We start from the raw sequence: 134,621 nt of genomic DNA, 5'->3' as shown, positions 1-134,621 counted from the left end.
CATTCCCTGCCCCACTCCCGTAACCTCTTTTTATTGTTTGTCTCCATGAGTTTGCCTATTCTAGATACCTCATTATACATGCAATCAATCATACAATAACTTACCTTTTGGGTCTGGCTTATTTTCACTTGGCATAAAGTTTTCAGGTTTCATCCATGTGGTAGCATGTGTCAAAATTTTATTTCTTTTTAGGCTAAATAAAACACCATTGTTTGTATACAATAAATTTTGTTCATCCATTCTTCTGTTGATGAACATTTGGGTTGTTTTCACCTTTTGTCTCTAATGCTGCTATTAACATTGATGTATAAGTGACTGCTGGAGTCCCTGCTTTCAATTTGTTAGGGATACCTAGAAGTAGAATTGCTGAATCATATGGGAATTCTGTGTCCAACTTTCTGAGGACTCACCAAACTGCTTTCCACAGCAGTTAGATGCTTTATATTCCCACCAGCAATGCACAAGTGTTCTACTTTCTCCATATCCTCTCTAACACTTAATTTCTGTTTTTATGTGTTTTATTTTCATAATAATCATCCTAATGAGTGCAAAGGAGAGTGTCATTCATTTTTGCATGTCTTGCAAACAGAGGCACTGACAGTGTAGTGTTTTTTTCCAGACTATCTTTTCAAGGATGTTTGTATAGTGAGCAGCCATGAAAAGTAGATATAGTATCTCTCTTCAGAGAAGAGGACAAGTTTGTTTGCTGTCCAGTATCATAAAGATAATGGCTTACTCTGGGGCAAAGGTTGGACAAGTTTGCTTGTACCCTTTATAAAATATTTAGATTTCCTAAGCAGCATCCCCCTGGGCTACTCAGCATAACCCCAAAGGAGTGATGAGAGCCAATGTGATCATAAAGCTGATGTTGCTTGCTGAGCTATAATAAATTCTTTGGTCTTTGACCCAGAAGTCTGATGTCTCTTGCCAGCATCCATGAAACTATTGCAGGCTAGCCTGTTAGCTTGAAAGTAATATAAAAGCTCACACTCTTCACAGTTCTGGACATTCTTCTGCCTGATAAAAGCCATCTATTGAAAATCTACAGTAAACATTATACTGAATGGTGAGAGACTGACTCCTCCTTCTCCCAATAATGAACAAGCCAAGTATGTCCACACTCACCCCTTCTATTCAATATAGTACTGAGGGTCTTTGTCACTGCAATAAGGTCAAAAACTAAAAAAGAAGGAGGAAGAGGAGGAAAAAGAGGAGCAAGAGGGAAAATAAAAGGCAAACAGCATGGAAAGGAAGAGATAGAACCATCTTTATTTACAGACACCATGATTATGTATGTAAAAATTCCTAAGGAATCTATAAAAGGCTATTAGAGCTAATAAGTACATTTAGCAATGCCACAAGATACTAGGTCAGTATTTTAAAAATCAATTGTATTTATATTAGCAACAAACTGTTGGAAAATTAAATTTTAAAAAGCAATACCATTAACAGTAGCATACAAAAAATGAAATACAAAGGGATAAATTTAACAAAGTATGCGCAACACATGTACAATAAATGAAAACCAGAAAACATTGCTGACAAAACTTTAAATGATCTAAATAAATGGACAGATAAACACTGTGTCCATGGATTCAAAGACTTAAATATTGTCAAGATGTCAATTCTTTCCAAATTGATCTATGCATTTATTTCAATCTCAATCAAAATCCTAGCTGGCGTTTTTTTTTTTTAAAGAAATTGGCAAGCTGATTTTAAAATTTGTATAGAAATGCAAATGACTTAGAATAGCCAAAAGATTTTTGAAAAAAAGAAAAACAAAATTGGATGACTTATACTACCTGACTTTAAAATTTGCTATAAGGCTACAATAACTAAACAGTATGGTATTGGCATAAATCTATATATATAGATCAATGGAACAGAATAGTTCAGAAAATAAAAACTCACATGTGTAAGCAACTATTTTTTGACAAGAACCAAGTTAACTCAAAGGATTAAAGATAATTTTTTTCAACAAATGGTGCTAGAACAATTAGATATATATCAACAATGAGCCTTGACCCCTACCTCTCATCACACATAAACATTTTTTTGAAATCAATCACAGACGTAAATGTAAAAAAAAAGCTAACAGTGTAACACTTTTAGAAGAAAACATAAGAGAAAATCCTTCTGATTTTGAGGCAGGCAAAGATTTATTAGCACACAGAAAAAAATTAAAAATTAAAAATTAGCCAGACATGGTGGTTGTGTACCTGTAGTCCCAGCTCCTCAGGAGGCAAAGGATGTAGTGAGCCGTGATCACACCACTGCACTCCAGCCTGGGCAACAGACTGAGACCCTATCTCAAAACAAAACAAAATAAAAATTAAAAAATAAAAACAGGTGAATAAACACATTATGCTGAATTCCTACAATGGGGCAAAAAAGTTTTAATTTTTTTCAGAAATAAAAAGAAACAAACTGCTGATACAATGTGTATGAAACCAATCTCAAAAGAATACACATATGTGATTCCTTTAACATGAAATTTTTAAAAAGACAAATCTAATCCTCTCTATAGTGACAGAAAGCAGATCAGTGATTGCCTAGGACACGGGCTTGGGTGGGGAGCATTAAGAATCATGCATATATAGCAGAAGGGAGAAGAGCTTCTTGGTATTCTAAGTCAGTGTTTGCAAAACAAAAATAATTTGTCCTGCTTGACCTGCAGAGTAAGAGAAATAATACAAATTTGTTATTAACATGAAAAACTGAAATAAATTGGACAATTTCTATTACTTCCAGAGCTGATGGCTGAATAAAAAAACCTTCAACTCATACTAATGACTCCCATGTAGAATATGAGATGGATTAGAGAGAAGTATTAAAAGGCGGCTGGGTGCGGTGGCTCATACCTGTAATCCCGGCACTTTGGGAGGCCGAGGCGGGTGGATCTCCTGAGGTCAGGAGTTGAAGACCAGCCTGGCCAACATGGTGATACTCCGTCTCTACGAAAAATACAAAAATTAGGTGAGTGTGGTGGTGTGCACCTGTAATCCCAGCTACTTGGGAGGCTGAGGCAGGAGAATTGCTTGAACCTGGGAAGCAGAGGTTGTGGTGAGCCAAGATCACGCCACTGCACTCCAGCCTGGGTGACAGAGTGAGACTCCGTCTCAATAAATAAATAAATAAATAAATAAGAAAAAGAAAGAAATATTAAAAGGTTTCTGAGGAGGGTTGGGTGGATGTGGGGAATCAGTCACTAGAAGTTCAATGGCCTTTTTGAAAAAAAACTTCATTAAGAATATTAATGGAATGTAGGCCGGGTACAGCAGCTCACGCTTGTAATTCCAGCACTTTGAAAGGTCGAGGCAGAAGGATCACCTGAAGTCAGGAGTTCGAAACCAGCCCTGCCAGCATGGTGAAACCCCATCTCTACTAAAAATACAAAAATTAGCCAGGCATGGTGGTGGGCACCTGTAATCCCAGCTACTCGGGAGGCTGCTGCAGGAGAATCGCTTGAACCTGAGAGATGGAGGTTGCAGTGAGCCAAGATCACGCCATAGCACTCCAACCTGGGTGATAGAGACTCCATCTCCAAAAAAAAAAAAAAGAGAGAGAATACGTGGAATGGAATGGAATAACTACTACCTATTGAGTATTTACTATTTGCCAAGCATGGCAATCACCAAGCCAAGCATTTATATATTGTTTGTTATTTCATTTAATCCTCACATCAACACTATGAAGTTAATGAGGTAAATGTTACCATTTATAGACGAAGAAACGCAGACTTGAGGAGTTTAAATTGCCCATGGTTGCACTAGTTAGTAAATGATTAAAAAAACCAAGTCTGATTCCAGAATTTGTGCCTTAATTACCAGGCTTTACTGCCTCTAGATTATAGGAATATACAAGCACAAGAACATGTTTGGCCACTGATTCATTTGCTAAACAAATCAGCATGAAGCACTTTTTTTTTTTTGAGATGGGATTTCCAGGCTGGAGTGCAGTGGTGCAATGTTGGCTCACTGCAACCTCCACCTCCCACGTTCACGTTCACGCAATTCTCATGCCTCAGCCTCCCAAGTAGCTGAGGCTACAGTCACATACCACCATGCCCGGCTATTTTTTTTTTTTTTTTGTATTTTTAGTATAGACAGGTTTTCTCCATATTGGCCAGGCTGGTCTCGAACTCCTGGCCTCAAGTGATCCAGCTGCCTCGGCCTCCCAAAGCACTGGGATTATAGGCATGAGCTACCACACCCGGCCAGAACACGAAGCACTTTTTCTTTTTTTTTTTTTTAGATGGAATTTCACTCTTGTTGCCCAGGCTGGAGTGCGATGGCGCAATCTCGGCTCACAACAACCTCCTGCCTCCCACGTTCAAGCAATTCTCCAGCCTCTGCCTCCCGAGTAGCTGGGATTACAGACATGCACCACCACGCCCGGCTAGTTTTCTTGTATTTTTAGTAGAGATGGGGTTTCTCCATGTTGGTCAGACTGGTCTCGAATTCCTGACCTCATGTGATCCGCCTGCCTTGGCTCCCCAAGTGCTGGGATTACAGGTGTGAGTCACCGCGCCCAGCACATGAAGCACTTATCAAAGCCCCACCACTGTATTGGGCCTTGTTGGTAGTGAACAAAACGACAAACCTCTGCCCTCATGGAGCTTATATTCTAGTGGGAGGAGAATAGATAAAATAAGAAATTGAAATAAAATATCAGAAGTCATAAATGCTATGAAGAAAAATAAGGTGAGGAAGAGGAAGTAGAATCAGGTTGACGGTTGCTATTTTAGACAAGTTGGGCATCTGAGCAGAGCAGGGAATGGAATGATGTGCAGGAGACTGCAAGTATCTACAGGAGGAGCCTCTAGGCAGGAACCAGGGAAGATAAAGGAAGTGCAGCCCTTTGATGTGTTTACAGGAACTGCAAGAGTAAGAGTTACTGTACCCGGAGGAAACTGCGGTGGAAAGACTGGTAGGAGATGACAACTGAGAAACATTCAGGTTCCAGGACCATGTCATGTGTGGAGCTCTGCTGGTGCTGTGGTAAGAACTTAGAACCTAAGATCAGGGGAGCAGGGAACCAAATGTACATTTTAAACAGTCACCATTGTGTCATGAGATTTGAAGATTGCTCATAGCAAATCTTAAATACAAATTCTTAGTCAAATACCTTCTGACAAAACAGTGTATCCTATGTACTATAATCTGTTATAGTTACCCTTCAAGCCAAAATAACTCCTAAATCATGAAACGTATAATCCAGGAAGTTAAGAAAGAAGGAGTTGTTTCTCTAAACTGATATCCATATTACTGCACCTTATTTAATGATTTACTTATTTTTTTTTAGAGACAGAGTCTTGCCCTGTCACCCAGGTTGGAGTTCAGGGGCATGATCATAGCTCACTGTAACCTCACACTCCTGAGCTCATGCAATCTTCCCACCTCAGTCTCCTGAGTACTTAGGCCTACAGGCATGCATCGCCATGCCCTGCTAATTTCTTTTTCTTTTATTTTTTATTTTGTAGCGATGGGATCTCACTGTGTTGTGCAGGCTGGTCTTGAACTCCTAGCCTCAAGCGATCCTCCTGCCCTGTCCTCCCAAAGATTACTTTACTTTATTAACAAATGGTTTTATATGGTAAAATCTTACCTATTCTCATTTGTTTAAAGGTCAGCCTACATTATTGAAAAGTATATTAAAATATATACTTACTGCTTTTAAATGTAATTGGAACTAAACCATCCAAGTTTTTTAGGACATTAAAGGAATAGAGAAGAGTAACTTTACAATTAGCCTACCTGATAGATTTCATTATGTAATTCAAGCATTCTCAAGTAAGCGCTTAAGAGAATGCTTACAGTATTGCATCTCTTAATAAGTAGAGTAAAAGTAAGTAAGAAGCTGAATCTTGATCAAATTATAGTCCTATCAATTCTACAACAACATAATTTGGCTGAAACACTTACTAATCTTTCAAGTAACTGCCAGCCAGCACACACTTTAAGAACTCAGATGTTTTAGTATCTTTCTAGTCAAATGAACAAGAAGCATGTCAGTAGGAAAACTTCACCTGACATCATATTGATTTAATTTAAAGGACTGCCACCCACTTTCTGCCTTCACTTGCACACCAATCTGAATTTTTAAAGGAAATTATATATAAATTGTTTTTTCTTGAAAGTATATGATGATAATTCTGTGTTTCCTTGTAATTTGATTCTGTGTAAATACTATCTTTCCCTTCTTTTAAATGAATTTTCCCCAGGAAATGTATAGTCAGCTTTAATTCATTTTAAGAACAATCGTTGATTATTCAAATGAGAAATTACAATGTTTAAATACTTTCAGCCAGCTGTTGGAAGAGGCAATGGTGTACTGATACATTTCAGCTGACATACTACAGTCTCTTTATCAGTGGAGGTAAAAGCATGGCCATATATAATTCATTAGTATTCTCTCTCTCTCTAATTGCTTTCTAGTAGAATTGCAGAAAGGAATTCTCACTCTCTTCTGTTTCCCTTGGGGGTTTGCCTTTGTTACGACTCAACTATAAGCTCTATATGGAGTTGCAGCTTTTGAAATAGAGGATTAATTGGAAGCAATTATTCAATTATAGCAGCTGTGGCTATGCTGTATCCTGAATATTTACCAAGAAAAGAAAGCAGTTAACAGATGATTTAATATAGCAGCTTGGCAATAATGAACCTGCAACCAACACTGCAGTTGCATAACTAATATCTTCAATGGCTGAAATATTCAAGAGTACATGGTATAAATCTAAAAATAAAATAAGAGACTATCAGGCTTGATTTCTGAAGCACTGAAAAATGTGTGAAGTCAATTCAAAAGTAATCAAAGGACTTATGTTTGTTTATTATCTAAACGTGTGAGATTTCGCCAACTGCTTGATTTTAAAAGTAGATAATGTTTTCAACTTTAATCGATTTTTTTTTCTTTTACTCTTTCGATGCCTCATGTATGTACTCTGAAGTCTTATTATAAGGCTGTCCTTGAAATTGATGCTTTGGAACCACTTTAGGTACTTCTCAGATAAGCACCAAGCAGAACCTCCCCTGTGTGAAATTCCACTCTGTAACCAATGGTGTGATAATGAGCTGCCAGCTAGTCATTTTCTGCCTGTAATCTATTCAGCTTCTCGAGTGCTGACCAAGTGCTTGGCAGAGAATGGCTTTGGCTGCGCTAGGATTGATTAAATGGATGAGAAGACAATCCATATGCTGTCAAAAAATATTTTTATGGGCAAAAATCCACTACTAATGCCTGCAATATTGGTTCCGAAAGAAATGGAGAAAATGTTTCATCAAATTTATTAGCTCTATGTTAAAGAAACGAAACAAAGGAACCGAAACACTTTGCTACCAACTCTTGAGTCATCTTATTGGTGCTGTCTTGACAAAGAGATGCCATTCTTTTATTTGCTATGATGTCACCTTTGTCCAATCATAACCTTCCGTATGAGAGTAGGATAACTCCGGAGACAAGGTGAGTGACAGCAGCAAGCAACGCAGCAGTCACTAGGCAACAAGATCCAGCCTTCAGCGGAAGAGAATCTTAAAACATTTAACCCTCACACTGTCTGGGTGTCTCATTGCTGAAATGGCAGTAATCTCTGGACAAAAGCCTAATGTGAATAGACAGCTTGTTTCTGAAGCCATGTTTTTTCAGGCACTGTGAGGAAACTTCCTTCTTAGACTAAAAACATTACTCAATTTGAAAAGATTGGTAGAGTTAGAAATCTTTAAAACTGCTTTTTCACAGGGTCACAGTTTAAGCCACATGAGGATCCCCCCAGTGTGTTTAGAACTGTTATTCAATTGCTCCCCATAAGCCAGGCTGCTGCACAGGTCTTGTAGTCTGTGCTCTGCACAAAGCCACACTACAGAAGGGGGTGAGTGGGACTGAAATCAGCCTGTGCCCTCTTGCCAAGATATACCCTTGTTAGGGCAGTCTGGAGAAAGGTATCTTTATCTAATTGGTTGCCCTGATGGGGCGCCATTTTGTAATTTGTCTGCCTGGAGGAGGCGCTTTTTCCTAACTTGCACAGAATTCCTCTGTGAGCTCTCAGGTGGGGGGCACTGCAAGTACATCTTGTGGCCCCCACTAGTCAAAAGCTCTGCAAGATTGTCTCTTCTCTTTCACTTGACTCTTGCTGTAGAATTTAGCACAGGCTGGACAGACCCAGGTGTGAACTGGTGGTGTTGCTTTCAAACTGGATTTCCAGAATCGCCTCATTCAGATTGTTTTGGTTTGTTTCCAGAAAAAGTGTCATTTAAAATTTTTCTCATGAAGCAAATATTTTGTCAGTTTGTGAGAGCTAATTGTTTAATATTATTTTCCGCCCCCAAATAGTTACACAGTATAATGATTTTCTTAAGATAAACCCTACTGTTTTTTAGTCAGATCAAAAAGTGATTGACGGGCATTTATTAAGTGGGCTCTTTGAGAACAGTGGGTACCATGTTTCTCTAACAGTGTCTGGCACCGAGTAAGTGCACATATCTCTTTGCATGAGTGCATTAATCAATTGATTAATTAATTAACAGTATTTACTTAGGGGGATCCAAGAGGAGAGTTATATAATACATTGGAATTGACAGAAAACCTACAGGGATTTTTGTTTTTTGGTTTTGAGACAGGATCTCATTCTGTTACCTAGGCTGGAGTTCAGCGGCATGATCATAGCCCACTGCAGCCTTAAACTCCTGGGCTCAAGCAATCCTTGCCTTTAGCCTCCAAAGCATCTAGGACTATAGGCATGTGCCACCATGCCCAGCTAATTTTTGTAGAGATGCGGTCATACTATATTGTCCAGGCTAGTCTCAAACTCTTCACCTCAAGCCTTCCTCTTGCCTCAACCTCCCAAAATGTTGGGATTACAGACATGAGCCACTGTACCTGGCCAAGAAACCTCACAAGTTATCCAGTACAACAGTTTTTATGCAGTTGAGGAAACTGATACCCAAATAACTAACCAATTCGTACGTCTAGTTAAAAGCATAGCCAAGTGTCCCTATAATTAGCACAATATGGAGACTAATTTAGATTGTAATCATGTAGAGAGCAAAGATCATTTCCATTGACGTTGCTATATGCCTTACCTATAGTATCATTAAACCTCTATTCAATGTTGGTGCCAATACAGTTGATGACTATAATGAGTTTGCAAAAATAAAAATTGGATCCTGTTCAGAAATAACCAGGCTGTGGTTGGCTCATTGTGACTACTTTTCTTCTGGAATATAAACATCTCATATTATAGTGATTATTGCTTTGCAACCTGTATTTTGTTCTGTCATTGAAAGTTTTTACAATCTAATTAAGGAGACAGGACTAACACAAGATAAATTAGAGAAAATACAGCCAAAGATTTACTAAGCCAGGCATTTTACATCTTATCTAATCCTCACAAAGGGCAGATCCAGGATATCAAACCAGTTTTCTTATTCTGAAAATGTTTTTATCCTGAAACCAATATTTCCCAAACTTGTCCTTCATATTTTTCATACTGTCACCTGTGCTATTTCTTTAATATTTTTCTTTAGACTGACCCACTTTTATCTTAGCATTATTCTAAGTCATAATACTCCTTAATGTGTATAACAAATACATATTTGTCCTAACGTACATGAATATATCTAAAAATGTTTATTTGTGCCTTCAGCAGTACCGGGTCACTCCTTGAGAAACAGCAGACTACACTGTGCTTTTAAATGTGCAATGACATTAAACATTATTGAGTGCCAAACAATGCCATAAATTTTCCAAAAAGGGCGAAAGCCAGTACTGACTTATAACTGATTTAATTTCACCCTAACAAGATCTTCATGAAATTATGTTAGATATCACAGTGTTATGTTCAAATTTAGCTGCTAGTTCAAGCTTTGCCATTAAATGGCATGATCTGGTATCCTTCTGTTTCCTCATAAGTCAGAGAAGATTGGATTAGACAAATTCTGAAGGCCACCATTCTAGGAGCTCAAATCATCTGCATTACTTCTTTGTCTCTCCAGTTAGACAAAGGATCCTTGCATGCTGGGAGATCCCCACGCAGGAACTTAAAATGTGATGGAAACACAGTGGCCATAGTAAATGTGAATATGCTAAAGTTCCTGCTAACTCCTTTCAAATGATTTCTTTAAAGAACAAAATTAGCTATGTCGTTAACAAGACATATTTAAACAAAACTAAAAACACTAAAAATAAAAATAAAGGACTAGACAAACATAGCAAACAAGCCTCCCCCTGCAAAAAGTAAAGGTGGTAAAATTAATATCAGACAAGACAGCATCTAAGGCAAAAAGTTAGAATAAGAAGGGGTATTTCTTTTTTTTTTTTTTTTTTTGAGACTGTGTCTCACTCTGTCTCCAAGGCTGGATCTCGGCACACTGCAACCTCTGCCTCCCAGGTTCAAGCGATTCTGGTGCCTCAGCCTCCCGAGTAGCTGGGACTACAGGTGCGCACCCACCACGCCAGCTAATTTTTTGCATTTTTAGTAGAGACAAGGTTTCACCATGTTGGCCAGGCTGGTCTTGAACTCCTGACCTCAGGTGATCCGCCCACCTCGGCCTCCCAAAGTGCTTGGATTACAGGCATGAGCCACCGCACCTGGCCAGGAAGGATATTTCATTTTGACAAAAGTATAGTCCATGAAGAAGATGTTATAATAGTTGTGAATATTTATAGATATAACAATTAAAGTAAAAATCGTTAGACATACATAGAAAATTTGACAAAATCGCAATTAGAATGGAAATTTTAATAAATCTTCCTCTGGATTTACAGAATACATAGAGCAAAATAACTAAGATAAAGAGAGTCTGAATTATGGATATACTTAGTAAGCTTGAAAATATATATTCTTGTCAAACAGATATTTGAAAAGGTAAAAATTACACCTTTTTTACTGTCACATTCTCTGACTACAGTGAAATAAAACAGGAAATCAATAAGAAAAGGCAACTTTCCCTCCCACCCAATTACATTACTTGGCAATATTCATACAAATTTAAGTCAAAGAGGAAATCAAAACTGAAATTATAGATAATTTAGACATTAACAAATGAAAATATACAGTAAAAGATATTAACATATTCAAGGGAAAATCCATAAAGTTAAATGCATTTATTAATGAACATGAAATGTTGAAATACTTGAAAGAAAGTAGAAAGAACAACAAAATAATATGAAGGAGAAATTAAGAATTAATGAAAAGATAAAAGTAGAATCTAATTTATTAGAAAAAGAAAAACAGGCTTCATATATAAAACCAGGAGTTGTTAGTTTGAAGAACAATGAAATAGAGAAACTTCTTACAAGTCTGATTATGAGAAACCACAAATATACAATGATAGAAGTGGAAAGGGAGTGTAATGATAGGCACAACAGAAGTTTTGTTATAAGAATGTTTATGGCCGGGCGCGGTGGCTCACGCCTGTAATCCCAGCACTTTGGGAGGCTGAGGCGGGCAGATCACGAGGTCAGGAGATCGAGACCATCCTGGCTAACACGGTGAAACCTCATCTCTACTAAAAATACAAAAAAATTAGCCGGGCATGGTGGCGGGCGCCTGTAGTCCCAGCTACTCACTCGGGAGGCAGAAGCAGCAGAATGGCGTGAACCTGGGAGGCGGAGCTTGCAGTGAGCTGAGATCGCGCCACTGCACTCCAGTCTGGGTGACAGAGCGAGACTCTGTCTCAAAAAAAAAAAAAAGAAAAATGTTTATAGTTTTATGCTGATAAATCTGAACATTTAGATAAAATGAAAAATTTAATAGAAAGATTGAAAATCCAAACAGACCAATTACCACAGACAAATGAAAAAAGTTTGTCAAACACTACTCCTTCCATTCCCAGGAAAACACCAGTCCAGGTGTTTCACAGTGAATACTACCAGTTTTTTCTAGGAGTTTCGCTCTTGTTTCAGCTGTTCCAAAGAATAGGGAAGGAAGGAAGGAGAGTGTCTTAGTTTATTTTATAAAGTTATAAACACCTGGTACCAAAACCAACAAAACATCACAAAAATGCTACAGATTGATCTCCAGAATTGGCCTTTTTCACCTATAAAACTGGCATGGCCGATGTAACTTAACATTGGCTCCATGTTGGCAGGTGTACACATTGGTACAACCTTTGTGTCAATGAAATTTCAAGTGTTAACATTTAACCTAGAAATTCAATGTAAAGGAGTTTATCCCGAGAAAATAATAAGGCAAGTGTGCAAAAACATATAAATATTTTAAAAGTTCATTGTAACATCCGTGATCTATTAAGTGCAAAAGGAGATTATAAACAGAATGTGTAGCACTTACCTATTTGTTTAGCAAAAATCTAACAAATATGATTATATGTGTGTTTATACATTAAAAAGTCATGTTCTAATTCCTGTAATCTATGAATATGTTACCATTACACGGCAAAGAGGAATGAAAGTAGCAGACGAAATTGTTTGCTAATCAACGAACTTTAAGAAAATTATCCTGGATTATCTGGGTGGGCCGGATGTAATCACAAGGTCCTTGTGGGTCCTTCAGGGAGGCAAGAAAGGGAATGTCAGAGTGGTGTTATATGAGAAAGACTCACCCTGGCATTGCTGGCTTGAAGATGAGCCGACGCAGCCTCTAGAAGCCAAAAAGGGAAAGGAAACACACTCCCACTTAGAGCCTCCAAGAGGAACACAACAGCCTCACCAACACCTTGATTTCAACCCAGTGAGACCCCTTTCAGACTTCTCACTTCCCAATAATACATATATGTTGTTTTTAAGTCATTAAATTTGTGGTAATTTGTTATAGCAGCAATAGGAAACTAATACGATAAATGCCTTGATCTCTTAGCAAGAAAACACATTTTCTAAGATTTCCTCCAAGGGTATCCTGAAAGTGTGGGACAGGATCACTTCTTTAGTGGTATTCTAAACATTTTTCCAGTAGAGTTAATGCAAAAGATAAACACATATTATCTGTAATCATCTATTTCAGGGGCCTTAAAATGATATTATGCCATCAAAAGAAATTATTTGTATGTTGAACTTTTCATTTTTCCCTGTTTTCCAAAATTAATAACATTTTGCATCAGCCAATGACACAGATTGAAACCTTCCCCTTTTGCCAGTGGTAACTGGAACCCAGGTCCTGGCTGCCTGAATGTGCCTAAGTTCCCCAGTCTTGTAGGGATCATCTTTTTTTTTTTTTTTTTAATGAGACGGAGTCTCGCTCTGTCGCCCAATCTGGAGTGCAGTGGCGCGATCTCGGCTCACTGCAAGCTCCGCCTCCCGGGTTCACGTCATTCTCCTGCCTCAGCCTCCCGAGTAGCTGGGACTACAGGCGCCCACCACCACGCCCGGCTAATTTTTGTTTATTTTTTATTTTTAGTAGAGACGGGGTTTCACAGCGTTAGTCAGGATGGTCTAGATCTCCTGACCTCATGATCCACCCGCCTCGGCCTCCCAAAGGGCTGGGATTACAGGCGTGAGCCACCGCGCCCGGCCGGATCATCTTTTTTAAGTGAAATTGTTAGTATTGAAGTAGAATTGGGCCAGGTACGGTGGCTCATGTCTGTAATCTCAGCATTTGGCGGGGATCACCTGAGGTCAGGAATTCAAGACCAGCCTGGCCAACATGGTGAAATCCCGTCTTTACTAAAAATATAAAAATTAGCCGGGCGGTAGTGGCGTGCGCCTGTAATCCCAGCTACTCGGGAAGCTGAGGCAGGAGAATCATTTGAGCCTGGGAGGTGGAGGTTGCGGTAAGCCGAGATCGCACCACTGCACTCAACAGAGTGAGACCCTGTCTCAAAAAAAAAAAAAAGAAAAGAAGTAGAAAGTAGAATTGACTTCATTTCTCCTGAATATATGATGGTAAATCAGCATCATTGCCAATATTTCCAGGGATTCTGAGCCCACAGGGTTGAGCAAAGATGCTTTTATTTTTGCTAGAGATACTGATGACCAAATTTCCACTGATTTTTCTTGATCTCCACTCTGCATTTTGTCTCTCATCTCTGTTCACCATTTTATATACCTTGTTACCCGATTAGATATTTTCCTTTCCAATCTCTTCACTCTCCCAAATACTACTATGACTTAAGGCAATGGCCATAGCAGGCTTTGTTAAACGTTTAGAGCAATGGAGGGTTGCACTGCATAAAACACAGACAACCATTTAACATTGTATATTAGAATTCCTTCCTTTTAAATGTGTGTTGGCCATTTTCAGGACTGGGGAACAACATCACTTTGACTTGGGCTCCAGCCTCCTGCTATGATACTGGCTCTTCTCTCATCTTCCCTTGATTGCCCCTTTCCTCTTTAGTTCAAAGTTCTCCAAACCCCAAATTACTGCTCATTTCTCAGGGAGAGCAGTTTACTTTCATCTCTGTCCCAACTTAGGCCACCCAGCTACCTTACAAGAGCCTCATTTTTATTTATTTATTTTTTTGAGACAGTGTCTGGCTCTATCACCCAGGCTGCAGTGCAGTGGCACAATTTCAGCTCAATGCAACCTCTGTCTCCCAGGCTCAAGCAATCCTCCCACCTCAGTCTCCCGACCAGCTGAGACTACAGGCACCCACCACCATGCACAGCTAGCTTTTGTATATTTAGTAGAGATGGGGTCTCACTATGTTGCCCAGGCTGGTCTCAAACTTCTGGGTTCAAAGTGATCCACCTGCCTTAGCCTCCCAAAGTGCTGAGATTACAGGCATGAGGCACTTTGCCTGGCCAGCCTTATCTTTTTTTTTTTTTTTTTTTTGACACGGAGTCTCGCTCTTGTTGCCCAGGCTGGAGTGCAATGGCATGATCTCAGCTTGCCACAGCCTCCGCCTCCCGGGTTCAAGCAATTCTCCTGCCTCAGCCTCCCAAGTAGCTGGGATTACAGGCATGTGCCACCATGCCTGGCTAATTTTGTATTTTTAGTAGAGACGGGGTTTCTCCATGTTGGTCATGCTGGTCTAGAACTCCCGACCTCAGGTGACCCAACCACCTCAGCCTCCCAAAGTGCTGGGATTACAGATGTGAGCCACTGCACCCAGCCCAGCCTTATCTTTTTAATAAAACTTTTCGAAGAAGAGATGTTCCAAGACAAGACATTTCTTCCTGAGGGAACTTTGTTTTGTCAGCTTGCTGCAACAGTTGTTCTTCTCCCTCACCCAAGTAATTTAGTAATTTAAAATTTTTAACACTTATACTAAATGTCTATTTCATAGAATATGGAATGTATCTCAATTTTTGAAGTAAAAAAAGAAATTAAAAAAAAAAATCTCTACTGCACTGGAACTATTTCACACTACAGCCCCAGGCCCCAAAGGAGGCATGTGTACTTTCTCTCCCTTTCGTGGTTAGGGGCACTTAAGTGGAAGCTTCAGAAGCACTGTTCTCTTTCTGTTTCACTTTTTCGTAATAAAAGTTTTCAAGCGAATGCAAAAGTAAGGTACAAAAAGATAATAAATTTTTATATATTTATAACTCAGTTTCAATAATTATTAACATACGGCCAACGTTATCTCAAACAAATCCCCCTCATCTCCACCCTCTCTCACACTAGATTATTTTACAGTGAATTCCAGATATTATATTCTGTCCATAAATGCTTCATTATTTATATCTAGAAGATAAAGACATGGGACCCTAACTGTCCCATGAAAGTCATTTGACAGTTGTTGAGAAGCACTGTTTTCAGGCATTATGGCCTCTTACAATCCAAAAATGCACACATTTATTAGATCCCTTCATGAGAGTAGTTGGCACTCAGTGATGAAAAAGAGATATTGTTCGAAGACTAGTTCAGCTTTGTTTATTTTATTTTTTTCTTTTTCTGGAGCAAGACATCTCCAGAATAGTCTATTCTCCAGGCTAGCTGAATGACATTTTAATTAGCTCCATGAGCAGTCTCGGCCTTACAACCAACCAATGAACTACTTAATCATACACAAGGCCTCCTCCACACCTGGGCCCTCTGTTGCCAATCAGGGGAGGTTTTAGAGAATCTGTGCCTTCAGGAGTCAAAGGAGAGACAGAGTTGTGCAAAGGAAGGCCAGCTGAGGGGATGGACTCTCCAGAGAGGGATGACCACTACCAAGTCAAGGCTTCCTCACTACCTGAATTGCCCAGCTACTGTGTACCAGAAATCAAGTGATTTTACCAAGTGAAATGTAGCCACTGTTTGCCGTGAGCCCCTGTGGGACAGATGCTTGTCTTGCTGACCTTTGTATCTCCAGCGCCTAGCTCCAAGTCTAGCAAACCAGTGGACTCTTAGAAGACTGAGGCTCCAAGTTCAGACTAGTATCTTCCTGAAACTGGTAGAATCAGGTACACTGGGGGAATTGGGGGCCTTGTTGGGGAGGAGGTGTGGGACGTGGTAGCAAGGGTGGGCAACTTGAATTGTGCCAGCCTGGGTAGTATGGCACAGAGAGGTGCCTCATAGCTCCAGCTCTTTGCGGTGAGGCAGTTAGAGGTGAACTACTGATGCAAAGTGAATGGTCAGAGGGATTTGCTGACAATGTTTGCCTGTTTTAAAGATGTGCCCTGATTTGGCTAATTTCTGGGGACAGAAATTTTTTCTTTATTCTCTCCCTTCTTATTTATTTATTTATTAATTTATTTATTTAGAGACAAATTCTCGCTCTGTCGCCCAGGCTGGAGTGCAGTGGCGCGATCTCGGCTCACTTCAAGCTCCGCCCCCCGGGTTCACGCCATTCTCCTTCCTCAGCCGCCCAAGTAGCTGGGATTACAGGCGCCCAACACCACGCCTGGCTAATTTTTTTGTCCTTTTGGTAGAGACAGGGTTTCACTGTGTTAGCCAGGATGGTCTCGATCTCCTGACGTTGTGATCTGCCCGCCTCGGCCTCCCAAAGTGCTGGGACAACAGGCGTGGGCCACCACGCTCGGCCTTCTCCCGCCTTATTTCAGATGTATGCTGTATGGTCTTTTGTTGTTAAAAAGACTCTTTAGGGATGGCCCAGGAACTGCCAGAATCAGGGTTGGGGTTGAGGGGAGGGGTAGGCCAAACTGGAGAAGGCAAAGGCTGGGAATCCAGCCCGACATGCCAGATATGCAGGGGGAGTTAGTTGAGAATCCTCTGAATGAGAGTTAGAGGCCTTTCTCACCAGATGTAGAAATTTAGATAAATGTGCTATACTATTAAAGTTCATGACATTAAATGAGGTAATTCAAATATGGTTCCCAGGGCTAAAAACAAGCAAACAAAAATATCTTGGAGGAATGTGGCCTTTGCATCTTCGGGGATGGGTGCAGGACTTGACATATAGTAGGTGCTCAATAAATGTTTGTTGAAGGGACAAAAGGGTAAAATTAAAGAATAGACACAAAAATACATTTAAGTTCTCAAAGCTTTTGTTACACGGCAGATTTGCCTGTATTTGGCTATATTTGCTACAGCCACATGAACCAGTGAACAGAAGGTGGTTTGAAGTCTTGTGAGCTTTTTTAACCAGCAAATAGATGTGTAAAATAGCACTAATTGTTCAAACTAATCCCAGAGAAAGGCTCACAATGAAAATATCATGGTAGGGTAATAGTAAGGACACGTTTGGGTGGATTAAGTCTAAAATATTCTTTAGTTTTATTTATTTATTGAGATGGAGTCTCGCTCTTGTCGCCCAGGCTGGAGTGCAGTGGTGCAATCTTGGGTCACTGCAACCTCTGCCTCCCAGGTTCAAGTGATTCTCCAGCCTCAGCCTCCCAAGTAGCTGGGATTACAGGCACCTGCCACCACACCCAGCTAATTTTTGTATTTTTAGTAGAGACAGGGTTTCACCTTGTTGGCCAGGCTGGTCTTGAACTCCTGACCTCAGGTGATCCACTTGCCTGGGCCTCCCAAAGTGCTGGGATTACAGGTGTGAGCCACCATGCCCGGCCTATTTTTCAGTTTATTAATTTGAGTCTGGTCGACTAAGGTTTCTTAGAAGTGAACCTTATAAGGAAAGTAGAAAAATAAATGCATAAAACAAAAACCTAATGTGCCAAAATGTGTGGGATGCAGCTAAAGCAGTGTTTGGGGGAGGGGGGCATTTATAGCTAAAAGCCTACATTAGAAAAAAAAAAAGATCTCAAATCAGTAACCTAATCTTCCATCTTAAGAAACCAGAAAAAGAAGAGCAAACTAAACTCAAAGGAAATAGAAGATGGGTAATCACCATGATAAAAAGGGAAATAAATAAAATAGAAAAACAATAGAGAAAAGTAATGAAACCACAAGTTGGTTTTTTGAAAAGATCAAGAAAATGGGTAAACCTTTAGCTAGCCTGATCAATGACTAAAAGAGAGAGAGAGAGAGAGAGGACACAAATTACTGAAATCACGAATGAAAGTGGAGACGTCACTCCCAACTTAAAGAAATTAAAAGAATTCTAGAGGAATACTGTGAACAACAGTATGCCAATAAACTAGTTAACATCGGGAAACATTCCTAGAAAGACATGAATTACTGCGACTGACTCACGAAGAGATAAAAAATAAATGTGTGTGCATAAACAGTTTTTTCTGGAAAAGTATTTGCCCTTTAAGAATTATTTTTCTTCAGCTGGGCGCGGTGGCTCATGCCTGTAATCCCAGCACTTTGGGAGGCCGAAGCGGCGGATCACGAGGTCAGGAGATCGAGACCATCCTGGCTAACACGGTGAAACCCCGTCTCTACTAAAAATACTAAAAATTAGCCAGGTGTGGTGGCGGGCGCCTGTAGTCCCAGCTGCTGGGGAGGCTGAGGCAGGAGAATGGCGTGAACCCGAGGGGAGGAGCTTGCAGTGAGCCGAGATGGTGCCACTGCACTCTAGCCTGGGCGACAGAGTGAGACTCCATCTCAAAAAATAAAAATTAAAAAAAAGGAATTATTTTTCTTCTAACATATGTACAATGCAGGTAAAGAAATGAAGTACAGATAAACAAAAAAGAGGAAATAACTTCATGACCAAAGGTAAGCACACTGACAACTTTTTTAAAAGAGACGGGCTGAAGTGGCACAATCATAGCTCTCTGAAGCCTTGAACTCCTGGGCTCAAGCAATCCTCCTGCCACAGTCTCCCAAATAGTTGGGACTACAGGTGTGCACCACTATGCCCAGCTAATTTTTTTATTTTTTTTGTAGAGATGGAGTCTCACTATGTTGCCTAGACTGGTCTGAAATTCCTGGCCTCAAGTGATTCTCCTGCCTTGGCCTCCCAAGACATTGGGATTACAGGTGCAAGCACCCAGCCCACTAGAACATTTTGAAATGAAACCTGCAAACATGTGAACATGTAGATGTATATAACAGGGTGTTAAAATTGGGCTCTTCTCGCTTACTTTTGGTGAAAGCTCTAAAGGCTGATAACAATACAATAGATACCCAAGGATTCCCACATCTTAAATATCCAAATTGGGTGCCTATTCCTCCTATGTAACGTATGTAGAGCTAACTTGAGAGATTATGAAACTGATTCTGCAGGAAATAAGCAGTCAATGAAAAGTGAGGGCTGAAGCATTAGTGAGCGAGGATTTCATGGAAAGCCTGTGAGTGGGCTGCGTCCCACCTTCCTCCCAGGGAAAGAGGAGGGGGTGCATGCCTTCATCCCAAGCCAGTGAGAGCGCCTTCCAGAGACCCCCTTAGAGAGTTTCACATGGGCTCCCTGAAGTTTGGGGACTGGTGTCTGCCTTTTGCCACGAGAAGCCTGCAGGTGAGACTGTGGCTAGAACTAAATGGGGGTGGCAATAAAGAGACAGAAGTGGCTGACAAAGATGCATGAATTTTACTGGGAAGTCATGCGGACCTGGGGAGGGAGCTGGCCTGGGTTGTTTTAAAGGAGAACCACACAAGAGGACTCCTGAGGAGGGGGTAAAAGGCCAAAACAAGAGGGTTAATGTAAAGGAGATTGCTGGAAACCCTGGGTTGAAGAGAGAAGTGGAAGCTTCCAGCTGGAGGAGAGACAGCGTCCTCCATAAAGGATTTTGGGGGCAACTTGCAAAACCATCTGCCAGAGAAAGAGCCTGCAAAGGTGCCTCTGTCACACCTCCAGGAGCTAATGGTGGCTCTGGACAGTGCCTGCCAGGAAAGATGGCATCCTTCCCCCCCATCCCTATCCTCAGGGACCCACCGTGAGGGGCCAGAGACCGAAGGCAAGAGGACAAGCTGTGAGAGGGAGGATGGCAACCACTAACCCTAAATCCCCACTTCTTCAGCTTGCAAGCTTGAAGTAGGTTGGCCTGGAGGAGGAGAGTCCCTTTCAGTTGAAAGCAGTTCAGATTGGGCTGGACATTTTAATTATTGAAGACAGTCCAGCTGACTGAAAGGGACCAGAAGGCTTTGAGATCTGCCTGAGATTTCATCCAGGGGCAGGAAAAGGGCAAATCCCGAGAGAATTTGAAATAAATGTAGGAGAAAGGAAATCATTGCTTTATTATTGCATTTGTGCTTGTCTTGTTCAACAAAGTAGTAACAAATATTTTTAAAAGGTGGGTTTTTTTTTTTTTTTTTTTTTTTGAGACAGGGTCATTCTGTCACCCAGGCTGGAGTGTAGTGGTACAATCTCAGCTCATTGCAGCCTCGACCGCCCATGCTCACGTGATCCTCCCAACTTCGCCTCCTGAGAAGCTGGGACTACAGGCACCTGCCACCACACCCAGCTAGTTTTTATATTTTTAGTAGAGACAGGTCTCACTATGTTGCCCAGGCTGGTCTCAAACTTCTGGGCTCAAAGTGATCTGCCCGCTTTGGCCTCTCAAAGTGCTGGGATTACAGGCATGAGCCACCATGCCCAGCCTAGAAAATATTTTTAAACAAGTTTTGAATCATACTGGTTTCTTTCTTTTTTTTTTTTAGACAGAGTCTCTCTCTGTGGCCCAGGCTGGAGTACAGTGGCACGATCTCGGCTCACGGCCAGCTTCGCCTCCCGGGTTCACACCATTCTCCTACCTCAGCCTCCCGAGCAGCTGGGACTACAGGCACCCGCCACCGCACCTGGCTAATTTTTTTGTATTTTTAGTAGAAACGGGGTTTCACCATGTTAGCCAGGATGGTCTCGATCTCCTGACCTCGTGATCTGCCCCCCTCAGCCTCCCAAAGTGCTGGGATTACAGGCGTGAGCCACCGCGCCCGGCCCATACTGGGTTCTTATATAAATAAAATGGCTTAGCGTATGTAGCGCTCCTGGCATGATGTTTGACACATAATAAATGCTCCATAAGTGTTAGTATTATTATTACTACTACTGTTTTGTAATCTGCCTTTTCTCACTTAATATACCCTAAATGTATTTTTATGTCAATAAATACACTTACGGCAGATAACTAGAACATGAGTTCCACACCGTTCTATTTACTAATGTATCCTTCTATTTACAACAGTGCTTGGCACTGTTGTGGATGCAATGTGGTGCTGTATGGAATGTACAATATTTATTCATTGATCTGTTATTATTGCTTAGAATATGTTGGAAACAACCACATCGAGGTGGATTCCAATCTTTCATTATTATAAACCAGACTCTAACAAACATCCTTACTTTTGCATCTTTGTGTATATCCTTAATTGTTTTCTTGGTATAAATTCTTAGCAGAGGAACTGCTAGGTCAAAGGGTATGAACATTTTATTCAAACTTGGGAAATTGTCGCCAAATTGTCCTCCAGAGGGATTTTGAGGTTAAGGAAGAAACAGAAATTTCTAAGTATAGGGATTATTTTTATTATCTTGGCATATCTCTGGATATTTCCCAGTTCTAAGAGTTTGGGATGGCTTTAGCCCAAAAAGGATTTCTGCAAGAAAATCCTTGCAGAAATAAAATAAAAACATATTTCAGTAACTTTTTCTAGGCATAGTTGACGGAATAAAATGGAAGGGAAAACAGAGCATTTAGCAATAGAAGCAGCTGTGAGTAACTCCTCAGCCCAAGAAACCTCAGCTCCGAAAAGAACAGAGTCCTCTCCTGGCATTACAGAGAAGAATTACAAGTCAAACTACAACTATTTATTGAGCACTTTCTAGGTATGGCACTGTGCGGCTGTCATGGACAGACAGTGCTCGACACATTCCTCCCTCTGCACTGACTTCAGAGTGCACTGGCCTGTCTGTGTTCCCACTCTCTCCACTTGCCCCATGCCTGGACTGTAAGCTCTCCAGAAAAGGGAACTTGTTGGTTTCATCTTGCATCCCTGGCATACTGCATTGTATGTTTGCAAAACTGAGCAGAACTACCCTAGGAGAACTCCAAAAGGATTGGTGCAAACTCTGGAAAACACACAAACTTATATGCGTTTGAATGACTAAAGTCAAAAGTGTGAGAGGCTAAATAAAACACTGCCATCTTGATTTCTCACAGAAGAGACTCAAGCAATTTGGGGGTTTTGAGCCCCTTATCCTCAGATGGGTCTGCTGTCCCAAGATTTTGTTTAGTACCAGGATCTAGTCACAATGGATCATGGTGACTAGATCCTTCCCTCTGCTCCCTTGCATAAAATAGCAGCCTAAGATTGAAGCACACAGGAACTTGAGCCCATAACCCAAGCAACCCAAAAGATTGCCTACCTCTCTTAGAACCTGTGAGTTGAATCTGTGTTTGGGGGCTGCAGGAGGTTCTCCAGACATTGTCAGTGGGTGAAACAATGTGGTAGAGATGGCTAGCTGCCTACCCAATATCCCTTCACTTTGGCTTTCTCACTATAGAGCCCAATATTATTAGAGACAGCAAAGCACCTAACTAAAAAGTTCAATTTTGAGGCCTGCTTTGAGGACTGGGATGGCCAATGAGATATAAAGAGAGTTGTTGGGTGGGACTTCCAGGGATACTTCTAAAAAAAGCCACTACTAGGTGGCTTTGCTCTTCCTGCCTTCCTCTTTTTTTACTTCTTTCTACCTAGATCACAGATGTAATGGTTGGAGCTTCAGCAACCATTCTGTTACCATGGATTTGAAGATGGAAATCAATGCTAAATAGGGGTGTTAAAGCAGAAAAGATAGGAGGCTTGGACAAACCAACCTGAGACTGCTAACTGCCAAGTTTATCTTATTTGAGAGAAAAACAAACCCCTATCTTGTTTAAGCTATTGTCAGTTGAGGACTCTGTAGTAATGACCAAAGGTAATTGCTAATGAATGGCTTTCCGTGGGTTGAAGGGCACTGTAGTAAGGGCACTTTGGAATTTTTTTTTAGAGAGATTGTATTTTTGGTTGTCACAATGAATGGGAAAACTACTTGGATTTAATAGATGAGAGCCTAGGAGGTACCGTCCCAGATGTTCATGTGGGTTCAAAGCAACAACAACAAAATATTGATAATCAATTACCTGTGCCTTGAACCTAACTACATTTTCCATGTAAAAACAACATATTTTTTGCGTGGATTCAGACATACCTAATTTTCCATGAATTTAACTGTTACATAAAACAAATAAATCTTGAACTTTGCTTTTTGGACCTTTACTAGGATTTGTTCACCTTTTACAGAGTTATATCACCATTGGCAACACTAGCTATATTCAATATAACACACCTGTATTAATCTGTGTTTATAGTTGTCCTGTTTATGGTGGATGTATGAATAAGTATAGAATTTGACTCCTTCATCACATCTTCTGGGGTAGCTAGTTCTAAGCATTTCCTTATTGAAATACATATTACTTTATTATAAATTACCTCCCTTTTATTTCTCCTTTGCATCTTTCCAGGGAAGGCCTTATGCTGATTCTATTTTTGAGAAGGTATGTGTAGGTAGATTATATTATCTATAAATTTAGTTTCAGGATCATAATCATTGCCCTACAAATTTAGCGGGGAGAGAGCTTTGCTCTTGACCATGCCTGTTGTTCTAACTGATACCAATGAATACACACTCAGCCCTTTGTCTGCCTTCTTTGCTTTAGTGCTAAGAGGCAGAAAGGACTGACAATAGCGAGCTAAGCCTTTGGGGTCTGTATTTCAAATGAAACAGGAGTGATTTTTACATTCATCAACGGCAAGCCTGGGTTTGGACACAAATGCAAAAGATGCCTCCTATGCAATGTCATTTGAGAGCTAATTCTCTCTGAGGGTTAAATATTAATCCAAGATCTTCCATGAACTGTTCTGCACACACTAGTTTATTAGAGGACACAGATTGGGATAGGACTCTCTGTTGATATGGGGGAGGCAGGGCCGACACAGCTCTGGAACTCCAGGGGCTCAGAAAGGGAAAGAGGGGGAGGTGAAGAAACCACATTGGCCATCTGGGGGTAGGAAGGAGTGCCAAGGGAAGCAGCATGCACAGGGCCACTGAGAGGACTTGCGGCCAGTGATACCAACCTCACCGTTTGCCTTGGTCAGCTCGCTGGGGTGACTGAATTAACCACATCTCTCTCTCCTTAATTGGAGCAGATAATTGGCAAGCTGGCTTTGTGCACAGGAAATGTGTTCAGATAGATTTGGCGGAGTGTGACAGGAAGAATGGGGACCACCTGATTTCATCTTGTGCCAAGGAGGGCGACACAAAGCGGCAGTGTCTCCTATGGAGCCCGGCCCAGGCAGAGCAGTGGGGGCAGAGAGCCCTGTGCAAACCCACAGGCCGGTGCTCCCTTCAGGAACCTCAGCTGGCTGGGCTGAACTGGGACCATGCTGGAGCAGCTGATGCTCAGGAGCCCTGGGGCGGGCTCTGTGGTTCAGCTGCTTTGTGACTTTGGCCATGTAATTTAATCTCTCTGTTTCCTCATCTGCAAAACAACTGAAAAAGAAATGTTATAACGCCTTTAAGATTATGTCACTCCATCCCATGCAACCCACAGATGCTGCTTGAATGCCTACTCTGTGGGTAGAGCTGCTCTGGGAGCTCTGCCTACTTCCTGTTGATCCCTTGTAGGAGTGAGAGGAGTGTAAAACACAAAGACAAACCATAAACAAATCACTGCAGGGCCATTTAAATCTTCACCTTCTCCCCAGAAAAGTCTTCAGCACTTTCACGCCAGGTTGGAAAATATGGCCAAACCTCCTCCCCCAGCCCTTTGCCCAACTCTTTTTCGGAGGTACCCCCAGGAGAGGGATTATTTAGAGATAGTTGTTGCCAGGGTGACAGAAACCAAACATCAACAGAAGTGCCACTATTTCTAAGGACACGTTGAGTGAAGTGCTCATCTGATGACTGACCCCATGACTGCCAGAGGCTCTTTTCCAGCTTTTTGGAATCTTTATCTTAGAAAACGCTTTGTTGTTGTGAAATGCTCTCAAGTCCAGAAAGGAAGTGAGGGTCAGTCAGCAATGCAATCGCAACCCCCTCAGTACACACAAGCAGCACTGTGGAATAGCAACTGTTTTTGAAGGACTCATCTTCATTTGCCCCTGGCTTAGAGTTGGTCTATGAGGGCTGTTTCCTGGGGATTTCCACCTGAACTGCAAAGAGCCCTGGCCCCAGCTCATGCCACGTGGAGGATGGAGACAGCTGTATTTCTTGTGTGACTTTCTCTGTGTGGCAAGAGGTAGATGAAGGGAGTCAAGGACAGAGCAAGTCTCTCTACAATCCTGAGCATCAGCATAGCAACGGAAGCATTTTGTGACTTGTGTTCCTAAGGGTAAGTTTAGGACAAATTACCAAAGCACATAGAATACACATTTGTAACTGACATTATTATCATTATTTTGCTTTTAGCTCAAGATTTATTCTTCATGATCTAGCAGTTATTCAAATGAGCATTTTCTTTTAGTAAAATCATTTGGCTTAGAGCTATCCATCTATTAATATTACCATTCATTACAAACATTTGAATGCAGACATGCATTTGTATTTTTTTAAATTAATCTTAGTTATCATGCATAGTTGGGTTTGAATTACAGACACTTGCAAGCTCATAAAAACTGTAAGGGGGATAAATTCATAAAATTTATTTTGCAAATAAATAAGCTGTAAGAATCATCAAATATCTCCAAAGATAAAATGAATCAGGGAGTCACATGTCATTCTAATGACCAGCTTGTTAATCAGAGATTCCATAATTACATTCCTCACTGCACTGTTGTTGTTGTGAGGCTTCAATAAGAATATCAAGTTCTTGGTGCCCAGTAGGCATCTAATAAATGAGAGTTGTTATTAATATGTTTAATCCTCAAAAACAGACATACCTACAAAGACACACACACACACACACACGCACACACACACACACACACACACACACTTATGGTCCTTTTACAGGAATTCCATCCTTGGTGGAGACAGATGGATACCCCCTTCAGGCCCTGAGCATGAACATTGAATATCTATTCTTTGCTTTTTTGGAGCCTGGGTCATCTGAATACAATAAATATCCCTGAGAGCCTCTGTGAGTTCAGCCCTGGCTAGGTCAGCCCCTGAACACACACTACCAGGCTAACTGGGAAAACAAAACATCTAAGTATGAAAAACATCCCAAGACTGCATCTGAGTAAGTAATAACTATTCTGTGGCATAGATGGGGTTTGAAGTTCAAGATCCATCTGGAATACAATTGCAAGTGCTGTGCAGAAAGACTCTGTGGGGCCAGGTGCGGTGGCTCATGCCTGTAATCCCAGCACTTTGGGAGGCCGAGGCAGGTGGATCACTTGAACTCAGGAGTTCAAGACCAGCCTGGGAAATATGGCGAAACCCCATCTCCACAAAAAAATTAAAAAGTAGCCAGACATGGTGGTGCATGCCTGTCATCCCACCTACTCAGAAGGCTGAGGTAAGAGGATCACTTGAGCCCAGGATGTGGAGGCTACAGTGAGCCATGATCATGCCACTGCATTCCAGTCTGGGCAGCAAAGTAAGACCCTATCTCAAAAAAAGAAAAAAGAAAAAAAAGAATTTTCCTCCCGGTCCTGGAGGAGGAATATCTTCAAAACTGCCTGGAAGTTCTGGCTCCTGTCTGGGGTACACCTGAACAGGACCCTCTTTACCAGCCCTGTCTGCTCCCTCTGCTCACATAACTGGTTCAACAGCCACACTCCTCATTTCTGTCCCCAAATAGAATGTATGCTTATGTGTGTGGCTTTTCACATGCTGTACCCTGTGCCTAGAATGCCTTTCCTCCCATTCCCCCTAAAACTTCTATCAAAGCTTAGAGCCACCCTGAATTGCTCTCCTCTCATAACCCACATCCTGTCTGCCAAGACATCCAGGTGGGTTTCTACATGCTGTCTTCAGAAAACACCTAGAATCTGCCTTTGAGTCACCATATTAGTAGTGAATACCTAATCTCTGAACATGTCCTCTCTTACCTGAATCACTGCAAGAGCTTCCTAAATGTTCCCTGCTTCTGCCCTTGCTTCCCTGGCCCCCTGTATGCTCTCAACACAGCAGCCAGAGTGACCTCCTTGCAACACAGTCAGATCATGTCATATCTTTGCTCAGAATTCTCCAAAGCAGAGGTGGGCTGGAATGGCAAGCATTAGTTAGTGAGGGCCAATCCTGCACATCTCTCCCCTATCTGTGGTCAGGAATGCCACACTCATGGCTTGAAATAGGCCAAGGTGGGAGATTTACACCACAGAAATTGGTAAATGCTACAAACCAGGGCTTTTTATTTTTATTTTTATTTTTTTGAGACCTAGTTGGCCAGCATACCGCTGCTCCTATGATGGTACATTTCTCTCAGAGTCAAAGTCCAAGTCTTTAAAACTCCCCACAAGGCCCTCTGCTTTCTGACCTTCTCTCCTCCTTCCTTGCCCTCTGCTCCAGTCACACTGACCTTCTTGCTGCTCTTCAAACATGCCAGCACATTGTAGCGTCAGGGATTTTTGCCCTGGCTGCTCCCCATGTCTGGATCACTTCCCCCAGATAACCATACCTGGGCTCTGCTTATTCCTTCTCTTACGGTAAGTTCTTGCTCAAATGTCACCTTCTCCTTGAGGCTTACCTGACCACCTCCCCAAAAATGCTAAACCCCTCTCCAACTCTCCTGACCTCCTTACACTGTTCTCTTTTCCCCACAGCATTCTAACCCCCTATAGAATGCACTTACTTATTCTATTTTTTATTCATATTTATGCTCGGCATCCCTCCCCCCCACCCCACTAGAATACCACCTCCATGAGGGCAGGGCCTGTTTTCTTCCTTGATGCATTCCAGCACCTATAAGGGTGCCTGGCACCCAGAAGGCACTCAGTAAGCATTTATTGGCTGACCGGCTAACCTGATCTTCAAATGCCCACCTGCTCTGTATATCTTCCCTAAACTTAGCACCTTCCTGCCTTCCTCCTCTCCATTCCCAGAAGGTCCAGGCTTTTGTCCCTCTATGTTACTGGAGTCCTCTTTGTATGTGAAGCTGCTAAAGTGCTTCTGTTGCACCATAATGATTTTCTTACTAACTGCCTCCCCCATCAGCTGGCTATGTCTGAGCTCTTCAAAGCCATCTCCAGCACCTATCCCAGTGCCTGGCATATGCACCACCCCACTGGTCTGTTAAATGAACACATGAATGTATAGAGGAACAGTAGCCAGAATTTAATTTTTCACATTGATTCCTTTTCTCCTCCAGAGGCCCCCTCTGGTGATAGCTCTGCTAGGAAGGCCTAGAGCAGGGAGGGACTGGAAGATATCATAGAGGGAGGCAAAAGGGGTGTTTCTGGACTCTATGCTCTGAGCAGTCTGGTTATGACTATCATGCTCCTGCCACTTCTTTGCTCAGCCCTTACTCCTGCCTTTCATAAGCTCTGATCTCCCTTGATCCCTGGCTAGGGTCAGCTTTACACACAGGGAAAGAAGACTGCTGACCGTGGTGTGATGCCAAGGCTTCAGGAAGGTTCCTCATTCCCAAATACTTTCTTTCTCTTTGTGCCACTTTCCTTGGGGTCTTCTTGGAAAGCAAAGCCTCAGCTACCTGGTTCACTGCTTGAGGTCATGATGGATGTGTAGAGTATTTTCAGTTTTTCAAAAGGTTTTATGGAAATGCTGTTGTTTCTGTGTTGCTCAGAGTCTAGTGGGGGAGTCGGAAGCATGGGGTTATGGTTGTGGCAGAAGCTTCGAAGGAAAAGCTCAGGATGCAGGAAGAATGCCTGAGGGGAGGCCTTTGGCTGGGAGCACGGAGGGGTCCAGGAGAGGAACTCTTCAGGTAGAGCCAACAGCATCTCGGTGAGCACAGGGCAGTGGGGACCGAGAGGCCGCCCGGGCTGGAGGGCAGTGAACACGGGCAGCACAGAGTGGCACTGAGGAGGGAGGGGCTGATTGTGCAGGCCCCTAGGCCATGACAGGGCTTTTGCTTTTTACTGGAGGCCACAGGGAGGCATCCGAAGCTGCCCCCTCTAAAGGATTTTCTTGAGCGGGAAGTGACAGGATCAGATCTGCAATTGAGAGAAGCCCTCCCTCTCTCATCCTCCCCCTCAAGCCCTGTGTCCTCTAAAGGCCTGGCTCACGGAGCAGGAAGGTGGCCTGGAGCCCAGCAGGCACTCAGTGCATGGCCGGAGGGAACGGGAGGCCCAGGGGTGTGCAAGAGAATGGGCGCCCGAGCCTGCAGAGCGCCTGGCAGTTTAGAGCGGTCCCGCCATCTTCGGGGTCTTCCCTGCCACAGAGGCCTCTGAAGGTCGAGGCCCCTCGTCTGTCCCCAGTGACGCCCCTGTCCACACGGGCCAGCTCACTCCTGCTCTGCCAGCCAGGCCTATCCAGGACAAAGAAGGGGCTGTGCCCCTGCAGAGAGGGGTGACTCCTTTCCCAGCCATCAAGTGAGAAGGAAGGGTCCACACCCAAAGCTAAGCCCCAGGGGAAGACAGGATGTCCCAACACATCCTGTAGAAGCACCTAGTCATCTTCCAGTTACCAATTTGCCTTACTTGTTCTGTTCAAACAGGGTAATTGTTTCCCCAAAAAGACTTGGGTATAGTGGAATGAGGTCACCAGAGACGTGCCTAAACAATGACAAACACCGGTCCTGGGCGCGCCGAAACCCTGGTAACCAGTTACTCAGACTGCGGGGCTGATTTTATCTTTCCTGAAGCAGCCGCGGAGCAAATTCAGTGAGGGCGCGCCCCCTGGTGGTGATACGAGGTTCTACCAGGCAGAAAGGACCGTTCTGGGGAGCGACTCCTCTGGGTGGAACGGAGAACGGGAGGAGGAGGAGGTTTCCGGACGTTCTCAGCGGCACATATTCATGGCTAATAATAAATGTTGATCTGTTGATTGAAATATGAAATAAAAGTGATTAATATAACCATTAGTAATCAAGGTATTGGAATGTGAGAATTTTAATAAAAGGTAAATCATCAGCCAAGGCAGGAAGAAAGCAGGGAGAGTTGGTCTGATAAGAGAAATAACTTTGAGAGCGTCCATATACTTTCTGCTTTGACACTGTGGGTATTATATACTGTCTTTGTTTACCTAAGGCAGCCTATCTTTTTATTTTGAAATTTTTCAAATATACACAAAACAGTGAAAAGAACTATAAATCCCCACATACCTACCACCCAAGTTCTGGAATATCAAGTTTTTGTCACTCTTGCTTTATGTATCCGATTTTATTTTATTTCATTTTATTTTATTTTATTTTATTTTATTTTGAGATGGAGTTTCACTCTTGTCCCCCAGGCTGGAGTGCAGTGGCGCGATCTCGGCTCACTGCAACCTCCGCCTCCCAGGTTCAAGCGATTCTCCCGCCTCAGTCTTCTAAGTAGCTGGGACTACAGGTGCATGCCCGGCTAATTTTTGTATTTTTAGTAGAGACAGAGTTTCTCCATGTTGGCCAGGCTGGTCTTGAGCTCCTGACCTCAAGTGATCTGCTCACCTCGGCCTCCCAAAGCGCTGGGATTACAGGCGTGAACCACCGCACCCGGCTGGCATGTTCTTACATAGCCACACGCCCTTATTTCATCAAAAACATTATATAGGCCGGGCGCCCTGGCTCACGCCTGTAATCCCAGCACTTCGGGAGGCCGAGGCGGGTGGATCACGAGGTCAGGAGATCGAGACCATCCTGGCTAACACGGTGAAACCCCGTCTCTACTAAAAACACAAAAAATTAGCCGGGCGTGGTGGCGGGCGCCTGTAGTCCCAGTTACTTGGGAGGCTGAGGCAGGAGAATGGCGAGGACCCAGGAGGCGGAGCTTGCAGTGAGCTGAGACCGGCCACTGCACTCCAGCCTGGGCGAAAGTGCAAGACTCCGTCTTAAAAAAAAAAAAAAAAGAACATTTTATAATTCCTTGGAACCATCTAAATCAAGCTCGTTCAACCCGTGGCCTGCGAGCCACGTGCAGCCCAGGACGGCTTTGAATGCAGCACAACGCAAATTCGTAAGCTTTCTTAAAACATCATGAGATTTTTTGGTGTGATTTTTCCTTTATCAGCTCATCAGCTATCGTCAGTATTAGTGTATTTTATGTGTGGTAAAAGAATTCTTCTTCCAATGTGGCCCAGGGAAGCCAAAAGATTGGACACCCCTGATCTAAATGACCATACAAACAGTCTACATTTAGGCTTTCTTGAAAACTTATTGCAATTGTCTGGTTGTTAGGTCTCTCTCTCTCTCTCTCCTCCCTCTCCCTCCCTCCCTCCCCCCCCCCTCCACCTCCCATTCCTTGTCCTCCCCTTCCTCCCTAATTGACTTATCCTTACATATAGTGAAAGGCACAGGTATTAAGCATACAATTTAATGGGTGTTGACAAATGCTCACACCTGGTAACCCACACCCTCATCAAGATAGCGAACATTCCCATCACCTCAGAAAGTTACCACCTGTGCCTTGGCAGCAAACTGTGTCCTCACCCCCAAACCACTTATCTGATTTCTTTCACCATGGATAAGTTTTGCCTGTTCTAGAATTTTATATAAAATGCACACTTGCAGTATGTAGTCTTTTTGAGTATGGCTCTTTGTGCTCAGCATGATATTCTTGAGGTTCATCTGTGTCTTTACTGAGTTGCATTCCATTGCTCGCATTTACTACAATTTGTTTATGCACTCTCCTCTTACTGAGCATCTAGATTGTTTCCAATTTAGGCTATTATGAATAAAGCTGCTATAAATATTTTTGCATAAATCTTTTTATGGACATATGTTTTCAGAGTGTACACTTATGTTTAGCTTTATGAGAAAAACTTGTCTCATCTAAAGCACTTCTTGGTCTCCCTTTTTGTTCAGTTGTCCAATAGTTCAATATTCTGCACATACCCGTCAGCTTCCTTGTGGTATCACTTACCTGGTCCCTGCTCTGATTTCTAGATTTTGTTTGTTTGTTTGTTTGTTTGTTTGTTTTTTAGAGACATGATCTCACTCCGTCACCCAGGCTGGAATGCAGTGGTACAATCATAGCTTACTGGCAGGTTTAAACTCCTCAGCTCAAGCCAACCTCCTACCTTAGCCTCCCAAGTAGCTAGAACTACAGGTGTATGCCACCATGCCCAGCTAAGCATTAGAAAAAGGTTATCTTTTGTAGAGATGGGGTCTCGCTATGTTGTCCAGATTGGCCTTGAACTCCTGGCTTCAAGCGATTCTCCTGCCTCAGCCTTCCAAAGTGCTGGATTACAGGCATGAGCCACTGAGCCTAGTCAAAATTCTGAAGGAAAATGCTGGAGTTTTTATAAACTGAAAGTTGGATCTAAAACCTGGAGGAGGGAGGCAGAGGTTGCAGCCAGCTGAGATCGCATCACTGCATTCTAGCCTGGGTGATGGAGTGAGACTCTATCTCAAAATAAAAAAATAAAATAAAACCTGGAGAAGACACATGTTAGTCACTATGGCAAGAATGACTCAGAAGTGATGCTATATTGTTTATCCTGCATCTCATCAGAAAGCACGTAAGTGGCATGCTTGCCCCACTTGCATTTAAGACAATAAGACTGATCAGTAGATCTAAGGAGTGGAGGCCTGATTCCTCACTGTATCCTCCATCAACCTCTCATCTTTTGGCTTCAGCTGATCTTTGCTTTGAATAAATTCCTTTGTAAAGAATTACAAAATAGTGGCTTTTGAAATTCTGTCATCTCTCCACATTTATTATCTGGAATTCTTCCGTAAAGAAGCTTCCTTTATCAACTTTCCCTCATTGTCATTTGGCAAAGGCAGGAAAATGTGTAACTATTTGTCTGTAATTGCATGTGTCACTAGCAGTTTTAATTCACTAGCAATTTTAGTTGCTAGTGAAAATTTTTAATCTGGCTGATTGATTGTTAGAAACTTTCTAAAAGCTAAGACAAGAAAAGCTCTCATAATGAAGTATTATTCAAAATGTAAGTATGAGAGCTCCCTCATCTTGCTTTAAGAAAAAGATACATAATATAGAAAAACATTGACATATCAATGGACTTGGATCCACTCTGGGCTAAACAGTTATAATTGTAATGATAATAACATTTAGGGAACATTTCTTATTGATTTAAATTAATAATTAAATTGAATTAATGTTTATGATAAGTTATTGAGAAGATAAAAGTACTAGTCATTGTGCAGTCTAGAGGGCTTTAATCAAGTTAAATTTAACTTTTCCCCTTGAGGAAATCATGGATTCGTTTTATTGAGTCGACGTTTACTGAGCATTCACTTCACTGGTAAAACAAAGATGAATTAGACCCAGACACTATGAGGCCTCAAGGGGCCTAGTAGATGAATTTTGTCTCACTGGTTCCTGGGACTTACTTTGGTCAGATATTTATGGTCTTTGTTGTGGTATGTACAAAGAACACCCTGAAGTGCTTGGCAACACCCTAAGGTCAGATATCACCTGCCCTATAGGCAGGTGACAAATAACCGGCTCTGGGATGGGGGAAGGGAGAAGGTTTGATTGGTAACATTTGCCTATTTCCGTGGTGCAAATACAACCACCATGGCCTGTTTCAACCTGCCAAAATAATGTCACTGAATGCCAAGTTGCAAAGATATGCATAGCACACCATTATATAGTATTTCCACTATACAGATACAATAGAGGTAAATAACTTCACAAGCATAGATAATGATTAAATAGAGTAAAATAAGGAAGGGATGAGCTTTGAGTATTTATTATCTTTGTAATATAACTTAATTGTAAGTTTATATAATTTAATTTTTAATGATGACTATGTTTAACAAGTGGCTTGCACAATTTCTGAAAATTTAACAGCTCTAGAGAGCCAGTATGTATGAGCCTGCTCCAGCACACCACTGCTTACACTCATGCAGTATTACAAGATAGCCACTGTATTATACTCATGGAGCTGGGGACTTGGAACAATGTGGCTGGGATGACACTCTGCGTGGGGATGGTCAGTGGCCTTAGGGCATGGTAGAAGAGAGGAGCTGAGTACAGTAATATGGGTTATTTCCTTGTCTCTTCTGTGGGGGTTATTTAGTTTCCATCTACTGGTATAAAAATTATCCTAAACTTAGTGCTTTAAAACAATACGAGTTTATTATCTCACAGTTCCGGAGGTCAGAAGTCAGAAAGGGTTCTCACTGGGCTAGAATTAATGTGTCTGCAGGGCTGTGTTGAAGGCTCTGAGGGAGAATCCTTTCCCTTACCTTTATCAGCTTCCAGAAGCCACCCACAGTCTTTGGCTTGTGTCCTCTTTACTCCGTCTTCAATGCTGGTAAAAACTTAGCAATGTTAGTCAAGTCCTTTCCCATTGCCATCTCTTTGGTTTTTCAATTTGGATAGCTGATTAGCAACCTTAACTCCATGTGCAAACTTAATTCCCCTTTGCCGTGTAACGTAACACATTTTTAGGTTCCAGGGACTAGAATGTGGCTATCTTTGAGAGGCCATTATTCTTCCTAACACAGGGGTGCTGACAGATATCTCCAGCTGGCTCTGCACACACTGTACTCTGGGAGGACCTTCTGGAGAAGGTGCTTGGAGCCCTAGAAGGTAAGATACAATGAGAATCCCATGGAAGCTGCTGATTTGCCTTGGGTAATCAGCAAGTAGAAATAAGTGTTAGGAAGAAAATAAATAACAGGCAGAGAGAGAGAGAGAGATGGAAAAGAGAAGTATTTTAGTAGATGGTAATGGAAGGTCTCTCTGAAGTGTTGATATGTGAGCTAAGACCTGCCATGCCAAGATCTGGGAAAGGCCAGGCCAAGGATAACGACACCAAGGAAGTGCTGGATGGGGCTGGAGTTTAACTGCCTTAACCATCCCAAATAAGTAGAGCAATGTGTTCATTATGCACTCAACTTTTAAGGTAAGTCCACCACCTAGTTTCCTCTTCCAACCAGATCTATCTTCCTAAATCCCTCCTAATAGAGATTGTGGAGTGCCACTGGCGAAAAATGAGTACAAAGTTTCTGAAGATTGGTATGTTTGAAGAACAGAAAAAAGAGCGGTGGAGATGAGGGCTAATAGCTTGTTATAATAATGGCACCCAGAGAATCATGCTTCCCTATGTCCATGCCCCTGTACAATTGATGTTCTGCTCTTTCTGTCAAGACACATTATCTGTTTTTCCACCCCCTTAAATCTGGGATGGCCTTGTGACTTGCTTGTTCAGTAGAAAATAGCGGCAGTGGTGGTGTCCAATTCCAGGGCCTAGACTTTAAGTGGCCTTGGGGCTTTGCTATCATCACCCTCTTCGAACTCCACCATGCTATGAAGAAGCTCTGTGTAGCTTACTGGAGGACAGGTGGACACAAGGAGGATAAGTGAGGAGCACAGCCAACAGCCAACACCAACTGCATCACATACACATGAGGCTATTTAGACCTTCCAGCCATAGTTGCACCATCAAGATGGCTGTAGCTGTGTGAGTGCTTTTAGGTGAGGCCAGCAGAAAAACCTACAGAATCACAGGAAATAATAAAGCATTGCTGTTTTAAATCACTATGTTTTGGGGGAGGTTTGTTATGCAGCAATAGATAACTGTTACATGAAATGGGGAGGTTCGAGGGACCAGATTATGTAAAGCTTTATTAGCCATGGTAAGGAACTTGGATTTTATTCTAAGTACTCTGAGGAATCATGCGGTTTTAAGGAGAGTAACATGCTTTAAAAGATCATTCTGGGCTGGGCATGGTGGCTCATGCCTGTTATCCCAGCACTTTGGAAGGCTAAGGAGGGCTCATCACTTGAGGTCAGGAGTTCGAGACCAACCTGACCAACATGGCAAAACTCTGTCTCTACTAAAAATACAAAAAATTAGCCTGGCATGGTCATGGGTGCCTGTAGTCGCAGCTGCTTGGGATGCTGAGGCGGGAGAATTGCTTGAACCTGGGAGGTGGAGGTTGCAGTAAGCTGAGATTGCGCTACTGCGCTGCAGCCTGGGCGACAGAGCAAGACTCCGTCACAAAAAAAAAAAAAAAAAGCCGGACATGGTGGCTCAAGCCTGTAATCCCAGCACTTTGGGAGACCAAGGCAGGTGGATCACCTGAGGTCAGGAGTTCGAGACCAGCCTGGCCAACATGGTGAAACTCTGTCTCTACTAAAAATACAAAAATTAGTCGGGCATGGTGGCACGTGCCTGTAGTCCCAGCTACTTGGGAGCCTGAGGCAGGAGAATTGCTTGAACTTAGGAGGTGGAGGCTGTAGTGAGCCGAGATTACACCACTGCACTCTAGCCTGGGTGACAAAGAGAGATTTTGTCTCAAAAAAAAAAAAACAAACAAAAAACAAAAAACCAAAACAAACAAAAATATAAAAAATAAAAGATTATTCTGAGGGCTGCGTGGAGAAAGGATTGTAGTTGAGTAAGAATAGAAGCAGGGAGACAAGTCAGAAGGCTTTTTCAGGCATCCAGACAAGAGATGATGGCAGTGGAGATGGAGAACAGTGGACAGATTTGGGTCCTGCTAATGGATTGGCTTAGAAAAGAAATAGTGAATAACGATCTTCTTTGAAATTCAGGGCTATATAAATAAATGCACTTTGGACTGGGCGTGGTGGCTCATGCCTGTAATACCAACACTTTGGGAGGCCTAAGGTGAGAATATCACCTGACCCCAGGAGTTTGAGACCAGCCTGGCCAACATAGTGAGACCCTGTCTCCATAAAAAGTAAAAAAAAAAAAAATTTGTCAGATGTGGTGGAGTGTGCCTGTAGTCTCAGCTACTCCTCAAGAGGCTGAGGCAAGAGGATCACTTCAGCATGGGAGGTCGAGGCTGTAGTGTGCTGTGATTGTACTACTGCACTCCCGCCTGGGTGACAGAGCAAGACCCTGTCTCAAATAAATAAATAAAACATGTACTTTGCATTGTCTTTTCTTCCTTTGGTGGACAGGGCAGTGCTTGACAAGTGACAGTAAACAGACAGAAACGTGGAAGCCTGAGGAGCACTGAAGTTATGTTTTGAGATGCAGTCAACATTAACAAAAACTTTTTTTTTTTTTTTGAGACAGAGTCTTACTCTGTCACCCAAGCTGCAGTGCAGTGGTGTGATCTCGGCTCACTGCAACCTCCGCCTCCTAGGTTCAAGCAATTCCCCTGCCTCAGCCTCCCGAGTAGCTGGGATTACAGGCATGCGCCACCACTCCTGGCTAATTTTTGTATTTTTGATAGAGATGAGGGTTCACCATGTTGGCCAGCCTGGTCTCAAACTCCTGACCTCAAGTGATCCACTCGCATCGGCCTAACAAAGTGCTGGGATTACAGGTGTGAGTCACTGCTCCTGGCCAACAAAACGTTAAAAATAAATTAAGTTAAAAAGCAATTGTCTTGTAAATGCTTTGCTCTGAAGGATCTGACAGGCAAAAGACACCAATGGGCTCACGAACAGGACCACTGTCCCAGTAGATTGGGAAACAAGAGCCTTAGGAAGTGAAAGGCATGAAAGTATGGGGGAGGGACCACAGAGGAAGGAGATGAAGAGGAGAGAGATCAGAGGGAGAAGGTGAAACTGGAAACCCATCCAGAAGTGGGCAGAAACACAATGGGAAAAGTAAGAAAACCACTCTGTGTTTGTGGGAGTGTCATGTGGCTGCTTTCTTTCTGATGATGGACTGCCCTGCACTCAGGCAGGCATAACTGGGGGCTTACTCAGGCATCCCTGAGTATAGAGTGCTAAATAAGATGCAGTCCTAGATGAGCACGGTGGCTCATGCCTGTAATCCCACCTGGGAGGCCGAGGTGGGAGGATCACTCAAGCCCAGGAGTTTGAGACCAGCGTGGGACAACATAGTGAGACCTCGTCTCTACAAAAACAAAAGACAAAAATAAATAGCCAGGCATGATGACACATGCCTGTAGTCCTAGCTACAAAGGAGGCTAAGGTGGGAGGATTGCTTGAGCCTGGGCAGTCAAGGGTGCAGTGATCTGAGATCACACCACTGCACTCCAGCCTGGGCAACACAGCAAAACTGTCTCAAAAAAAAAAAAAAAAGAAAAGAAAAAGAAAAAAGATACTTCTCATTACTTCTCATGCTAAGAATCTTGAAGTTTGGTCGAGGGCACATGACTAAACATGGTATAATAGGAACTTAAATGTAAATAATGGTCCACATTTTAAAAGTGCTAAAGTGCCAGGCCGGGTGCGGTGGCTCACGCCTGTAATCCCGGCACTTTGGGACGCCGAGGCGGGCAGATCACGAGGTCAGAAGATTGAGACCATCCTGGCTAACATGGTGAAACCCTGTCTCTACTAAAAATACAAAAAAATTAGCCGGGCGTGATGGTGGGCGCCTGTAGTCCCAGCTACTCGGGAGGCTGAGGCAGGAGAATGGCGTGAACCCAGGAGGCAGAGCTTGCAATGAGCCGAGACAGCGCCACTGCACTCCAACCTGGGCAACAGAGCGGGACTCTGTCTCAAAAAAAAAAGTGCTAAAGCGCCAAAGGCTCTCCAAAAAGGGGAGGAGGTAATGTTTGGGAAGGAGTTGTGGAGGTGATGGGGAGCAGGGAAGAGGGTGTGTGCAAAGACACATGGGGTGCTGGAGAAACTGGTTGAAAATCAGAACTATTGAAGCTGAGTGCAGGAAGCACGGTGGGGCCCAAGAATTTGGGTCTTTTTCCCTGGGAATAGAAACTTGTTTTTAATCTATGAAGCTAGTAACCTGTGACAAGAAAGGGGATGGACTGGAGTCAGGGAGAATGGTTAGAAGGCCGTTTCTAAGTAGACCAGCAGCCTCAGATGAGGCTCATGATTGCTACTATTTGTAGAGCTATGGAGTAAGGCCGTACCACCCTGCACCTAAAGGGCAGGTCCAAAAGACCTGTGCCCTCACTCTACCTCTTTATGTGATACTGGCAGGGAATAAAATAGTGACACTTGTAGTAGAGTAAGAAGATAAACCATGGACAATTGTAAAGCATCTTTAAAAACTGAAGACACAAGTGGGTGGGTGATGAGAAATTGCTTAGTGGGTACAATGTATGTTATTCGGGTGACAGATACACTGAAAGCTCAGACTTCATCACTACACAATATATCCATCTAACAAAATTTCACTTGCACCCCTTAAATTTATACACATTTTTAAAAATCAGAAAACAATCCTGAGGACATAAACACACACATGGAAGTATGTTCAATATATGCACTAGCATGTTCATCACAACATTATTCACAATGGCAACAAAATGGAATCAACCCAGGTGCGCATCAGTGGTGGGCTGGATAAAGACAGTGTGGTACATATACACCATGGAATGTTACACAGCCATAAAAAGGAATAAAATCTTGTCCTTTGCAGCAACACGCATGCAGCTGGAGGCCATTATCCTAAGCGAATTAAAGCAGAAATAGAAAACCAAATACCGCACATTCTCATTTATGAGTGGGAGCTAAACATTGGGTACCCATGGACATAAAGATGGGATCAATAGAGGATGGGGATTATAAATACTGAGGAGGAAGGGAGGGGGGCAAGGGTTGAAAAACTATCTACTGGGTACTATGCTTACTGGGTGACAGGTTCAATCATACCTCAAACCTCAGCATCACACAATATACCCTTGTAACAAACCTGCACATGTATGGCCTGAATACAAAATAAAAGTTGAAATTTTTAAGAAAGCATGTTCAATATTACTAATTTTCAGGGAAATGCAAATCAAAACCACAATGAGAAAGCACTTCTCACCCACTAGTTCAGCCATTATTAAAAAAATTAAAAAGCATCTTCAGTATCACTAATCATTAAGGAAATGCACATCAAAAACCACAGTGAGAAAACACTTCTCACCCAATTGGTTAGCTATAATGTAAATAAGCAAACAAAAAAGATAGCAAAAGAAAGTAACAAGTGTTAGTAAGGATGTGGAGAAACTGGAACCCTTGTACATTTCTGGTGGGAACATAAGAGTGCAGCCACTGTGGGAAATGGCATGATGGTTCCTCCAAAAAAAAAAAATTAAATATAAAATTACTATATGACTCTGCAATTTCACTTCTGGGTGTATCCCCAAAACAACTGAACACAGGAACTTGAACAGATATTTGTACACCCATGTTCATAAGAGCATTATTCCCAATATGCAAAAGTTGGAAAAAAACCAAATGTTCATCAATGGATGAATGGATAAACAAATATGGTATATATATATATAATGGAATATTATTCTTTTTTAAAAAGAAAAGAAATTCTGACACATGTTATGACAGTGCTGAACTTTAAAGACACTATGCTCAGTGAAATAAGCCAGACACAAAAGGACAAAACATTATATGAGTTCACTTATATGAGGTCCTAGAATAATGAAATTCATAGAGACAGAAAGTAGAAGAGTGGTTGCCAGGGGTAGGGGGCAGGAGGATGACGAGTTTTCATTTCAGGGATATGGAGTTTCAGTTTGGGAAGATAAAAAAGTTCTGGATGGGTGGTGGTGATTGCACTACAATATGAATGCACTTGATGCTATGGAACCATACACTTAAAAATTGTTAAAATGGTAAAATTTATGTTATATATTTTAACATACACATTCGAACCCCCTTCCACACACACACACAAACTGAGGACTATCCCCTGCCTCCCCACCCTCAAGAGCCAAACTTAACAATCCAATACATTTGACCCCCCTATATGTGATCTGGTCACTCATTGCTCCTCAATACACATTTTTTGTTTTACAGCCAGTAAGTAGAACGAACAAAATCAGAGTTTAACGGCCTAACAATGGAAAAAGGGAAGGCCTCATGCTTAAGAAAACAGAACTCTTTAATATCTAATTTTAATTCAAGATTAACATTTATTAGGTGTTGAACTATATAACAAACAGAGTGGCTCTCCAAAAGAAAATGTTATCAATTTGGGAATAGAACACTGCAGTGGGAATACATACAAATGCCATAGTTAACTATGTGTGTGTTCAGGGAGGTAAAGGAAGACAAAGGTTTTTTAAAAGAAGAAAATGAGAAAGATTACACAGTTGTTTCAAAAAAATTATCTTTGGCTACAAGGATCAGTAACAAGGATAATGCCATAACGCCAGTCCAGGGTTGGGCAGGCAGTTGCTGGGCAGCGGTCCCCACAGAACTATTTTTTGTTTAACGTTGCGATGGCATTTATGTAAGGTTGTGATTTTTCCAGAGTCTCTTTTGCTACCAGGTATACAAGTGTGAGAACCCTCTTTTTAAGGTCTCCCCGGTCTCTCTTTGCTAAGGTTTTTTTGTTTTTGTTTTTAAGTACTAGCGACTCCATTTTGCTTGTGACAACATTCACATAGGTTATCAAGAGTATCAAGATTAACAGGTTTCTAGTATGTGCCCTTAATATGATATATTGAAAATTACACCTTATCTGTTTGTCCTCCCAAAAATTCGGCCCCAGTAATCATATGGAAACATTAGCCAAATCCCAGCTGAGGCATGCTGTACAAAATACCTGACCAGTATTCCTAAAAACTATCCATGTCAGCAAAAATAAGGAAACTTCCCACTGCAAGAAGAGAAAAAAGATGTCAGAAAAAACAACAACAAAAACACCTTAGGGAATATGAATAAAGTATGCACTTTAGTTAATCATTATGTAAAAAAGGGGGAGGTCGGGCTGGGCGCGGTGGCTCACGCCTGTAATCCCAGCACTTTGGGAGGCTGAGGTGGGCTGATCACTTGAGGTCAGGAGTTCAAGAACAACCTGACCAACAGGTGAAACCCCGTCTGTACAAAAAAAAAAAAAAAAAAATTAGCTGGGTGTGGTGGTGGGTGCCTGTAATCCCAGCTACTTAGGAGACTCGCTTGAACCCAGGAGGTGGAGGCTGCACTGAGCTGAGATGGCGCCACTACACTCCAGCCTGGGCAACAGAGCCAGACTTCCATCAATAAAAAGGGGGCGGGGGAGCTCTTTTCTCTTAGAGATGTATACTAAAATATTTAAGCATAAAATAATGTCTAAGATTTATTTCAGATTAATCAAGTGCGGTGAGAGAACATGGATGGAGTTATAGACCTGAAGTTGGGAACTGCTGAGACTGGGTAGTGGGTACATGGGGTTCACTACACTCTTATTTTTATTTTTGCACATCTTTTAAAACTGTCCATGATAAAAAGGCATAAACTTAAAAAAATCTAGTATGCTAATTTATATAAATCTGAGTGCTGTATGTGGCTATTTCCTGCCATTAAATAGGGAGGCAAAAAAAAATTAAAAATAGTTTTGGGAGAAGAGAATAAAGAAGAATGAAGCAAAGATAGAAGGGGAGAAGTGGAGAGAGATGAGGTTCGAGCTGTAAAATGTTACTGTGTCTGCTTCCCACCCACTCCCTGAGAACCTGCTCTTGGATTTTGTGAGCAAAAAAAAGTACTGGATACTTATATCAGCCCCCACCCTGATCCCCTAATCCCCTCCAAATAACTCCAACGCTATGTTTTTGTGAAGGTACAAGTTCAAACAAATACTGAGAAATATAAGGCTTGCTTTGGCACGTCACCCCTGGTCTAGAACTCATTCTTCTTTTTAAGCTAAAGAGTAAAGGGTTTCCCACATGGGGGCACTTAGCCTAGCTTAGGGAAAGTACAATCTGCAGTAGAGGTGGAGGACTTGGGTCCTGGTTTCGGTTCTGCTGTGCCGCCATGTGACTTTGGACAAGATACATCAGGCCTCTGTGCTTGCTCAGTTGGTCTTCTGTGTTGCTGTAACTGAGATAGGAAAAGCACTGGGGCAAAGCCAAGAAAAAAAAGAGTTGCAAAACTTCAAAGTACTGAATTCCTATTTTTAGTAGGACTCCTCAAAATTGCAAATCATCAGAATTTGTTCAGATTTTTGCCTCAGTGAGCACTTATTAAACCTGAACTTTGGAGCTAGCTGCTCAAGAGAAAACCATGTGAAGGAAAATTCTTTTCTTCCTTGCCCACCCCTCTCCTCTTTTCCTTTCCATTTAAGGTAGAGTGACATGCATTTTTGCACTGGATTAAAAACAAAAATAACAACAAGGACAGTATGTTGTTATAAAAAGCCCTCCAGGTGCCTTCCTTAAATCTTCCCCTACGTCCATCCATATATACATCTTAGTTGTTCGTTAGCCCAGTAATCAAGTATGGTAACCAGCCATGGGGACTGTAAAACCAGGCCAGAGAAAATCTTTGCTTAGTTATCTTAGTGACTGTTTGGGGAAGTGCTAGTGGGGCTAGCTGGTCTTGCAATATCACTGTAGTAGCTGCCACATTCAGCAAGTTACTATGAAGTAGAATGCATGATTTAAAGGACGTGGAGAGAGAAACTTGAAAGAAGCTCTTGATTTTCAAGCGTGTGCAAACATGGAAAATGTATCCCATAGCCAAGATAGTAAACACATGACTCTACTGATGGCATAGTCGATCATTGTTTGTATGACCAAGGGAAGTTCCACACTGTTCTTGATCTATATACAATTGGTTCTCATTACTTATAGTAGTTGTGCTCTATAAATTGCAGCGAACACTGAATTAGCAAATCACATTACTCCTAAGGAAAATACAGGGTTAGCTGTGTGCCTCTGGTCACAACATTTCCATCAGCCGAGCAATATATAACTTTGTTTTATGTATGTTTCTGTTTAAAGATACCTTACTAATATATATTGTTAATTCATTAACATCAAACAGCACTATAACTCATGCCTGAATAAAACTTATCATACATCTGTATTTTCTCCATAAGGCACATCACAGCCTTTTTGTGCTTAGGAATACTGGACGGCACTTCAGCACTTTGCTTGCAGGCCATTTTAAACAGCAAAATCACCAACAAAAATGCAAAAAACATGATCAGCAAAAGGATCACACGTTTACAATATGAGAGCTGAAACAAGAAAGTGAGCATCGTCTTGTTTGACCGCAACTGGGAATGTGGGCTTCCAGTGACTCAAATCTTTTCACTGCTCTGTGCATGTCTGCAAATGACCGTGAAAGTGCTGTAAGTATTGATTTTGGGGTCACAAATAAATTTTAGCTAGTAGGCAAATTCGCAGATACAGAGTCCATAAATAATGAGGATTGACTGTAAACACTACATGCCAGAGCCTGCTGTAAGTTGGCAAAATCCCATTCTTTGCCCCCATTATGTGAATTTTTAGGGATGTGAGAGATTAAGTGTGCAATGTATTCAAATATGAGTCACTCACTGTTAGATTGGGTAGATTATGCAGAAAACGGCATTGCATTTAAAATAGTCCTCAATCAAGAGTTCGAGGCCAGCCTGGCCAACATGGCAAAACCCCGTCTGTACTAAAAAAATAAAAAATAAAAAATAAATCAAAAAAATCTGCTGGGCCTGGTGGTGCGCGCCCATAATCCCAGCCACTCCAGAGGCTGAGGCACGATAATTGCTTGAACCCAGGAAGTGAAGGCTGCAGTGAGCTGAGACTGCATCACTGCACTCCAGCCTGGGTGATGGAGTGAAACTGTGTCTAAAATAAAATAAAATAAAATAAAATAAAATAAAATAATAGTCCTCAAATCAGGAGCTATTCTTTAATCTTAAAGATTTGATACCCATCCTCCAAATCATGCATTCCCAAGCTTCACTCAGTATCTCACTTTTCTTTTTTGTATCAGCCGTTATCTAAAATAATAAAATAGGTATGTACCCTTCCACTACTATGCAGTTTTCTGTCTACCCACCCACCTGCCACATGGCTCAAAAGTATCCAATCTTTGTGGTATGGAACATCCTCCACAGAAAAGTGAGGTAGCCTTTCAGACAGGACCTGGATGGTTCCCGTCTTAGTCCCCTTTTCTGCCCCAGGGCCCAACTTAATCTTGCACAGCCTCCTATATGAGAGCTGGGAAGCTCTGTTCTCCATCACTATCCCTCCATGGTGCATAAGGAAGCCACCAAGTCCTGTTTTATGCCAGATCTATTGTTCAGGGTGATATACGAACAACACAAGCAAAACTTTATTCTTGCTCATGCTGTGTGACCACAATTGATTCATATTATGCTTAGGTATGCAGAGAAAATGGAGCCTCCCCTTTATGACAGATCTAGTCTTCCTCAAAAGTCTGTACTCCATTGGAAGGGCAACAGCTAACTCAGTTAATATTATCCTAGTCTCTTCAGTGAAAACAGTTTTCTTTTGGTTTACAACGGTTCCTTCTTTCGGAAATGCTCGTTTGTTCTGAGTTGTCTTCTCCCTCTTGCCTCCCAAGATGGCTTCTAGGTGTGTGCCTTTAAGAGAAGGGCAGGGAACCTTGATCTGCATCATGCGGGGCCTGATGCTGTCTTCTGACCCTTGCTGGCCTCTGTGGTGGTGCGTTCCTTGTTTACCCTGGTGGCATCTGCCACAGAAGTCTTCATTTGGGGAAACAGTGATCTAGTCTCTCTTGGCTTGGTCAGGACCTAGGGGTCCTCCAGGCTGACCTGCCTGTCCTGTGTAACTAAAACCTCAAGCTAGATCTGACTGTCCCAGGGATAGGAACCTGACTGAAGCAGGGCCAATCAGAGACTCTCCCTGAATTTTTTTCAAACTGGAGCTAAGCAATCTAGTTCTTCTCCGGAGGCAAAACTGTGAGATGGAAGGCTCAGTGCAGTGGGCAACTATGCTTGCTGCCCTGTAGAAGTTGATGTAGACCTGCAAGAAGAGACAGACAATGTGAGAGCTGAAGCAGCATTCAGATTTCTGGTCTAGGCTGTGCCTGAGGTCCTGTATCTCCTAATTTCTTCCTGTTTTTCTGTGAAATAGCCACACATCCTTCCAGTAAATTCCCTGAGTCCAAGCTAATTTGAGTTCAGTTGCTGACACTTGCAACTGAAATTTTAAAAACCCAAGCAGTATGTTTTTAAATGACTTAATGACCATTCTAACACCTGTGTATTTATAATTCCCATCAACCTTCCTTTACATCATTCCCCTAAGTATACTATGTTTATAGGTTGAAAATTATTGCTGGCAAACATGAGACAATTGAGATTTTTAAAAATTTTATTGGCCAGGTGCGGTGGCTCATGCCTGTAATCCCAGCACTTTGGGAGGCCAAGGCAGGCAGATAACAAGGTCAGGAGTTCAAGACCAGCCTGGCCAATATGGTGAAACCCGTCTCTACTAAAAATACAAAAATTAGCTGGGTGTGGTGGCAGGTGCCTGTAGTCCCAGCTACTCAGGAGGCTGAGGCAAGAGAATCACTTGAACCCAGAGGTGGAGGTTGCAGTGAGCAGAGACTGCGTCACTGCACTCTCACCTGGGCGACAGAGTGAGACACTGTCTCAAAAAAAAAAAATTATTGTGAAATGTAATACCGATACAAAAAACTACACAGAACAAATACGTAACTTGCAAGGAATTATCATGAAGTTAGCACAGCTGTGTCATTATCACACAGGTAAGAAATAGAATATACCCTTAAAGCCCATCTCATTCCCCATACGAATAGTTACCATTTCTTCCTCCCTATAAGTAATCATGCTCCTGACTTTTTGGTTATCACTTCCTTACTTTTCTGTTTTATCACTCAAGCATGCATACATGAACCTTTACTTGAGTTCTACCATTCTTTGAACACTATGTAAACAAAATCATACAACGTAATTTGTTTTTAAAGATCAGACTTTTGCTGTGGATTATTTGAGACTTATCTAAAATTTACTGTAGCTGTAGGTCAGTCTTTTTTTGTTGCTGTTTAGTATTCCATAACATGAATGCTCATTTACCTATCCATTCTGTTGATAGACATTTGGAGGGTTTTTTGTGTGTTTCTGGCTATTATGGATAATGCTGCTGTGAATATTCTTGGTGAATACATGCACATTTTTACCGACCATGTACATAAGAGTAGAATTGCCAGGTCATGAGTATATATCTTTACTCTTCTTTTTTGAGATGTAGTCTCACTCTTGTTGCTCAGGCTGGAGTGCAATGGCGCCACCTCGGCTCACTGCAATCTCCGCCTTCAGAGTTCAAGCGATTCTCCTGCCTCAGGCTCCCAAGTAGCTGGGATTACAGGTGCTCGGCACCATGCCCAGCTAATTTTTTGTATTTTTAGTAGAGACAGGGTTTCACAATGTTGGCCAGGCTGGTCTCGAACTCCTGACCTCAGGTGATCCACCCACCTTTGCCTCCCAAAGTGCCAGGATTACAGGTGTGAGCCACCACGCCCAGCCGTATCTTTTCAAATGAGTAGATAACACCGATTACTTTTTGTAATTGACTGTTCCAGTTTACATTCCTATCAGCATTTTATGTGAGTTTCTCGTTTCATATCCCCACTAACACTTGTCTTTTTAAATTTTAGCCATTTTTGTGTGTGTGCTGTGGTGTATCACTGTGGTTTGAATGTCACTTCCTCCTGATTATTAATGGAAGTGAACATCCTATTGCCTGTTTATTGGCCATTTGTCTACCTCCCTTTGTGAAGTGCCTGTTGAAGTCTCTTAGCCATTTTTCTATTTGGTTGCCTTTTTTCCTTACTGATTTGTAAGAGCTCTTTATATATTTGGATAAGAGACCTTTCTATGTTGGCTATATATATAGAAAACATCTTTCACCCTGTGGCTTGTCTTTTCACTTGCTTAGTGGTGTCTTTTCAGTAAGAGATTCTTAATTTTAATGTATTCAGATTTATCAATTGGGAGTTTAAAACAATGCATCTGATACAGCAACTGGATTCACTAGTGCAAAATAAAATTCTAAATTCAGTAAAATGAACTTATACAGGCTCTCTGGCTAACACTGCACATTCTTTCCTCGGAATGTCATTTCTGGGATGGCAATTTTTTTTTTTTTTTTGAGACAGAGTCTTGCTGTGTCATCCAGGCTGGAGTGCAGTGGCACCATCCAACTCCTGGGTTCAAGCAATCTCCACCTCCTGGGTTCAAACAATTCTCCTGCCTCAGCCTCCCAAGTAGCTGGGATTACAGGCGCCCGCCACCACGCCAAGCTCATTTTTTGTATTTTTAATAGAGACAGGATTTCACTATGTTGGCCAGGCTGGTCTTTAACTCTCGACCTCAGGTGATCCGCCTGCCTCAGCCTCCCAAAGTTCTGGGATTACAGGTGTGAGCCACAGCGCCCGGCCGGCAATTTTTTAAATAATAAAAAATTCCATTATTTTACATAGCATTGAGATACACTTACAATATTTAATTCTGCCTCTTGGTGGTGCCATAGAAAACTAAGAGTAATAATTTTAAAAATTATTGTTCTGAAAGTTTGCTGGACAGTGGGATCTATGGGCAAATTGAAAACTATGAATATTCAAAAAAAGTTTGTAATTCTCTTACACACTACAGTGGCTGAAAATGCACATAGGCTCAGCCCTTCACTATAAAATTCCTGGCTAATAGTCAAATAAAAATAGCACTAATACTTTTTTAATCATGGAAATTTTCAAGCATTCTAAAGTGCCAATATAACATTCCTGTACCTATTACCTAGCTAATAAACGTTAAAATCTTGTTATACTTACTGTAAAAAATTAGAGAAATAAGGAGAAAGTTTATGCCCCTTTGTCCTCTCCAGTTTCATCTCCTTTCCCTTTTTCTCACTAAAGGCAACTACTATCCAGAATTTGATGTGTTCCCTTCTAGTTCTTGTTTCTGTATTTTTAGTACATGTGTCCATGAACAATAAAAATGTTACTTTATATTTTAAAAATGTATCATTTCATACTATAGCATACTGCAATTTGCTTTTTACATTCAACATGTTTTTGCCATGTTTATATATACATATATAGATCTAGATTATTAATTTTAACTGCCATATTGTAATTTATGGCAAACATATGCCCTATACTTATTCATTTCTCTATTAATGAACATTTTAATGTTGCAATGCATACAATACCTAGAAGAATATCTTTAAAAAATTTAAATGAATGAGGCAGGCTTTTAATTCAAGCAGTATCCCCATAAAATCTCTCAGGCAGACTATTTCTGCTTCAATTTTTTTGTTTTTTATTTTTGCTGTTCATATCTACTCTGCACGCATAGAAGGAATCGATACCTGAAATTTCCTAAACGTCTTTTACTCGGTCCCCACAAAAAAGCTCTGATGTGGTGTGTGTAAAGGGGTAGGAGTGGGCGAATGAAGTGGGTAGAGACGGACACAAAGAAATGTCAAAATACAGGACAGTGAAGGTTTGGAGCCAGGGCCAGTGGCAGCAGCCAAAGTTACAAATATCGCGGAGGTCTGAGAGTTTACAGTGCAGAGCATGTCCTGTGCTATCATATGCGGATGACAAAATAGCCGAATACACAAATCTTTCCATGCTTGTGCTGAAAGATGTAACCATCAAGCGCCAGGCGGTAGCCATGGGAACCCGGGGCTGTGGGGAGTCGGCCAGAATTCTTGATGCGCTTAGAATGTTTCTTCTTCCGGCCCTCTGCTCTTCGCAATCATCGTCCCTCTCCTAGGTCCCCCGCCCATTCTATAGGCTCTCATGAGTCTCTTCCCGTCTTGATTCTCTCGCTCTGCGTTCCAGGTCGCCATCTTGGACCATGCGTCAAGATGGCGCCCCCTGGTCCCAGGGGCACAGCCCAGGCACGCTAGCGAGGCTACGCACGCACGTATTCGGGCGCGAAGGGTGGGGCACTGGCGCCAGACGTCGCCCCGCCCTCTGTGGTCGCTCCGCCCCCGGCCCCACTCCACCTTCCTCCCACCCCGCGAACCCGGAAGTGGAGGAGGAGGCGCGGCGGCGGCGGCGGCGGTGGCCAAGCAGGCAGATACTGCCTGAGCCGTTCCCGGGAGCGTGTCTGGGTTTGGGGGCGGGAGACAGGCTGAGCCGCCTGGGCGGCCTGGCCTGTACGGGGCGGGGGAGGCCATGGCCTCGGCTGAGTTGCAGGGGAAGTACCAGAAGCTGGCTCAGGAGTACTCGAAGGTACCCATCGTGGTCTGGGAGTAGGGGATCCCCCGCCCTGCGGCCTCGGGTTGCCGTGGCAGCGACTTGTCGGGACCTAGGGGTACTGCGGGAGGGGCACGCGAGCGCGCCCCACCTTTCCCCTCAGCCGTCTCCGTCCACCATTACGGTGCCTCCACCTGCAGCTCCAAGGAGATGGGGCCGGGCGGTGTCTGCGTCCATGAGCGTTTTTGCAGGGAGAAGCTGGAGTCTGATTCTTCCTTTTCACTGAAGTAGCGGGCTTGGGACTGGGTTGTCAGAAATTCTGGCTTCTTGCCTCTAATGCTGGCTGAGAAGGGAAGGGAAAGGTGTGGACCACTCCTCACCTCGCTGCTTCCTCAATTTTCTCAGCCTAGGGATGGGGAAGATCAACCCTTCTCCCCTCCCACAGGGTTGATATGAGGTTAAAGAGATTTATCTTCCCCCGAATCAATTCGAGAGGGTAAATAGAGACATTCGGGTAAACTGCTTCACTAGGGATGGGTGGTTATGAATGTATTCACTGCTTTGGCAAGAGGTTGTCAGGAATGATTTTGAAAGCTTGAGTGCTACGGCTCTATGCTTTTCTTTCTCTTGTCCCTCGGTCACCTAGAATGGGGCAGACACCCAGCAGGTGCTCAATACACATTAAGCAACATGGGGACCTGCCCCTTTCTCGTGTTTATGGCATCAGTCTTTTAAATGATAGAACCCTTTCCTTGGAAAAGGATGCTGCAGTTTCTGGGTAGGGTGTTTCTAGTTTAAGAATATTTTAATGAAGTTATTAAAGCAGAATTTTACATCTTTGGAAATTGATTCAACAGTCATTAAGTTTAGTTTTCAGTGGTCTTGGCATTCATGGAGTCAGTGGGAAGATGGTAATTCCTTTTTGCAATTTGGAGAAACTGAGACACATTTTATTCCTTAAGAGTTCATTCGACAAATAGCACGATGAAATATTCTTTGAAAAATAAAACTTGTGCCTAAACATACACACTTAATTCTTCACCATCAAATAAGAGTCTTTTGAGACACTACACTTATTTCAGTGATGTTACCATTAGCAAAACTTTGTTGCATTTCCATTTGAAATTGTGTTAAGAGCCTGTGGCACAATGTTAGTGATGGCAAGTCTTCATCTTTTCAAGGAGTGTTTCCTTGCTTGAAGGGCCAGAAGTTGTTTGGAACAAATCCATGTGATGAAGGGAGGTGAGTGGAGGTTGGCAATGCTCAAATTTGGCTCTACTATTTTTGGTTGAAAATGTTTCATGATCAACACCTGTGAAAAGAAGGAAAAAAATAAGAAAATGTTTCGTGAGTATAAAGCAAGGGGACTGATTTTCTTCTCCAGAAAGCCAGCAAGCTCAGAAGGCCATTCGAAATGGCAAGAGGGGAGTTCCAAAATGTTTTGAGTAGGGACTACATTGCTGAAATAATTGTATAGCCTCCCAAAGTAATAAAAACTGAAAAGTAATAAAAACTGATATGTAAGCTTGTTTAGCAGACAATATGTGCTCCCTTTGAGCAGTCTGCCAGGGTCTGTTGAGTGAGGCAGGGTTCAGCTTAACAAGTCACCTTTAATGGAATATTCTAACGTAGTACATAGTTATGATATAGTATGACAAGTGTTAGTTCAGTGGGACTACCGAAGACATTGGGTAAGCGTTGAGGTTATATTGGGGATTAGAGAAGAGGAAATGAAGGAGTAGTAGATTTCCAGGCAAAGGGAACAGTCCATGTTTGCTGGTATGAAAGCTCATTAAGATTAATGAGCTTTCACATGGCAGAGAGTGGTGAAATGAGGTAGGAGAGATAATTTGGGCCCTATCATGAAAGGTTGTGGATGTCAAGTAAGAAGAGTGAACTTTACCTTTTGAGTAATGGAGAGATGCCAAAGGTTAAGCAGGGGAGTGACATTACTTTCAGGAAGGACACTGATAACCGTGAAGGATGGATTGAAATAGGGAAAGATTGGTGGGGAAAAAAGCAGGGAGTAGACTGTTGAAATAGTTTTGGGGAGAGTAATGTAGGATTATATAAAGTTAGTGACCTCTGGGCTATAGAGAAGGGGCTAGATTCAGGAATTATGGTTAAAAAATGCTTTTCAGCTTTCCTTTTTTTTGAGTGCCTGCTGTGTGCATGGCACTAACCAAACATATAAGGCACTCATCCTTGTGTCTCATTCATTTTGGGACTTGGTGAGTGTGGGAAGACTCAGAGTTGTTCCTGCAGTTCTGAGGTGAGGGAACATGACTGCCACTGACACAATGAGGGCCAGCGGGAAGAGGAGCCCGTTCAGAGTGAAGGGCTATAGGAGAGGTTAGATACAGTTGAGGAAGTTTAGGGTTGGAAGGCACACTAAATTTGTTATTCACATATTATTAGTATGAGGTAATGTTGGAAGTAATGGCTGAAACTTTCTAATGGACATGGACTGGCTAAAAGTCAGGACAAAGGCTAGCACTTTTGGAGTAAGTCCCATCACGATGCACTTTGAGAGTTAATCAGGGTAGAAATTGGGAAACACCTGTCGGGAGGATGTGCCTGGAGGAGGAAGAGTTGCTAAGGAGACTGTAGGAGGCCTGCCAGACTTGGGGTCATCTCCCCTATTGGACCAGGCCATTTTTCATTCTTTTAATTGCAATGTGATGGGAATTTCAGAACACAGGAGAACAGATCCTGATCAAAAGATTTCTTGTGCTTTTTATTCCTTGTCAATTCTAGTAGCAGGCAATTTCTAGATAAGATCTATGCTCTCTCCAGCCCTATGCCTAAGAGTATTCCACCTTTTTATTACCTTCCCTGGTACAAGTTTCGTGGGCTGATACTGAAATCCAGTTGCATAATTTTTCTGCCTTAGTTAGGTTACAAAGGAAAAAGATGTCCTCTTAATCTGTAGAAGGAAGCCCATCAAGAAAGCAGCAAGCATGATCCCTAAGCCTAGGACATTGGCAGAGTCTTCTCATTCTTCTTTAATGCAGATTTCAGCCTTGGTTCCAGGAAAGGTCCCATCTCATAATCTTTCCTCTTGAAAAGGAAGAAAAAAAAAAAAACAAATAGTGGTCTGAGGAGCTCCCATTAAAGAGACTGAGAGTCCAGTTAGATAAAAGATGAACTGTGGAGGTCAAAGCAGATGAGAAGTGCTGAGGCAAACAGATTGCTAAAAGATAGTGTTATGGAAAGGTTAGTAAAAATGGAGATTAAGACCCAGTGGTTTGGGCAATTAGAGGGTCATTTGAGGTTTTTAATATTTCAGGTTCAATAGAGTTTGGGGAGGGAGAATGAATGTGTGTAGAGGCTGGTTTTCAGAGGTTTGTGAAGTTAATAAATAACAGATGCAAGCTACCTCCTTGAGATGTGAGGGAAAGTTAATCAAGACCTCAGTTGCTACTTTATAGATTAAGGATGAAAGACCATTTCTGACTTGCTGTTTCTTCCATGACCTGCTCTGCTTCTGATGCTCTGTTGTATCTCATTATGGAGAAGAGAGGCAAAAAGTGCTGAGTTCTGGCTCGTTTGATTTTAGCCTGCTTTCTTGGCGGGAGCACTCTTGCCTGGCACCGTGGTGTTTGTGTAAGCGAGTTTCAAGTTCTAATTGTCTTTTCAATGTTTGTGTTACCCTGGGTCAGTGATTCTCAAAGTGTGGAACCTGAAACAACATCATCTGGGAATGGGTTAGAAATGTAAATTCTTGGGTCCACCCTGCACCTATTGAATCTGAAACTAGCAGTGAGACCCAGCAATCTGTGTTGTAACAAACCTTTCCAGTGATTGGATTCATGCTAACATTTGAAAATCATTGATCCAGGAATGGTATTGGGATAGTAACCTTGGCAGAAATAAAGATAATCTTTTTAAAGATCTTTTTTTTTTTTTTTTTTGGGACAATGGATGCCAGCAGGAAAGCCAAACATCCATTATTTCTCTACAGTTTACTTTGCAATTGATGTTTCCTTTACATACAAAGGGAACTTTTTAGACTTATACTCTTAGTACACAGCTACTTATATGGAGAAAGGGTCAGTTTTGATCCAGCATGTTTGCTCTCCAGATAACAGGATTTGGCAGTACCTGATTTATCACCTACTTTTATAGAGAAATAGACTCAGGAACTGGATAGGATTAAAATTGAATATGAGCTTTTTTTTTTTTTTTTGACCCTGATGTGTAGGTAGGATTCACTAGTAAAGTTGGGTTGGAAAACAGGTTTGTGTTCAGTGCTATCCAATGGAAGTTTCCATGAGAATGAAAATGTTCTGTATCTGTGCTGTCCAGCAGGGTAACCGCTAGCCATGCATGGCTGTTGAGTGCTTGAAACGTAGCTAGTGTGTGACTGAGGAACTGAATTTTTGGTTTTATTTAATTCAAATAATTTAATTTAAATAGCCACTTGTAGCTATTGAGTACTCTGTTGGACAGTGCTAGCTTAGACCCTGGGTCTGTGCATCACAGATGTAAATGTCTAAATGACTCACTTGAAGACCTTGTTAAACTGCTGATTCTGGTTTAGTAGGTCTGGGGTGGGGCCTGAGATTCTGCCTCCAGGTAAAACTATTGCAGCTGTCCAAAGACCACACTTGGGACAAGGCCCTAGAAAGACAAGGGGCAGCCTCCTCTTCCTGATTTACTGATTTACTCACCCATTCATGTAGGGGCAGCTAAACTGCAAGGGTTGGGGTTTTGTCATAGTGAGTTTCCCTGCATGGGAGCAGGAGCAGGAGAAAGGATGCCATTTGAGGCAGATGTGAGTTTTTTCCTGCCTCAGTGACAAAGTAACCCCAGCTACTGCTGCATAATATGTAGCCTGCACATACTTTATCCCTGTCCTGGGATAGCAACAAGTAAGTGGGCAGAAAGAAAGACTAAGTAGGATTCCCAGTAATTTGGAATACTTAAAATGTTAGAACTGGAAGGAGTTTTAGGGGTCATCCAGGCCAGATACTGCAGCTGGGGTCTGCACATGACTTCAGTATTCTGAAGCTTTGAATCAGGGTTTTGGTGTGGCATAGGGTTGTCTTGCACACGTCACTTTGTATTGAAGAAAAGACTGTATGTTTAAAGGTTTATTTGTAAAATATGTATAAATGTCAAAAAAAGTCCACTGCATGAAGACAGCCATGTAAAAGTGGTTCTAACACAAGATTGTTGAGGATTAGCTGAGAAAATGCATATGAGTGATTCATCTCACTTTCCCCACAAACTCTTCCAACAGTTTGTGATTGAAGGTAATAAATCCCCAATCTTGGGCCATTTAGCCTATCACATATTGTCAAAGTGGCATGAGAGAAGTCAGAGTGAGCTTACCACCACTCTGTGTCCTAGGAGAAACAGCTGTGCGATAGGCCTCACTGAAGTTGGGCTATTCCAGAACCAGAGTTATAGAGAGCAGGTCTGGGCACTGGTCATTAGAGAGTTAGGCTCAAGGCTTTTGAGGATTCTTGGTGTCCAGTAGGATCATGAGGTTCAAATTATTTGGAGAGTCTTAAAAGAGAACTGTTAAAGTAATGGCAATCTCTTATATAATGTATTACATTTAAACACCTTTATATGTATAATTTATTTGATTTGATTAATTTGATTAATCAAATTAACTGATCTGATTGATTAACTAAAAATTTATTGAGTTCCTTCTCTATCCATAGCATTGATCTTTCATTGCAGGCAGGAAATACAAGGAAGTATACTGTAGTCTTTACCACGGAGAACAGTTTAAGGTGGCAGGTGGGAAATGAATACAGAAATTTATTTATTAATTGATTGATTTGCTCTGTCTCCTAGGCTGGAGTGCAGTGGTGTGATCTTGGCTCACTGCAACCTCCGTCCGTCTCCTGGGTTCAAGCAATTCTCCTGCCTCAGCCTCCTGAGTAGCTGGGATTACATGCGCCTGCCACCATGCCCGGCTAATTTTTGTATTTTCAGTAGAGATGGGGTTTTGCCATGTTGGCTACGCTGGTTTTGAACTCCTGACCTCAGGTGATCTGCCCGCCTCGGCCTCCTAAAGTGCTGTGATTACAGGCATGAGCCACTGCTCCCAGCCTATACAGAAATACATATATTAGTAAAATGTAAAATTTACTGTTTTTAGAAGCAAAATTAAAACTGAATAGTTTAATAAGAGATGTTTTGTTGTTAGTAAGTGCCAAAGGAACTGAGGCACAGGCTCTCTATGGGCCACAGGGAGTCAGGGAGTGATTAGGAAAAATTATGGAGGAAGTAGGGCCAGTAGGTAAAAAGTAGGATCCTAGAGAACAGGTGGGATTTGGTTGGCCAAAGTGAAGAAGGGCTGTGCTCTCAAAGTAAGGGTAAAATGAATCAGAAGATTACAAAACAAGGAAGAATGAGATTTAAAAGGATTAAGAGGGATTCAGAGGTACTCTTCCCCCACTGAATGGAACAGAAGAGCTTGGTGCACAGCTGTTGAAAATAAGCTGTATCATCTGCAGGAGAGTTTTTCTGTACTAATAGAGACTTCAGGGCAGTTGTTTCTCAGTTATGTCATATGCATTGGTGTCTCCATTCTGGACTCCTAGAGGCAGTAGTGACCATCCGGTAATCTTATACCTACATCTAAAACAGAAACAGTGTTCATTTGCCTCCTCTCCGTGGTGAATACTGGTGTAGAGAAAGATAGATTCTAAAAGACCAGGCTGGCCGGATGTGGTGACTCATGACTGTAATCCCAGCACTTTGGGAGGCTGAGGCGGGCAGATCACTTGAGGTCAGGGTTCAAGACCAGCCTAGTCAACATGGTGAAACCCTGTCTCTACTAAAAATACAAAAAATTAGCTGGGCGTGGTGGCGCGTGCCTATAATCCCAGCTTCTTGGGAGGCTGAGGCAGGAGAATCGCTTGAACCCGAGAGGTGGAGGCTCCAGTGAGCTGAGATTGCACCACTGCACTTCAGCCTGGGCAACAGAGCGAGACTCGGTCTCAAAATAAATAAATAAATAAATAATAAAATAAAAAAAAAGACCAGGCTAATAAGAGCAGCTCAGGATTTTATAAGCTTCTCATTCAGTAATGCAGTAAGAGTGGCAGAAGTGATGCTGAAATGCAGAAAAACATCAAATGTTGCAGAGTAGTTAAAATGGCAATAGAGTATGCAAGCTTATCATCTTCCTCCATTTCTACCTACTAAGTAATAGAAAGGTCTTTCAGATAACAGTTTCTTAAAAAGCTGCATTGTCTGTTAAATGGTTTCATTGAAACCATGTTTGAGTTACCAGTTTAGCAAAAAATATTTTGCAAAGGAAAATCCTAATTTTTTTTGGTTATAATCAGTTATATTAAATTCCTAACAGCAATAGCTTGAAAGTTTCATTTTGCTTTTTAACAAGGCAGTCTGTTCAATTTGCTTTAAATACTCTGCAGTGTGCCTTAGAAATAAAAGATGAGGTTTTTTTTCTTAAAATTAATTGCTGTGGTTCTGGTCTTACAGGAAATTATCAGTTCAGTGAACTTCAAGCTTCATTCTTAGTCCTTGAAGTAGTCATTAGGAGCTTCTAAATACCACACAAAGAAGACATGTAAGAGATTACAGATCACAGCTAAGACAGGGGTATGAAATAAAATCTAACGTCTTTAGATTTATAAAATAAAATCTAAAGACTGAAGCAGTATTGCTATTTTTTTGGCTATATGGATTTGAAAGTATTTATTGAATTCTGTGAAGTAGCACATTATTCAAGACTATGTTGATATTTGCTTAAAAAGTAGAACACTACATCATGGAAGTCAACATTAAAGTGGTATTTCTCTCTTTTGAACTTCTAGAGCAGAGGTTACCAAGCTCTGTAAGAGGCCACACAGTGAATATTTTAGGCTTGAGGCTATGTGGTTTCTGTTGCAACTGCTTGTTTCTTCCATTGTACCTCAAAAGCAACCATAGACAGTACATAAATGAATGAGTATGGCTATGTTCCAATAAAACTTTAAAAATAGCCTGCCAATTTGGCCCTCAGACCTTAGTTGGCCAACCCGTGTTCTAGAGAATTTAATATCTTTTACTTTTTTTTTCAAGCAGGAAATACTAGTATTGCTAGTTATCTTTTAATATTTTATCTTCCCTTTTGAAGTGTAAGTTCTTTGAAAATAGAGACCATATCTTTTACATCTCTCCCCCATATCAATCAAGGTGTACAATGCCTTACACCATGCAAACTATAATAAACATATCTGTTGTCATTTTGAATCTGTTCTAATAATAAGAGCTCTGTTTCCATTTGTGGAGCATTTTATAGTTTAGAAAGTGCTTTGACATAGGTTTCTTATCTGGTTCTCACAGTAGCCTCAGAAGAAGGAAGGTAGGGTAAATGAATTTACCCATTCTATAGACCATATAGCTGGTTGTAGTGAATTTCCCATTCTATAGACCATATAGCTGGTTAAGTGAATTTCCCAAGTTTATATTGTCTAATAAATGGCAGAGCAAAGATTTGGGTCTGCTTTCTATTGTGGTAATGAACTGTCATCTCTAACTTTCTAAAAATAGAAGAATCTCATCTTTTTAGTCTGTTTTTTGCTCAAACTTTCGAATATCCTGCAGTATTCCTGCATTTTATCTCAGAATCTTAGCTAAATTTTCCATTGAGTTTTAAATAGTTTAAGATTTAGCATTCAAATATGCCTGTTCTTTTGGCACAGAAAAGGGTCATTTCTGTTCTCTGTTCTCAGGAGACAGATCTGAGCTATGCAGAATTAGAAAGATTTTTAAACATTTTTTATTTTTAATTTTAGCAATAGATTTTTTTTTTTTTAAAGGTCACATACAAGGATGTCTCATTCTTTCAGTTTCTCAGAGAAGAACCTAGTCTTTCATGATATCTGCACTGAGCCCTGGGAATATTAGTCTGTAAACCTTTTGCTTCAGCTACAATGAGCTTGTATATTTATACTTAAGTGCTCTATGTTCTCTTCGCTGAGAATACTTTCCTCTTATTACAGAAGTAAATTTTATCTTTTAAAACCCTGCCAGTGGTGGTTATATAGATGTATACATAAGTGAAAATGCATTTAGCTGCATAATTTCTGATTTGTATACTTTATTTAAAATAGCGTTATTTCTCAGTATTTAATAATTATCTGTGAAAAAAAGCCCAAGTTTTACCTCTTTCTCCAAAGGCATCTCTCACCTCTCCAGCTCACTGCTTTTTTCACTTAAATGTAGCTTTGTGAAATAGCAGCCAGTATTGTCTAATTGGCATTATGACTTTGGAGTCCAAACTGGTAGAGTCTGAATCTCAGCATTGCTACTTAACTTCTCTGTGCCTCAGTTTCCTCATCTGTAAAATGGAGGTAATTAGAGTACCCACTTCACAGGATTGTGAGGATTAGATGAAGTAATACATAAAAGTACTTAGGACGGTGCCTGGTTTGTAGTGAGCATTCATATGTAAGTGGGTACTATTATTAACTTTTAAATGGAGCCTGCTTCCTAGTCGCTTTTGTACACTGCCCCAGCTGACGCCCGAGGCCATTGTTGATGATGACATTTGCATGTCTAATATTAGGCACAGTGTCCTATTGGGATGTTGATGCCCCACATTTTTATTTTCTGTGGAATTCTTACTTTATAATTAGTCCAGTTGTATGTATTTTACAAATGAATGGTGTGTCAGAATTTCAAGGAACATGGCATATTCAGTACCCTATTATTTATTGTATTAGTTTTTATTTAGGGATGGGACTTGGTTTTATAGAAAGAGTGACACACTAGAAATCAGGAGACTGGATTTTAGTCCCAGTTTTGCCATTGATTTTTTTTTGTTTATGTCATTGGGCAACGCAGCCTGTGTGCCCTTATCTGTAAAATGGTGAATTATTGTTATCTACTACCCTCTTTGGGTCTAATACTTTTTTGTTTTCATATATATGTGAGAAGCTACTTAGTTACTCAGTGTAATGATGCCTGTAAAATTGATGTGATTTCCTTGATATAACCAATTGCTTTATATTAGAAATTGATTATTACTTTCTCTGTTTTCAGCTTCGGGCTCAGAATCAGGTTCTGAAAAAAGGTGTTGTGGATGAACAAGCAAATTCTGCAGCTTTAAAGGTGGGCAACAGGATATTTGTGTTGTGAGGGTTAAGTTAGCATTTGGTGTTGCTCAAAGCAGGTTCATTGGGTTTTCTGGGTTAAAGTTCCAACTCTGACACTGATTCACTAGGGATAAGGGACAGTAATTCAGTCTTTTGTGGTTAATTTTCCTACTTGCTTAGGTAAGAATATGAGGTACTTTGATTTCCTTAGCTAAAAATTATAAAAAAAAGGTATTATGTGACTTTGTCTAATGCATTACTCCTGTGCCTCAAGGCCTTTACTTAGCTCAGTTTATCTGGATTATTAAGGCTTCTTATCAGTTGTCATCACAGACACCTTTCTGAGGGAGGCTATGTCATATTCCTATTTGAATCCCTCTCACTCAGCAGATGGCAGGTCTCTAATAAGTGGATTCCATTGTGTGAATCATTTAGTCCCTAAATCTTGCCTTTAGTTGAGCTATTTAATAGTAATAACCTGTGTTAATCAGGGCAGTCTTTGATACATTTTACCATCAGCATTTTTGTTAACTGAGGGGAGAAATATGATAGATGAAGGAATTTGTTTCTGCCTCATTTCTAGTAAGCATGTAGTAAATATTGCTTAGTGATATTTTTAAATGGATAAATTAATTCTAGGATTTGGATTTCTTCTTGGCCAAGTTTCAGTTAAATATACTGTCTAGCTTGCTCTTTTTGCTCTTTCCCTTTCTTGCTCCCTCTGCTCTCTTTAGACAGATGGGATTAGGATTCCTCTTACTTCTGTCTCTTTTTGGATAAGCCCCTGATCAGTAATATGTCTGAGGTGGCTCCACTTAGGCAACTAAGCCCCAGAAATTGTCCTTTTACGTAGTCAGTTGTTGGATCCTACAGGAGGGAAATCTGTCTCTGAGCGTCTCCTCCTCAGGTGCTGTTAGCACAGTCTCAGGGTTGAGATGGTTCTGAACACCCCACCCATACTTCCAGGCTCTCTGCACCCAAGCCAAGATGATTAAAAAAGAAGCTTTATAGTCAGGATTTATTAGTCAAGTTATTGTTTCACCAAAATTATTGAAGAAATGATCATTATATCTCCAAATGATATTTAAACTTATTGCTGGGGAAAGTCTTTCCTAGTTTGTCCTAGTAGCCTGTGCTGGTGTTTCATACCCTCCTGTTGCTGGTTGTGTTTGATTAACTCTGTGATGGCAGCAATGGTAGGAACAGTGGTAGGCGTGGTGACAGCTGGTTCTATTGATTGAGCACTCACTGCATACCAGGCATTGTGCTAAGTCCATTATATCCATTATCTTATTTAGTGTTCACAACAACCCTATGAGGTCAGATAACATTATCATCCCCATTACAGAAACTGGAGTTTAGCGGAAGGCTGGGATAGATGTTTTCTGAAATTAATGAAATTAATGATTGGTTAATGGAGTTGGAGCATTAGTTTATTTTAAGAATTATAAGCATAATTATATATTATAATTATATAAATTATGAGAAAAATTATTTTTTGTTTTACTATTTATTACAGTAGTCATTGTAATTATAGTACAACAAGTGACAATTTGCCAGTTTGCTAGACAGGTATATTAGGATGTCCTGTGTTACAGGAGGCTTTTAGTTTTATTACTGGGTTTACCCTTCAGTGAGCTGTTAGGTGTAATCAATGTTCATTGATTTGAATTTTTAAAATTTAAAAGACATGATAGTTTGGACATGGGCTAGGCCTAAATTTGCCTTTGAACTACAAGTAAAAATTAAGGTGTTACTAAACAAATGTAAGAAAAAAATTATTTTCTCCTTAATGGGAGCATATTGTTCTATCCCTCTAGCACTTTTCTCAACATGCAGGTAGTGTCAGTAGAGTGTAGACACTAGCCTATGGCTTTTAGGTTGCTGTTCCTTTTTTTTTTTTTTTTTTGAGACAGAGTCTTACTCTGTCACCCAGGCTGGAGTGCAGTGGCACAATCTCGGCTTACTGCAACCTCTGCCTCCCTGGTTTGAGTGATTCTTGTGCTTCAGCCTCCTGAGTCACTGGGATCACAGGCGTGCACCACCCTGCCTGGCTAATTTTTGTATTTTTAGTAGAGTCAGAGTTTTGTCATGTTGGCCAGGCCAGTTTCAAACTCCTGACCTCGAGTGATCCGCCCTCTTCAGCCTCCCAAAGTGCTGGGATTATAGGCATGAGCCACTGCACCTGGCCTAGGTTGCTGTTTCAATACAGTTAAATCATCTGTTCGTTAAAGCATGACCTTCATGTTTTATAATTGTTTCAGTGAAATTAGTAAACATACAGTTCTTTATTTTTTTATTTTCTTTTTTTTTAAATAGAGATGAGGTCTCACTATGTTGCTCAGGCTGGTCTCCAACTTTTGGGCTTAAGCAATCCTCCTGTCTCGGCTTCCCAAAGTGCTGGGATTACAGGCATGAGCCACTGTGCCAGCCCAGTTCTTTAAATATACAGTATTACATGGCCATCTGTGTTTGATAATCAGTGAATAAAAAGTTGTCAGAACATCATAAGTAAAATATAGTTAGAATAATTCTTTTAAAAAAGAGTGAAACTAAATATTTCTCTTTAGTTTCCCATTTTCATACCCCATTATGGCATAAACAGAACAAAATGGTCAGCAGAGGGTGTGTTAAAAAGGTTAGCAGAATATTTTAGATTTTGTTTCTATTGTCATTTAGCTTTAAAGTGAATTATTATAGGACAGCATATGAAAATATTTTTGGTATGATACTGATTTTTATCTTTGATATGTCAGAATAGTTGAAGAGCAATTAAGTGTGTTGCAGACTTCATTTTGACTAATTTAAATTCAGGGAGGATTTACAGAAAAAATGGAATACAAGTATATTTCTTCCCATTCTTTTTCACTGAAGGGAATCATCATTAAATCTGAGGTTCTTTTTAAATATCTAAGTTTGGCCAGGCATGGTGGCTCATGCCTGTAAACCCAGCACTTTGGGATGCCGAGGCAGGTGGATCACCTGAGGTCAGGAGTTTGAGACCAGCCTGTCCAACATGGCGAAACGCTGTCTCTACTAAAAATACAAAAAAATTAGCCGAGCATGGTGGTGTGCGCCTGAAGTCCCAGCCACTCGGGAGGCTGAGGCATGAGAAATGCTCGAACTCGGGTGGCGGAGGTTGCAGTGAGCTGAGATTGTGCCACTGCACTCCAGCCTGGGCAATAGAGCGAGACTCTGTCTCAAAAAAAAAAAAATAAATAAGTAAATAAATAAAATAAGTTTATAAATTTGTAGCCTCAATCTTTGTGTCTGTTCACTGTCATAGGATGTTAGTTGATCACAATCTGTTACTTTAGTATAGTTGCTCTTATTTTTATATTTACTTGGTTTAGCCAAAAGATTATCTTTTCACAAAGTGCTAAAAACTTAAGAACTGAAATGATACACATACAACCTGAATTTCCTAAAGCAAGAGGTTTTGATTATATTTTGGTGAAATAGAAATAATTTTTAATAAAATTTCTAAACCTTACAGCTAAACTGTGAGGACCAATCTGTTTTCACTTTGATATAGGAGCAACTGAAAATGAAGGATCAGTCATTGAGAAAACTACAACAGGAAATGGACAGTTTGACATTTCGAAATCTGCAGCTTGCCAAGAGGGTAGAACTACTTCAAGATGAACTAGCTCTAAGTGAACCACGAGGCAAGAAAAACAAGGTAGGTTCAAATACAGGCAAGTTAGTGTGACCTTGTCGTTAGTTACTGACACCTACAGGGCATCCTGGTTTTAACAGAAGACCCCACTGCTGAATTATTTTTTTGTTTGTTTGTTTGAGACAGGGTCTTGCTCTGCCACCCATGCTGGAGTGCTGTGGTGTGATCTTGGCTCACTGCAACCTCTGCTCCCAGGCTCAGTGATCCTCCCACCTCCGCCCCCAGAGTGGCTGGAAGTATAGGTGTGCACAACCATGCCTGGCTAATTTTTGTATTTTTTGTAGAGATGGGGTCTCACTATGTTGCCCAGGCTGGCCTTGAACTCCTGGACTCAAGCGATCCACCTGCCTCGGCCTCCCAAAGTGCTACGATTACAGGCATGAGCCATCATTCCTGGCCCTGAATTTTTTTTTTTTTTGAGACAGTTTCACTCTTGTTGCCTAGGCTGGAGTACAATGGCACGATCTTAGCTCACCGCAACCTCTGCCTCCCAGGTTCAAGTGATTCTCCTGCCTCAACCTCCCACGTAGCTGGGATTGTGGGCATGTGCCACTCCCAGCTAGTTTTGTATGTTTAATAGAGAAGGGGTTTCTCCATGTTGGTCAGGCTGGTCTCGAACTCCCGACCTCAGGTGGTCCGCTCGCCTCAGCCTCCCAAAGTGCTGGGATTACAGGCCTGAGCCACCGTGCCTGGCCCCGGCCCTGAATTTTTAATGTTCCATTATTACACTGGATATTAGGTCAAGAAAGCAGACTCTTATTATTAATATATATTAAATGTTAGGGACATTTATATGATAGTCAATTTTAAAGAATTTATTAGGAGCAAATGTAGTTGGTTTAGTGGCCGAGAAGAGACAGTGGAATATCTTATATTAGCTAAAATTGTTGACATGTTTTGGTTATACCAGGTTGCCATTAATCCAAGGTTGAGCAAATAAAATGAGGGAGATTGTCAAAGCGTTACTACTCATATGAAAGTAGCGGCCAGACGCGGTGGCTCACGCCTGTAATCCCAGCACTTTGGGAGGCTGAAGCGGGCAGATCACGAGGTCAGGAGATCGAGACCATCCTGGCTAACATGGTGAAACCTTGTCTCTACTAAAAATAGAAAAAATTTGCTGGGCGTGGTGGCGGGCGCCTGTAGTTCTAGCTGCTCGGGGGGCTGAGGCAGGAGAATGGCGTGAACCTGGGAGGCGGAGTTTGCAGCGAGCCGAGATCAGGCCACTGCACTCCGACCTGGGTGACAGAGTGAGACACTGTCTCAAAAAAAAAAAAGAAGTAGCAGTTGAAACACTTATACCTTAGATTTGTAAGTTTACTGCAGATGTAATTTCTTAGCATTTATTCTTACGAGGCTAGTTTGGTGTTCTTGTCTTGAGATTTAGAGATGAGGTTTTTTGCCTTATGGTTTTATATGGTGAGGCGGGATTCTTATTGCTCTAAGGTGGATAATCTGGTACTTTTGAACATTGTGATTAAGAGATTGCTGCTTTTTTTTTTTTTTTTTTTTAAGGGTAGAGATAGTGATTGAGTCTTTAAGTCTTGTATGTATATAGACTAACACTCCACAAATGTATGTATTGAGGCAGTAACAGTAGAATGGGTAGAAGGGAAGGAGAAGGCACACAGTGACTCTGAAGGAGTGCAGTATGGCCAGAAGAGCACAGGCTTCAGATTTAAGCCCAGGCTTGAATTCTTTGGTTGCCTTTAATAAATCTGTGACTTTCGGCACAATTTTTAACCTTGTAATCTTAGTTTCTCTATCAGCAAAGTGACAGTGAGCCTTTCAGGTTTGTTGTGAGGATTCTATGGTATCATGTAAAAGTGCCTAGGGCCATATTTCCCATGTAATGGGCAGTTGCCGTAATTATATGTTAATAGTTTTCCCATATGCATTTCCCCACATAGAAGCATTCGCTAGAGTGTTAGTGTTCAAATAAAGGAGGCAACAGAGAGGGTATAACACTTATGTATTAGAATCACTTGGGAAACTTTTTCAAGATATACATACCAGGCCAGGCACAGTGGCTCACGCCTGTAATCCCAGCACTTTGGGAGGCCGAGGCGGGCAGATCAGGAGGTCAGGAGTTGGAGACCAGCCTGGCCAGCATGGTGAAACCCTGTCTCTACTAAAAATACAAAAATTAGCCCAGCATGGTGGCATGTGCCTGTAATCCCAGCTACTTGGGAGGCTGAGGCAGGAGAATTGCTTGAATCCAGGAAGCCAAGGTTGCAGTGAGCCGAGATCACACCATTGCACTCCAGCCTGGGCGACAGAGTGAGACTCCGTCTCAAAAAAATAAAAAGATACATGCCCTGGAAATTCTGAAACACCCTTGGGGAGAGAATAGTCATCTGAACTTCAAACATGTTCTTCAGGTTCTTAATATCCCTGCCTAGGACTGTTGAGCAGAGGTTTGGGTGTAATACTGAGAATTAATTAAAGCTCATCAAATTTGGAAGCACTAAGGACCCTGAATACGTCATTCTGCAGTGTTCCATATGCACCTCTTGTTTTCCAAACATGATGGATATTTAATTTCTTTTTATATGGCTACTCCATTTTCAAAGGGCTTTTAAATCACTGATTCAAATTGGATTAGTAGGTGAGTTCATTTTAAGTGAGAAGTGAGACTACAAAAAAGGCAGAGAAAGGGTGGTGACTGATGTTTGAACACAGTTTCATTGTTAGGCTGTTCCTTGAATAGTCTCAGTTCTATGTATTACATGAAAACAAATGCTCATTATTAGATGTTTTAAATAGTGCTATTCTATGTAGAACGAGTTCATATTAGTAAAAATTTAAAGGAATGGATTTTTAAATAATCTTTGAGAATTTTCCTATTTATTTATAATAGCTTTATTTTATATATTTTTTTAACTTAGAAATTTATATGAACTTTTGTATAAACTTACCTTTGTGGATGCTGTTACAGAATTTATTACAATTTCTTATGGAGTGTAACAACTCCGACTCATGAAATTGCTATAACTCTCATTTCCCAAACCAAAAGATCAAATTGAAATGATATTTATGAGCTTATTTTATATTGCTGGAGCTTTCTAGGTCTGCTCCGTCCTCCAGCAGAACTACTCCTGAATTCATCTGCAAAGAATAGTAAGCCTTATCTGTTCTTTTCTCTCTCTTTTTAAAGCTTTCCTGCTCCTTACAATATTTGTAGTTTCAACTTGTGTCACATAGGAAAAGTTAAATGATGAACTGTATACCTTTTGCAGGATTGTTTGAGAATGGTGAACACATAGAAGAGACAAGCTTCTAAGGTGATAGAGAATCTGTGTACCTTAGGATGTTTCTCTAAAGGATGAAAGTTATGTGGACATAACTTATTCTTTCCATCAGAAAAGTGGAGAATCTTCTTCTCAGTTGAGTCAAGAGCAGAAGAGTGTCTTTGATGAAGATCTGCAAAAGAAGATAGAAGAGAATGAACGGTTGCATATACAAGTGAGAAAATCTGTTTTTCCATATGAATTAAAAAATGGGTCTGTGATCTGTTAATGTGGAAAAGCTAATGCAGATAGAGTGTTTTGTGTCTGCGTGGGTGTTTTAATGTCTTCTATGGTCTTCAAGTATATATGTCACTGTCACTTATTCATTTCTTAAATATCACACAGTCTTAATGTGGATGTGTGCTTTGAAGTATATGCATTTGTTCAGAAGACAGCAGAATAGCTTTATAACTTAACAGTGCAGAAATATACTGAGCATTATTCATTTTATATGGGAAATGATTACATGTATCATTTAAATGGGAGCTTACCAATAAATGGTGTTTGCTTTTTTCCCTCCCCCTCCCCCCTTTTTTTTTTTTTAACTGATGTTTAATTTTTTTAATTTACTGATGTTTAGTTGGTTTTTATCCCTACCCCTGTTAAACTGTAAGATCTCTGAGGGTATGAACCATGTATGTTTTCTATGCCTAGTCCCAGGACAGTGTCTTACTTATGTCAGGCACTCAGATATTTATGGAATGTTGAAAAGTTAGTGCCTGCCCCCAAACCATTGAGCATATTCTAAGATTCATAGTGGGCTGGGCGCAGTGGCTCATGCCTGTAATCCCAGCACTTTGGGAGGCCAAGGTGGGCGGATCACGAGGTCAGGAGATCGAGACCATCCTGGCTAACGTGGTGAAACCCCTTCTCTAGTAAAAATACAAAAAATTAGCCAGGCGTGATGGTAGACACCTGTAGTCCCAGCTACTTGGGAGGCTGAGGCAGGAGAATGGCGTGAACCCGGGAGGCGGAGCTTGCAGTGAGTTGAGATCAAGCCACAGCACTCTAGCCTGGGCGACAGAGTGAGACTCTGTCTCAAAAAAAAAAGATTCATAGTATAGTGTATCCAACTATAACCTCCTTACTTATTTATTTATTTTTTTTTTTGGTCAAATGGTAGGAAACACACACACACACACACAAACAGAAACGCTTTTCAGTCTTTGAAAACGTTGTTTTTGACCACAGTGTATTTTATATGTAAGTATTCACAATTTTTTATTAGTATTGGACTCTAATTACAGGAAAGAGCTTTACCTGTTTTAAGAATAACACCTGTTTTAATTTTGATTATTTTATGTGAAAGTTAGCTTAGTAGAAAAGTTATACTCTGATCAATTGAATTCTATGTATGCCAGACATTGTTTAAAATAGAAATTCATGAGACTGAGAGGTAGGAGGTGCAGGCTTTGGAGTAGATTTCCTGTGTTCAAATCTCAGTTCTACTGTAGTTTAGCTGTGAGACATTAGACTAGTTATGTAACTCTTTTAAGCTTGAGTTTCCATATTTGTAAAGAGGAATTACAGTAGCTACTTCTGATATACTGTGAGGATTTAATGAGATAATGCCTGTGTGGGTTTAACATAGTCAGCATATGGAACCATGTGGAAGTTGCTCAGTGAATAGTCACTGCTGTTATTTTTCTCATTTATGTATATTAGGATATTGTGAGAAGAGAAAATGGTCTTCTCTTTTTAGTTTTTTGAAGCTGATGAGCAGCACAAGCATGTGGAAGCAGAGCTGAGGAGTCGACTGGCCACTCTGGAGACAGAAGCAGCCCAGCACCAAGCTGTGGTTGATGGTCTCACCCGGAAGTACATGGAAACCATTGAGAAGCTGCAGAACGACAAGGCTAAACTAGAAGTAAGCCCCATTGTGAGAGCACACTAAAAAATAGTTACAGCTTTTGTATTAATAAATTGTCTATGCACTTAGTCATTTCCGGTGAGACTTTTGCCTGCAGGGTCTTACTAAGTGTGCTCCTATCTGTCGTAGCCTGAGCCATCTGCGTTTCTTTTTCTTCTGAAATTCAGGTGAAATCTCAGACTCTAGAAAAGGAAGCCAAGGAATGTCGACTTCGAACGGAAGAATGGTATGTGGAAACTTGAATTCCAAGAGGGTTCTGAAGCAAGACTCAGAAGACATGAGTTTTGGTTGTAGCAGCTCCTCTGTCTTAGTTGTCTTACATTTAAAAGGAGAAAATGGGAGTAATCTACAGGGTCCTTTTCAATTCTGGGATCTCCGGGGCCCTAAGCATTCTTGATAGAGTGGCCTGTGTATTAGTCCTCAGCCTGCGAGGGTTTGGGGCTGTGGCAGATCGTGTTCTGGAGCTCTTGTACTGAAGACTGGAGACTTTCTGTTTGAAACTACTCTAAACAGAAGGGGCCTCTGATAGTCCCAGGAAGTAAAACTGATAATCACCATGCCAATCTTTTAATGGTACATTTTGAATAAAATAGAGGTTATGCGATCTAATTTGGAGATATATAAATCTTAAAATCAAAATATTAGTAATGCATGGTAAAGGTATACTCCAACATTTATTTGATAATAATATTTTAGTTTTTAATAGGATCAACTAAGTGAATTTCTCATATCGATTTTGTTGCATCGTTAGAATTACATGCATGATTTAGATGTGTACATAATTGAACCAAACGCAGAAATTATCAGCTTTTGAGTTCAAGGGGAAAAGAAGGCTAATATAATATGTACTTAAAAAAAGAGTCTATAGTGATACTAGGGTGAATACTTATGTGTTGTAACGAGAACATTGTGATTACTTTGATCTTGGGGAAATATTATTTCTAAGATTACTTTGATTGAGCTTGGGGAAATAAATGTAAGGTTGGCTAAGACACTCGTACCATGATAAATTCCTCCAAACTTCCACATCATTCTCCAGAAGTCCCTGGGACTTGAGAAGCCAGGTTAGCGTTTTTGTTATCTTCCTCTTTTAACAACTCTCTGCCAAGAGTATCCCGGATGTCAGGTGCAGTTCTCTGGAAGCCTACTACCAGCTGTTGAGGTAACAAATAAATGAGGATTCACTCAATGATTGGTGATAATGTGGTTTTGTATTTTTTTTTTTTTTTGCAGTCAGTTACAGTTAAAGACTCTTCATGAAGATTTGTCAGGTAGATTAGAGGAATCCTTATCAATCATCAATGAAAAAGTACCTTTTAATGATACAAGTAGGTATTATGTACAGTTTTCCATTATTTGTAACTTTGAATCTCTCTGCGGTAGCCAACTAATTAAAGTAATTTCTGATCTTTAGGGCAAAAAATTTAATTGGCCCAACAGAAGATTGCTTTCTTTTTGTTCATTTGATCAGCTGTGGTAATCATATTTAACAGGAAGATTTTAAATTGTCATATAAGTACTCCAAAGCTGGTCTTCTTGGAAGAAGCCCAAATCCACATTTTTTGATTGCATGTATTTAGCATTTTCCAAGGTAAAAAACAACCTGCACATAAATAGTTGAATATTTGTACAAGAAAAATTGTTGATTGGGGTGGGGGAAATGAGGCTTGGTGGTGGGAGTTAAATCTTCTTAAAATTATGTCTTACCCCTTGGTCAATTCCCAGCAATAGCTAGGAAGCTAACTTGGTTAAGCCTTGCTTCCTATTCACCCTGGGAATTGTTTGATAATTTACATTCCCAGGAACAACAAAAAGTTAAAAAATACTACTTTACATGTGTAATAGGTGCCAAATTTGCAACCTTTAGGTAAGAAGTCAAAACCTCAAAAGCAAAGAAAATATTTGCTTGTTTGGATTTTGAAACTTACATTCAAATTGATGCACATTTCTTTTTTCTGTAATCACATGATTGAAATTAATATTTTACTTCCCCTAAATTTGTTTAGGGAAGACCTAAAAAAAGAGGAAGAAAAAAAAAATAGTTTGATTTAAGATTAAAATCAGCCCATGTCATTATTGTATCAAAAATTTAAATTCCCCTTTGAAAATAACACCTGCTTCTAGCTTCTACATTAACGTAAATACTACTGGATTCACTGGATTTGAAACTGTGGCATTACATTTTCCCTTTAAGCCTTGTCTCCATCATTAGGTTTTAATAATTTCCTTCTGAATCATGGATTTATCCTTCCTTTTCTAATACTAGTTGTCACCCTGTTTTAGGTCCCTTTCTTGTCACATGTGGATTATTACTTTTAGTCCTGAAATATTTAAAGATCATTTGCTGAGTGCCTAGACAGGTCAGTAGCATAGGGGATGCAAAAATTGGTAAGTCAAAATTTCTACCTCAAGCAGTTTATAGCCTGGTAAGGCAGAGATAGATGTAGAAATGTCAACAATATAAACTAGACTGTGCCATAAAGAACCTCCTGGGGTTTCAGAGAAGGACATGTTACTGCTGGTGGCATGGTGTGGGGAAGCCTTCCCAGAAAAAGGGTGCTTTGAGCTGGGCCTGGATATGTGAGCAGGTTTTATTGGGCAGAGATAAGGGTAAAATCTAAGGAATTACGTGAAGTATGGTATATAGGATAAAAGGTGTCATCATGCCCTCAGGAGCAGTAATCCAGTATGACAGGAGGCTTAGGGTGGGTGGGATGTGCAGGGCAAGGACATGTAAGTTCTGGAAGGTATGGTGGGACTGGACCCTAGCGTTCTGGTCTAAGGACTGGGAACTTAATTCATAAGGCCATGGGGTTGTTGGAGAAGTTTTTGAGCCAGGGAACATCATGTTGCTATATGTGTACTCACAAGGTTAATCTGGCAACAGAGTGTAGATTACCTTGGAGTGGGACAAGGGAGTCAAAGACTATTGTGATGATAGTTTTGGCGTACTATTATGGAGGCTTAGCCTGGGTTGGGGAGATGCGGAAGATCTTGTGGAAGGAGAGGGAGCAGACTGGTCCTTTCAAGGAGACAAGGGAGAAAGAGGCAGTCATGGGAAAGATGGTGATGCAGTTGACCGAAAGAAAAGAGGTAGACAGGAGCAGGTTTATGGGAGAGACAACGAGGTTAACTTTGTTGTTGTTTGATGTTCTGACAGATGGGTTCATATGTATCTATATAACTGCTGATGTATGCCTTTCTAAATGAAAGACCAGACTTTGGGAGAGAAACTGATGTCAACACTATTGGGCTGGAGGAGCCCTCATGTTGGGAGTGGTGGGTGCACAGTGCAGTCAGGCCTGTGCAGGGTCCTTGGTGAGTTCTCCATCCCAGTGATCAGGAGGCAGAGGGGAGCTGTGGAAACGGGGTGAGGCAGAAGCTGGAGAAGGGAGTTTCAACCTGATGGTGCAGGTCAGTTCTGCGCATTGCTGTAGAGAGGTCAGAGGGTGATGCATCAAGGCGACTGGGTTTGGTGACTGGATTTTGTGGCCTTGAGAGGACTAGTATACTTTGCGAGGAGCGCTTCTGTGCAGGGTGTAGGTGGACACTAGATTGCCAGCACAGGGAGTTGAGGTGAATGGGTGCTGAGGAAATAGGCAGAGCAGTGCTGTTTTTTGAGCAGTGGGAATGAAGGAAATGGAGAAGCATGAGGGCCTGACAGACGGGCAAAGTGAAAGAAAAGGCTGCATGTGCTGGGGACAGGAGTCAGGGCAGAGAATTAAGTGTGATTAAGTAATGGAAGAGACTCACTGTGGACACAAGAGTTAAATGAGCTGCAGCAAATGCTTTATTTGTAATGAGGAGATACTGAAGATAGAAGCAGGGAGTGATTATGTCGTAAGGTCCTGAGGGGGTCAGAAGCAGAAGGGCCCAGGAGGACGGTTAGCTGAGGAAAGGATATGCAAGCAGTAGACCGAGGTGGAGGGTGGAGAGTGTAAGAACTCTTTTGCTTTGGCTGTGATTTTCTTGGTGGAGTAGGGAGAGGCCATCCTATCCATTGGGTAGTGGAGAGGAGAGGAGGAATGGTATTAGGAGCTTGAAACAGAAAAGGTTTGGGATAGATGCCATGGGAAATAAAATAGGCACACGGCAATGAAATTGTGGATTGCTGAGTAGAGTTGAAGCCCCCTGGAGTTAGGCAGAGTAAATTGTAGTGGACCTTACTCGGGATTCGTGTTAGCAAAAGCGTTGAAACAATGGACCAGGCTGGGAAGCAAAACAAGCAAGGCTGAAAGATGGCTGATAGAAGTGTCCAGAGGTGTTGGTGGATGGGAGATCAAGCTGGTAATGTATAGCCCAGTGAGTAGCAATGGAGACATAAAAGGGAACTGGGTGACTATGCCACAGGAACATTCTGAATCGTATTTTGGCACTGGGGTCATTCTGACTGAGAACCTGGGCAGAGAAGGGCAGGTTTGAGTGGCTGAAGGGATGAGTAGAGATGAGGAGAGATGCAGCTCATTAAGGAGGAGTTTGAGGAGGTATGGCTAGGTAGGAGGAAGCTGCCAGAGGTTAGTAACAGACCAGGGTAGAGAGGAAGACTGAGAAAGATAGTGATGCCATCCAGGAAAGTTAGGATTGAGTCATTGGGATCCACAGTGGCAGACAGTGATAGATTTTTCTGGTAATGTAGTGTCAGGAAAACAGTGGTATTTTTTGCTGATTAGCGTGGCGGCTTTGTGGAGGGTTATTTTAGAAGGGAGAATGACTGAAAACAGCAAGAACATCATGAGCCTTTATAAGTAGTCTTGATAAGCCTGAAAGCAGTATTTGAAATGATTTCTTAGAAATGGAAACACTGGATTTGTTTGGGTTTTTTTAAGCCTGAAGTTAAAAAAAGATGGGAAGTATTACTTTATCTGAGAAACCACTGATTCTGTGTAAATTCCATTATTCTGTATTGTTGATCATTTTAAATTCTTATGTAAAGTTGATTTTGCTTCAGAGCATTCATTATTTTGCATTTAAGTTATTTTCCAGTGTATGTGAAATGAGAGACTTAATGTACATTATTTTTCTTCTGTAGAATATAGTCAGTACAACCCTCTCAACGTTCCACTCCACAATAGGAGACACCAGGTAAAGGATGAAGTACATGTTTTTATTTTCAGTTATATATACATCAAACTTTCCAGAAACAAGAATTAGTTGTGTTTGGACCTCTGTTTAGTGCATTCAGTCATTGCATTTAACTGTTGCTTTATGTGTTTCTCATACATTTATTCAAATGTAGCTTGCTTTTTATTGCATTCATAAGTAACACAGATTTTTGCTATCTCTCTTGTCTGATAACATTAGAACTAAATTATGAGATGCATTAATGTTTTGAGCCATACTTTTTTGTAGGTTGGTAGACCTTATACTTAAGTGGTCTGGGTTAAGTGCAGGAGGTGTATTTGCCAAACTGGTGGCTTTCTAATTTACTTAGATAGGAATATTAAAATTCAAGTGGGAGCAGATGAATTTAAAGTAAGGAATAATCACACTAGGATTCAGATGTTTTCTCCAGATCAGACTCAATAAAGTTCTTTTAGGATAATAATTTGAGAGTTGACCTTAACTGTATATTTTTCATTTTAAAGCTGAAGATGCGAGATATTGCTGGGCAGGCCCTGGCTTTTGTTCAGGATCTTGTGACGGCTCTTCTAAACTTTCATACCTACACAGAACAGAGGATTCAAATTTTTCCTGTTGATTCTGCCATTGACACTATATCTCCATTGAATCAGAAGGTAAATTTAATTCAGGATACATTTTGTTTGCCCTGAACAAAATAGGGAGATATTGTTTGTTTTTAGACCTCTTCTGTGCACCATCCAAGTACTGCAAAGGACATGGAAAAAACCCAAAAGTCATAGTTTTTACTCTCAAAATAAAATATGGCAAAAATAGAGATTCTTAAGAAATTAAATTCTAGGGAAGTGTATTAGTCTGTTTTCACACTGCTGATAAAGACATACCGGAGACTGAGCAATTTACAAAAGAAAGAGGTTTATTAGACTTACAGAGGTTTATTAGACTCCACATGGCTGGGGAGGCCTCACAATCAAGGCAAAGAGGAGCAAGTCATGTGTTTCGTGGATGGTGGCAGGCAAAAAGAGAGCTTGTGGAGGGAAACTCCCATTTTTAAAACCATCAGATCTCGTGAGACCCATTCACTATTGTGAGAACAGCACGGGAAAGACCCACCCCCATCATTCAGTCATCTCCCACTGGGTCCCTCCCATAACGTTTGGGAACTGTGGGAGCTAGAAGATGAGATTTGCATGGGGACATAGAACCAAACCATATCAGGGAGGTTTTTTTTTTTTCTTTTTTTGAGGTGGAGTCTCGCTCTGTTGCCCAGGTTGGAGTGCAGCGGTGTGATCTTGGTTCACTGCAGCCTCTGCTTCGTGGGCTCAAGTGATCCTCCCACCTCAGCCTCCCAACTAGCTGGGACTACAGGCGTGCACCACCACACTGGCTAATTTTTTTTTTCTTTTTTTTCCCTATTTTTAGTAGAGCCAGGGTTTCGCCATGTTGGCCAGGCTGGTCTCCAACTCCTGACCTCAGGTGATCTGCCTGCCTCAGCCTCCCAAAGTGCTGGGATTACAGGTGTAAGCCACTGTGCCTGGCCCTTGGGGAGTTTTTAAAAGACCTCAGTGTGAGCGAGTGAGTGGTATGGCCAGTAAGTGGTATGAGATCACCGGGGAATGGAGGTCACTGTAGGTGGTAATGTCTGGGAAAGATTCTTTGGGGATTTGAATGGGTCTTGAAAAATTAGCAAGGTTTAAATAGGAGGAGAGAAGTGGGATACACTTTTTCCCCAGAAGAGAATGACATGAACAAAATCATGGAGCAGGAAAGCATAGGGAGTGTGGGGGTTGGGAACAGGGTGAGGCATGGGGAGGGAATAATGAGCAAACTGTCTTGGCTGAAATGTGAAGTCCTCAGAAGGGGAGGAATGGAAAGTAAGGTTGAAAAAAAAAATGGCTCCAGGTTCTAAAAGGCCCCTGAGGGCAGGCCAAGACATAGACCTTCACTTTGTTTGTAGGATTGAGGCCTCTATAGCTTTTTGATCGGGGGCGACATAAAAGTGCCATTTTATTGTCGGAAAAATTAATTTGCTGGCATTTCTCTCCCTGATTGTACTCACAGTGTAACTTTCATCACTGGGCATGTTTAGGAGTAAAACAACCTGTGTGGTATAGTTGACCCTTTTCCTTCCTGCTGAGTTATGGAGTAGGAGACACACTGCTTATCCAGTTGAGCTTGGGGGGCATTTTCAGGGTTTGTGAGGTTCAAACAGGGTTTAAATGTCACTTCCTTCAATCCATGTGCCTTTTATGGGCCATTAGATTTTGCTTCTTTCTTTCCCTTTTTTCTCCCCTGCTAATTCTAAAAAACAATTTAAGGTAGCTTACAAAATTTCATTTAACTGAAAAGGATAAAATAAATGTGAGTATATTAGCTGTGTATTGCTATGTAATAAATTACCCCAAAACTTCATAGTTTAAAACAACAAACATTTACTATCTCACAGTTGCTGCGGGTCAAGAATGGAGGGGCTAGTTAGCTGGCTCATGATCTCTCATAAGGTTTCAGTCAGGATGTCACTGGAGCTGGGGGATTTGCATCCCAGGTGGCCGACTTACATGCCTGGTGAGTTAGTGCTAGTAGTTGGCTGGGAACCTCAGTTTCTTATTGCCTGGTTCTTTGAGTGTCCTCATAAATGGCAGCTAACATTTCTCATAGCGAGCGATCTAAGAGCAAGGTGGAAGCCACAGTGCCTTTTGACATAGCCTAGGTAGTCACATATCATCACTTCTTCAGTATCGTATTGGTCACACAGACCAGACCAACCTTGAAACAATGTGAGAGGGTAGTACACAAAACCAAAAATACCAGGAAGTGGAGACAATTGAAACCATCTTAGAAGCTGACTCTCACAGGGTGGAAATTGAGGGAAATTGCTATACATGTGTGCCGTAAGTGCCTCATGATGTGGCAGTCTGAAATATGAGTCATGCCATTCGTCCTACATAACCTGATTCTTATTCCCTGCTTCTTCTGTGCATCATGCAGTATTTTCAAGGTCTGAATAGTGTTTATGTCTGTGGGTCCCCTACGTGCCTATTAGTGCAGCAAAGACTTGGACTCAGTAGTTAGACTTCCTGGGTTCCCAGTCCATTTCTGCCACTTTCTCAGTTATGTCCTCTTGGGAAATATGCTTACTCTCTCTGCGCTTCCGTTTTCTCATCTTTAAAATGGGAGATAGAATACCTGCCTCACAGGTAAGCGTATTTGAGGATTCAATAAGATAATACATGTAAAGCACTAAAAACAGTGCGTGGCATGTAGTACTAGCACCCAATAAAGATTAGCTCTTAGGATCATCATCGTTATGTCTTACACATAGGAAGCCATCATTAGGTGCTTGGCTTTCATCAGTTTTGGTCTGACTCTACACATCTATTGAAGTTTGTAAAAATTAAACATTGGGCCTTTGAAATGTTCTTTAATATCACTGTGGGAAAAAGCTTTCAGAAGACCTGGATAGGGAAGACAGTACTGCAACAGTTTAATGTAGTTATGCTTTCTTTTATACTTCCTGTAATATTAAAAAATATTTTCTGACCAGACACAGTAGCTCACACCTGTAATCCTAGTACTTTGGGAGGCTGAGGCGGGTGGATTGCTTGACCTCAGGAGTTCAAGACCAGCCTGGGCAACATGGTGAAACCCTGTCTCTACAAAAAAAAAAACAAAAATTAGCCAGGTGTGGTGGCTTGTACCTGTAGTCCCAGCTACTTGGTGGGCTGAGGTGGGAGGATCCCTTGAGCCCAGGAGGCAGAGGTTGCAGTGAGCCAAGACTGTGCCACTTAATTCCAGCTTGGGCAACAGAGTGAGACCCTGTCTCAAGAAAAAAAATGTATGTGTGTGTGTGTGTGTGTGTATATATGTGTGTGTGTGTGTGTGTGTGTGTGTCTGTGTGTGTATGTATATATGTATGTGTATATATATGTATAAGTCCATCTTCACGCTGCTGATAAAGACTTGAAAGATGTATCTGAGACTGGGAAGAAAAAGAGATTTAATTGGGCTTGTAGTTCCACATGGCTGGGGAGGCCTCAGAATCATGGCGGGAGGCAAAAGACACTTTTTACATGGCAGCAGCAAGAGAAAAATGAGCAAGAAGCAAAAGTGGAGACCCCTGATAAACCTGTCAGATCTTGTGAGACTTATCCACTATCATGAGACTAGCCCAGGAAAGACTGGCCCCCATGATTCAATTACCTCCCCCTGGACACCTCCCACAACATGTAGGAATTCTGGGAGATACAATTCAGGCTGAGATTTGGGTGGGGACACAGCCAAACCATATCAATATGTTTGAATAGTGTGTGTATGTGTGTGTGTGTGTGTATATATATATATATATATATATATGCTAACCAGTATTGGATAGAATATACTATCCAATACTGGTTATTTGTCCATTATTGGAATTTTATTTTAGCTTGTTGCCATGTTATACCCACATAGTGAGAATCAAATATATTAATCTTAATTTGAGTCATTTCATTACTTTGAATAATTCATGTATTTCTCATTACTTTACCTTTGGTGCTTTGGCCTATAAAAGATCCTATGTGATTTTTCTAATAAGTCTGTGTTATTGAAGGAGATTCAGAAACCATTTGTTAAAAGATGACTGGAGTGTTTAAACTTGTTCATAGCATCATAAAGTAGACCTTTAGACTTGTAAGCTTAGAGTGTATTATATTATACAGCTCTAAAGATTGAAGCCCAAAGAGATTAAGTTACCCAGGGCCATGTGTCTGTGTAGTTTGTAGTGGGTGGGGTCAGTTGAATCACGTTTCTGCAAAATGAGATCTTACATTTCTATACTGAGAAATTGAAATTTGAGCTATTATATAACATTAGATAATTGAGATATTTAATAAATGAAAATAATCTTTTTGCCTATAAATTTTCTAAATGCCTATAGGATTTTTTTCTGAAGCTATTCTTCATACTGAATTAGTCCCTTGTAAATATTAAGGTTATCAGTGACAGTTATAAAAAGTTATTAAGCTGGGCATGTTGGCTCACACCTGTAATCCCAGCACTTTGGGAGGCTGAGGTGGGTGGATCACCTGAGGTCAGGAGTTCGAGACCAGCCTGGCCAACATGGTGAAACCCCGTCTCTACTAAAAATACAAAAATTAGCTGGGCGTAGTGGTGCGCATCTGTAGTCCCAACTACTTGGGAAGCTGAGGCAGGAGAATTGCTTGAGAACCTGGGAGGCAGAGGTTGCAGTGAGCCAAGATCCCACCACTGCACTCCAGCTTGGGGGACAGAGTGAAACTCTGTCTCAAAAAAAAAAAAAAAAAAGGTTTCTATATCCTCATTTTGATAATTACATCCTTGGAATTTGTTAACACCAAATATCGTATACATTAAAAATAAGCTTTCCTCAATAGGCTTGTTTTTTAAAAATTGGGTATATAACACAAAAATTTTTGTCGTACAGTCTTGATTTTCAAATCTTTTTTGTTTGTTTGTTTTTATACTGGGACCTCTATGGAGAAGCAGGTGTTCAGGGAGGCTGACCTGTTGGTCCTAGGTTCTAATGCAGTATTCGCTCCCTATTTCCTCTGATGCCTGGTTATTAATTGTGTCACCCCTCTTCTAGTTCCTTGATTTAGAATGGGATAGGGACTTGGGGGTATCATCTGGGACTATTAGAGGGGAGCATCTGTGTTTAGCTTTTAAACCAAATTTCCAATAAAAGTTTCCAAAACTTGAGCACAGGAGTTTGAGACTGCAGTGAGCCGTTATCAGGTTTACAATTTAGGTTTATAATTTGGTGGGTCCATTTAGAAGTGTGTTGATGTTTGTTATTTTCCAGTGATTTAATTCACAATACTTTCCCTCCTGTTTAGTTCTCACAATACCTTCATGAAAATGCGTCCTATGTCCGCCCTCTTGAGGAAGGAATGCTTCATTTATTTGAAAGTATCACTGAGGATACTGTGACTGTCTTGGTAATTTTCTTCCTTGTTTTACTTCTGGAAACTGGGAGCTCCTCTTTGTCCAGTAGCACTTTTAACCTTGAAATTATTTTTCTTTTCCAGGAGACAACTGTGAAATTGAAAAGTTTTTCAGAACACTTAACCTCCTACATATGTTTTCTTAGGAAGATTCTTCCCTATCAGTTAAAAAGGTAGTTACCCCCGGAGACCAGGGAACTTGGGGAATTGTGGGTGTAACCTGATCTGGCTGGCGTTAATAAAATATTAACATGTGCCTCTTGTGATCTGCCTGACTTTTCTGCTTCACAGTTAATTTGGACTTCCGTGAAAAAGGAAAAGCATGGTTGAGCAGCATTAACTTAAATTTAAGAAAGTTGAATTATAGTCTGTCAGTTATGGATTTTCAGTTGTTCTGTACTGTGGTTACCATTATCATCCCTTTGCAGTTAACACCTAGATGGGTGTTCATAATAGTTTCCTTCTGTGTTAGGATCTATAAATTTTAGGTTTCTTTGAAATGGTGTATTTTCTTATTTTTGTTATTAGTGATTTGTTATAAACTAAAAACCTTATCTACTCTAGCCCTTACAGAATACGTCATTTAGTAACCTTTGATATTCTACTTTAAATATTTCTAGAAGGGCAGAAAAAATAATACGTATTATTAGAAATTTGATAATATTGCTTGTAAGTTTTGATACTTTTGGTTTACAACTACCAAGACACCTATTTCATTTAAATCTTTCCATTGTAAGATTTAGCCCTTTTTTAGAAAAATCAAGGCCGGGCGCAGTGGCTCACGCCTGTAATCCCAGCACTTTGGGAGGCTGAGGTGGGTGGATCACTTGAGGTCAGGAGTTCGAGACCAGCCTGGCCAACTTGGTGAAACCCCACCTCTTCTAAAAATAGAAAAATTAGCCAGGCGTTGTGGTGCATCCCTATAGTCCCAGCTACTTGGGAGGCTGAGGCAGGAGGATCGCTCGAACCCGGGAGGCGGAGGTTGCAGTGAGCCAAGATCGCGCCATTGCACTCTAGCCTAGGCAGCAGAGTGAAACTCCATCTCAAAAAAAAAAAAATCAAAGAACAATACTACTGGAACATGAGAGAAATAATATTTTACAGTAAAATAAAATTTAGAAAATAAGTAGGTTGGCCAAGTGCGGTGGCTCATGCCTGTAGTCCCAGCACTTTGGGAGGCCAAAGAGGGTGGATCACCTGAGGTCAGGAGTTTCAGATCAGCCTTGCCAACATGGCAAAACCCTGTTTCTACTAAAAATACAAAAATTAGCTGGGCGTGGTGGTGCATGCCTGTAGTCCCAGCTACTTGGGAGGCTGAGGCAGGAGAATCACTTGAACCTGGGAGGCGGAGGTTGCAGTGAGCCAAGGTCACATCACTGCACTCCAGCCTGGGCAACAGAGTGAGACTCCGTCTTAAAAAAAAAAAAAGGTTAATTACTTACAGATAGTGAAAATAGGCCAGGCATGGTGGCACATGCCTGTAATCCCAATACCTTGTGAGGTCGAGGCGGGAAGATCACTTGAGGCCAGGAATTCGAGAACAGCCTGGGCAGCATAGGGAGACCTGTCTCTACTGAAAATAAAAAGAAAACTAGCTGGAGGTGGTGGCCTGTGCCTGTAGTCCTAGCTACTTAGGAGGCTGAGATGGAAGAATCACTTGAGCCCAAGAGTTTGAGGCTGCAGTGAGCTGTTACTGCAGCCTGGGTGATAGAGTCCCTGTCTCTTAAAAAAAAAAAAAAGAAAAGAATATATAAGTAATTATATCAGCCTGGGTGATAGAGTCCCTGTCTCTTAAAAAAAAAAAAAGAATATATAAGTAATTATATCATAAGTCCTTGTAAAACTAAAGTAGTAAGTTTAGCATTTAAGAAATATACAATTTTATTATTAAAAAAATTAATATATATTAAGAGACATCTTCTTTCCTAATTCTAACCTTACAAGGTATTTCAGTAACAAAATTCTGTGATTTGTGCATATGATAGGATATTAGGAAATACTGGGAATCAGATAATTATGGCTTAAACTAATTATTATGAACTAATAGTTTTATTTTAGATCGTTATATGTTATAGTTCTGTATAAAGATTTTTTGAAAATCGACTCTAGAAGTTTAACATTAAAGTTGAATGTAACTTTGATTTGGCTTATGTTTAAGAAGAATCTGTTTAAGAACCATTGCACAAGTATTTACTACTTGAAAGAGTTATGAATTTTATCTTGCTTCATTTTTTCCATGATTATGTTTTGTAAAACACTGGATGAATTCTTTCTTAGGGTAAGATTTCTACTTTTGGAATGTTCTGTCCCATATGCTTTCAGCCCTGCTTCATGAGTTATTAATATTTTTCAGCAATTTTGGGAGCATTGGTTTAAATACCACTTTAATTGACAAGATGACCTGTTGTTTAGTAGTAAATGGGCTTAGAATGGAATGAAGCTGTCTGCTATAAATAAAGTAGAAGAGAAGTTGCAATGGAGAGAGAATGGAAATGATTATGATTCCTATGCTACCTTTTCTGGCTTTGTCTAAAAACCTTTTTTTTTGCTTGATTACCTCCACATTTTAAAATGAATAGTTAAGACACTACATTTTTAAAAAACCTTGTAATTAAGTTTTCCCAAGTAACTATTTAAAATTAAAAATGGTAAAATGCATTTTATGAATGTTAAGCGTTTACTTTTAAATTTGAGCCTCTAGATTGTAAATCTGTTTGGCTTTGGAAAAACTGTGTACTGGAAAAGATTTTCTAGATTCTCTTGCTGGTGTCAGTGTTAATAATACCAGTTCCTGTTTAATTCATTTTCTTTAGGAATTTAGTCTGTGAAAATTTTTTCCTGTAAATATTTTAATGATTTTTTAACATTTAGAATATTTAAAAATATGGCCGGGCGTGGTGGTTCATGCCTGTAATCCCAGCACTTTGGGAAGCTGAGGCAGGCGGATCACCCGAGGTCAGGAGTTCGAGACCAGCCTGACCAACACAGTGAAACCTTGTCTCTACTGAAAGTACAAAAATTAGCCGGGCGTGGTGGTGGGTGCCTGTAATCCCAGCAACTCAGGAGGCCGAGGCACGAGAATGGCTTGAACCTGGGATGCGGAGGTTACAGTGAGCCGAGATTGCGCCACTGTACTCGAACCTGGCGACACAGGTTTGACACAGTTTGAGAGACTCCGTCTCAAACAAAAAAGAAAAAGAAAATTAGAAATATTCTAATGTTTTGTGTTGCTCTCAGGATGGAAAGATAATGGACATATGCCTTTATCTGTTATTCCATTTAATCATCTTTTATTCCATTGGTATTTGCAGCAAGCAGTGTATGTATCATGATGTAAAAAAATGGAGCCATGCAAATGAGATCAAAATCTTTTTTCTGCAATATCTCTCTTTGGATATAGTTATTTGAGAACTTGGTTGGCTGCTAATAGCTAACTGAAAATCCTTTGGGATGCTCACTTCTTAAAAATCTGCCTATTCCTAGTTTAGAAGAAGAATGTGAATCCTCTCTTTGCACATCTGCGTTAAGAGCCAGGAATCTAGAGCTGTCCCAGGACATGAAAAAAATGACAGCTGTGTTTGAGAAGCTGCAGACTTACATAGCTCTTCTTGCCTTGCCAAGTAAGTATGTTTGTTGCTTAGGGGTCAACTTCAAGGACTTAAGAGTACAAGAAGCTGGAAAAGGGAGATGGTTTAGCTAAGTAGAGCGAGAGGAGCATAGGATCTGGCATCAGGAAAACTTGAATTCAAATTCTCTAGCCCCTATACATTTATGACCTTGGGCAAAGCTCTTGACCTCTCTGGACTTCTGGTTTTCTATTTATATAATGGAGTTAAATGTTGTGATTATTGAGTTAAATTAAGAACGTATGGCCAGGCTGCGTGACTCACACCTGTCATCCCAGCACGTTGGGAGGCTGAGGTGGGAGGATTGCTTGAGGTCAGGAGTTCAAGACCATCCTGGGCAGCACAGGGAGAGCCCATCTCTACAAAAAATTTAAAAATTATCCAGATGTGGCAGCACTTCCCTGTAGTCCCAGCTACTCTGGAGGCTGAGGTGAGAGGATCACTTGAGCCAAGGAGGTTAAGGCTGCAGTGAGCTATGATCACACCACTGCACTCCAGCCTGGGTGACAAAGCAACACTGCTTCTGAAATAAATAAGTAATAAAAATAAATTATGTAAAATATCAGGCATTGAGCATGCATTAAATATTAATTCCTTTCCCTTCCTTCCTGTTTTTTGTATGGAAAGGAACAAATCATAAGAATTTGTAGCAGCTTTCCAACGAGTAGCATAGGGGAGCTTTAGTAGTAAAAATGCCATTTGTTCCCCTTTGGCCTAACTTCAAAAAAAGTATTTTCAGGGCCGGGCGCGGTGACTCACACCTATAATCCCAGCACTTTGGGAGGCTGAGGTGGGCAGATCACCTGAGGTTGGAAGTTCGAGACCAGCCTGACCAACATGGAGAAACCTCATCTCTACTAAAAATACAAAATTAGCTGGGTGTGGTGGTGCGTGCCTGTAATCCCAGCTACTCGGGAGGCTGAGGCAGGAGAATTGCGTGAGCCTGGGAGGCAGAGGATGCAGTGAGCTGAGATCGTGCCATTGCACTCCAGCCTGGGCAGCAATAGCGAAACTGTCTCAAAAAAAAAAAAAAAGTATTTTCGGATAACTGAATGGACCTCATTTTAAATGACATTTTTAAGAATGCCGTAATTTTTCTGGTACTATGGTTTTTTTTAACAGCATTATTGTGGTATAATTTATATACCATACAATGTATTAATTAAAGTTTACAATTCAGTGGTTTTTAGTATATTCACAGGAATGTGCATTGTCACTGCAGTAAATTTTGGAACACTTTTATCACCCAAAGAAGAAACCCTGTGTATTTTAGCTATTGCCCTCCTATTCCCCTGTTCCACCCCTCCCTAGCCCGTAAACCCTAGTAATTTACATTCTGGCTATATAGTTGCCAATTCTACCCATTTCATTTAAATGGAATAATATGGTATATGGTCTTTTCTGACTTCTTTCACTTAGCATCATGCTTTTTAAGATTCATAAAAGCTGTAGCATGTATCAGTACTCAATTTTTATTGCAGAATGATATTGTATTTTATGGATGTATCACATTTTACTTACCCGTTTGTCATGTAGTGGACATTTGGGTTGTTTCTACCTTTTGGCTATTACAAATAATGATGCTATTGACATTCATGTACAAGTTTCTTTGTGGACATCTCTTTTCATTTCTTTGGGGTGTATACCTAGGAATGGAATTCCTGGGTCATGTGGCAACTCTGCTTAACTGTTTGAGGAGCTGCTGGAGTGTTTTACAAAGTGCTGTACCATTTTACATTCCTACTAGCAGTGTATGAGGGTTCTAATTTCTCCACATCCTCTTCAGTGTTATTACTTGGTTTTTTGATTTTAGCTATTCTGGTGGGTATTAACTGGTATCTCATTGTAGTTTTTACTTGCATTTTCCTGATTGCGAGTGATGTTGACTATCTTTTAATGTACTTATTGGCCATTTGTATATCTTCTTGGAGAAATATTTATTGAGATCTTTTCTCCATTTTTCAGTTAGGTTGTCTGTTTATTATTGAGTTGTAAGAGTTCTTTATGTATTATACATACAAGTCACTTATTGGATATATGATTTGCAATATTTTCTTCCATTTTATAGGTTGTCTTTTAACTTTCTTGATAGTGTCCTTTGAGGAACAAAAATGTTCAATTTTGATGAAGTCCAGTTTCCCATTTTTGTTGTTGTTGTTGCTGATGCTTTTGATGTCATATCTAAGAATCTGCTGTCAAATCTGAGGTTATGAAGACTTACCCTATGTTTTCTTCTAAGTGTTTTATAGTTTTAACTCTTACTTACACTTAGGTTTATGATTAATTTTGAATTAATTTTTTTTTTTTTTTTTTTTTAGACAGAGTCTCACTCTATCACCCAGTCTGGAGTGCAGTGTCACACTCTCAGCTCGCTGCAAACTGCCTCCCGGATTTAAGTGATCTGCTTCAGCCTCTCGAGTAGCTGGGACTACGGGTGTGCGCCACTGCACTTGGCTAATTTTTGCGTTTTTTAGTAGAGATGGGGGTCTCAACCATGTTGGCCAGGCTGGTCTCGAACTCCTAGCCTCAGGTGATCTGCCCATCTCGGCCTCCCAAAATGCTGGGATTACAGGCATAAGCCACCACACCCAACCTCATTTTAATTTTTGTATATGGTGCCTGTGCCTATGCAGTTGTCCCTGCACCATTTGCTGAAAAGCCTATTCTTTCCTTATTGAATGGTCTGGGTACCCTTGTGGAGAATCAGTTGACTGTAGATATATGGATTTATTTCTGGATTCTCAGGTCTATTTCATTGATCTGTCCACACCAGTACCATAATATCTTGATGATTGTTGCTTTATAGCAAATTTTGAGATCAGGAAGCGTGAGCCCTCCTACTTTGTTTTTTTTTTTTTTCAAGATTGTTTTGGTTATTTGAGGTCCCTTGCAATCCCGTATGAATTTTAGAATCAGCTTGTGTTGATGTCTACAAAGAAGTCAGTTGGGATTCTGATAGGGATTGCATTGAACTTGTAGATCATTTTGGAGAGGGTTTTGAGTTGAATTGTGTCCCCCCAAATAATATGTGAAATTCTAACTGTCAGTACCTGTATGTGTGATCTCCTGTGGAGATGGGATCTCTGCAGATGTCATCAAATTAAGATGAGGTCATACTGGATTAAAGAGAGTCCTAAATCCAATGAATGGGATCCTTATAAGGAGAGAGAGATTTCGAGACAAGAGACACACAGAATCTGGAGACAGAGACACAAGGGGGAAGGCCATATGAAGACAGATGCAGGGATTGGAGTTATGCTGCCACAGGCAAGTAACACCTAGGGCCAACAGAAGCTGGAAGAGGCAAGGAAGAATTCTCCCTTAGGGCCTTTGGGGAGAGTGTGAACCTGCCAACACCTTGATTTTGGACTTCTGGCCTCTAGAACTGTGAGAAAATAAATTTCTGTTGTGTTAAGCCACCTTGTTTGTGGTACTTCATTACAGCAGCACTAGGAAATTAATACAGGGAGTATTGCCATCTAAGCTTAGTCATCTGATTCATGAACATAGTATGTTTTTCCATTTATGTAGCTCTTTAATTTCTTTAAACACATCTTCTAGTTTTTAGCATGTAAGTTTTGTGCCATGATGTTGCTTCTCAAGGATTCAGCCTTGGGCATGCACACAGTCACCCTGGGATGACGATGGTGTCAGGGCTCTCCTTCACTGTCTCTTTCGCTGATCACACCCAGGTTTAAGCTCCGCTGATTGCTGATTGATTGCTCTCATTTTCAAAATGTCGTGGGGCATCTGCTCTCATTTTCAAAATGTCGTGGGGCATCAATTGTCTATTCAGAGAATCAATTCAGTTTGGGCTCTTTTACGGGTATTGTTATAGACCTAGTGTACACCTAGCAGGTAGAGTTTTTTGAGATCAGTGTTTGGGCTTCATTCTGACCCCAGGAGGGCTCTTCTTAGCTATTTCTGTTTCGTGTTCTCTCTGGTAAACCAGGCAGCCCACAGTTTAACTTATATCGCTAATCTACCAATTTCTTCTTCATTGCTTTTACCACAGCCATAATTTTTTAGAGTACACCCTTAGGCTTGAACTTCTCCACACTGTATTACAAATTAGGTCAGTTCCTTAAGAAGAGATTAAGAGCTCTTGTTTTAAGGCTTGCTTATCTCCTGGGCTAAATCTCTGTGGGCTAGGGACAGTGGTCATACTTTTCTCTAAGTGACACCCCCTTGTTAGAAACTGAGCACTTAGTGGAGGGGGTAGGCAGCAGCCCCCGGTCTTCTTGGTCTGCCTCTTTCAGGGTGGAACTCCTGTTGATGAGCTGGGGCAAGGGTGATCAGGGCCCCACTTTTCTTGGCAGCACCATGCCCAAGGTAGAGCCTCCATCTTAGGATTAGGGGCTGGGTGAAAGAAGGGGAACGTTCCCCACCTCTGTCCACACTTGCTCAGAATTTAGCTTCGGCAACAGGTAGCTGGGAGCAAGAGGAGAAATCCAGACCTCTTTAGGAGTTGGGAGAGACGAAGTCCCGTGTTCTTGGCTATACCTATTGGGAATGGAATTTCTGTCTCCCTGAGCTGTGGGAGGGAGTTAGTGATTCTTGGTTTAAATACCATAGCCTCTCACTGTTATTACTGAGTTGTTACAGATTTTCTTGAGTAAATCATGTGCTGTGTTGCCCTTAGAACCGTCTCCAGAGACTTTAAGTGATTGTCCTTTTTGCAAATTTTACCAGTTTTGCAGAGGGCAAACAGGTCCACAGAGCTCCTCATGCTGACATGGCAGAAGCAGAACTCTGTGATATTTGGGTAAGAGTGTTTTAGCGATGTTCAGCAAATAATGTGTAGGGAATGAAAAATGCATTATATAATAACAAGGTAAACATTCACAAAGACTTGCGTTTTACAAAGAATCATGACAGACTTAATCCTGCTTAACAACTGAATTTTGTTTCTCAACCATTAAAAAATACTTGTGGACATAGGAGATGCAAATCATTTAGATGTGCTTATGTGTATCACCATTATGTCTGAATGTATTTGCCAAGATTTTAAGAGCCATTATTTCTAGCACATTACAACCAATCTTTATTCTCTATCTTCCCAAAAGTAGAGGGATACAATGGGCAGTCCATTTTTCAGGAAAATGCTTAGATTTGTGATTTTGATTTCCTAGGTACAGAGCCAGATGGACTCCTTCGGACAAACTACAGTTCTGTGTTAACAAATGTTGGTGCTGCTCTGCATGGATTTCATGACGTTATGAAAGGTAGGCCTTGAAAAAGAACGTAAGCTTAAAACCTTTGCCCCACTTTCTTCGATCTGCCTGAATAAGATTTAAACAAACACTGCCAAGGGTAATAGACCCCAGATAAAGTCTTATTAGCATTTGGCTTATGTTGAGTGCACAGCTCACTGCTTTCTGCTTTTCCCATCTGTTTTATTTCTGGAGGTAAACAAAGTGCTGAAGAGAAATCCTTGTGTACAGTCCTTGTGTACAGTACTGTAGCCAGAAATGCGTTACACTGACTTCAGGCAGGTGTGTGAATTGTACAAAACCAGACATGCTATTCACAGGCCTTTTGCAAAATACGTTGAGCTTCTTAGAGCCCAAGCACAAAGGAATTGAGGAAACCAAGGCTTCAGGTCCCCAGAAGGAATACACTAACTTTCCACCATCCTGTGCATTTTAATGTTTTAAATGCCTTTTAAAGTCCTGTCTTGTTGGGCATAGCCTTAAGAAATGAAAGTCTGGTTTTGCATTTTGGTCAGTTTTCAATTGCTTCTGTGCTCCTAAAAATGTAGTCTGCTGAAGGGCCAAGGGGAACCTTTTAAAGCATTTCATATGCTTCTTAGCGTGTGATTCTGAGTCCTGACTAATCTACAACTTTGCAATTGCTTCTAGGTTTTTTTCCCCTTTCTTTTCCTTTTAGAGACTGTTGGGGTAGGGAAAGCAGGGGAAGGAGGAGAGGGGCAGGAGCAATCTATTAAGGACTATTGGAAATAGTCCACGTTCCTGGATGATTCATTGTTTTTAGTTAACAATTAGTGACCAATTACTAATTGCACAGAGAATAATTTTTAAAAACCTAAAGCTGTGTTTCATAACATGGATAAGAGGGATATATTGGGGGACCTAATCTGTGGCACTGGGATTCATTCTTAGTCTCAGCAGTGTTACCAAGCACCAGTTTACCATTCAGTCTAGAGTATGGGCCTTTCTGTGGCTTGTATTCAATTATAAGGAACTTTATAATTTTTTTTGAGGTTCAGTTTCGCTTTATTGCCCAGGCTGGAGTGCAGTGGTGTGATCTCCGCTCACTGCAGCCTTTGCCTCCTGGGTTCAAGTGATTCTTCTGCCTCAGCCTCCCAAGTAGCTGGGATTACAGGTACACACCACCATGCCTGGCTAATTTTTGTATTTTTAGTAGAGATGGGGTTTCGCCATGTTGGCCAGGCTGGTCTTGAACTCCTGACATCAGGTGACCCACCTGCTGTGGCCTCCCAAAGTGCTGGGACTACAGGCATGAGCCACTGGGCCTGGCCCCAATTATAAGGAACTTTGAAAGTCACTGTACTTACAGAATTAGCCTTGGTTTCAGAAATCACAACTTGGATAGGCAGTATGGGTGGCAGTTAACAATATTCAACTCCAGTCCTGCAGAATTTAGTTTGGTCTATAGAAAAATCCAAGAGATGGTGCTTTTTTCCTGTGCGGCTTTTGGTTTGAGGAGCTAAGACTTAGTCGTAGTCCTCTCTTCCAGAACTTTACTTAACCTAGAACCAGGTTGAAACCACAAGTACCTCTGTGGCTACAGGTTTTTTAGTTTTGTTTTAAAATTTTTCCTCTGCTGGCTGGGTGCAATAGCTGACGCTTATAATCCCAGCATTTTGGAAAGCTGAGTGGGAAGATCACTTGAGCCCAAGAATTTGAGACTAGCCTGGGCAACATAGGGAGACCCTGTCTCTACAAAATGAAACAATAAAATAAAAAAAAAATAAATTTTCTTATGCTAATACAGGTTAAGCATTCTTAATACGGTAATCTGAAATCCAAAATGCTTCAAAATCTTAAGCTTTTCAAGTGCCATCATGACACCATAAGTGGAAAATTCCACACTTGCCCTCACGTGACATGATAAAGTTGCAGTCAAAACTTAGTTTCATGCACAAAATTATTAAAAGTATCGTACAAAATTACCTTCAGGCTATATGTATAAGGTATATATGAAACATAAATGAATTTCTTATTTAGACTTGGATCCTGTCCCCAAGATACCTTCTTATGTATATGCAAATATTCCAAAATCTGAAGAAATCTGAAGTCCAAAACACTGCTGGTCCTAAGCTTTTTGGATAAGGGATTCTTAATCTGTTGGTTGATAGGTTGGTCTCAGTGTAAACAGAGGGATTTATAAAAATATGTATCCTACATGGAATTAAAACAGGAGTGACTCAATTATTTAACAAGTGGCATTTTGTTTTGTAAAAGAGGAGTATATGTAAAGTCACCTCCAAATGTTAAAGGAGCTAAGAAACCAAAGAAGGAGGCAGACAAATCCACTTTGTTGGTATAGGGTGATTTATTGGGGTATCTTATAGACAGAAGAATGGTCTTGGGGCAGTCATAAGACAGGAAGGTCTTAGTACTGCAACCTACCAGACCCAGAGCTTGTATCTTGAGGGAAAAGTACATGTGCTCTGGAAGGAATGTGTAAGTGGGTATAGCATCACAGCCTATGATTTTTTATAACAGTATCAAGGGTTGTTTTGAAGGAAACTTATTGTGAATACATGTTTTTATATAAAGAGTAATATATCAACTAGACATTTTGGAGGTATTCCCAGATTCAGGGTCAGCCAGAAGTTACATGGCAGATTAGAATTTAAAATAAAGACACTGTAATTTTTTTTTTTTTAGGATGTCTACTTTATTCTAAAGTGACTATAGTCTGTAGTTGTAATTATGAAAATATATAGACCAATGTTTCCCAAAGTTTAGTGTGTATACACATCATCAGATGACTTTTTTTCCCCCCAACTTTTAAGTTCAGGGGTAAATGTGCAGGATGTGCAGGTTTGTTACATAGTTAAATGTGTGCCATAGTGATTAGCTGCACAGATCATCCCATCAGCTAGATAGTAAGCCCAGCATCCATTTGCCATTCTTCCTGATGCTATCCCTCCTCCCATCCCCCACCCTCCATCAGGCTCCAGTGTGTCTTGTTCCTTGGCATGTGTCCATGTGTTCTCATCATTCAGCTTCCATTGACAAGTGAGAACATGCAGTATTTGATTTTCTGTTTCTGTGTTAGTTTGCTGAAGATAATGGCTTCTGGCTCCATCCATGTACCTGCAAAGGACATGATCTCGTTCCTTTTTATGGCTGCATAGTGTTCTATGACGTATACGTACTACATTTTCTATAAAATAAAGATACTTTTTTTTCCTTTTTTTTTTTTTTTTTTTGAGACAAGTCTCACTCTGTCACCCAGGCTGGAGTGCAGTGCAACCTTTGCCTCCCAGGTTCAAACGATTCTCCTGCCTCAGCCTCCTGAGTAGCTGGAACTACAGGTGTGCGTCACCATGCTGGCTAATTTTTTTGTATTTTAAATAGAGACAGGGTTTCGCCATGTTGGCCAGGCTGGTCTCGAACTCCTGACCTCAAGTGATCCACCTGCCTCGGCCTCTCAAAGTTTTGGGATTATAGGCGTGAGCCACTGCACCTGGCCCAATGTCAAAATCCTAAAATTCACAGGAAACCATAAAAGGGGCCTGAATAGCCAAAGCAAACAGCACAAAGCATAAAGCTAGAGGCATCACGTTAACTGACTTGTACTGCTTTATAAGCTCATTTAGCAAAGTAGTGCACATAGTATTTTACCCTTCTCTGCCCTGTTCCTTGTAATGCACAATGAGAAACAGAACAGAGTATACATTGTTCCAACCCAGAGTGCTGGGATTACAAGCGTGAGGTACCGCGCCTGGCCAAGAGTGTCTTTATTTTAAATGCTAATCCACCATGTAACTTCTGACTAACCCTGAGTCTGGGAATGCCTCCAAAATGTCAATTTAGCATATTACTCTTTCTTATTTTTAATTTTTTAAATTTCTTTTTTATAGAGGTGGGGTCCTTCTATATTTCCCAGGCTGGTCTCAAACTCCTGGACTCAAGTGATCCTTCTGCTTCGGTCTCCCAAAGTGCTGGGATTACATGCATGAACTACCGTGCCCAGCCTAATGTATTACTCTTTATATAGGAATACCTATTCACTGTAAGATTCCTTCAAAACAAACTTTGACGCTATAACAAAAATCATAGGCTGTGACTCCTGTAGCCACCCACACATTCCTTTCAGAACACACATACTTTTTCCCCAAGATATAAGCCCTGCGTTTGGGGGTTTGCCATGCAGAGATCTGTTTTGCAGCCACCCAAGACCATGCTTGTGTCTGTAAGTTCCTCCTAATAAATCATCCTATACCAATAAACTGGATTTGCCTGCTTCCTTCTTTGATTTGTTGCCTCCTTCAGCATTGGGGGTCGTGTTGCAAATACAGCCTTTTCAAGGAACATATTCTAAGTGAGAATTGTTTGATCTTTAGTCTCAGAGGTCTGAAGTTGGTAGACTCATGGGAAACATAAAAGGAAAAATAAATCTATGGTCTAAGTCACATGATTCTTTTGTACATTTTGGAGTTAAAATTTAATGTCAAGAAACACTCTAAATAATTAAAATCTTTGGACTAAATAAAGAATAAACTTTTTTTTTTTTTTTTTTTTCTGGACTGATTCTTGCTCTGTTGCCCAGGCTGGACTGCAGTGGCATGATCTTGGCTCACTGCAACCTCCCACTCTTGGGTTTAAGCAATTCTTATGCCTCTAGCACCTGAGTAGCTGGGATTACAGGCACATGCCACTACACCCAGCAATTTTTGTATTTTTAGTAGACACGGGGTTTCGCCATGTTAGCCAGACTGGTCTTGAACTCCTGGCCTCCAGTGATCTGCCCACGTCGGTCTCCCAAAGTGCTATATTACAGGCCTGAGCCACTGCATCCTGCCAAGAGTAAATATTTTGATTGTGAGAATGACTATAATCAAGCTACAATAGCATTGTTCTTAGTATTGTACTTTTTTCATGAGTACCTCAATTACCATCAACCAAGATTGCTTACCAACCAAATTGTATTATTATAACATTGTATATACTTCCAGTAAAATATTGAGTAAAACTGTCTGTGATGTGTAGAAAGAAAATGTCTGTTAGGGATGAGCAAGTTCAGTATACAAAAAGCATTCAGTACTTATAGACTGTTGGTGGGAATGTAAATTAGTTCAACCCCTATGGAAAGCAGTATGGAGATTTCTCTCATTTTTAGAGTTCTGAAAATAGAATTACCATTCGACCCAGCAATACCCACTACTGGGTATTAACAATCCCACTACTATGTTCACCATTTGGGTGATGGGCTCAATAGAAGCCCAAACCCCAGTATTGCACAATATGCCCGCATAACAAACCTGCACATAAACTCCCTGCCTCTAAGATAAAATGTAAAAAAAAACCAAAAAGCATTCAGCATCCTAATTGAATTTTTATACACTTGGACATCTCATGACTATGTTGAGCATAATCATTTCTTTTCAAAAATATATTGAATGTAATAGTAATTTGCCAGTTGATTGGTTCCTTTTCTGTGACAACTGTACCATAGTAATATAATATGTTAACAGTAGGAAAAACTGGCTAAAGGGTGTAATGAAACTCCATAACTTTTCTGTAAGTCTAAAACTATCCTAAATCAAAGACGTATTTATACAAGTGTATATAAATATAGGAATATATTAATAATTTTTAAATTCCCTAGTTTTAAAATGTTAGTGAAAATAATCTCATTCATGGACCATAGTAATTTTGAGTTAAAACATCATGATCACTTCAGGTTAAATCTCAAATACTATTTCTTTTCAAATAGTCTTATTTCCTCCATTAATTATCTATAGTCTAAAACAATCAACAAAATTTCTTGATTCTAAATTAATGAAATTGTTTGTACAGAATTGCTATAAAAATTTTCATGTTTTGTGATTGACATATATAAATATATATAATTGTATATATTAACTAATATATACAATTGTATATACTATATATAATTGTATTATATATAGTTTTATATATTATATTAATATATACAATTATGTATAATATAATTAACACATATGTGTATATATGTATACCTCTTCTATGCTTTCCTAACCACAGGCCTTTATTGTAGTATTCTTGGACTGGAGACAGTTGCATAGGAAGTCAGGCACTGGAGTGTCCAATCCGTATTTGGCTGTGCAGATATTTCTCATTGCTAGTTAGGGTGCGCACTAGAAAACTAGCTATAGCCCAGTAAGGATTGTGAGACAGTGTGGTTGTGTTGGCTATTCCTTTCCAGCCTGGTGGGTTGTTTATATAAATACAAGATAATTTCTCCTTAATGCCTGTTACACTATCAAAACAGTGGTTTTTAACTGGTAAATAGTGGTTTTTAACTGGTAAATACAGGATCATTTACCCAATGTTAGAATTAATACTCCAATGAGGAAATCTTGGTGGCTGTAGTAAAGATAGCCAAGATGGTGTTCAGAGATCCTTACTTCTCTCTGTTCTTTCCATGTAGATTTGTGACCTAATTGATATTCAGTGCAATCCTGAAACTTGAGACCATTCTTTGTCAAATTTACTTTATAAATTTAGAAGAATAGATAGGAGAAGTGAATGGGCTGGTTATCTGTATGTGACTTATATATAGATAATAATGAATTTTCATGTAATTGCTTTTCTAGATATTTCCAAACATTATAGTCAAAAAGCTACAATAGAGCATGAACTTCCAACAGCAACACAGAAGCTGATAACAACTAATGACTGTATCCTGTCGTCAGTAGTGGCATTAACAAATGGAGCAGGAAAGGTAATTCTCTTCTGGCGTATATTGATGTTAAAACTCTTAAATATGTGCTTTTTTTCTGAGGGACATAGGAAAATGGATCTGTAAAAGGATTTTGTAATATAAGGGTTTACTGTAAAATAAAGTTGTCTCCCTTTCCTCTGCTTCCTACCCAGTATTTACTCTGACTTACTATTTTAAGAGAGGGATCTGTCACTATGTTGCCAGGCTTGACTCAAACTCCTGGACTCAGGGGAGTCTCCTGGGTGGCGGGGACTATAGGCACATGCACTGCATGCTGCTTTCCTACCTAATGTTTAAAGCAATGTGACAGTGACTGTTTAGCATTTGTCTTGGGTGTGTAGATCACTCCCTGTTTATGTTTTAATGCAATATTGGATGATTAGAAGATTCTAGGTAGTCTCAATATAGATCCTTTTGTATATGAAGGGTCTGCCATATAGAACACTGGGAACATACAAAAAAAGAAAACAAACCCACCACAATATACGTTCCATTAATATTTTGGGTTTTTTCCTTCTAGTGTTTTTGTATGTTTCTTTTTTGGTAATACTTGTGATAATACTACCTCTGTGGTTTTGTATCTAAACAAGTACTTTAAAGTGACTTCAATATGTGTCTTTTCGTTGAACCTTTAATAGTAGGTCATGATCGTCTGGATCATTAAATACTTAATTTTCACTATAAACTAACTAAAGTGCAGTTTCTTTAAGAATCCTTTGATAAGCCAGGTGCTGTGGCTCACACCTGTAATCCCAGCACTTCAAGAGGCTGAGGCGAGAGTATTGCTTGAGCCCAGGAGTTCAAGACCAGCCTCGGCAACATGTCAAGACCTCATCCCTACAAAATTAAAAAATTAGCCAGGCATGGTGATGTGCGTCTGTGGTCCCAGCTACTTGGGAGGCTGAGGTAGGAGGATTGCTTGAGCCCAGGAGGTTGAGGCTGCAGTGAGCCGTGTGTGAGCCCCTGCACCCTATCCTGGGTGACAGAGCAAGACCCTATCTCAAAAAAAAAAAAAAAAAAAAAGAATGTTTTGATCATGGATATTCCTGTTTCAGCAGAAGTTATATTCTCAGAGTGTGCGTTCATGTGGCTGTCATCAACAACTTTAATGATTAAGATTTTTCTGAGAACATCCTACATGTATAAAACCAAAAGGACTGTATTCAGAACTATCTTAGCCCATTTATTGCAGCAGACTCAGCATGACTTCCAAAGGAAATGCTTATCTCTGTGTCTGTCTTTATATACTATTCTGCTTCTGACAGGTTAACCATAATAGGAACAAATATTCTTCAAGTGATTTGCAGTAGTCAGAAATGATCATAGATCATGTTAGACATTTCAGTGTCATATTTCCAAAGTTGGACTGGCTTTGTGACCACTTGCTATAGCTTGGGGTCACGATTAAAACGTGTTATCTTTAGGTTCTGTCAGCTTACAGATCTATGTGCAAAGGATTCCTGAGCCAGAGGACCATCCCCACTGCCTCCCCTTTCACCTCCTTCATCCACGGCATGCCAGATGCTTTTGGAGGATAATCCTAACTGATTCAGTTAAGAAAAATTTTGAAAAGAGAGAATGTTGGTATTTTATGAGTCTCTGTATTTGCCAACTTTTTTTTTTTTTTTTGAGACGGAGTCTTGCTCTGTTGCCCAGGTTGGAGTGCAGTGGCATGATCTCAGCTCACTGCAAGCTCCACCTCCCAGGTTCACACCATTCTGCCGCCTCAGCCTCCCGAGTAGCTGGGACTAAAGGCGCCCGCCACCATGCCTGGCTAATTTTGTTTTTGTATTTTTAGTAGAGACGGGATTTCACCATGTTAGTCAGGATGGTCTCAATCTCCTGAGAACTCTGAAATAATTAAATACTTGCATACGTCAGAGTTTATTTTAGCTTTACTTTGCCTGAAACCGTAAAATGTCATCTCAAGGAAAGATATCTGATCTTCACTCTGGAATTTTAATAAATGGTTTTGAACCAAAATATTTGAACTAATGTTAGTTGGTATCAGCTTAATATTAAATACTTAGCTGATATGATTTGATTAACCTAATTTTACAGTTTGTAATTTTCGTTAAGAACCCAGTAGGAAAGTGTAGTATATTCATATTAAAGAAAGTTTGGAAAATGTAGAAATATTAGAAAAAAGAAAATAAACCTCACAATGTACTACCATGATCCAAATGCGAACACTGTGTGAATTCATGTCATTCACAAGGACTATATAGCTCAAGATTTTTGGAATCCTTACTTTATTGAATACTACCTAACATAGAATTTCATTTGATATAGTAAAATATCAGTGAAAAATATAACCTTTCAGACCATTAGTGATTAACTTTTGACCAATTTTTGCCAAAGTAGAATACTCTGTTTTACAGATTACTTTTTAAAATTTATCCAAATACAATATTCTTTAATGTATACAAGACTGTAACTTTTCTGGCTAAAGCATTTAGCCATACATTTTTATTTATATCAGCATTTCATATAGCACTGAAGAGGCCGAGGTGGGAGTATTTATTGCTTGAGCCCAGGAGTTCAAGACCAGCCTGGGCAACATGGCAGGACCTCATCTCTACAAAATTAAAAAAATCAGCCACACATGATGGTGTGCATCTGTGGTCTCAACTACTTGGGAGGCTCAGGTAAGAGGATTACTTGAGCCCAGGAGGTTGAGGCTGCAGTGAGGCCTCCTACCTCGGTCTCCCAAGTAGCTGGGACCACAGACGCACACCACCATGCCTGGCTAATTTTTCAATTTTGAAGAGATGAGGTCTTGCCATATCGCCCAGGCTGGTCTTGAACTCTGGGCTCAAGCAGTACCCCTGCCTCAGCCTCTCAAAGTGTTGGGATTACAGGTGTGAGCCACTGCACCTGGCTTATCAAAGGATTCTTAAAGAAACTGCACTTTGGGCTGGGCACGGTAGCTCACCTGAGGTCACGAGTTTGAGACCAGCCTGGCCAACATGTTGAAATCCTGTCTCTACTAAACATACAAAAATTAGGCTGGGTGTGGTGGCTCACGCCTGTAATTCCAGCACTTTGGGAGGCTGAGGTGGGAGGATCACGAGGTCAGGAGTTTGAGACCAGCCTGGCCAACATGGTGAAACCCCGTCTCTACTAAAAGTACAAAAATTAGCTGGGCGTGGTGGTGCGCAACTGTAATCCCAGCTACTGGGACAGCTGAGCCAGGAGAATGGCTTGAACCCAGGAGGCGGAGGTTGCAGTGAGCCGAGATCGTGCCACCGCCCTCCAGCCTGGGTGACAGAGCAAGACTCTGTTTCAAACAAACGAAGAAAAATACAAAAATTACCCGGATGTGGTGGCGGGCACCTGTAATCCCAGCTACTCAGGCGGCTGAGGCAGGAGAATTGGTTAAACCCAGGAGGCAGAGGTGGCAGTGAGCTGAGATCGTGCCACTCCACTCCAGCCTGGGCAACAGAGTGAGACGCTGACTCAAAAAAAAAAAAAAGAAAAGAAAAAAAGAAACTGCACTTTGGTCAGTTTGCAGTGAAATTAAGTATTTAATGATCCAGATGATCATGACCTACTATTAAAGGTTCAGTGAAAAGACACATGTTGAAGTCACTTTAAAGTACTTGTTAAGATACAAAACCACAGAGGTAGCATTATCACAAATATTACCAAACGCCACAGATTCAAAATCATGGCTTTGAAAGTGATAGATCTTTGTGGCTGCTTACATAGAGTTAACAAATGTTAAATCTGTAAATAACAGTCCACTGAATTTTCGGTCTTTTTTTTCTATATTTGTAAGTTTTAAATTGAGATTTATAGAATTAAATTTAAATGGAAGTCACATATTCAAGATACTGTGTTATATCTTCTGTTAGAATATGAAATATTCAAAGTTAAAATATGGAATCTAGAAATCCAAACATGGATATTTTGAGAACAGTGGCAGAAATCAATGAGGTAAAGAGCTCATGAAAGTCACCTACAGAATAAATAAGTATCAGTCTTGGTTTTCAGGAAGAATAGAAATTGTCTAGAAAAGGACATGTCAGAAATTTGTTCTGACTATTTATACTGGTGTCCTCTTTTTATTATAAACCATTGCCTAGGTATTCTCAAATAAATAAATGTGGACTTTGGGGCAGGTGTTGAAATTTCATTTCCATTTCCATTCTCAACATCTTTAAACTTTGCTGCAAAAACTATTAGATATATATTTTAGATATATTGTTGGAAAACAAAATCTATTTCCTTGTCACACTTTGTTTAGATTGCATCCTTCTTCAGCAACAATTTGGACTACTTCATTGCTTCACTGAGCTATGGACCTAAGGCAGCGAGTGGATTCATTAGTCCTCTTTCAGCTGAATGCATGCTACAGTATAAGAAAAAAGCTGCTGCCTATATGAAGTCTTTGAGAAAGGTTTGTTAGCTGCTGTTAATGTTTAAATCAGAGGAAACATCAGGAGTCATTCTAGAGAATGGCAAGAGTTTTTCTGCAGTTTATATTGTTGACTTTTTATACGATATTGGGGTACAGGTTGTTGGTGGGTGTTGGGGGAGGGCTGTGGGGAAGAGGAGGTGACAGGACCCAGACTTTACCTGAGAAGCAGCGTTGCCTATATTCGTAGGCCGTGTTGGACTCATGTCCCAAGTGCCTGATAGAGCGCCTGGGGTGAGGTAGCCAGCCAAACAGTAAATATTGAACTTCAGAAACTCTTAAAGTTGTAGAAACAGAAAAAAAAGAAATATGTGTATGACTTTTTTCTGAATAAGAATATGCAGTTGTTGCAAAAAAAAAGAAAAAAAAGGAGAGAAGATACTGCAGTACATTAAGAAGAAAATTGTGGTCACCTGTAATCCTACCTCCCAAATGTAGCTATAATTGACTTTTTTAGAAAACAATATATTTATATCCAAAAAATGTTATTATATGTTTGAGTGCACATGCACACACATACTATAAAAAGCAGAATGTATTTAGGTGCATGTACTGTTTTAGAATTTTTTTTCTCTTAATGCATTGAGGATATATTTATATATATCTCAAAAATTGTATCTATAAAATACATGACTCAAGGGACATCATTAAAAAAGAATGAAAGAAGGAATAATAAAATATAAAATATAAATTACTATTTTTTTTATTTTTTAGCTGCTCTTTGGGGAGCAGGACTAACTTATAGACAGTGCACCCAGAGCTGCCAGCTGTCATCATTTATTTATAGTGTTTCCTTCTGTAAATTTATAATTTAATTAATTCATTGCTGGTAGATATTTAAGTTGTTGCCTGTTTTTCACTGTTACAGTAGAGTGCTACAGTGGATATTCTTGCATCTGCAATTTGTGCATTTTACTTTTTTCTCTTCTTTAAACGTTTTAGCTATGCAGTGCATAAACACGTTCTTATATTAAATTAGATCATTACAGGTAAATTATAATCCCTAATTCCAGTTCCTCTCTAGAGGTAACCATAATTATCAGTTTGATGTGTAACCTTTCAGGCTCTTTGAGCATTTATAAGCATGCAATCTATAAACAAAGAATTTTTCTTCCTTCCTTCCTTCACTTTTCTTTTGTTCTTTTCTCCTTTTTTCTTCCCAAATGCATGTTTCATTGTGCAATTTGCTTTTTTTTGTTTAAAATAATGATTTAGAGACTGTCTATATCATTACATGTGGAACTCACTATATTCCTTTTAGATATGGCATAGAATTCTATAATATGGATGTTCCATAGTTTGTTTAGGTTTCCCTTAATTGGTAGGCATTTAGGTTAATTCCACTTTTTTACTGTTACAATAATACTGCAACGGATAGCCTTGTAAATGTTTCCTTGGGCACATGGGTGGAATATGAGAAGTAGAATGTTGCAGGCCACGTGGCTTGTACATTTTAAGTTTTAATAGTAGTTGCCAGTTGTCCTTCAAAATAGGCACTCTGAAGGATACTTCCCACGGTATAAAAGCTACCTATCTCCCTATGTGAATTGCTGGTTCAAAGTCTGTGAGTGTTTCAAATTTTGGCATGTTTTTCCAGACTATACTTCAGGAAGGTTACCTATTTATAGTTTGCCAGTAGTAGAAATATGAATTTAACCCATGCATTTAATATTTATCAGTCTCAGGAGAGGTTTCTTGCTGTTGTTTTGGTTCATATATATATATTTGCTTGTTAATGAGGTGGAACATCCTTTCGTAGTTATCACTTGTGTTTATTGTATAAATTCTCTCTTTAGGTCATTTACCTTTTTTTTTTTTTTTTTTTTTTTTTTTTTGAGATGGAGTCTTGCACTATCGCCCAGGCTGGAGTGCAGTGGCATGATCTCGGCTCCGCCTCCCGGGTTCACACCATTCTCCTGCCTCAGCCTCCCAAGTAGCTGGGACTACAGGTGCCCGCCACCATGCCCGGCTAATTTTTTTTACTTTTAGTAGAGACGGGGTTTCACCATGTTAGCCAGGATGGTCTTGATCTCCTGACCTCCTGATCCACCTGCCTCGGCCTACCAAAGTGCTGGGATTACAGGCGTGAGCCACTGCGTCCGGCCTTACCTATTTTTAAATAAATGTTTCTAATTAGGGTTGAAAGAGCTCTCTCTATATTAAGAATGTTAATTTTGTGTTTATGTGGGAAATATTTTTCCCTAGTTTGCTGTAATAGTTTTTCAAAATAGAAGTTTTTATTTTTGTATCATCAAATAGGTCTTTTTCTTCATGGTGATCATTCTTAGCCAGGGTTGATTTCCAAGGTAGAAGCATTCACCTATATTTTCTTCCAGCATTTTTACAGTCTAAATTTTTACATTTGGACAGGCAGCCTGTAGTAGCTGGAAAAAAATACATAAATAAATAAATTTTTAGATTTGGATCTTTAATTCATCCAGAATTTATTCTGATATAAGATGTCAAAGAAGGATCTAAATAATTATTTTTTTCAATAATTAGCTGGTTGTCCTTGTACCGTTTATTTAGTCCATCTTTTCTCCATTCAGTTAGAAATGCAGTATTTGCCACATAATAAATTTTTATGTATGCTTTTGTTCGTTTCTGGATTTTTTATTCTGTTCTTCATCTATTTTGGTGCAAGTCCATATGGTTTTAGTTAGTGTAGCTTATACTGATGCTCCTTGACTTATGATGGGATTACGTCCTGATAAGCCCATTGTATGTTGAAAATATTGCAGCCAGGTGCAGTGGCTCATGCCTGTAATCCTGACACTTTGGGATGCCAGGGTGGGAGGATCACTTGAGTCCAGGAGTTCGAGATCAGCCTGGGCAACATAGGGAGACCTCGTCTCTACAAAAAAAAAAAAAAAAAAAAAAAAAAAAAAGCCTGGCATGGTGGTGCATGCCTGTAGTCCCAGGTGCATGCTTGGGAGGCTGGGCTGAGGCAGGAGGAGCCCTTGAGTCTGGGAGGTCAAGGCTGCAGTGAGTCGTGATCACGCTACTGCACTCCAGCCCAGGGTGACAAAGTGAGACCTTGTCTCAAAAAAAAAGAAAAAAAAAATCATGTCAAAAATGCATTTAATGTGCCTAACCTACCAACCGTCATAGCTTAGCCTATCCTGCCTTAAATGTGCTCAAAACACTTACATTAGCCTACACTTGGGCAAGTCATCTAACATAAAGCCTATTTTATTTATTTATTTATTTATTTTTGAATCAGAGTCTTGCTCTGTCGCCCAGGCTGGAGTGCAATGGCGCGATCTCGGCTCACCACAACCTCCGCCTCCTGGGTTCAAGCGATTCTCCTGCCTCAGCCTCCCACAGGATCCTGCCACCTCGCCCGGCTAATTGTTTTTGTATTTTTAGTAGAAACGGGGTCTCACCGTGTTGGTCAGGCTGGTCTCGAACTCCTGACCTTAGGAAGTCCACCCACCTCGGCCTCCCAAAGTGCTGGGATTACAGGCATGAGCCACCGTGCCCGGCCTTATTTATTTATTTTTGAGATGGAGTCTTACTCACTATGTCGCCCAGGCTGGAGTGCAGTGATGCAATCTCTGCTCACTGCAACCTCTGCCTCCGGGGTTCAAAGGAGCCTCCTGCCTCAGCCTCCTGCCTCAGCCTCCTGAGTAGCTTGGATTACAGGTGTGTGCCACCACGCCTGGCTAATTTTTGTATTTTTAGTAGCACCATTTTGGCCCGGCTGGTCTCGAACTCCTGACCTCAAGCAATCCATCACCTCGGTGTCCCAAAGTGCTAAGATTACAGGGGTGAGCCACCACTCCCGGCCAATTTTATAATAGTGTTGAATATCTCATGTAACTTACTGAATACTGTACTGAAAGTGAAAAACAGAATGGTTGTATGTATAAGTACTCAAAAGTATGATTTCTATTGAATGCATTGCTTTTGCACCATCGTAAAGTCATCAGTCGAACCAAGGTAAGTCAGTGACCATTTATAATTGCTTTAAGTTCTTTATTATTCTTTTTTTTTTTCTTTTTGAGACAGAGTCTTGCTCTGTTGTCCAGGCTAGAGTGCAATGGCACAATCTCTGCTCACTGCAACCTCCGCCTCCCAGGTTCAAGTGATTCTCGTGCCTCAGCTTCCCTAGTAGCTGGGACTACAGGCGCGTGCCACCATACCCGGCTAATTTTTGTATTTTTAGTAGAGATGGGGTTTCACCATATTGGCCAGGCTGGTCTTGAATTCCTGACCTCATGATCCGCTTGCCTCGACCTCCCAAAGTGCTGGGATTATAGGTGTGAGCCACCGCGCCCAGGCTATTATTTTTCTTTTAAAAAATTATCTTCCTTTTCACATGTATTAAAGAAAATAGTCTGCTTTGACATACATCTGAATTTATTGTCACACCTCGTTTAGCATTCTTTGTGTATGTTGGATGCAGGGGAGGGGTGATACAATATTTTTTCTTTAATTCTTATGATGCTTTTATCATAGCCCCTCTTGGAGTCTGTGCCTTATGAAGAAGCACTGGCAAACCGCCGCATCCTTCTCAGCTCTACTGAAAGTCGAGAAGGCCTTGCACAGCAAGTATGGCACTGGGAAAATTATGGAAATTGTTAAAGAACAGAAATGTTAAATCCCCCATAGAAAGTTTTTAAGATACGTAGAATGATTCAAAAGTCTGCATAAATAAACATGTGAAATGAATTGTTTAATACATACTAAAAAGCAAATAGACATAATTTGTTGAAAAACATGTGTTGACACTCTAAGTCATCTTGATTCAGTTGGTGATATAATTGGAACTAAAGTAATATCAACACACTTTGGCCATGATGATTAATTCTTTTTTTTTAGGTACTAGATTTAAATGTCTGAAATACTAAAGTATAAGAGGGGGCAAGAGCTAGTGACTCTGAGTTATTTTCATTTCTTAAAGGAGCAAGAATGAAAAATGTGCAATATTTAGTGGTCAGTTGAGTTTGGGGAGTGGGTGGGAGTGGGAGGCACTGTCTTTTTCAGAAAAAAAGGAAAAAAAAATATGTATATATTTGTCCACGGTTGGTGGCTGGTAACTCCCATAGTCCTTGTTACAGTAAATGGAATCTCTCTGATCTTTTCTTGCCCTCTTTTTACTTGCCTAAGGCAGGACTCTAATCTGACTTAACAGCATTGTAAGGCATAATACCCTCATTCTAGAGGTGTTGCCCCATACCCTAGTGGAAGAAATGCTGCTGTACAGAGAAGAATCTTAACAAGACAGGGCTTATTGGGTTTTGGGGTTTTTTTTTGTTTTTTTTTTTTTTGAGATGGAGTCTCACTGTGTCACCTAGGCTGGAGTGCAGTGTCATGATCTCAGCTCGCTGCAACCTCTGCCTCCTGGGTTCAAGCGATTGTCCTGCCTCAGCCTCCAGAGTAGCTGGGATTACAGGTGCATACCACCATGCCCAGCTAGTTTTTGTATTTTTAGTATACACAGGGTTTTGCCACATTGGCCAGGCTGGTCTTGAACTCCTGACCTCAAGTGATCCCCTGCCTTGGCCTCCCAAAGTGCTGGGATTACAGTCGTGAGCCATTGCGCCCAGTGGAGCTTGTTGGATTTAGGTCCAGTCACATTTCTTCATGGTTGTCAATCATGTCTATCCAGTGCAGTCTCCATGAAAAGCCCAAGAGGGCAGGGTTTGGGAGCTTCTGAATAGCTGAACACATAGAGGCTCTTGGAGGGTGGCATGCCCAGGGAGGACATGGAAAGTCTGCACCCCTTCCTCTGCTTCACTCTAAATCTCTTCATCTGTATCCTTGGTAATAAACCAGTAAACATGTTTCCCTGACTTCTGTGAGCCACTCCAGCAAATAAATCAAACTCAAAAAGGGAGTCATGGGAACCTCAATTTAAAGCCGGTTAGTCACAAGTTCTCAAGGTCCAGACTTGTGACTGCTGTCTGCAGGGGAGGCATTTTTGGGAAGTGAGCTCACAATCTGTGGGATCTCACACTATCTCCATGTAGATAGTGGTGGAATTAAATGGGAGGACACCCAGCTGATGTCCACAACAAAACTGACTACTTGTTTGTTGATGGGGAAATATCCCACATATTTTGGGGTCACAGAAGTCTTCTGTATTGATTGTTAAAGTGTGAGAACAGAGAAAAAACGATTTGAGAGTTTTTCATAGCAAAGGTTTACCTTAAAAATTACTAGGACCTTAGAAGCCTTCCTCATGCCCATTTCCAGTTACTGCTCTCCTCTCCCCCAAAGGTAACCGTTCTCCTGCCTTCTAGCACTATAGATTAGTTTTTTTCCCTGATACTGAACTTTTTATTAAATGCAAGTATGCTTTTTCAGGTCTGGCTTTTTGTGTTCAGCACAGTATATGGTATTAGGTTGGTGCAAAAGTAATTATGGTTGTTGATATTACTTTTAAATAAATGGCAAAACTACAATTACTTTTGCACCAACCTGTAGTTCTTTTTTTTTTTTGGAGATGGAGTCTCACTCTGTCGCCCAGGCTGGAGTGCAGTGGCGCTATCTCGGCTCACTGCAAACTCCGCCTCCCGGGTTCACCCGAGTAACTGGGACTACAGGCGCCTGCCACCACGCCTGGCTAATTTTTTGTATTTTTAATAGAGATGGGGTTTCACTGTGTTAGCCAGGATGGTCTCGATCTCCTGACCTCGTGATCAGCCCACCTCGGCCTCCTAAAGTGCTGGGATTACAGGCATGGGCCACCGCGTCCGGCCTGCACCAACCTATAGTTCTAATTGTTTACAAACATGTCCATTTTTGTATTCTCTGCTTTTTATATTTTAATTAAGAGGATGGTTTAAGTTGCTGTGCTTTGATAATTAGTGGCATTGCATACCTTTTAATTTGTTTATAGTCTTGTTCAAGTTTTTTGTTGTTGGGTTTTTTTTTCTTTTTTCTTTGCTTTTTTCTCTATTGAGTTGTCTATCTTATTGGTTTGCAAGAATTCCTTGTATGTTCTAGTTATTGGGTCTCTGTTGGATAAATGCTTTACAGATTCTAATTCGATTCTAAGTTTTCTTTTCACTCTTGATGTTTTTCAATGAGTAGAGTTTTTTTTTTATCTCACTATAGTTTAATTTCTCGATTTGTGGTTGTGCTTTTTGTATCATGTCTAATAAATCTCTTCCTATTCTAGGGTCAAACTTTATTATTATATTTTTACCTCTGTGGGGTAGTTTTGGTTTACATTTTGTAAAATAGTTTTTGGGCCACTAAGGTTTATCTGTATTAGTCTCTAAGATACAACACTCTGTCACTTTTCAAGGTTCAACAGAGTTTGGAAAAGATTTCTAAACTGGAGCAGGAAAAAGAACATTGGATGTTGGAAGCACAGTTAGCCAAAATCAAACTAGAGAAAGAAAACCAGCGAATTGCAGATAAGCTGAAGAGTACAGGTAGTGCCCAGCTGGTTGGGCTGGCCCAGGAAAATGCTGCTGTGTCAGATACTGCTGGCCAGGATGAAGCCACAGCTAAGGCTGTGCTGGAGCCCATTCAGAGCACCAGTCTAGTAAGTGTCTTCTTGGTTGTCCTGTTTTCTTTTTTAAATGCTAATTGGTAAGTATCTAATGTTCAACATTAACCATTGTCTTAGTTCATTCGGGCTGCTATATCAAAATATCATAAGCTGAGTATCTTGTAAATCACAGAAATTTATTTCTCACAGTTGTTGAGGCTGGGACGTTCAGGATTAAGGTGCTGGGAGATTCACTGTCTGGTTAGGGTCTGTTTCCTGGTTCATAGACAGCAGCATTTTCATGGTGTTCTCACATGGCAGAAGGGTCAGATGAGCTCTCTGGGGTCTCTTTTGTAAGGGTATTAATCCTATTAGGTTATTTCCCAAAAGCCCTACCTCCTAATACCATCACCTTGGGGGTTAGAGTTTCAATGTAGGATATTGGGGGTGGGAGGGGACACAAACACGCAGGCCACAGTAACCATCTTAATTATACATCAGTTCATAACAGGAGTGATCCATGTACTCTAGAAGAAAGCTGGTTAGTAAGCAGGATATCTCCTTCAAAAAGTAACCATTAAATTCCCTGTGATTTTACATGAGACTTCCTCATGGTGAGGACTATGTTCCTGGAAAAGATATAGTAAGTTAAATTTAAGATGATTTTGTTTTTCCATAAAAACATTTGTAATATGGGGTTATTATGTTTCTAACAAAGGACCAAATGCCTAATTCTTTAATAGAAATAACCACAGGAAGCCGAGAGTAGTGGCTTATGCCTGTAACTCCAACACTTTGGGAAGCTGAGGTGGGTGAATCACTTGAACCCAGGACTTTGAGACCAGCCTGGGCAACATAGTGAGACCCTGTCTCTACCAAAAGTAAAATAAAACAAAAACAAGTAATAATAAAAAAGAAATAACCACAAATACAATTTTAACCCAATTGTCTATGATGTATTCCTAGAGAGTATAAAGCTTTACGATATACACATACTGTAGAAACCCATCAGGTTCTCTTTCATGAGGCAGATTGTTGGCACATTATCTTGCAACTTTTTATTTCTTGCCTTATTGATAATTACAGTGATTTAGAAAGTGAAAAACATTTATATTGCTTTTATAGAATTTAAAGTTACTTTAAAAAATGTTTTCTAATTACACTATTCTGTTCACTGTAAAAAATTAGGAAAATCTAGAAAAAGAAATCAGGAAGGAAAAACCCTAATAATCAAAGGAGTCTTTTAGGTGTATTTTTTTTAAGAAACATTTTTTTTACAAGCTTGAGGAGCTTGAAAGCCATGGTGCTTCTTGAAGACCCTGTCCTAAGGTGTGTGCTTTTCTGCTGACTGTACTCCTGAAGCTCACTGATGCTATTGAAGAGCAAGTCGTGGTTCTTCCACCTCATTCACAGCATACCTGCTAGTTAAATATACAAACCAGATTTTATCTTCAGACCTTATTGCATCTAAACAGTGTCAGAACCTCAGATGATTGTGAATTTTCCTAGGTATGGTAATGATATTATTATTTAGGAGAATATCTTTACTTTTTAGAGATGGATTTCAGTGTACTTAGAGTAAGGTATCAAAATGTCTGCAACTTACGCTCACATGTTTACAAAAAAATATATCTGCACAGATCAATAAAGCAAAACAGGCATGCTAGCAATTATTGAATCTAGATACTAGATATACAGATGTTTACTATACTTTTTACCCCTAACCTTTCTGCATGTTTGACATTTTTCATAATAAAATATAGAAGAGAAAAAAGAATCATTGTTTGTTCTGGGAGGTATGGGGGGAAAAATACCCAAGAATTAAAATTTTTAGAAAAGCAACAAATAGAAAATAATAACAATTTAAAAATAAAAATAAAACCTATAAACAACAACAACAATTAAAATTTTTAGAAATGCAATAAATAAATAAAAACTTCCTAGTTTGGGCTGGGTGCAGTGGCTTATGCCTGTAATCCTAGCACTTTGGAAGGCCGAGGCGGGCGGATTGCCTGAGCTCAGGAGTTCGAGACCTGGGCAACAAGGTGAAACCGCGTCTCTACTAAAATACAGAAGAAATTAGCCAGGCGTGGCGGCCTGCGCCTGTAGTCCCAGCTACTCGGGAGGCTGAGACAGGAGAATTGCTTGAACCTGGGAGGCGGAGGTCACAGTGAGCCAAGATCATGCCACTGCACTCCAGCCTGGGCAACAGAGCGAGACTCTTTCTCTACAAAAAAAACCCCAAAGAAACAAAAAGAATACCTTCCTAGTTTGTTGACCATGAATGTTCATGACCAATGGTCATGGTGACCTTGAATGGTCGCCACACTCACAGGACAGTCCTGTAGTGTTCACCAAAGGCAAGTCTTTGTTCCATTCACAAGTCCTGCATGTTGCCTCTGATCGGACAAGATGACTGTTTTTACCTCCATATCAGTGGTTTAGCATTTAGCTATGGTGTATAAATGAGGTAATGAGAGGGACATTCAACAAACAAAAGAATTCCAACATCCATCCAAATAGCATTTAAGAACTGCCCCCACTCCCTTGCCTTTAGATTTTTCCTTCAGTGTCTGTCTCAAATGATGGGGTCAGACTGTTCATTATGTCTGATTTCTTCTCCCCAGCTCCATTGCCTGTATCCATTCCTTCCTTCTTCTTAGAGTTGGTGGTGGCCAGACTAGACCAGGGAGGGTGCTGCTGACAAGGACATTGTAATTATAGAAATCGTGTGCCTGACACAGGTCTAAGGACTTTCCAAAGTATTAGTCAGTCAGTCAGTCCTCACACAGGATTGTAGGTACTGTCATAACTCCATTTCATAGTTGAGGAAACCAAGGACCAAAGAGAAATAACTCACATGAAGTCACACACTTGATAAGTGATGGGATGTCTCATCCCAAGCCCTGCCCTCTTAACCAAGATGGCCTTGTGTCTGATCCATGTCAGAAAACAGATTAGCCGACATAAACTCATTTGTTAGCCAGGTGTGGTAGCCCACGCCTGTTTTCCCAGCTACTCCAGAGGCTGAAGCAGGAGGATTTTTGAGCCCAGGAGTCTGAGGCTGCAGTGAGCTATCATTGTGCCACTGTACTCCAGCCTGGACAACAGATTGAGGCCTTGACTCTAAAAAAAAAAACAAATAAAAATCAGATAAACTCATTTGCTTACTGCTTGCCTTACTGAGGTGCTGGAATTGGTAACACTGGCATATATATTTCTTTATAAACTAATAATTTTAAAACGTGGAATGCTTCATGAATTTTCATGTCATCTTTGAGCAGGGACCATGCTAATTTCTGTATCATTCCAATTTTAGTACATGTGCTGCTGAAGAAGCACAATGCTGGTATATTTGAGTTGTTAATGTCAGTTGCTGAAAGTTTTGGATTATCTTTTTATTTGAACATTTTCAATGGAAAACGCTATTCTTACATATGTAAGTGAAAAAAATTTCTAGGGAGGGACACGAAAAATCTTTAGTACTGAACACTATTGGGCCATGAGTGATAATGACCTTAGTTGGGTTTCGTGACTTTAGAAGTTGCTATTTAAATCAACTAGTTAGTGTAGGGGTGGAAAGGAGCTGATACCTTTTCTCTCCATCATGAGGGTCACAGCCAGCACTCCTATAACAAAGGACAGGTTAACTGCTAACAGCAGATTTCTGCCAAAAATAACCTGGAGTCTTGCCTTGCACACAGTGCACAATATAAATAAAAAGAGATGGAGTTTTCTGTTTTCCTTGATGTTTCTACTTTCAGCCTTTCTTTTTATCCCCATGCCCTTTAAGTGACCTTAAGGGAACTAATTGTGTGGCTGTGTACGTGTGTGTGTCTTTGTGTCTTTTCTGTCTTCTTCCTCTTGGGTGTTGGGAGCAAGTATGTGCCCATTTCAGTGTTAATTGATTAACAAAGGAAGCTCATCCTACAGGGAGATTACTTTGGTTCAGCCACTTTGAGGCAGAGAAAGTAACCTCAGATAGAAACTTTTCTTTTTTTTTTTTTTGAGACGGAGTCTCACTCTGTCACCCAGGCTAGAATGCAGTGGTGCGATCTCCACTCACTGCAAGCTCCGCTTCCCAGGTTCACGCCATTCTCCTGCCTCAGGCTCCCAAGTAGCTGGGACTACAGGCGCCTGCCACCACGCCCGGCTAATTTTTTGTATTTTTAGTAGAGACGGGGTTTCACTGTGTTAGCCAGGATGGTCTCAATCTCCTGACCTTGTGATCCGCCCACCTCGGCCTCCCAAAGTGCTGGGATTACAGGCGTGAGCTGCCGTGCCCGGCCTAGAAACTTATTTCTAACTCTGTAACATTTCAAGAGTTAAATGCTTGTTATTTTTAGCAAGATACCTAGTATTACAATTTGAATATTCAGCCACCTATTATATATTATAAAAAAAGATAGCAATAGCCTTAAAGTAAAAGCACAGAACAATACACATTTCTGTTTTTTGCCGGAATGGAAAAGCATTGCTTAAATTAATAGAATTTTTAAACATATATTTTAAGTATAAAAATAACATTATCCTGAATAATCAAGCCACCAATGTTATCATTTTTTTCTACTAAATTTCATATATAGTTGAGACTGTACTACATAAAATTTCAAATCTTTTAGCATAATGTTAAAACATAAACATCCTGTTATAAGAAACTCAGTAGAAACTTACTGATTTCATAGTATTCCATATCTATTATACCTTAGTTTACCTATGATTAGACATTGGTTATAACTTTTGCTATTTTAAATAATGTCTCATTTTTATGTATGAGGTTATTTCTGCATGTTAAATGATTACCTCAGGATGTATTCTCAGAGTTGGAATTAATACTTCAGAAGGCATGAATATTTTCAAATTCCTTGATCTTTATTACCAAATTATTTTTTAAAACGACTGTATCAGTTTATACTATTGTTAGTATCATATGAGAAAATGTTAAAGTAATCTGTGTTAAAGGCTTTCCTTGCATTGCCGGGCGCGGTGGCTCACGCCTGTAATCCCAGCACTTTGGGAGGCCGAGGCGGGTGGATCACGAGGTCAGGAGTTTGAAACCAGCCTGGCCAACATGGTGAAACCCCATCTCTACTAAAGATTAAAAAAAAAAAAAAATTAGCTGGACGTGGTGGTGGGCACCTGTAATCCCATCTACTCGGGAGGCTGAGGCAAGAGAATTGCTTGAACCCAGGAGGCGGAGGTTGCAGTGAGCCAAGATCGCATCATTGCACTCCAGCCTGGGCGAAAGGGTGAGACTATGTCTCAAAAAAAAAAAAAAAAAAAAGTTTTCCTTGCATTTATACATTACCATTCCTTTGAAGGACTTGGTGCTGTACCCATTTTCAAATCATAACCCGGGAGTAAGGGGGTGAGGATGAGCAGGTGGAATAGATGTTTCCTCGCAGTTTATTTTATAAACTGCAGTCATATTTGAATATGTAAAATTAAATGATTGGAGTATTATTCCAAGCAATTTTTAACTAAAAGAGAGTAATTGCTACTTCTACTTCATAAAGTAGAAAAATTATGGCTCTTCTATTTTAAAAGGTCTTATCAAAGACTCTTTTACAGCCAGGTGGGCATAACATTCATTAGCACACATTCAGTTGATATACTCTCAGTGTTCAGAACAATACTCCAAAGGAAATTATTTAGAATACATTAAAACTGTCTATTGACTGGGCGCGGTGGCTCTTGCCTGTAATCCCAGCACTTTGGGAGGCTGAGGCAGGCAGATCACGAGGTCAGGAGTTCAAGACCAGCCTGGCCAACATGGTGAAACCTGCCTCTACTAAAGATACAAAAAATTAGCTGGGCGTGGTGGCGTGCATCTGTAATCCCCACTCCTCGGGAGGCTGAGGCTGGAGAATTGCTTGAACCCGGGAGGTGGAGGTTGCAGTGAGCCTAGGTCACACCATTGCACTCCAGCCTGGGCAACAGGGCGAGACTCTGTCTCAAAAACAAACAAACAAAAAAAAACTGTTCATTGAGTGTAATATCTTACAGAATCCATTGACACTGAGTTTCCAGTAGTTTCCTTGTCATTGTGCCCAAGCACATGCCCCTCCACCTTGAGCAATAACCAGAATTCAGAAATCATGACCATCTGTTTTTGAAATCTTAAACTGTAGAAACAAACTTTTAAAAAATCTAGCAGCAGCCAGGCATGGTGACTCATGCCTGTAATCTCAGCTACTCAGGAGGCTGAAGACGGAGGATCTCTTGAGCCCAGGAATTTGACGCTGCAGTAAGCTATGATTGCACCAATGTAATGCAGCCTGGGTGACAGAGGGAGACCTTGTGTCTGAAAAAAAATTAGGAAGAAAAAAATCTAGCGGCATTTTAATGTGTTTAAAATTACATTTTTGTTTTCATTAATTTAAATCTGAAATTTATGCTTACTCCTGTCATAATAACGTTATATCAAAAGTATATTTCTTCTCCTTTTGAGCTTTCAACTAGAGTGTTTATTATTTGCATTTTCTGTTTGGAATGTTTAATTATTATGGTCACCGTAAAACTGTCTCTACCCCTTCTTGGCTACCGCTTTGGGAATAGGTGTAGAAATGGCAAGTTGTGGTTAAAAGCTGATCTTCTCTTCTCTCCTAGATGATTTGTTGGGTTTCAGTGAGAATGGCTAATCAGCATTTTGATAGAAGATTTGGTGATGATAATTATTGGTTACTGCCTCATGGCAGAAATAGTAAATGCAGCTACCTATCTTCATGTCCTTGTAGTAAAAGACAGTCCAAGGATGATCTTCTAGTTCTGTACCCTCAATGCTCTGTGAACAGAGAGGAGAAAATATTACAAGCGTTTGATCTATTGTGCTTGAAATGTACACATTCTGTTCTAAAAGATTTTTCCCCTTATGTTCTAGATTGGGACTTTAACCAGGACATCTGACAGTAAGGTAACATGTGCTTGTCATCATGTTGTTTGTTAGTAAATATCTGGCAGCATGTTTGTTGACAAAGTTCTGCAAAAGCCATCTTTGTCTAATTGTTATTGTTTTTTCCTGACACTTCTAGCAAATGTGGAGCCAGTGTTTTCCACCTTTGTGTATGGATCCATGTAGCTTTTCTCTGGTTCTGTTTTGATGGTCACCAACAAATTATAGCCTGTTTTTGTAATTGCCTTATTGAGTGACTTGCCATGGAGATTTGACAAGGTGTGGCTCCTGCTTGGGCCTTCATTCGCTGGCATACTACATGAGGCTGAGAGCCGTGTTAGTCCTCACAGTGGGCAGCCAGGAAAGCAGGGCTTAGCAAGGGCTATCTAGGGCCTTGACCAAGTATAGTGTACTTGGTAGCTGTTTCTTGCCCACAAAGCAAGTGAACCCAGGTCAGATTTGGCCTGTCAGATAGGTTTGCACTTTTGAATTTTGAAATATTCTAAGATGTAACTTTATTTATTTATTTATTTATTTACAGACAGAATCTCATTATATTGCCCATACTGAAGTGCAGTGGCATGATCTCAGCTCACTGCAACCTCTGCCTCCGGGTTCAAGTTATTCTCCTGCCTGAGCCTTGCAGGTAGCTGGGACTTCAGGTGCATGTCACCATGTCCAGCTAATTTTTGTACTTTTAGTAGAGACAGGGTTTCGCCATGTTGGCCAGGCTGGTCTCAAACTCCTGAGTTCAGGTGATCCACCTGCCTCGGCCTCCCAAAGTGCTGGGATTACAGGCGTGAGCCACTGTGCCTGGCCACTTTAAGATGTAACTTTATAAATAAATAAACATTGAAGTCATCCAGCTTACCACTCAGTATGGCAAACTGGTTAATATAGTTCAAGTAAGCTGGTAGATTCTTTGATTTCTGTATTTATTCTTGTAATATAGATAATCATGAACTTCTGCGTGTATTTTTAAACTAAACTCAACAGGGTGTCATTGTTTGAGTAACTAGTAGAAATACCAGTCTGGGACAAAGGCCACAAACTGTTCAATATAGAAATAGTTTAATTTATTAGTATGTTGGGTGGGCGTGGTGGCTCACGCCTGTAATCCCAGCACTTTGGGAGGCCGAGGCGGGCGGATCACAAGGTCAGGAGATCGAGACCATCCTGCCTAACACGGTGAAACACCGTCTCTACTAAAAAATATAAAAAATTAGCTGGGCGTGGTGGCGGGTGCCTGTGGTCCCAGCTACTTGGGAGCCTGAGGCAGGAGAATGGCGTGAACCCGGGAGGCGGAGCTTGCAGTGAGCCAAGACTGCACCACTGCACTCCAGCCTGGGTGACAGAGCGAGACTCCCTCTCAAAAAAAAAAAAAAAAAAAAGTTTATTAGTATGTTTAAGAGCATTAGAGTCGTCTTAAGATAATTTTGGAGAAAACAAGAATGTTTGGATTTTAGTGGTTGCAATAAATATGCCCCTTTCCCCTGCCCTCTTCCAATTAGAGGAGGGCATAGGAGTCAGACAGATGGACATTTTGAAAGTCGGGTTTGTGTTTGGCTGGGCACGGTGGCCCAGCAATTTGGGAGGCTGAGGCAGGAGGATCACGAGGTCAAGAGATCGAGACCATCCTGGCCAACATAGTGAAAGCCCGTCTCTACTAAAAATACAAAAATTAGCCAGGCATGGTGGCGCCCACCTGTAATCCCAGCTACTCAGGAGGCTGAGGCAGGAGAATCGCTTGAACCTGGGAGGCGGAGGTTGCAGTGAGCCGAGATCATGTCACTGCACTCCAGCCTGGTGACGGAGTGAGACTCTGCCTCAAAAAAAAAAAAAAAAAAAAAGAAAGTCAATTTTGTGGCTAATAAAAGCTGGATGGAGGGGCATGGTTCCAGTGGGCTTCCCATTACTTCAGTTCTGTTCTCTTGAAGCCATAACTTCATTCTGAAATAGAAAGATGCTAAATAAAAGAAATCTGGAATATACACTTCCCTGCTATGTCTGAAGTTTCTTCGAGGGGGTAGGAAAACAGTGATTCCCCATCAAAGTTCAAGTGAAAATGTACAAAATGTTGTCTTTTTTTTTTTTTTCTAGAAATGCTTCATCTCACTGGTACTTGTTTATTTATGTGTATTTGTGTTCTATTTAGGTTCCAGATGTGGAATCTCGTGAAGACTTAATTAAAAATCACTACATGGCAAGGATAGTGGAACTTACGTCTCAGTTGCAGCTGGCTGACAGTAAGTCAGTGCATTTTTATGCTGAGGTGAGTGTAGATTTAATTAGATTGGTGGTTTTTTTCCTAACCCCTGCAGGAATTAGGACACTGTCCTGTTTTCCTGCTGTTCACTGTAAGAGAGAAGTCAATGTTCCAAGTAGCTGGGACTATGGGTGCGTATCACCACGCCCAGCTAATTTTTTGTATTTTTAGTAGAGACGGGGTTTCACCGTGTTAGCCAGAATGGTCTCGATCTTCTGATCTCATGATCCGCTGGCCTCGACCTCCCAAAGTGCTGGGATTACAGGTGTGAGCCACCTTGCCTGGCCCAGAGTTCATATTGACTAGTCTGTATACCAACTAAAAATCTTTATTTCAATAAATATAAGACTGATTTGAGTGAGGCTCTGCCTTTTTTTTTTTTTTTTTTTTTTTGAGATGGAGTCTTGCTTTGTTGCTCAGGCTAGAGTGCAGTGGCACGATCTTGGCTCACTACAACCTCCGCCTCCTGGGTTCGAGCGATTCTCCCACCCCAGCCTCCTGAGTAGCTGGGATTACAGGCACCCGCCATCATGCCTGGCTAATTTTTGTATTTTTGTAGAGATGGAGTTTCACCATGTTGGCCAGGCTGGTCTTGAACTCCTGACCTCAGGTGATCTGCCTGCCTTAGCCTCCCAAAGTGCTGGGATTACAGGCATGAGCCACCACCCCTGGCCACAACTCTGCCTTTAAAAAAAAAAAAAAAGTTGTTGCACTATGCAATATCATCTATAAAATTATACACAATTCATAGAATTAAGGGGGCAAATGAAGATAGAAAGTAGAGATACCAAGGAGTAGGAAACAAATGGTAAGGTAAAATGGATGCTGCTCAACATGAAAGAATGCCTTCAAGATCTCTGACTTGAAACTTTATATTAAAAAGTCAGTTATGGATGGCAGATAGATGAGTATAATGCTTAAAGTTGTTAAATTGAAAAAGGGAAGATAAACCCTTTATTGAGACCTGACTTTTTGATTTTCTCTTATACTAGAGTTGAAGAGGTTGATAGGAGGCCAGTTGCTAAAAGTGAAGAGGGGCTTTGCATCTTTTTCCTGCTAAAATAAATCGTGTGCTTAGCTCAGTGTTGTTCACAAGCAGCCATCGAATACATGTTTGATAAGCTGATCAGTAGTGACAGCTTGTTGGAATGCAGGAAAGGGGGAGGACAGCAAACTGAATGACTAGCAGTGGAAATGCTGAATCACTAAGCCGGCAGTCCAGCAGGCATGGATCCTCATTGTTTGGTTCTGAGTTAGTGTCTCAGACTTGATTATCCTTTTCACAAGGACCTGTGCCTTGCATGCCTATATTCCTCTTTGTCAGGTTCATTGCTGAGCACAGAGTAGATGTTTGGTTAATAGGAGGCGGTTGATTTGGTTGGCTGAACTGCCCTAAAATTTTGTGAGAAATGAAATGAGTAGCTGAGGAATTTTTTTTAGGCTGTTTGATTTCCAAGAGATTTGGTTATTTTAGTAAATATCTTCTGTGCAATTGTGATTCAAGAATTTTTAAATTGTCCTGCTTTTTCCTTATTGGTAAACAGGAAGTGGTGACCTCCCCTCTCCAACATGACTTTACTGCTCTGAGCGCCTTATGTTGACATAGCATTTGCATGTGTCTCAACAGATCCTCCTTGTCAGTAACCTTATCAGAAAGTTTAGTGAGCCTTTTAATCTCTTACCCTCTTTGAACAATATTGTGAAATAGGATTTTTCTTTTATCGTTTTGATCTACACACTCTCTGGGTAGAGTAGGATTGGTAGAACCCCTAAAGAAAGCAGCCTGGAATTTTTGCAATCTTATGCTCATTTTTTCCCTTGTAAGTAGCACATAATCTGTAGGGTAGGATGGTAAAGCTTTTATTGCTCCTATAATGTGGTGTCTAATGAAGGACTTAAAACACAAGAAAAGTACCTTAGGATCCATAGTGCGTGGTCAGAAGCTCCTGATAACTTTTGTAATAATCACTTTTCTTTTTATCTAGTATAAATATAAATGAATTCTAACGGGTGCTGTGGCTCACACCTGTAATCCCAGCACTTTGGGAGGCTGAGGTGGGCAGATCACTTGAGGTCAGGGGTTTGAGACCAGCCTGGACAACATAGTGAAACCCGTCTCTACTAAAAATACAAAACTTAGCTGGGTGTGGTGGTGCATGCCTGTAATCCCAGCTACTCGGGAAGCTGAGGCAGGAGGAACACTTGAACCTGGGAGGTGGAGGTTGCAGTGAGCCAAGATCATGCCACTGCACCCCAGCCTGGGCAACAGAGCAAGACTCCGTCTCAGAAAAAGAAAAAAAAGAAAGTTCTTATGTATTATATATAACCACTGGTCATCAGGCTAGAGCGAAGAAAAAAACATTGATCTTAAGTTGGTGGACTTTTTTCCCCTTACTGAAATGACAAAGCTGGGGGCCACTTCTTTCTTAGGTGTACTCTAATGTGTGACACAATGCCTATAGGTATTCAACAGATTATTTGTGGAATGAATGAGTAACTTTGGCTTTGAGAAGTGTTTTTAACAAACTTTCCCGAAGCAAATTTGGTTTTAGAAAATGCTCCCTCTAGTAATGGAATGTTTTCTGATTTTACAGTGCCGAGCACTCTCTAAAAGACTGGCCTTGGCTGAAAAGTCTAAGGAAGCATTGACAGAAGAAATGAAACTTGCCAGTCAGAACATCAGCAGACTTCAGGTGAGTTAAGTGTTACCTAAATGGTTTTAATGTTTTTTCATTGAAAGTTCTTTGGTAGCAAAGCAGCATTTCTTTTCCAAAGGCATTTGATCTCTAGATATGCTTTTTAAGATAACCACTGTATTTCTGATTCATTTAAAAATAACATCTTACTTATGTTAGGCAAAAAGTAGTTGTATTGTTTCTCTGACTTGATTCTAATTGTAAATCATTCTATAGTCGGCTTTTGCTTAAATAATACTTATTTACCCAGAATCTTTCTTTCCCCTTCCTTGTACATACCCATCATGGTGAGCTGTAGGCTTGTTCTGTACATATTACTCTGTTCCTTTTCTTTCCTGTTTCATAAAACGGATCTAAACTGAAAGGTGGGGCTATAACATTCCTTCTTACTCACTGCCTGGTTTTAAATCTTTGTTTTCAGAAAGCCTCTGCTAATAAAAACATGATGCCAGGCAAGGAAAAAACACAGCACTACAGCAACACCCACTTCCTCTTTGCTTTAGATTCATTTATCAGATTAATTAGGCACACAGGATTAGATTTTAGGCAGCAGAAGAGAGCATGAGAAATGGGAAGAGAGATGAAGGGTGCTTCTTTCAGGGACGGTGCTGCCGGGAGGGCTGTAGGCCATCAAGGCGTAGGATGGAGGCAATGTGTTGTAGGCCTCACCTATGGCTCAGCAAAACCTGAGGGAATTTGGAAAGATAATGAGGCCATATGGCTTTTCTTATAATTTTATACCTGGCATAGAAAGAAACCCTTAAATTTTTGCAAAGAAATTATGAACCTACTTTGAAGGCTGAGAAAAACTTGTTCCCATTTCTTTTAACTTTGTTCTCTTGTTAGGCCTGTGCCTTAACCTGCATGTTAATTGATCAGATAGACCATCTTTATAGGTTGCTTTTACAAGTAAAAGAATTTTTTAAAAAAATTGATGTAAATAGTTGTACATGTTTGTGGGGGACGTGGTATTTTGATTATTTTGATACCTTTGTACAATGTGTAATGATCAAATCAGGGTCATTTGGATGTCCACCACCTCAAACATTTATCTTTGTGTTGGGAACATAATAATTCTTCTTTTGTAGCTATTTTGAAATATACAGTAAATTATTGGGAAACTATAATTTCCCTACTCCACATTTTTTTGTGAATTAAAAAAGCTTCAGAGTGGTATGACTCGTGGGATGTTGATTTTTCTCTTTTTCTTTGCTATTTAGGATGAGCTGACAACTACCAAGAGGAGTTACGAGGATCAGTTAAGTATGATGAGTGACCACCTGTGCAGCATGAATGAGACATTATCTAAACAGAGAGAAGAGATTGACACACTAAAGATGTCCAGTAAGGTATGTGAGGTGAGGTGAGGTAGTCTCTCTGCAATATAATATTTAATGTGAGGTATTTTATTGTTATGCATTTCAGGAGCAAGAGGACATAAGATTTAAAGTGTTTGTAAGGGCCAGGGGCAGTGGCTTAAGCCTGTAATCCCAGTACTTTGGGAGGCTGAGGTGGGAGGATCCCTTGAGGCCAGGAGTTGGAGAGCAGAGTGGGCAATATAGTGATACTTCATCTCTACAAAAAAAAAAAAAATGAAAAAATAAGCCAAGCATGAGGGCCTGTGCCTATAGTCCCAGCTAGTTGGGAGGCTGAGGTGGGAAGATTGCTTGAACCTAGGAGTTTGAGGTTACAGCAAGACCTCAAGATTGTGCCACGGCACTCCAGCCTGTGCGACAGAGTGAGACTCTGTGTCTAAAAAAGGAAAAAAAAAGCATCTATAAATAATTTTCCTTAAAATCATTTGTCCTTTTTTCCAAAAGTATTAAGTGTCTTTGGCTGAATTAAAAGCTGAGAAAGTCTGGCCTCTAAGGCTTTAATACTGTATCAGCTGCTTTTTGGCATTTTTGGCATTTCTCCTACTGTTGCAGAAAAGTTAGGGGGACTCACAAAGGGCCTTAGGAAAGGGATTGCTCTTTATTTATGTAAGACCTAAAATGGTACTGTTGAAGAGTAAACGTTAGAAAATTTATTCTCATAAATGTTAATATAACCTTGGAATGTCTTACCCTTTTAACTAGATTTCCTTTCCCATAATCCCTCTGCTTGCCCAGACTGAGATAGTAGATGTTGGGCAATATGTTTAGGCTGAAATGCATATCCACATATCGTGTCTTTATTACTGTAACAATGTATGTACTGTTTTGCCATGAAAGGTAAACTTTGGGAGGCCAGGGGCTCACTTAGTTGGCATCATCTCGTGTGCTTAGCCCATTTTCATAACTCAGTATTATACCACCATCAGCTGGCATTTACCATCTCCAGCCTGCAGTCTTTGAGATCTGCTGCTGCCCCTTTGTGATTCAGCAGGCATTTATTGAGTTCCTGCTGTGTATACTGGGGAGAAATAGAGAGGAAGAAACCATGGCTTTATTTTAGCATCTGCTGTTGGTGTTAAGGACAGGATTCTGTTCATTTAGGGTCTTCTTGGAAAATATATCATGTTAATGCATTGGAATCTGCATTATATATGATTTTGTTTATCAACATAGTTTCGTGATATTCATTGATTGCTTGCTGCTTTGGAGGCTGTCTCTGATGCTTTTCTGGGCTGTTTCTGTGATTATTGTAATCACCCAATATGGTTCTCATTATGGTTCTCCAGTTACTTGTGGTTCAGGAAACTTGAGCTTGGGGGTAAGGGAGTTGGCGATCGGGGGCTGGTCCTTTTAAGGAAAGCCTCCTTTAACCTTTTGGTTTCTTGTTATTCCATATTCCAGCAGAGCAATATCTAATTCACAAGTTAGATTCTTAGTAGTGGTAGAAAACACACACATTGAAGAGGTCGTGTTTTGGGTTTTCTCATGGTATGTATAATTTGTTTTAGTGTAGTAGTATGAGAAAGCCCGTTTTAGCACCTAAAATTTGAAAAGAAGTAGCAATAATTTTTGAAAACTTTTCAATCTCTGGAACTTCAGAAGTATTTGGTTTTGAATTGAGAAAGGTACATGTTGAGTACAGCAAAGCTCATTGTCCTGAAGGTAATTGGATTGCAGCTACTTCAGAAGTTAGGGAACTTTCAAGTTTCCTCTGACTTTTTTTTTTTTCTTTGATGGAGTCTTGCTCTGTCACCCAGGCTGGAGTGCAGTGGTGAGATCTTGGCTCACTGCAACCTCCACCTCCCAGGTTCAAGAGATTTTCCCACCTCAGCCTACCTAGTAGCTGGGACTACAGGCATGCACCACCATGCCCGGCTAATTTTTTCTTTTTGTATTTTTGCAACAGGGTTTCACCATGTTGCTCAGGCTGGTCTCAAACTCCCAGGCTCAAGTGATAAGCTGGCTGCAGCTTCCCAAAGTGCTGGGATTACAGGCGTGAATCACAGCACACAGCATCTTAGAGCTTGTTGATCTTTTCCTTAAAATACCAGCCATTAATAAAACTCTAAGAGACCCTTCTTCAATTTGAATTTATGTCATTAACCTGTCTTTGATCATTCTGTAATCCTGTATTTTGCTTTTCCCCCATTTAGTAATTTACATTGCTATAGCATCATCTTATGGCTGACATTGTCTCCATTGGATACAAAGTAAACATCCTCAACCATTTGTTTGCTATGATCTTGCTCTTAGTGTTTATATTCTGCAAGCATTTCTTCCATGAAGAAAATGTATTTATGCCTAAGAGTTAAATACAGGAATTTAATTAAAATGTATTCCCAAGAAGGGAGCCTCTGCAGAAAGAAGAAAAATTATACAAAACTAGAAAATCCAAATCTCCATATTTGAGGAAATGGAATAAGTTATCTTCTCTCTGATTTGTTCTCAGCCAGTATTCAAGCTGACTTTTAACAGATAATCAGTGCCGTTTGGGTGTTAGTTAGCACATATTCGGAGTTATTACCTATTAAGACCTTTAAAAGAAAAGGTGTTTATTTAAACAACGACGAGACATGTTCTTTTTTCTGAGACAGAGTCTTGCTCCATCTCCTGGCTTCATGCCATTCTCCCGGCGCCATCTCGGCTCACTGCAAGCTCCACCTCCTGGGTTCATGCCATTCTCCTGCCTCAGCCTCCCAAGCAGCTGGGACTACAGGCACTCGCCACCATGCCCAGCTAATTTTTTTGTGTTTTTAATAGAGACGGGGTTTCACCGTGTTAGCCGGGATGGTCTCGATCTCCTGACCTCGTGATCCACCCGCCTCGGCCTCCCAAAGTGCTGGGGTTTAGGCTAACATTTTTTTATTCAGCTTCTTGAAATCTTAGACTCTCTTGTCTTTGGAACAAAATGAATGTTTGTAGTTTTGATAAATCCAAGATAGTAGCTTTCTTTTCTTTCTTTATTTCCTGTCCTCAGCCCCGAGAGGTATAGGGTCTGTGGAAGCAGAGAGGAGAGAGAGTATAACAAACTGCTTTGCGATTATTGAATAAAAGTTAACAATGCAAGGTTATCAGCTATTCTCCTTTTTGGAAGCTAGTGTTCCAAGGTGAAATATGGCTTTCAGACAGCTTGGTTTATAAACTATGTGAGTTATTTTTTTTTATGTTTATGTTCTTATTGTTGATATTTTTCTTTGCACAGGGGAATTCTAAAAAGAACAAGAGTCGATAGTTTTGAAATAGCTGGTTGGCGACTGTTCTTTCCAGACCTGCTCCTGCTGCACAGAGCCACAGGGCTGAGACCGCGTCCATGCTGGCTGCCTTCAGGAAGCTAAAGTATTGTTGGACCTAGTAAACTAGTCAGTGTTGGAAACGGCCTTGAAATATTTAAAACATATTTGTAACCAGTGAGGCAAATACAGAAGTTGATGTCGGCAGTAAATGGAAAACAATACATATGTCATGGATATTGTAGGTTTCCTTATGCTGTTTTTACTGTGCACTTTTTAAAATTAGGTTTTAATTTCAGTATGTAAGAACAACAAATATTTTGTATACTTTCAAACTCAATTATATGGTAATCGATTTGGTATCTATGGAATAGATATATGTTTCTGGAAAAAAATGCTTAAATTGTCAAACTGTCATTACTTCTTACTATAGTTGAAGGCATTCTCCAGATTCTTTTTAAAAGATTTGTTCATATTTCTCTCTCTCTCTTTATTTTTCTCTCTCTCTCTCTCTTCTTTCTCTCTGAGGGGGAGGAAGCCCTCCAAACTTCAGTTCCTGTGGGTTTAATATCATTATCTTCAGCTCTTTGATACCCTGTGTTAGAGTAACAGCTAAAGGAAGTTCATGTCAATAAATTCATACTTATATCACACTTTCAGTCTCTCTATGAAAATTTGATAAAGGAAACTGAACCCTATTAAAGTCGGCTTTTACAAAACATATCAAATGCCAACTGACTGAGGTGTAATCCTCGGATTCCTCAAATTGGAATAATTCTACAGTTAATCCTTTAGTAAGGCTCTTGAGTTTTGCCTTGAAAGCTACTTTAAACCACACTTCAAGCAAAGAGCCTGAGCCCTTTAAGGCTCCCCTTGGCTGATATCATAAACATTGTGTTGTATTAGTGTCAGGAGTGGCTCTGGCAGCACTCTCCACCCCTACTCCCGAGGCACTAAATATATTACTCCTTTCTGAACTGCTTACACAGGCCCATTTCAACCGTGTCCAGGTCTCCAGATTAGCTGAGGAGTTCCTGAAACCCCCTTCTCCTTACCTCTCCGCCTGTGGCACCATCTCTCGAGTCTACTCTCTCGACAGTTGTGAGTCACCCTCTAAAATGCTTTATTCCGGAGTTTACCTGAGAGTCCATCACCGGCTTCTCTCTGTGCTCAGCACAAAAGCCAACTCCTTGGCCTCTGCCCTAAGTCCTCAGCTGCCTGCCATACAGAGAGACTCTGGTTGTTAGGCCCAGTCCTCACCACAGTGAAAGCGTTCGGATCCTGAGTTGGGGGATCTCTGGGTTGGTTGGTTTAGTTCCATTTTTCCCAGCCCTTCATGTCCCTAGCCCCCTTGCCCTTTCTCTTTTCTCTGCCCTGTCCATTGTCAGTTTTCTGTCTACTCAGCCAGCTGTTTTCACTGCAGCTGTGAGTAGGCCCCCAAACACTGCCAGGGAAACATCAAAGAACCATGCTGGGCCTGGCACAGTGGCTCACACATGTAATCCCAGCACTTTGGGAGGCTGAGGCAGGTGGATCACTTGAGGCCAGGAGTTCAAAACCAGCCTGGTCAACATGGTGAAACCCCATGTCTACTAACACTACAAAAAATTAGCCAGGCGTGGTGGCATGTGCCTGTAATCCCGGCCACTTGGGAGGCTGAGGCAGGAGAATCACTTGAACCCAGGAGATGGAGGTTGCAGTGAGCTGAGATAGCACCAATGCACTCCAGCCTGAGCGACAGAGTGAGTGAGACTCTGTCTTAAAAAAAAAAAAAAAAAAAAAAGAGCCATCCTAACTAGCTCTGTCAAGAACTTAGGGTTTTGAGCCCCTGCCAGCCTTTCATTGTTCCAGGACAGTCCTTTGGGTATTTTTAGTCCATTTTTATTCTAAATTTCAATAATGACTACACCACTTCTCTCCTTAAGGTCTGCCCCCTTCACTCTTAGGATCTGTACCATCTGTACCATCAAAAACACTTCTCAACTGCCCCACTGCTTCATATATATATATATTTACCCATGCTTCCCGTTCTCCCCTGCTTCAGAGGCAGAGGCATCTCTGCTACCCTTAAAGGTAGGGTATTTCTGATGCTCTTAATGCCATACCTTTTCTAGTGCTTGTTTTTTCACTTTTAGATCTTCAATTTCTCATTCTACTGATGTCCTCTCCCTCAGCTTCCAAATAGACTGAACTTAGCCCATACTTTTTTTATCAATTTAATTTTTTTGAGACAGGGTCACACTCTCTCACCCAGGCTGGAGTGCAGTGGTGTGCTCACACTCACTGCAGCCTCGACCTCCTGGGCTCAAGCGATCTTCCTGCCTCAGCCTCCCAAGTATCTAGGACTGTATGTTTGTGCCACCATTGATACAGTTTGCTGACAGATTTACCTAAGATTGCAACTCCTTTCCCCTACACTTCTATTACTCCCCTGCTTTATTTTACTCCTTAGTATTTATAATCTAACATATGATATATTTTGCTTATTTATCTTATTTATTACCTGTTTCTCTCACTAGATGCAGCTTCAGGAAGGCAGGTGTTTTTGTCTTGCTGCGTTCCCTGTACTTAGAATACTGTCTGGCATCAGTGAATATTTGTTGAATGAATGTTGATTGGACCGGATATGGGGTGTGAGCGAAAGAGAGGAGTCAAAGATGAAGCCAAAGGCTTTGGCCTGAACAAACTTGACTGAGCAGGAGGATTGAGGGAGGAGCAAGTAGCTTCCACCTGTTTGTAATGGAAGCCGGAGACCTGGAATCACTTTTGATTCCTCCTCACCTGGCACATCTCATTGGTCATCTTATTGAATCTTCCTGCCTTTGCAATGCCATGTACTTCTGATCTCTCCTTATTCAGTACCTTAAATTGAGCCCTGAATACCAGTTGTCTGGACTACTTGTCTTCCTGTACTCCAGTCCTTCCACCCCTTCTGCCAGGCCATCTTTCTTTCTTTCTTTTTTTTTTTTTGAGACGGAGTTTCACTCTTGTTGCCCAGGCTGGAGTGCAATGGTGCAATCTCAGCTCACTGCAACCTCTGCCTCCCAGGTTCAAGCGATTCTCCTGCCTCAGCCTCCCAAGTAGCTGGGATTACAGGCTCCCGCCACCATGCCCGGGTAATTTTTGTATTTTTAGTAGAGATGGGGTTTCATCATGTTGGCGAGGCTGGTGTTGAACTCCTGACCTCAGGTGATCCACCCGCCTCAGCCTCCCAAAGTGCTGGGATTACAGGCGTGAGCCACCGCACCCAGCTAGGCCATCTTTCTAAAACATATCTCTGCCATAGCCATTCTCCAGATGGAAAGCCTTCACAATGGCTCCTTGTTGTCTGCTGGGCAAGATGTAGTAGTAGTGTGTATGTGACACTTGCTTAGCTTACTTTCTCATTCTCTTCCTTATACACAGCGTACCCTCCCTCTACTTTAACTGCTTACAGTAAAAACTCTCAGACCTCTGGATCAGGAAAGTTTCATGTCTCCTGAGCAATGAGCCTGTTTTTCCCTTAGAGACAATGTGAATCTTGGGATTGTTTCCCTCTTTGCTTTGGTGGCTGAGACTTGTATCTCCCACCATCTGTGACAGCTGTCAAAAGAGCTCCCAGACCAGCCACCTCCATTGTCTTGCATGGTGTGTGGCCCTATAGGTTCTGAGGCAGTGCTTGTGGACTGCCTGGCCATTTTGTAGGGGACAGTTTCCGTGGGAGCTTTCCTAGGGCTGAGGGATAGGGCAGGACTGTAGAGGGCACAGTTGGATCCCTGGCAAAATTGTGCTCTTCTGACTTAACTTAGATCTTTGCTGTCTTGGCGGTCATCTCCCAAGGCATATAATAACCACTGTTTATTAATCACTTACCATAAGTTAGGTATAGGTATGACTTGACATGTATTACTTCATTTAGACTTCCCAGCAACCATATCTCATACATACCATTACTATCCCCAGTTTACAGATAGAAAGCCAAGGCTTAGAGGGACTAAGTAACTTTTCCACAGTCACACAGTACCTGCTGGAGCCAGGATTCAAACCCAGTCTAGCCTGACTCAGCTTGGATTATTCACTACTGTGCTATGAGCCTTTTAAATTGGGGGCTTTCAACTCTTTCAGGTACTGTATATTTGGAAGACAAAATATTAAATTTTGGCCGGGTGTAGTGGCTCATGCCTGTAATCCCAGCACTTTCGGAGGCTGGGTCAGGAGGATCACTTGAGCCCAGGAGTTTGAGACCAGCCTGGGTAACAGAGTGAGACCTCATCTCTACAAATTTTTTTAAAAAATTAGCTGGGGGTGTTGATGCACAGCTGTGGTCCCAGCTACCTGAGGGGCTGAGGCAGGAGGATTTTCTGAGCCCAGGAAGTCAAGGCTGCAGTGAGCCATGTTCACACCAGTACACTCCATCCTGAGTGAGAGAGCAAGACCCTGTCTCAAAAAAAGAAAAAAAAAAAAAACAAGGAAAAAAATACTAAATTTCTTAGCAACTCCAGCAGTATTTCATTCAACATCCCCTTTCTACATCTTCACTAAGTACCCCTGTGCCTCCTTTCAGTCAGCTTTTAGTGAACTTCTTGAGCTAATTTAAAGTCCCTGGCATATGGTTTGCCTTTGACGTAATTTTTTCTTCCCCTGATCCCTCATTTTTATTTACATATTCCTTGTTACACCAGCCTTGCTGAACACCAGATTCTGAATTTTATATATTTATGCCATGATGCCATCCCTTCATTCTGGTCCTCTTTCTGTGTAAACGTTCTTGTTGTTGTTGTTTTATTATGAGAATTTTCTAACATGCACAAAAGTAGACTCATACAAGCCCTATGTCCCCGTCACTCCTTATGAACATTTTGCCAATCTTGTTTTATCTTTTTTCCACACATCTTTTTTTCTGGCATATTTTAAGGCCATTCTCGGACACTGGGTCATTTCGTCTATAAATACTTCAGTTCTGCGGGTGTTTGTAAAGATGGGAGCCTGTCTTACCCATGTCATCATTCATTTGGCAAGTGTGTGCCGAGTGCCTGCTGCATGCTTAGTGCTGAGCAGACTGTGGCACGCACACCAGACGTGCTGGCTGCCCTTGAGAAGAGCTTACAGCCTGTTTTTAGCGAGACAAGGAAGTGAACACGCAAATTATAATCACGAACTCATTTGTTCATCCTGTCCTGCGATTATTTCAGAGCAATAAGGAAGAGATAATACACGGAGGCTTTTTGGCAGGGCATGGTGGCTCACGCCTGTAATCCCAGAACTTTGGGAGGCAAAGGCAGGCAGAGCACTGGTCAGGAGTTCGAGACCAGCCTGACCAATACGGTGAAACCCCATCTCTACTAAAAACACAAAAATTTGTTGGGCGTGGTGGCCGCCTGTAGTCCCAACTACTCGGGAGGCTGAGACAGGAGAATTGCTTGAACCTGGGAGGCAGAGGTTGCAGTGAGCCGAAATCATGCCACTGCACTCTAGCCTGGGTGACAGAGTGCGACTCCATCTCAAAAACAAACAAACAAAAAATGGAGGCTTTTCTTTTTAAAGTAGTATCTGTATAAATATATGTGTGTGTGTGTATTTTTGTTGTTGTTGTTGTTTTAACAGGGACTCACTCTGTCGCCCTGGATGGAGTTCAATGGTGCCATCTCTGGTGGCATCCCCGCTTCCTGCATTCAAGTGATTCTCGTGCCTCAGCTTCCTAAGTAGCTGGGATTACAGGTGCCTACCACCACGCCCGGCTAATTTTTGTATTTTTAGTAGAGATGGAGTTTCACCATGTTGGTCAGACTGGTCTCAAACTCCCGACCTCAGGTGATCCACCCGCCTCAACCTCCCAACGTGCTGGGATTACAGGCGTGAGCCACTGCGTCCAGCCCGTATCTGTATTTTTAATTAAGTTTTGAACTTAGTTTGAGTTAGGCTGCTCTTAAACAGTTATTACTAAGATAAAATAAGGCAAAACAAAACAGACCCCTGATCCTCCTGCCATTTCATGCTCCCCACAGAAAAACCACTTTCATTCACTATTTTGTTATCTATATTTCCAAATGGCATGCTACCTTTGCTCTTCTTGTTAGGCATTATTAATTGAATTTACAGTTGGAAGATGAGTATTTGTTTCATCTGCCTCCCCTTTGCATCACTCACATACACATACATATACTCACTGTTTAAACTAGTTATATTGACATTTGGGTCTAGCCTTGTGGCTCATGCCTCTACTCCTAGGTACTTAGGAGGCTGAGGTGGGATGATTGCCTGAGCCCAGGAGTTCAAAGGCTGCAGTGAGCCGTGATTGTGATACTGCACTCCAGCCTGTGCAACAGAGTGAGACCCAGTCTCTAACAAAATAAAACTAAAGGCCAGGTGCGGTGGCTCACACCTGTAATCCCAGCACTTTGAGAGGCCGAGATGGGCAGATCACTTGAAGTCCGGAGTTCAACACCAGCCTGGCCAACATAGTGAAACCCCGTCTCTACTAAAAATACAAAAATTAGCCGGGCATGGTGGCGTGTGTCTGTAATCCCAGTTGCTTGGGAGGCTGAGGCAGGAGAACCACCTGAATCTGGGAGGCGGAGGTTGCAGTGGGCCAAGATCGTGGCACTTCACTCCAGCTTGGGCAACAGAGCAAGATTCCATCTCAAAAAGCCAAAAACATTTGGACTGGGTCAGTATTCACCATATACTTCATTATGACTATTCAAATACTGGTGATAGTTGAGTCATATAACGTACTGTGATTATTTTTCCTTTCTTGTACAACTCTGTTTTCCCTGGAGTCTTTTTTAAAAAAATTATTTACTGCTGGGCACAGTGGCTCACGCCTGTAATCCCAGCACTTTGGGAGGCTGAGGTGGGTGGATCACGAGGTCAGGAGATCGAGACCATCCTGGCTAACACGGTGAAACCCTGGCTCTACTAAAAAAATACAAAAAATTAGCCGGGCCTGCTGGCAGGCGCCTGTAGTCCCAGGTACTCGGGAGGCTGAGGCAGGAGAATGGGCCAAGTGAACCCGGGAGGCGGAGCTTACAGTGAGCTGAGATCGCGCCATTGCACTCCAGCCTGAGGGACAGAGTGAGACTCCGTCTCAAAAAAAAAAAAAAAAAAAAAAAAATATTTACTATGTTTTCTATGGTACTTGTCACTAGTTTATTCCTAACTTCACTCCCAGGTGTATAAGGCTCCTTGCAGTGTGGTCAAATTCAGTTGGGTGTTCAGCCAACTTCCATCTTCTTCAGGAATTCTCTCCCAGAACCATCTGACCTGCTCCAGGCTGTCTCATTTGATCTCTGGGCTGGCAGCACTGCTGTTGTCTTGGGATCTGCCTTCCTCAATATTCTGGGCATCAAGTGTCTCTCATCCTTAAAACAACCCTTTCTCAACTCCATGAGTCCTTCTAGTGACTGCCCTGTCCCTCTACTTGTGTTTACAGCCTACCTCTTGAAAGAATTATCTCTCTTGTCTGGGCCTCTTGTGACATGGGAAGTGAAAGAGGAGATCCGGCCAGGCGCAGTGGTGCATGCCTGTAATCCCAGCACTTTGGGAGGCTGAGGTGGGTGTATCACCTGAGGTCAGGAGTTCGAGACCAGCCTGGCCAACATGGTGAAATCCTGTCTATACTAAAAATACAAAAAATTAGCTTAGCGTAGTGGCTGGCACCTGTAATCCCAGCTACTCAGGAGGCTGAGACAGGAGAATTGCTTGAACCTGGGAGGTGGAGGTTACAGTGAGCTGAGATCGCACCATTGCGCTCCAGCCTGGGCAACAAGACCAAAAGTCCGTTCCAAAAAAACCCAAAAAACCAAAAACGAGAATGGGTGTGGTGGCTCACGCCTGTAATGCCAGCAATTTGGGAGGCTGAGGCAGGCGGGTCACGAGGTCAGGAGTTCGAGACCACCCTGGCCAACATAGTGAAACCCTATCTCTACTAAAAATACAAAAATTAGCTGGGTGTGGTGGCACACACTTGTAGTCCCAGCTACTCGGGAGGCTGAGACAGGAGAATCACTTGAACCTGGGAGGTGGAGGTTGCAGTGAGCCGAGACCATGCCACTGCACTCCAGCATAGGTGACAGAGTGAGACTCTGTCCCCCGCAACCCCCCAAAAAAGAGGAGATTCTCAGTCCATGCACAGAGTAGGGATTGAAATCTGCATAGGAGTGAAAACCAGAAAAAAAAAAGAAAAGAAAGACTTTTCTTTTAATTAATCATTCATTGCAGGCCAGGAACAGTGGCTCATGCCTGTAATCCCAGCACTTTGGGAGGCCAAAGCAGGCGGATCACCTGAGGTCGGGAGTTCAAGACCAGCCTGGCCAACATGGTGAAACGCTGTCTCTACTAAAAATATAAAAATTAGCCAGGCCTGCTGGTGCACTCCTGTAATCCCAGCTACTCAGGAGGTTGAGGTATGAGAATTGCTTGAACCCAGGAGACAGAGGTTGCAGTGAGCCAAGATCACACCACTGCACTCGAGCCTGGGTGACAGAGTGAGACTATGTCTCCAAAAAAAAAAAAAAAAAAATCATTCATTGCTTTCTGGAGAAGATGGAATTTTCAAAACTGCCTGAAACAAAACTTCCTGCTTTTTCCTGATTATATATTACATGCCCATTGTTGAAAATCTGGAATATTGGGCCAGGTGTGGTAGCTTACACCTATAATCCCAGCACTTTAGGAGGCCGAAGCAGGAGGATCGCTTGAGCCCAGGAGTTTGAGACCAGCCTGGGCAACATAGGGAGATCCCATCTCTGTTAAAAAATATATATTAAAATTTTGAAAAATTTGGAAAATGAGGAAAAGAATCAGGAGCAGAGATTTAGCTATTAACGTTTTTGCTTGTTCCTGCTTTTTATTTCATGCATATATAAATGTGTTTTTAATTAAAGTTGGGCTTATATTACAAGAAATTCCGAGTGAGAAAAAAAGTTGGAATTGTGTTATAAGAAATTTCAAATGAGGCCTGGCTCAGTGGCTCATGCCTGTAATCTCAGCACTTTGGGAGGCTGAGGCAGGTGGATCACTTGAGGTCAGGAGTTTGAGACCAGCCTGGCCAACATGGTGAAACCCTGTTTCTACTAAAAATGCAAAAATTAGCTGGGTGTGGTGGCACATGCCTGTAATCCCAGCTACTCAGGAGGCTGAGGCAGGAGAATTGCTTGACCCCAGGAGGCGGAGGTTGCAGTGAGCCGAGATCGCCTGGGCAACAGAAGGAGACTGCATCTCAAAAAAAAGAAAAATTTCAAATGAGAAAAAAAGTTATTTAATAGGAAGAGGGGGAGTAAATTACCTGGTTGCACAGCTCTGGAGGGCACCATTCACACTGTGTTCAATAGCAAACCCAGCGATCCTGGGTTGAAGGGGTAAGAGCCTCCAGGCACAGTTTAAGAAACTGATAAAAAGCCTTTGTTTTGTCACATCCTTCGTGGCCACCATTCCCCCCCCCCCCCCCATTTAGTTGTTACATGCAATACTACTCAATTTGCAAAGCTAATACAACTGGATTCTCCACTGTTTTCGGTAAGAAACTATCGGTTCAACTAACACAGATACCTTTTTTGTTTTTTTTGGAGGCAGAGTCTTGTGCTGTCACCCAGGCTGGAGTGCAGTGGTACAATCTCAGCTCACTTCAACCTCCACCTTCTGGGTTCAAGGATTCTCGTGCCTCAGCCTCTCGAGTAGCTGGGACTACAGGCAGGTGCCATCATGCTTGGCTAATTTTTTGTATTTTAGTAGAGACGGAGTTTCACCGTGTTGCCCAGGCTGGTCTCGAACTCCTGAGCTCAGGCAATCTGCCCAATCCACCCGCCTTGGCCTCCCAAAGTGTAGGATTACATGCATGAGCCACCAGGCCCGGCTTAACTAACACAGATACTTTTTTTTTTTTTTTAATACTTTTACGGTACATGTGCACAACGTGCAGGTTAGTTACATATGTATACATGTGCCATGTTGGTGTGCTGCACCCATTAACTCGTCACTTAACATTAGGTATATCTCCTAATGCTATCCCTCCCCCCTCCCCCCACCCCACAACAGACCCCAGTGTGTGATGTTCCCCTTCCTGTGTCCATGTGTTCTCATTGTTCAATTCCCACCTATGAGTGAGAACACGCGTTGTTTGGTTTTTGGTCCTTGCGATAGTTTGCTGAGAATGATGGTTTCCAGCTTCATCCATGTCCCTACAAAGGACATGAACTCATCATTTTTTATGGCTGCATAGTATTCCATGGTGTATATGTGCCACATTTTCTTAATCTAGTCTGTCATTGTTGGACATTTGGCTTGGTTCCAAGTCTTTGCTATTGTGAATAGTGCCGCAATAAACATACGTGTGCATGCTAACACAGATACTTTTTAACAACATGACCACTTTCTAAGTTCATTACCCTTTAAACAAAACAAAACAAAACTCAGCTAAACATTTCTAAACAAAGGTGTAAAAAAAAAATTGAAGATCCAGTTAGCTAAGTAAGCCACTAAAAGAGTTGGAACAAAAGGCTCTCTCCAAATGGCTATGAATTTAAGCCTTTATAATTCATAAAGAACATATGAATTCAGAAAGAAAAACGTGCAGTTTATAGTTTTATGTAGCATTAACCCTGGAAGTTGCTCTCAGATCTTAAAAGTCTTCAAACTCTTCTGTTACTTTTACATATGAAGATAGCAACGTATTTGGTTGATGATGGCTAAGAAAACATCTGGCACAGCCATATTAACAAGGGAATAGTTTGTTTTATGACAGAAGAGGAAGCTTCTGTTCTTGGCTAAGAGCCATGTCCTCAGATACCATGGCAATAAATGGAAAGCCTGTCAGTAAGTGGTTGCCTCTTTGTCTTAAATTTTTAAGCAGTTTAGTAGTT

At 41.0% G+C, this 134,621-nt stretch overlaps 1 protein-coding gene and 1 non-coding gene across 3 annotated transcripts; one reads left to right on the top strand and one right to left on the bottom strand.

Moving 5' to 3' along the window:
• Nucleotides 1–49,614: 49,614 nt before the first annotated feature.
• PPP1R21 (protein phosphatase 1 regulatory subunit 21) lies at nucleotides 49,615–124,436 on the top strand. 2 transcript variants are annotated; one of them, XM_004029211.5, is made up of 22 exons: nucleotides 49,615–49,993; nucleotides 59,975–60,043; nucleotides 63,563–63,709; nucleotides 67,070–67,171; nucleotides 68,699–68,863; nucleotides 69,034–69,092; nucleotides 70,100–70,194; nucleotides 73,896–73,948; nucleotides 74,452–74,601; nucleotides 79,798–79,899; nucleotides 79,990–80,078; nucleotides 83,389–83,525; nucleotides 88,664–88,756; nucleotides 95,329–95,456; nucleotides 99,706–99,858; nucleotides 104,338–104,430; nucleotides 107,135–107,377; nucleotides 114,204–114,236; nucleotides 116,371–116,487; nucleotides 119,076–119,174; nucleotides 120,398–120,526; nucleotides 123,756–124,436. In XM_004029211.5, exons 1-22 carry the CDS (start codon nucleotides 49,937–49,939, stop codon nucleotides 123,783–123,785), a joined length of 2,343 nt encoding a protein of 780 aa, XP_004029260.3. In that variant the 5' UTR covers nucleotides 49,615–49,936; the 3' UTR covers nucleotides 123,786–124,436. The 2 variants fall into 2 exon arrangements, with proteins under 2 accessions (XP_004029260.3, XP_063551960.1); XM_063695890.1 differs by having other exon boundaries at nucleotides 49,962–49,993; nucleotides 63,524–63,709.
• Nucleotides 110,563–110,665, bottom strand: LOC115933707 (U6 spliceosomal RNA). Its single transcript, XR_004069561.1, has one exon. It is a non-coding gene; the product is annotated as a U6 spliceosomal RNA (small nuclear RNA).
• Nucleotides 124,437–134,621: the final 10,185 nt, after the last annotated feature.

This window comes from Gorilla gorilla, chromosome 12 (genome assembly GCF_029281585.2).
Source record: "Gorilla gorilla gorilla isolate KB3781 chromosome 12, NHGRI_mGorGor1-v2.1_pri, whole genome shotgun sequence".
Taxonomy (NCBI): domain Eukaryota; kingdom Metazoa; phylum Chordata; class Mammalia; order Primates; family Hominidae; genus Gorilla; species Gorilla gorilla.
This window is presented reverse-complemented; position numbering and strand designations above follow the sequence as displayed.

Excerpts from the sequence above, each read along its gene's own strand:
- PPP1R21 (XM_004029211.5), top strand. The coding sequence starts at position 49,937 with ATGGCCTCGGCTGAGTTGCAGGGGAAGTACCAGAAGCTGGCTCAGGAG. Across the intron at positions 63,710-67,069 it reads CACGAGGCAAGAAAAACAAG|AAAAGTGGAGAATCTTCTTC; the intron begins GTAGGTTCAAAT and ends TCTTTCCATCAG. Across the intron at positions 116,488-119,075 it reads CAGTGCATTTTTATGCTGAG|TGCCGAGCACTCTCTAAAAG; the intron begins GTGAGTGTAGAT and ends CTGATTTTACAG.